This window comes from Rhododendron vialii, chromosome 13a, assembly GCF_030253575.1.
Source record: "Rhododendron vialii isolate Sample 1 chromosome 13a, ASM3025357v1".
Taxonomy (NCBI): domain Eukaryota; kingdom Viridiplantae; phylum Streptophyta; class Magnoliopsida; order Ericales; family Ericaceae; genus Rhododendron; species Rhododendron vialii.
Genome location: NC_080569.1, coordinates 9881066 through 10022830, shown reverse-complemented (window position 1 = coordinate 10022830; position 141765 = coordinate 9881066). Strand labels below are relative to the sequence as shown.

The 141765-nt window shown below is 38.6% G+C and overlaps 10 protein-coding genes and 2 long non-coding RNA genes across 20 annotated transcripts; 7 read left to right on the top strand and 5 right to left on the bottom strand.

The window, feature by feature from the left end:
- Positions 1-47019: 47019 nt before the first annotated feature.
- Positions 47020-60027, top strand: LOC131314822 (probable serine/threonine-protein kinase PBL7). Of its 2 annotated transcripts, XR_009196522.1 has the most exons (6): positions 47052-47353; positions 48141-48385; positions 48524-48713; positions 48930-49321; positions 55998-56358; positions 59617-60027. XR_009196522.1 is itself a non-coding variant. In XM_058343683.1 (5 exons), the coding sequence occupies exons 1-5, from the start codon at positions 47248-47250 to the stop codon at positions 56301-56303; spliced, it is 1239 nt and encodes a 412-aa protein (XP_058199666.1). In that variant the 5' UTR covers positions 47020-47247; the 3' UTR covers positions 56304-56562. The 2 variants fall into 2 exon arrangements, 1 of the variants encoding a protein (XP_058199666.1); XM_058343683.1 differs by lacking the exon at positions 59617-60027 and having other exon boundaries at positions 47020-47353; positions 55998-56562.
- On the bottom strand, positions 49286-55118 carry LOC131314825 (uncharacterized). The gene is made up of 2 exons (XR_009196523.1): positions 50638-55118; positions 49286-50134 (listed from the first exon to the last, which is right to left on the bottom strand). It is a non-coding gene; the product is annotated as an uncharacterized LOC131314825 (long non-coding RNA).
- On the bottom strand, positions 57422-61328 carry LOC131314824 (protein IN2-1 homolog B-like). Of its 5 annotated transcripts, none has more exons than XM_058343685.1 (10): positions 61114-61324; positions 60924-60992; positions 60540-60600; positions 60346-60423; positions 59705-59803; positions 59518-59620; positions 59339-59415; positions 58730-58837; positions 58013-58093; positions 57422-57758 (listed from the first exon to the last, which is right to left on the bottom strand). In XM_058343685.1, exons 1-10 carry the CDS (start codon positions 61278-61280, stop codon positions 57750-57752), a joined length of 852 nt encoding a protein of 283 aa, XP_058199668.1. In that variant the 5' UTR covers positions 61281-61324; the 3' UTR covers positions 57422-57749. The 5 variants fall into 5 exon arrangements, with proteins under 5 accessions (XP_058199668.1, XP_058199667.1, XP_058199672.1 ...); XM_058343684.1 differs by having other exon boundaries at positions 60346-60432; positions 61114-61321; XM_058343689.1 differs by having other exon boundaries at positions 60346-60432; positions 60902-60992; positions 61114-61254.
- A 289-nt stretch (positions 61329-61617) lies between these two features.
- Positions 61618-62134, top strand: LOC131313861 (photosystem II protein D1-like). Its single transcript, XM_058342359.1, has 2 exons — positions 61618-61631; positions 61702-62134. Exons 1-2 carry the CDS (start codon positions 61618-61620, stop codon positions 62132-62134), a joined length of 447 nt encoding a protein of 148 aa, XP_058198342.1.
- A 6421-nt stretch (positions 62135-68555) lies between these two features.
- On the top strand, positions 68556-84236 carry LOC131314820 (phototropin-1). Of its 3 annotated transcripts, none has more exons than XM_058343677.1 (26): positions 68592-69065; positions 69168-69223; positions 71069-71671; positions 72063-72237; positions 73090-73272; positions 76502-76593; positions 76753-76966; positions 77571-77799; positions 77922-77992; positions 78181-78287; positions 78454-78503; positions 78620-78724; positions 78843-78902; positions 78992-79081; positions 79208-79284; positions 79552-79636; positions 80175-80255; positions 80513-80616; positions 81117-81166; positions 81721-81827; positions 81934-82056; positions 82250-82301; positions 82697-82809; positions 83140-83280; positions 83720-83824; positions 83925-84236. In XM_058343677.1, the coding sequence occupies exons 3-25, from the start codon at positions 71080-71082 to the stop codon at positions 83819-83821; spliced, it is 3003 nt and encodes a 1000-aa protein (XP_058199660.1). In that variant the 5' UTR covers positions 68592-69065; positions 69168-69223; positions 71069-71079; the 3' UTR covers positions 83822-83824; positions 83925-84236. The 3 variants fall into 3 exon arrangements, with proteins under 3 accessions (XP_058199662.1, XP_058199660.1, XP_058199661.1); XM_058343678.1 differs by having other exon boundaries at positions 68628-68728; positions 68839-69223; XM_058343679.1 differs by having other exon boundaries at positions 68556-69223; positions 83922-84236.
- Positions 84237-89719: 5483 nt separating this feature from the next.
- Positions 89720-94022, top strand: LOC131314818 (BTB/POZ domain-containing protein At5g60050). Its single transcript, XM_058343675.1, has 2 exons — positions 89720-90844; positions 92730-94022. Exons 1-2 carry the CDS (start codon positions 90197-90199, stop codon positions 93684-93686), a joined length of 1605 nt encoding a protein of 534 aa, XP_058199658.1. The 5' UTR covers positions 89720-90196; the 3' UTR covers positions 93687-94022.
- Positions 94023-94192: 170 nt separating this feature from the next.
- Positions 94193-97665, top strand: LOC131314819 (embryo-specific protein ATS3A-like). The gene is made up of 3 exons (XM_058343676.1): positions 94193-94831; positions 95118-96355; positions 97043-97665. The coding sequence occupies exons 2-3, from the start codon at positions 96257-96259 to the stop codon at positions 97526-97528; spliced, it is 585 nt and encodes a 194-aa protein (XP_058199659.1). The 5' UTR covers positions 94193-94831; positions 95118-96256; the 3' UTR covers positions 97529-97665.
- An 8273-nt stretch (positions 97666-105938) lies between these two features.
- On the top strand, positions 105939-107155 carry LOC131314817 (WUSCHEL-related homeobox 3-like). Its single transcript, XM_058343673.1, has 2 exons — positions 105939-106283; positions 106587-107155. The coding sequence occupies exons 1-2, from the start codon at positions 105939-105941 to the stop codon at positions 106860-106862; spliced, it is 621 nt and encodes a 206-aa protein (XP_058199656.1). The 3' UTR covers positions 106863-107155.
- Positions 107156-110481: 3326 nt separating this feature from the next.
- On the top strand, positions 110482-113909 carry LOC131314816 (uncharacterized). The gene is made up of 3 exons (XR_009196521.1): positions 110482-110627; positions 112866-112935; positions 113519-113909. It is a non-coding gene; the product is annotated as an uncharacterized LOC131314816 (long non-coding RNA).
- LOC131314815 (putative respiratory burst oxidase homolog protein H) lies at positions 112407-118274 on the bottom strand. The gene is made up of 14 exons (XM_058343672.1): positions 117795-118274; positions 117549-117711; positions 117025-117073; positions 116751-116864; positions 115632-116453; positions 114531-114626; positions 114332-114447; positions 114150-114252; positions 113725-113828; positions 113486-113645; positions 113262-113399; positions 112831-112959; positions 112672-112750; positions 112407-112586 (listed from the first exon to the last, which is right to left on the bottom strand). The coding sequence occupies exons 1-14, from the start codon at positions 118162-118164 to the stop codon at positions 112477-112479; spliced, it is 2553 nt and encodes an 850-aa protein (XP_058199655.1). The 5' UTR covers positions 118165-118274; the 3' UTR covers positions 112407-112476.
- Positions 118275-123909: 5635 nt separating this feature from the next.
- On the bottom strand, positions 123910-130173 carry LOC131314814 (putative respiratory burst oxidase homolog protein H). Its single transcript, XM_058343671.1, has 14 exons — positions 129557-130173; positions 129287-129449; positions 128208-128256; positions 127980-128093; positions 126962-127768; positions 126154-126249; positions 125957-126072; positions 125775-125877; positions 125414-125505; positions 125175-125334; positions 124955-125092; positions 124530-124658; positions 124360-124438; positions 123910-124280 (listed from the first exon to the last, which is right to left on the bottom strand). Exons 1-14 carry the CDS (start codon positions 129927-129929, stop codon positions 124171-124173), a joined length of 2529 nt encoding a protein of 842 aa, XP_058199654.1. The 5' UTR covers positions 129930-130173; the 3' UTR covers positions 123910-124170.
- A 1718-nt stretch (positions 130174-131891) lies between these two features.
- On the bottom strand, positions 131892-140941 carry LOC131314813 (kinesin-like protein KIN-5D). Of its 2 annotated transcripts, none has more exons than XM_058343670.1 (23): positions 140709-140941; positions 140198-140366; positions 139151-139280; positions 138440-138595; positions 137773-138249; positions 137537-137634; positions 137295-137451; positions 137073-137142; positions 136917-136993; positions 136642-136695; positions 136474-136554; positions 136262-136373; positions 135849-135935; positions 135577-135752; positions 135318-135479; positions 135126-135233; positions 134769-134927; positions 134587-134670; positions 133673-133878; positions 133433-133534; positions 132999-133108; positions 132748-132899; positions 131892-132393 (listed from the first exon to the last, which is right to left on the bottom strand). In XM_058343670.1, the coding sequence occupies exons 2-23, from the start codon at positions 140350-140352 to the stop codon at positions 132166-132168; spliced, it is 3141 nt and encodes a 1046-aa protein (XP_058199653.1). In that variant the 5' UTR covers positions 140353-140366; positions 140709-140941; the 3' UTR covers positions 131892-132165. The 2 variants fall into 2 exon arrangements, with proteins under 2 accessions (XP_058199653.1, XP_058199652.1); XM_058343669.1 differs by having other exon boundaries at positions 140705-140934.
- Between the last annotated feature and the right edge of the window lie 824 nt (positions 140942-141765).

The following is a 141765-nucleotide window of genomic DNA, read 5'->3' as shown; positions in this document are numbered from 1 at the left end:
TTTTAGCATGCTTTTATGTATGTAGGCTACAGTTTGTGTGGGTGTGTTTTCAATCTAAACGTGTGCCGATCAAGTATCAAATAGTTTCCGATCAGAATGATTTTTGGCGTGGTTGAAGTTCTCGATGAGACTACAACATGAACGGTCCCGATCGTTGTTGTGGGCTCGGATGGGCTAACAAAATTACAAACTAAACTGCGATTGGAGAGAGAGAGAAAGTAATAGGAGAGGGCCGGTTCCAAATTGGAACTCCCGCAAATGGACGGTGAGATTGGTTTTCTAAAATTATCTGATGTGCGTGTAAGTGTTCCGACAACTGAGTTATTAAAAAAAAGGTAAGGAAAAAAAAGACCAACTTCAAACAATAAATTATTACAAATTCGTCCGAATTGATTCCAGTTTCACTGGAGGACCACCACAGATTCTCTAGTGTTGACTAGATTGGGCCGCCTACCATTCTGATACTGGGCGTTGAAAGAAAGCATTTTTTTAAATTATCAGGAAAGAAAAGCATATTTAATAGTACAGTACTATTTAAGATGGATTCGGTATGCAGCGATTTCAAATATTATCACACTCCGGGGATGTTTTCCAGGGGTGCTATAAAAGTGCTAAAATGTTTATAAGTATTTTGTGAATGAAAAAAGCTCTTTCTGTGATGGAAAAAAGCATTTTTAGTATTTTTAGCCAATTTAAAAAACTAGTGCTTGATTTATGCTACTATTAAGGGAAACAGTAAGGAAAAACCAATTGAAAATTAATCCTTTTCTTAGATCAAGGCAGTCACATGCATATCATTTCACATAGCCCAAACGGCTCTTATAATGGAATTCACCCATAATTACAACGATAAGAAAAACATGTGCAACTCAGCCAACAAATAGAGAAATTACTTCAAAAAGGAGTTCGACTTATTTAATTACTTGCATCAACACAAACAAAGCCCACACTGCAATAGCAAGACCGACAATTCGTGTCAGTGAACCAGCCAACAACAAAGCAATTAATAGGCACCCAAAGCAGGGTCGACTCTGAGATTTTGGAGGCCTAAGACGGTCTTCGAAAGTGAGGCCCTTAATAATTATAAACAAAAATCAAATAAAAAGTCAATTACACTGAATAATTTTGATTCGGATATAGTATTTGTTTGTAATGAGAAGTACAGAAGCAGTAACGTTTAAGAGGGCAAAAAGATGCATCCATACATCCACCACACTGGATAATTTTGAAGAGCCCCAGAGATTTTTGGCGATCCCGTGACCTTTTACTCCTTCTTTTTGTTTTTTTTCTTTTGTTTTTTCCTGCATTCCGTGTTCTATTTTTCTGAGCCATTGAGGTTAATTATAAAATGTCTTATTGGGTTTAAAATTGGTCCCTAAAATAACACATATATACTAGGTCCTAAAAATAAATGAAACCCTATTTTTTTGACATTTTTGAGGGGCTTAAAGCCCGCGCCTCTTGAGCCTTAGCCCAAAGCTGACAGCGACCCAAAGGAGTACAGATTCTTATCAATGCAAAATCATAAGCACCGTAAATTCCCAAAACCTAATCCTCCAAAAGCCTAGAAACTAAGGAAATCCGAACCCAAGGAACTGGTACCAATTGAAAATTACGAGGAAAGAGATTTCAAAGAAAAAGCGATCGATGAACCAATATTTTGTCTTACCCTAGATTTTGCGTGATTTCTAGTTCTACCAGATACTCCTATTTGTTGTTTTCACATTTCCACTCGAACCTAGCTTCCTCAATTGCACCTCTCTTATTTGACTTTAGATAGTACTGCTCTTTCCGTTCCATAATGTTTGTCTAGTTCGTAAAACGAGAACGTAAAAATAATACAATTTTTGCAAGAAAAATTTAAATTTTTTTCAACAATTCACTAGATTTGGATGAGTTCTTTAAATTTATGAAAAAAGTTTAAATTTTTTTTTGAAAATTTTAGAGTTCTCGTTTTACGGATCGAACAAACATTTTTGGGACCGGGTAAGCTAATATTAAATCTCTCTCTTTCTCGCGTGTGAACACTCTGTCCATTTGATGTCCCCTCGCAATGGTAACATCAATGTCCAACTTTTGTCCATTTGTGGCTCCATTACTTCTAAGCTTAGCTTTAATACTGGGACTGGACTGGACTGCACTTGAAAATTCTACTCCCAAAGAAGACCAATTAACTTTTTCTTTCCGTCGGTACCTATAGAATTTCCATTTTTGTTGAACACAAAGGGAGTCAAATAGTATTTCAAAACAATGACTTGAGAGAGTGCAGATGCATGAGTTGAAAGTCTTTTGTTTTTTGTATGGATTATTAGTTCACAAATTAAATGTGAAAAGAATTATTAAATTAGACATCCAATTAATAAAGTAGTGGTGAAAAGAATTATTAAATTAGACATCCAATTAATAAAGTAGTGGTAGTACAGTACAATAACACATAATCTAACGTCTTACTGTATAAACAAGTCAACCAATCATCAAGTATAGAACTCACAGACGTATTCCTGTTCTAGAATAGTCCCTTAATAAATAGTCCTTTAATATGTTTTTTTATAGTCCCTTAATTAATATTGTTCAAGTAAAGAATGAGAGATATTTTAATAACATGAGGAATCTCTCCACTCAATTAATTTTTTGTTGGATATAACTTATGCACATGGTATTAGAGGGTTCAATTAGTCCAAAATCAAACTTAAAATAGTCAAAACTTTACGAGAATGTACAAACCCAGAAAGAAGTTGCACGAAAATAGACAGTACTATAACTAATTACATGCGACAAACCTAAATTGCGGTTGCATGCCGTGAGAGGGGTGTTAAAGAATATATGGTCTCACATTATTTGAGTATGAATTTATAGATCAATTGATAACATATGATAAACATATGTTTTGAGTTGAATATAAAGTTTTCACAAATCTAAAGTTAACAACCATGCACATTAAAAAAGAATCCCAAAACGAAGCTAAAAATTAAATGGTTTTTAACAACAATTAAATAAGCCAATTGAAAAAAAATAAGCTAATGAGCTAATTTTTTCGTCTTTATTAAAAAAAAATATTTGAACCATTATTCTTTACTTTTTAAATTTCTCTTGTCGACTTGAACCAATAATTTATGAAAATTTGTCGAAAAATTAGTAAATGTAATTTTTTTTTGAATAAGGATAAAAAAAATCAATCGGCTTATTTAATCAAAAAAGCTCTTAGATCAAAAAGAATCTATAGATTCTATACTTTCCTCAGAGTGTGAACTGAGCGGATAAGATCAAAATTTTCCCTCTCTTTTTCCTCCTATACTAGTGGTGCACATGCTTTGTCTACGTTTAACCGGAACAGAAAGTCTACAGCTTCTGCACCAAAATGTGGTGGCCGGCCACCACATGTCTTGTGGGGCAAATTCTGACTCCCGTACAGATAATTTGAGCCGTTTAATAATTTAAAAAAAAAACTTGAGTGGGCATCGTGCAATATCAGCTCAATCCAATATATGTAGGTGCTCGGATCAAGTTTCTCATCTTTCTGTACACCATAAACCAATCTTTCCATTTTTTTCGATTTTTCAATGATGAGAAGCTTAATCCGAGAATCTACACATGTCGAATCGAGCTGATGTTTCGCGCAGCTTAATTGGTTTTTTTCTTTTAATTATTAAACGGCTCGAATCATCCATGCGAGGCCCATAGTGAATCCCACATGGCATATGGTGGCCGGCCCTCATTTTTTGGTGCGATGGCTGTAGCGCTGCTCTGGGTTGTTTTGGTTGTCATGTCATCCCTTGCCTGCCAAGCCAAGTAATCTGTTTGTTTGTTTTTTTTCTCTCTCTATCCCTCCACTATGGTGTTACGCCCTAATGGGTGACAGGAGGGGAGAGATTTCTCTCTATCGTGCGATTTTTCCATCTCTCGATCTTAGATCTTGGAGGTTTTCTCTCATTTTTCCTTCACCCCATCCTCCTCTTCCACCTTTTCCGCAGTGTAGTCCGATGGCTTTTGGAGGTAGTGTCTTGCAGATCGTGGTCGCTGAAGGCGTCCTCCCTCACTGGAGTAGGAGAGAACTAGGTTGGTGAATGAAGTCTGCTCCGGTACGGCGGACTCTATCCAGTTTCATTACCGGTTATTCTCTTTTTTGTTCCCTTCTTTGGTGTCTCCTGTGCGGGATTTTATCCTGTTTATGAGACTTCTATCACCCATGTGAATGTGTTTTTTGGTTGTTTTCTGTAGTACTCCGACTGTTTGGAGCGATGGATTTGGTTGGAGTTGGGTATAACTATTTGGTTTCTTGATCGCTTGTTTAGAGAAGGAGTTTTCTCTTGATCTACTGTCTCTTAAATCTATACAGTAATATTTATCGTTTTGGAAAAAAAAGAAAAAGTCTCTTTGTTTGGTTGGGAGTTTAGTTTAGTTTAGTTTTGATAGTGGGTAGAGAGAGAAATAGAATAATGATTGAAAATAGGGGTAATGATTGGAAAGAGATAAAGAGAGATGAGAAAATAATAATTGAAAAAATAGGGTAATGATTGGAAGAAGTAGGATAATAATTTGAAAACAAAACAAAAACTAAAACGAAATGAGAACCAAACAAAGCCGAGTAATCTGTTTTGGCCTATAAATAGACACTCTCTTCACTTCGCCTTCACCACGCCTTCTCCTGTTTTCCTCTCTGTTCTTCCTTCTTTCACGATCGCCCTCACCCGATTGTTGCAAATGGAAATCGCAACGTCCCAGCCCAAACCCAAACCCAAACCAGGGCCTCCGAAGCCGATAATTCCACCAAAGAGGGGCCAGAATCGGATCAAGAAGAATATATTCGATGATTTAATGAAACCAGTGGTCTCGAAAGCAAAGAAGAGAGAAGAAAATGAAGGCCCCCTGAGCCCAGCCTCCACATGTGCGTACAACTCTGATGGACTTACTGTTGGGTGATCTGCTCCCAATTCGTTTAATTTGAGGGCTGCTTTAATGTTTGAACAGTGCTTTCTGATGCCTCTGCTTTAAAGATGTTCCTGTGTGTAATTATTTGGGTTTCTCAGAGGTTTTATAGTTTGTTTTGGTTATTGTAAACCTGGGTATTTATTTAACTATAAAAGTGGGGCTGAAGAGGGGTAGCGATTGGATTATTTATTTGTGGAGCCCTAAATTGTTTCGTTGGTGAAGATGATACTTTCGGCACCGGTGTATTTGTAAATACTATCAACAATTAATGTAGTACTTGTAAATTTCAGCAATTATGGTGTTTTGTTTTCTCAGAAGTTGCACTGGTTTCTTGATTCTTTTACCTGTTTTTTCCGGTTAAATTTGACGTTCTTGTACCTCTTTAGGCCTTTCGTTGATGTTTCAGCAGTGATGATTGTTTTGATACAAATCCAAAAGCGATTGAAATTTTACGATCATTTCACTTTTCATATGAAAGCCTCCCTGGTTTTGCGAGAAATTATTTTCCTCGTTCAGGGTGGGATTCTCATATCATTCCAAATGCAGGGCTCTCTCTCTCTCTCTCTCACCTCATATTTGCAGACGACCTTTTCATCATGAGTGGTGCAGATCCTACGGCTTTTTCAGATTATATAAGTACTATAAATTTGAAAAAACGGTAGATTGCACCACTCATCACAACTAATAAGACTTCATGCTTTGGATTGCCAAATTCTTTTGGATAATATTCTGCATAGAGTTCAGTCTTGGACCAATAAGTTGATCTCTTATGGTGATAGAGCTCAGCTCATTAATTCTGTCCTGTTTAGTACCCAAATTTTCTGGAGTTCCATTTTCATTTAGCCTCAGAAAATTCTTGAGGATATTGAGAAGAGGTGTTACGATCCTTCTTTTGGTCTGGAAATGAGTTAAAATTTGCTGGTGCTAAAGTTGCTTGGGTGGATGTGTGTGTGCTCCCAAGGAAGAAGGAGAGGGCTTGGCTTTAGGGTCCTTTAAAGATTGGAATAGGACATCTATGGGCCATTGCTCATAAGGCTGACAAATACGGAGTATCATCAAACATCATTGTTTTTGGTCCTTGTTCTACCTACTGGTCAGGAAATTTTTCAATCTTAGACCCCTTGTTCTGTTTCTTGGACAAAAATAAATATTTATTTTAGTACTTAGAACACACCTATAAGTCTGAAGCGTGGATTAACTGTTAGTTCTCGAGTATTCCCTCACGCCCCACCCTCTGGTAAAATAGGGTGCAATCAAGTGCATTTTGTGAGGGTAACTGTGTAAGCATGGCCCATGAATGAGATCTTGAGTATTTATTGTTAGTTCCAATTTCTCAGTTTATTTGCAATTTCCTCTTTTTTTTTAAACTTGATAACTCAGGATGTCCAGACTAATTCATACGCAACTTGACTAATTTCTAATGAATCAATCTCATCATTTACTTATGGGTCAATTTAAGGTCCGGAAAAGGCCCAATATAGACCGGTGTCAGAAAAATTAAAAGCATGCACCTAAGAGATTTTCGGAACAATTTTCATATATCTTTAAATTTCAAGCATTGATCATCGGACAACTACTTAGAGCATCTCCACTTCTTACTCAATTTTTTACCCAAAGTTGAGTAAAAATTTGGGTAAAAACCTGATTTGATATGAAGCAATCCAATGGGCAAATGCAAATGTAGGCATAAATTTGAGTAAAGGTTTCATTAATGGTATAGTTGTAAATTTGAGGGGGAGACCATAGCCTTCAGAATTTGAGTAAGGATTTGGTTCAAATCAAATTTAGGGAGAAACTCAAATTTGGTATGAGTTTGAGTAAGGAGTAAAGTGGTGTTTTGAGTGATTTTTATTCAAATTTTAGTTTGAGTTCAAATTTGGGTAAGGAATGAAGATACTCTTACGAAGTTACATTGTTTAGTACTCCTACGATACACCCCCACTCCCTCATAAAATAGGGTGAAATCTAGGAGAAAATTTTCAGTGCCGGGTGGGTACCACGTGGCGCCCGCTCAACAAATCCGAGCCGTCCGATGCGATTTTAGACGGCTCAGATTTGAAGAGAGAAAAAAGAGAGAGAAGGAGGAGGGAGAATGTATCAATCTGAGCCGTCCAAAAGTGCATCGAACGGTTCGGAAGTTCCGAGCGGACACAATGTGTGATATACTCGCTCAGCACTGAAAAATTTCTCGCAATCTAGGGTATGGACGATCAAGGAAAAAGAAAAAACATGGCCCATGAACAATAAATCTTAATTGGTTGGTTTGGTGTTCTTTCTTTTATTACATTTTTTTCTTCCGGGACAATGAGATAGATATTCAATGAATTTTTAATCACTATTGAGAGAGAGGGAGGGAGGGAGAGATTCAATGAACTTAGTGCTGATTGGGACATGAGAAGACAGTTCATACTTTTTGTCGGGACAGTCTTCAAATTGGTTCAAGGAAAATTTTAAAATCAGCCCAATTGGCTCACAATAGTGAGTGTGTGAATGTATATTAAAGAGTATAAAAAATACACAAAAATAAATATTTTCCTTATTTTCTAATGTGTTTATTGTCAGCTCAGTGGGCTGACAATAGTAAGACCGTTCATTTAAATTTGAACATGTTAAAAATTCATTCAAACACAATATTAAAGAGTAAAGTAGATAAAAGATGGCATCAAATTCAACACGAGAGAGAGAGAGAGAGAGAGAGAGAGAGAGAGAATGTTGTTGGAGATGGTCCAAGGCACTTTATATAGCACGTTTGAAAGGAGGGAAAATGTGCGATGGACCTTATCGCAACCTAGCTATAATAATACAACTACTTATTAACATTTTCGAAATATTAGCACCCGTTTTAATTTTTTTCCTACACGTGCCGTGGGCCCCAAGGATAATGTTAAATTAATCATCGGTCTGGAATCCAGAAGTAGTACACTAGTACTTAATTGAGATGCTCACCTCATCTGATTCGTAAGTGGAGTACGTGGCTTTCCCACTAAGCTAACACAAGCAACTAATTAATCGTCAACAGAGGTACTTTAGATTAGAAGCCGTGCTCATTCTGTACACCTATATAAGTATTTGTGCAGATATGCGTCAAAAAATTGCCCGTGCCTTCATGACGCAACGCAGTTTAGAAACAACTAAAATGAATTATGGTTCTTTATTATTGACCACTCCCGCCAACAAAACTAAGTTTTTCTGATGAGTCTTTTCAAAATCAGAAATCCTATTGGTACCGACGGGTACCATAGGGAAAATGTACCGACGGCCGCCGGACGGCCGTCTCCGGCCACCGGACGGCCGATCCGAGCCGTCCAAAAATTTAAAAAAATAAAATCGAGTGGGCCTATGCGAGAATCAATGGCATCCGAGGTGTGTAGGGTACTTGATCCGAGCACCCATTTTTCGTGTATATTTGTATATACGTGTATATACACGAAAAAGGGGTGCTCGGATCAAGTACTCTACACACCTCGGATGCCATTGATTCCCGCGTAGGCCCACTCGGTTTTATTTTTTAAAATTTTTGGACGGCTCGGATCGGCCGTCCGGTGGCCGGAGACGGCCGTCCGGTGGCCGTCGGTACATTTTCCCTATGGTACCGTCGGTACCAATAGCACTACTCTTTCAAAATAAGGTCAAGGCAGAATATATCTAGCTTATTATCTGTGCCTGAGCTGCTGAGCACTTACCTATTATACTCGATTAAAATGTTAACTATATATCTAGCAATTGTTCTCGCGCCTCATGGCATGACGTGACACCGACTCGTTCTCAACAGAACTACAATGAACTAAGCTCCACTATTTTTAACGACCCCACCAATGAGCTCGACTTCTCTGAAAAGCCGTTCTTTTTATAAAAAAAAGTTTCAAATAGGATCGGTTTAATTATTTTTTAACAGGTGATTTTTGCATTGTTCTCTTTACTTTTTAAAAAGAATTTTAAAAAAAATTCTCCCTAGATTCCCCCTACTTCCCCAATATTTCTCTTTCTATCTCTCTCCACTTATTACCCCTATTATTTTTCAAAAAAAATTTCAAAAACCAAACCAAACACAGCATTTATGAAAAATACAATCACCAATGAACTTAAAGTTGTCTAATTTGATCTATTTTCTATTTTGTTTAGTTTACAATCTGTTTTGCACTAACTTTATATATGAAATTTTTTTACTTCCCATAACAAAAGTGAGTTGGGACAGAAAAAGTTAGAGAAGATTTTGCCTTACTACACAGAGAGAGAGAGAGAGAGAGAGAGAGAGAGAGTGCTAAGGTTTCAAAGACTTCCCTTTCTTATTTCAAAATCCGGCTCTTTTTTTTGCAATGAAATTTTATCGGTTTCTATCTCTTTCCATAACAAAAGAGAGTTGGAATAAAAAAGGTTAGAAAAGATTTGAAAATATGGTTTTTCATCCCTAGGACTCTTCTCACCCGTAGGATTTATGAGTGATAAGTTTGGACTGTTAAATTTATGTACATAGGATTCAAATACTAGTTGTTTTATTATATAGATGACACAATTCGGTGGAAGATCAATTTAACGATAATGACAAAGAGATGCTATACAAGAAAAAAGATGGGCTATGAAAAAGTTACTCCCTCCCTCTGGATTTAATAGTTCTTTTTTAGAGTTTGTGTCATTTTTCAATTGATTATATCTTTCAATTTATAATGTTTTACGTTATTTTAAAAACATTGTATTATATAACTAATCGAGATCTATCAAATATGATCTATATTTGATATGAAATTCATTACGGATTCAAAGATATAACTCATTTTTTAGCCGGTTATAATAGAACTAAAAGCAATTAAATCCGGACGGAAGGAGGAATTACCTCATCATGGGAGAATCGAATACAACTTGACATTAAGTTGTGTACTCCAATAAAGATTTCCGTCACCATATAAGACGATAAAGAAGTGGATCGACTGTCCAAGTATTCATCGGAAAAGAGTTTCTTATTTTGGTTAAGTCCCCAACGACGTACTTAAATTGAGCAAATTACAAATGAAACCCAAATTGCACAACTTTTTTTTTTTAATTAGCCGGATATTGCAGCTTATCGTGACAACTCGTAAAATCTATGAGTATCAAAATGCCTTTTTAACTTGACAGCTTGTTTAAGAGATGATCAATATTCTAATCTAAAACAAAATTTTCAATGATTAGGACGTGAATCAAGTTTGTATCAATCCAATCCAGTTGATCAAGTGGATGGGTTGACTTTAATTAAAATCCCATTACTAACATTTTTTTATTGGAAGGCAATAAAATCACACTCATTTTCATCCCATAAATCAATTAATCTAGACTGAGACTACGTAATTAAAATGAAAAAGAAGTCCATAAAGGGTGACCTAATTAATCATGATGACGTAAAGCATGCGGTCTTTCCAAAGCATAAAAACCAGTTGTCGTTCTTCTAGAAGCTGATACGACGTCTATTAGTAGATATTTGCTTAGCCACTAAGCAAATTATGCGGCCGATAGCTTACTCATAAATTACCATATATATATATATACTACTCCGGTACTCCCTCTGTGTCCTTTTAAATGTCCATTACGATTCTGCTTGTCATTTTTAATTGCCTATATCTCTCGATGTATATTATGTTTTTTGTTTGTAAAATCATTATCTTATAGAAATAATTGAGATATATCAAACAAGATATATATATTGCATATTTTTAGCAAATACATATTAAGAAATATAGGTAATTAAAAATGACACGTAGAATTGAAGAGGACATTTAAAAAAGGACGGAGAGAGTATATAATAACATTCGTTTTGACGAAAAACCTTTGATTTCACACTCCTCTTTTTTACTAATCACACTTCTTTTTTCTTTTTGTGTGATGTGGATTTACAATGTTATCCTTCAAAGTGTGGAATAATATACAAATGAAACGTTAATTTTGTAAATTCACATCACAAGAGAAAAAAGGAAATGTGAAAATCAACTACCAAAAACATTCCTTTCCTCAAAAAAAGAAAACAAAAATTGCTCCTTTTTCTTTTGGACCAAAACAAAGAACCTCATTAATGAAAAAATGCCATTCCTCTCTTACAAAAACATGTTATTATTATTAAAAAAGGTGAACACTAATTAATGAGTGAAGCCAACTAGTTAAAGAAATAACTTTGTGAGAACTAGCAAAAAATAGTGGATTACTACTTTTTTGAGCTATGCTATGAATAACATCCTCAAAAAGTCTTGGAAAAGGAGAATTCGAATACGACTCATGATTCGACTTACTTTTCAATTTACCTAAAGAAAATTGGACTCAGAAGTGTCTTTGCTACATAGCCAGCGACATTCGAAAGCCTCTACATAAACAAACCAAGTTACTTGAGTTTGAACTTGTGTTCGTTCCTTAAAAGCTTGTTCAAGGTCAATTTTGTTACATAAACAAACCAAACTTGAACAATTTTTTTTTAAAACTCGTTAAACTTTCAAACCAAGCTCAAACAAGTTACTAATTATTGGCTATTTCGATTTATGACGTATACAAAATTAAAGCTACTCAAAATCAGCTCTTGTTTGGCTCGATTAAATTAAGCTCGTTCGAGATCAGCTTGTCTCATAAACAAATTAAGCTTGAACATGTTTTGAAACTCGTTAAATTCGACTCGTATATCACCCCATCTGTATGCGAATTTTCCGACTGAATCTTTCTCTGAAAGGTTGGGCTTAAAAGGATTTGCATTGCTGGATTCTCAACTCTTCGGTTAATTACCCATAGCAGCCTTCTAATTAAGTGCTCAATCTGAAATGTGTTTGGCCCACAATTGGTCTCGTGGATATAAGGTTGAAGAATGATCGGTGCCCCTGTTACTGTATTATGGGCCCTGAGTCACTTCTGATTGTGTATTTTGGGTCTTGAAATGGATTAGTGGTAGAAGGCCCAAATACTTAGATGGTTACTTAGGAATTAGGGGTCTTAATTAATTAAACAAAATGAGATGGTATCCTTGATTAATTGCTGGTAAAAATCTTGGTTTAGCTGGCGCGCAATTTAGAAACTAAGGGTGTGTTCTACTAAATAAAATAAGTACTTATTTTTTGAATTAAATGTAATGTATTATAAGAGAATAATCTATCTCGTAAAACTAAAAATAAATACTTACAAAATAAAAACCTTAATAAAACGAAACATAAAAGAGAAGAAGGAGAATCTGCTATTACAGCTAGTCATACTTCGATCAAATCATTGATGTCACATGAAATTATGATAGAAGAAATTTGTGGGTTGATTTGAGTAGTATTTGATACCCCTTTGCCTTGTGGGTTTCCACCATGGGAAGGCCCACCTATTCTCATGGATCTCGGAAGCCTTGTTCCAGAATTGTGATTGAAGCTAAAGTGATTCATGGATGGCCATCCCAATTCAATAATATTTCTATGTGTTTCCTAATCGAGTAATTTGTTTGACTTAAGGCTTTATTATGTTGCTAGCATGAACCTCACAAATTGGGATTGGGAGATGCCCGTGCTTGGCAGAGGTGCCGAGCGCATTTGGACCATTCAAATGTATTTTCAGCCGTCTGGAATCTTTCTTGGAAAAGTTTATTTTAATTTGGACCATAGATTATAGAGATGAACGGTCCAAATGTGCTCAGTACTATTGCCAAACGGGTCTAGACCCGCTTGGCAGGGTCCCCGGTTGCTTTGGGTTCCTTTGAAATTGATGAATACTAGTACTCTAGTTGTAATTTGTTAAAAACCAATGGAATTAAAGCACATTGGATGGTTTGCTGGAATCAGAGACGTTGATGATCACAAACATTGCAGCACATTGGATGGTCTACAACTGTTTCTTGCTTTTCTTTTGAGATTTTCAACTTATTAATAAAAGAAAATCGAGCGTTGAAATAAAAGGGTGATCATCAGAATTGGGGGATGGTGCTATGCATTGGTGTGCACAGCACCGTGCTGCGCACTTTTCGAGCCGTTGGATCGTGCATCCAACAGTTCGGCTCTCATCTTGGCAATAAACGGCCCTAGCTCGATCGTTGGTTGCCGAGATGAGATCCAAACCGTCGAATGCACGATCCGAAGACTCGGCGGTGCATAGCACCAATCCGAAGTCCGATAATGAGGCGATACAACATCATCCTTACCGCTTTCAAATTGCATCATCTCTTTTCTTTCTTTCTTTCTTTCAATCGATAAAGAGATCATTTACATCAAGTATGAATTGCAAAGAACAAATTCTCGACACTATATCAATTGCGAGAGATCACGAGATAATCAAGCTCAACAATTCAACTAGACCTGGGTAACAGGTCGTGTCGGGTCGTGTTCGTGTCGTGTCAGTCGGATTCGTGTCACAAATCACCCAACCCTAACCCAACCCATTTAGAATTCGTGTTTCTCGAGTCGTGTCATTTTCGTGTTTCGTGTCAGAAATGCTCAATCCTAACCCGTTAATTTCGTGTCCGGTTCGTGTCGTGTTATCGTGTCTGTTGCCTAACTCTATATAGAATTGCAGATATACCATATATTATGTATATATGTTCGTGAAAATGGGTGACACAGATTCGTAACCGTGTTGATCGTGTCAATTTCGTGTCTCGCGTGTTCAATTTGAACCCGACCCATTTAGAATTCGTGTTCTCGAGTCGTGTCATCTTCGTGTTTCGTGTCAGAAATGTTCAACCCTAACCCGCTAACTTCATGTTCGGTTCGTGTCGTGTTATCGTGTCTCGTGTCTGTTGCCCAGCTCTAAATTCAACCATTACAAGAAATAAGCTAGCTCATTATAGAGAAGAAACAAAGAAAGAAATGAAAAGACCCCTCTAAAGGAAGAATACCTATACGCATGTGAAAAGATTTGAACTCTCGATCTCTTAATTAAATGCAAGAGTTCTGATTAACTGAGCTAACCTCAACCATTCGGGACCCTGCATTTCATTGAAGTGGCGTCTTTTGGGTGCTTGTTCCTTTTTGTATGCACTTTATAAGTAGTATTTGTTGCTTATGATGCGTATCTGATGTAGTTTTCATATTACTACTCCGTAATAAATTTCCTGCAATTTCTCCCACACACATAAAAAAAAAACACCATTCTTCCAGCAAACAAAACATTTGATGCAGCGGAATTCACGAAGAGATTAGTTGCGTACTAATCGGAACGAGATAGGTACTCGTAGCTACGAGCAATTCTTGAATCCACAAGAAGAAAGACAAAAGTCTGAAATATTATTAATGAAAAGTTTTAAAAGTTGAACATGTTACAACCCTTATTTATACTAGTAGAGAAATCCTATATTAGGTAGGAATCTAGTAAGATAATTTCTTGCTAGTCAAGAAATTATAAAGAAAAAAATAAAATAAAATAAAATAAAAGACTTATAAAATCCTAAAAGGAAAGAAAATAAAATTCCTAGAAAAAATCCGAAATCATGCCAAAACAAGAAGATTAAAAACGTGCAAAACAGGTAGCACAAATAAGATTTTCTAATAATATAATTTCAAAAATAAAATTCTAATTCTAAATAAGATTTTAGATTCTTATTTTTATAATTCTGGAATCATAAAAATAAGAATAAAATTTTTCAAAATCTTGTCCTACATCAACATTTTCCCCCACTGCTCAATATTCACCGTTTCCCTCACCACCGCTCTCAATTTCACTGTTTAAAAGTGTTTTGGACTGTCCGAATTTTAAAAAAAATATCCTCTTCCAGAGAAGAGTGATTTTTTTCTTTTTTAAATTCAAACCATTGATGATTGAGACAAACTCTGAAATTTAACATGCAGTGAGAGGACATTGAGGAATGATGAATGTTGAGCTATGGAGTAGTCTTAGCGCTGCTGGCAAATCTAACTCAACAATAAAAGTATGAGTAATGAATCAACAGTTGTTTTTTTTGCTTTTGAAATTAATGAATCCACAGTTAAAAAGTCGCATCTTTTCTTCCTTTATGCTTTACCCTAGTTATTTTCTTGAAGGGTGATGTTTTTTTCTCTTTTGTATTCTACCGAACCAAATCACCTGGGTGAATCAAACGTAAATTGTAAAATCTTTATGACATTGGCATTTTGTTTGATTGGCCAAAAGTCAGCATTGTTAATCAGAATAGTTAGATTAATAGACATTTAAAGAAAAGTTGAACTCCTAACCTCCTTTCGCCTGCCACCTCATTGCACACTTGATGTCGTTACTCGTTAGGTCAAAGGCCTCCTAGCGACGTTAGTATGCTCTCTTCTAGCAAATTATAGAAACACACAAATGATACAAAACGATACAGGATGAATTGGTTCCTGTTATGATGACACTAATGCGTTTTCGCTAAATTAAATGGACTAATGTGCATGTTTTCGGGGATTTTTAGGCATGTCATTCTCGGGGATTTTTAGGCATGTCATTCTCCTCACATATATCAAGTAAAATATCGTTTAACAGAAATAATTTGGCTATTGGCAATAGCTTGTAGTCCATTTAATTTAGTGAAAACGCACTCTAACTTCTTTCTTTCTTTTATACCTTAGGGTGTTTGGGACAATATTTGCCCATCTTGATTAATTCTTTGGGACCCATTTCACGTTTACTAGCAAACCCAAAATTTTAGTGCCAAACGAAATCCATACTGAAGGTATTAAGCCAAAAACGAAAAGGAAAATAATGGTATCACAAAAAAAAATAATTTTATTTTCTTCAACAGACTGTATCACAAAAACGAAAAGGAAAATAATGAAAATGGTGTTCTCATCGTAAGGGTAAAATTGGAAACAGGTAATTTAATCCAAGTATATCATAGCCACAACAAACATGTTATTTACAATCCCACAATCTAATCATGTGCAAAACAAACATAAATAAATGATTCATCTCATTCTTAACAATTTCACCTCATTTCGAATTCCGCAAAACGAAATATGTTATCAAACACGTAGATCAAAAGAATCTAAGAATCTATGGCCTTGTTCGTTTAACATATTTACTTTGTTTTAATTTTGTTTTCCAATCATTACCCTATATCTTTCTCCAATCATTATCCTATTTCTCAAATTATTAATTTCATTTCTCTCTCTATCTCTCTCCAATCATTACCACTCTCTTCAATCATTATTCTATTTCTCTCTCCACCCACTACCAAAACTAAAATATCTAAAGTTACTAAACGAACAAGGCCTATACTTTCCCCCAGAGTGTGAACCGAAGGTATAAGATCGATTTTTTTTTTTATCTTTCTCTCTTTTGCCTTTCAGAAAGTCTAGGCTTACCACACAAGTTTACCGCACATGTCCACCGCATACGTGCGGGGTCAGCTTCGAGTTCTGCAAAATTATAAAAATAAAAAAAACTACCAATATCCATTAGAACTGATTTTTTACAAGAGGAGTGTTAGGGACAAAAAAAATAGACAAAGAAAAGACACTTAAAGTGTACATGAACGGTTTAAATTCACTGTGCAGTGCATTTGAGCCGTTCATGTACACTTTAAGGGTATTTCCTTTGCTTATTTTTTTTGCACTTAGCATTTCTCTTTTTACAAGGGTCCCATAAAAAATTGTACACGCTTTGTACACGCTTCCATCATCTTTAGCGGAGTTGGTTGCCATGTTCTAGATCATCTTGAGCGGAAGGGATTGTTTTGGTTGCCATGTTCTAGATCATCTTGAGTGGAAGGGATTGTTTTGGTTGCCATGTTCTAGAAGGCCGTTTGGTAACGGGAGATAAGAGAGCATATACTGTAGGTATCATCTTCACCGTTCCAAACAGGTTATGTTTAGAGTAAGTCTACAGTTACCGATCGGGAAATCCCGATAGGAATCCCGACGCCCCGCCGGGCACGCTCCGGTCACCAGACGGCCGATCTGATCCGATCCGTCCAATAATTCTAAAAAAAAAAAACCGAGGGAGCTACCGCGAGAATAAAAGGCATCCGACGTGTGTAAGTGGCCGATCCAAGCACTCCATTTTTGTGTTTGGATCGGCCAAAAACGGAGTGCTTGGATCGGCCACTTACACACATTGGATGCCATTTATTCTCACGTAGGCCCATTCGGTTTTTTTTTTTAGAATTATTGGACGGATCGGATCGGCTATTCGGTAGCCGGAGAGTGCACGGCAGGACGTCGGGATTCCGATCGGTATTTCCCGATCGGTAACTGTAAACTTTCTGTTATATTTATTACTCCCTCCGTCCCGCAATGTTTGGCACTTTTGTGTTTTTCCTTGTCCCATAATATTTGACTGCTTTGAAAAGTCAATAGCAAAATTAGGTGAATTTCCCAGTTTACCCTTTTTTTTTGCACTCTAAACAACAATCTATTCAAAATTCAAAGAAACAAAAGTAAACTTTTCAATTTGGGAGCCACAATTGCCGCCAAAACTTTTTGGTATCCGGCCCAAATTTGAAAAATTTCAAATAGTGTTGAAATTACATAAGGGTAAAATTGGAAAGTTAGCTCATCAATTGTACATCAAAAATTTTCTCTTAAAAGTAGGAATTTCCAAAAGTGCCAAACATTGCGGGACGGAGGGAGTATGTTTGAATAGTTGTTTGAGTATCATTTTTTCTTATAAATAACTCCACCTCACTCTCTTCAATCCGCCTTGCCCAAAAAGCCGAAGACCTCTCAAGACCTCTCAACCGCATCTTTCTCCTTTCCGTCCTGCCTTCCAAAGAACCAAAATTCACCACGCCTTCCCCAGTTTTCCTCTGTTCTTCCTTCTTTCACAATCGCCACTCACCCGATCCTTGCAAATGGAAATCGCAGCATCCGAACCCAAACCCATACCCAAACCGAGGCCACCGAAGCCGATAATTCTACCACGGAGGGGCGGGATCATGAACAAGATACTTAGTGATTTGGTCTCGATAGTAAAGAAGAGAGAAGAAAACGGAGGGGCCCTGAGCCCACCCTCCACAATCCCACAAACTCCAAGTGGGTACAACTTTGATGGACTTTCTGATGGGTGATCTGCTAAGCTTCTTCCTGTGTTAATTATTTGGGTTTCTCAGAGGTTTTATAGTTTGTTTTGGTTATTATAAACCTGGGTATTTAACTATAAAGTGAGGCTGAAGATGGGTACTGGGTAGCGATTGGATTGTTATTCTTCTTGTAGCCCTAAATTGTTTCGCTGGTGAAGATTCTTACCTCACTTTCTGCACTGTTGTATTTGTAAGTATCAGAAATAATGCAGCAGGGGATCTTTGCTGCCGTGGTGGTGGATCTGTGGTTTTGGCTGTTGTTGGTGGCATTTGTGGTGTTTTGGGTGGTGCTGGGCTGGCTTGTGGCGGCGGCGGAGGCTGGTTCTGTAGGTTTAGGGTTTGGGCTTTGGCCCTTTAGGTGTTGGGCTTCGGCTCTTTGGGTTCCCGTTGGCTTCTTGCTAACGGGTTTGGCTGTTTGTTCTGCTTTCAAAAAATTGTGAGGTGATCTGTAGTAGGTTGTGCTTGTTTCCTCTATGTAATGTTCTCTAGTGTATTATTACATGGTTTCTTTTCTGTATCATTACAATTAATTATAGGGGAAGCTTTTATTGCTGATAAAAAAAAAATTTAATGTAGTCTTTGTAAATTTCAGCAATTATGGTGTTTTGTTTTCTCAGAAGTTGCATTGGTTTCTTGATTCTTTTACCTATTTTTTTGGGTTAAATTTGATGTTCTTGTACCTCTTTAGGCCTTTCGTTGATGTTTCAGCAGTGATTGGAAGATTGTTTGATACAAATCCAAAGGCGATTGAAATTTTAGCGAGCGTTTCACTTTTTGCATGAAAGCCTCCTTTTTCTCGTTCAGGGTGGATTCTCCTATCATCCCAAATGCAGGGCTCTCCCTTTCTCTCACCTCATATTTGCAGATGACCTTTTCATCGCGAGTGGTGCAGATCCTACCACTTTTTCAGATTATATAAGTACAGTAGTATGTTGAATGAATTCCATTCAGTGTCTGGGCTTAGGCCTAATCTTCAAAAGTGTTGTGTGTACTTTGCTGGGGTGTCTGCTGATTCAAAAAGGACCTTACATCAGATCTTAGCCATTCCTGAGGGGGTGCTTCCTCCCAGGTATTTAGGTGTTCCACTCATCAGTCATCACAACTAGACTTCATGCTTTGGATTGCCAAATTCTTTTGGATAAAATTCTGCATAGAGTTCGGTCTTGGACCAATAAGTTGCTCTCTGTCCTGTTTAGTACCCAAATTTTCTGGTGTTCCATTTTCATTTAGCCTCAGAAAATTCTCAAGGATATTGAGAAGATGTTACGATCCTTCTTTTGGTCTGGAATTGAGTTAAAATTTGCTGGTGCTAAAGTTGCTTGGGCGGATGTGTGCGCTCCTAAGGAAGAAGGAGAGGGCTTGGCTTTAGGGTCCTCAAAGAGAATTGGGCAGCCATGGCCAACCATCTATGGGCCATTGCTCTTAAGGCTCATACATTGTGGGTAAAGTGGATACACACGTTTATCATCGATCATCAGTGTTCATGGTTTATGAATATTTCTTGTTCTTTCTCTTGGACAACCAAGAAATTGTTCAATCGGACCTCTAGTATTTATTTTAGTAGGTGGAACACACCCTAAGTCTCAAGCGCGGATTAACCATTAGTACTCTAGTATGCCCCCACGGCCCACTCTATGGTAAAATAGGGTGCAATCTAGTGCATTTTGTGAGGGTAACTGAGTAAGCATGGCCCATGAATGATATCTCGATTATTTGGTGTTGGCTCCAATTTCTCAGTTTGTTTGCAAACAGTGTTTACTATTCCTCTTTTCTTTTTCTTTTTCTTTTTTTTAAACCAGATAACTCAAGATGTCTAGACTAATTCATGCTTAATTTTGACTAATTTCTGGTGAATCAATCTCATCATTCACTTATGCGGTCAATTTGAGGTCAGGAAAAGCCTCATATGAGCCGGTGTCATAGAAAAATTAAAAGAAAGCACCTTAGAGTTTTCGGAACAATTGTTTAACAGGAAATATATATCTTTAAATTTCAGGCATGGATCATCGAAAACGAAGTTACATTGTTTAATACTCCTACAGTGCACCCCCGCTCCCTCATAAAATAGGGTGCAATCTAGGGTAAACATGGCCATGGATGATCAAGGAAAAAGAAAAAACATGGCCCATGAACAATACATCTTGGTTGGGTTTTTTTTGGACGAACAAGATCAACATCTTGGTTGGTTAGGTGTTCTTTCTTTTACTTTTTCTTCTTCCGGGACAAAGATCTTATTTGTGGTTTCAGAATCAAGAGAGAGAGAGAGAGATTCAATGAACTTAATCACTATTGAGAGAGAGAGAGAGAGATATCTTCAATGAACTTGGTGCTGACTGGGACATGAGATGAGAGTTGTACTTAACCTTTTTCGGGTGACGGTCTTTAAATTCCTTCAAATTTGAGCATGTAAATTTGTTTTTAAGACTAATGTGGCAATTTGACGTGTAAAAAGTGTAGGGGGCCGAAATATCCGAAGGATAGATTAACGCGTCACCGAGCGTCGCGTGCCTCCGCCGAACGAGGATGCGTTCAAGTTCCCCTTCCACTTTCCTGACGCTCGGGATTTCCTCTTGTTCGGACACGTTGTTCTTCGGAAATAATCTCCGAAGCTCGGGAAGTTATTAGGTGTCAGATGAGGGTTCACCGAGTATAGATGATTATGGAACTTTCCTGGAATATCTTGTGATACGTGAGCTGTCGTATCAGATATTCGAAGTGACGGCTCTGAACGATGTGACCTTTCTGACATCGGCCCATGTGGCTCTGTAAGACTTGGGAAAGGGTGTTCATTAAATGATCCGGCTGGAGGGCGCCATCCGAGCAGAATGCGACACGTGGAAAGTAGAGCCAACTTGCTCAGCACATTACCCCTTTGCCTATAAATAGAGAAGCAAGACCACTGAGAGGGGGATCCCTAATCTGGTCTTGAACAGCACTTCTCTCTTTCCAACAGATTGTTCTTACTAAACTTCTCCCTCTCTCCACCTACTGATTTATTCATCGGAGCTTCTTCCCGGAGGAACAGCCCCCTCTGGTTCTGCAGGTACATCAAGGCCGGCGTTAGCATTCACGGTCCCACATTCGGAGGTAGCCGCACCAGAAAGATCACGAAGAAATCACGCCCCCACAAAAAGTGATACTTTCAAAATACTCATTCCAACCATCACATGTCAAAATTATTACTCCATCCGTCTTATTTTTATTGTCCTTTTTTGATGTTCATATCAGTTTTCAATCGCTTATATCTTCCAATGTGAATCTCCAAAAATATACAATATGAATCTTATTTGATACTCTCTCCGTCCCGATTTGTTTGTTCAATTTCAGGTTTCCAACTTATTAAGGGAACCAAATCTAATCCATTGATTTGAAAATTTACATAATCTCATCCATTGATTTTGAAATTGTACAGTCAATTTGGGACATGTACAAGTCAAAAAATGGACAAACAAATCGGGACCGAGGGAGTAGATTTTAATTTGTTCTATAATACAAAGTTGTCAAAATTATGAAAAATATTATTGATTAAAAGATATAGGCAATAGACACAAAAGAGATAAAAGAAATAATGGACAAAAAAAATGAGACGGAGAGAGTACTAATTTTAGAAAGTTTTGGAGAGTAGAGTAGGGAAAGATTAATTAAAAAATTGGTGGGAAGTCCACTATAGCATGTTTGTAACCCACTAAGTCCACTTCTAAATTTCATAACCCCTCTAGTCCACTAATATAGTTATATAACCTAACAACTCCAATTTACTTTAAAAGAGATATTTTGCAAGACCAAAAAACCCTCCTATATAACATGTAGAGAGAAACCCTAGATCACAAAACAGATATGAGCCTCCCCTCTCCCCCTCTTCTTTTCTCCTCCCTGGTGAACTGTCCGCCTCCATTGCGTCAGCCTTTCGGTTTTGTATATCCCTTAAAAAATACTAATCCATAGGTTTTATTCCTATAGTACATATATTATACTCTTCGGAACAGTTGCTGTCCATTATCGATCGCTGTAGAATTTGCTTCGAAACTACGCATTTCCTCGAGAGCTTGGGTGTGTTAGTTCATTGGTGAGTTCTCTGCCTTGTTTTGGTTAATTACTTGATACGAAAAAAGAGAAGGGTTATATGTGTGTTTTTCTTAGGATTAAAGATCAGAAGTTTTTTGTATAAATTATAAGGTTGTACTTGTGCTTTTCATCAATCACTTATTGATTTGGTCCGCGTAGCGGCCTCACCAACTTACTTCAATTCTGATATATTTGGAGTTTTTTGAATAAATATATAAGGTTATGTGTGTTTTTTCTAGGGCTGGATATATAAGGTTAAAACAGATTGTGTTTTTTGAAAAAATATATAAGATTATATGTGTGCTTTTCATGTCACACAAAAAATATATTTTGTGTGTTTTTGTTGTTATTTAATGTCATTTTTTTAAAACATTCTCAATTAGAGAGAGATATAATAATATATAACGTTATATTGTTATATATAACATTCTAGATTAGAAATATTCTATGTTATTTAATAAAGAGAACATATAACATTATATATGACTTTTGTACCGTGTAACGTTATATATGAGCTTCTATCATATAAAATGGTATATGCTCCGTTATCGATCACTTATTGAATTGGTCCACGTAGCGGCCTCTCTGACTTATATGTGAAAATATATGATTTGAAGCTCTGTTAGCGATGTGGTTAGGTTATAGATGATCTTCTCTACTGAGATATATATGTTATATGTGACAATTTGCACTTGATAACGTTATATATATATATATATATACAGTAATTTTCAGGTCCACTCGCCCGGATTTTCTTATGGTCCGGATTTTCCCTTTCCCAATCGATTTGCGATGATCCGAGCCGCTCAATGTGTTCAGAACGTGATTTTAAGGGTACCCGCGAGAAATTAGCAAAAAAAATGATCGGGAAGGGCTTGATTCGAGCAGTTTTTTATTGAACCGTTCAATAAAAAACTATTCGGATCAAGCCCTTCCCGATCATTTTTTTTGCTGATTTCTCGCGGATACCCTTAAAATCACGTTCTGATCACTTTGAGCGGCTTGGATCATCGAAATTCAATCGGGAAATGCGAGGTCCGGACGGTCCGGACCGTAAGGCGTCCGGACCTGAAAAGAACTCTATATATATATATATATATATATATATATATATATATATATATGAGCTTGTATTGACATAAAAAAAAATTCAATTTGCATAAAGAACATATAATATTGTATATGAGATTTTGTCCTGTAAAACTAAAAAAAAGAAGAAGAGGAACTAATAACGTTTTATGTTTTCTTATTGAATAGGTCCGCGCAGCGGCCTCTCAAAAGCACATATGGATATATCCATATATTATCAAAAGCAAGTTGAAGAGGTCGCTGCACGGACCAATTCAATAAGTGATGAACAATGGAGTATATAACGTTATATGTGAACTTCTGTCATGTGTAATATGTGCTTTTATCTCATTTTTGAGATATATTAATATTGTTTATGATATTTTGAATATGTAGATATAGAGGTTATGAGAATGCTATTCGGAGGCAGAAAATCAAAATTTTGAAGGATCCGATGAAGGTTTTGATGAAGAAACAATGAAAAAATGAAGCTCGACCCCCTATGGCTTATTAACATTCAACATGGGATTTAAGGCGCGACTGGAAATAATGATAATGGTGACATGATATGTGAACATATAATGTTATTTTTTGAGATATATATTATTGTTGGAAAGATATGATGTTGTTTTAAGAAAATATAATTTTATGTCATGTTTTGTGAGACTTAGAGTTACAGAAGCTCAGACATAATGTTATATATTCTGTTTTTGTGAGATTTAGAACTACAAAAGCTCACATATAATGTTATATATTCTGTTATATTTTTTTGTGAGATTTTGAGCTGCAGAAGCTCAAATATAATGTTATATGATCTTTCTTTTTTTTTTTTTAACGATATTTAGATATTCAAAAAGGCACATATAAGGTTATATGTTTTGTATGGACCAGCATATAACGTTAAAGACTAAAAATAAGAAAAACCAAAAAGAAATATTGCAAGTTAGAAAATTTTTGCCACACATATAATGTTGTATGTTAGGAAATTTTTGTCACTCATATAATGTTAAAAAATCAATACAAGAAAAATAGAAAAAAACAAAAAGAGAAATTTGTCACATATATAACGTTAAATGTTAAGTATAGCAGGTTCAATAAAAAAAATCGAGAAAAATGAAAAAATACTTTTTTTGTTACACATATAACATTATATGTGGCGCGGCGACATTAGCGGCAGCGACGGTTTGATTTCAACAAAAACAAAAAAATTGAAAAAAATACATTTTCGTATTAGCCAAACAAGATCCTTGTTTTTTAGGTAGGGTATTTTTGTCATTAAAATTATTAGTGGACTTAGTGGGTTATGAAACTTAGAAGTGGACTAGATGAGTTTGAAAACTGCTATAGTGGACTTATGCAAAATTCTCCCAAGATTAATTTTGACATGAGAGAGGACACGTCAAATGCACATAATTATTTGACATTTTCATTGGAGATTGCTCCAAGGCACTTTATATAACACGTTTGAAAGGAGGGAAAACGTGTGATGACCTTATCGCATCCTAGCTATGATAATACTAGTAGTAGTCACATTTTTGAAATACTAGCACCCGTTTAATTTTTTTCCTACACCTGCCGTGCGCCCCAAGGATAATGTTAAATTAATCATCTGTCTGGAATCTAGAAGTAGTACTGTACTTAATTGAGATGCTCATGACCTCATGTCCTCATCTGAGTCGTAAGTAGAGCATATATGGCTTAAAAGCGGCTTTACTTTCCCACCAAGCTAGCTAACACAAGCAACTAATTAAAATCGTCAACAGAGATACTCCGTATTAGATTAGAGGACTTGCTCATTTTGTACACCTGTATAAGTATTTGTGCAAATATGCGTCAAAATGTGTATAATCATGACCAAGTTTTCATCGGAAAAAAATTTCTTATTTTGGTTAAGCCCCCGACGATGTACTTAAATTGAGCAAATTACAAATGAAACCCAAATTGCATAACTCTTTTTTTTTTTTTAGCTGGATATTGCAGCTTATCGAGACAACTTGATCCTAACATCTATGAGTACTTTTGATTAAAAAAAAAAAACCATCTATGAGTATCAAAATGCCTTTTTAACTTGACAAATTGTTTAAGAGATGATCAATATTCTAATCTAAAGCAAAATTTTCAACGATTAGGACGTGAATCAAGTTTGTGTCAATCCGGCTAGTTGAAGTAGATCGGTTGACTTTAATTAAAACCCCATTACTGACATGTTTTTTTTTTTTCATTGAAGGCAATAACATCACACTCCTCTTCATCCCATAAATCAATTAATCTAGACTGATTACGTACGTAATTAAAATGAACAAGAAGTCCCACGAAGGGAGACCTTTAAGTATCATGATTTGGACATAAAGCATACTAATTAATCTTCTTGTTAAATGTTAATGGTCAATAGTATCGTTCTTCTAGAAGCTGATACGACGTCTAATATATAGTATTTGCTTTGCCACTAAGCAAATTATTCGGTCGATCGATATCTTACTAATAAATTACCTTATATATACTAATATAATATTTTTTTTGAGGGAGGGCAAGAGGGTAATTTCACCTATAATAAGAACATTCGTTTTGATGAAAAACCTTTGAATGATTTTCACACTTCTCTTTTTTACAATCACACTTCTTTTTTTGTCTTCTTGTACTGTGAAATTACAAGGTTGTCCTTTAAAGTGCGAAAGAATATACAAATGAAAGATTAATTTGTAAATTCACATCATAAGACAACAAAAAATAGAGTGCAGTTATACAAAAGGAGTGTGAAAATCAACCACAAAAAACATTCCTTTCCTCCAAAGAAAAAAGGAAAAGAAAAATTGCTCCTTTCTCTTTTGGACCAAAACAAAGAACCTAATTAATGGCGGAAAAAAAATGATGTTCCTCTCTTACAAAAACATGTTATTATTGAAAAGGTGGACACTAATTAATTCCAGGATGAGTGAAGCCAACTAGTTAAAGAAATAACTTTGTGAGAGGTAGCAAAAAATAGTGGATTATTTTTTTGAGCTATAAATAATTACATTCCTCAACAAATTTTGGAAATGGAGAATTCGAATATGATTCATGATTCGACTTAATTTTCAATTTACCTAAAGAATATTGGACTCATATCAGAAGTGTCTTTGCTACATAACCAATGACACTCGAAAGCCTCAGCATAAATTAACCAAGTTACTTGAGCTTGAGCTTGTGTTCGTTTCTTAAAAACTTGTTCTAGGTTGGTTTGTTACATAACAAACCAAGCTGTGGAGGCTTCGGTCATGGTCTCGGTAATCTAACCGGACCACCATTAACCGAGGCCTCATATTAACACGGTCCTGTGTATATCCTTCTGTTTACCCGGTTGATATCGAGTCTCCTGTTCACTCTTCGGATAAATACCGAAGTGTGCATTCCGTTAAAGCCTCTTGGAAGAATGTTGCATAGCAGGAGGGGACCAAGAGCGACGCATGGCGGAAAGGATCATAAGGGCCAAGTCTGGCCATGTGCTTCGTAACCGTCTTATCCGGTGCGTCATCTATGACGTCACCCGAGGCGGTTACCTAAGCGTGACCTCCACGCACTAGCTTGGAGCCCAAGTTAACCTAGGTCTATAAATACAAAGGGATACTCATCTTTGAGAGGTATGCCATCTTTCCCTAACCCTAGACCTAAAAGCAACTCTCCTTACATCTAACTTGATCGTCAGAGGGTCACTAGGCTATTCCAGCCTTAGTGACTTGTTGCAGGTTTAAGCGGCGGAGGAACAGAGCAGCGGAAGAGAAGTACTAGTTCAGGCCAAGGTCCCTCATCCTAAATCGAACCCCTACAATTGGCGACTCTGCTGGGGATCTAGCCACCCTTTCAACTTTCACCTTCCCCTTTCTGCTCCATTCAAACATCCAAAATCAAACATGGTGGAGATCGACGACGCATATCACGGTGGTGCCGCCCACGGGCTCGGTTCCCTCGTGGACCACAGCCTGGCTTTCGGCGGGGCAACAGCCCTTGAAAAGACCCACGTATCCATCGGAGTTGGCGCCGAAGCGTCAGCTCCAGACGCAGGGCCATCCTCCAAGCTCCACTCCTACATCCGCCATCTCGAGCAAAAAATCGACGATCTCACGACGGTCATGGACCGCGACAGACACGTCCGAGACGAGTTGGCGGAGATCAAGCACCTCCTCATCTCCCCATCTCATTCCTCCGGGAGCCGCGGCGGAAGGACAAACCGTCGCACCCCCCCACGCAGTCACGAAGCCGGACACCTTCTAGAGCACAGACCCCGCCCCTCAGTCAAGGATCGTCTCGAGTCACCAAGGGCGGCGGACACTCGAGCCCTAAAAGACGCATCGCACAGGGACCGTTCTCGTTCCCCTGTGCAACTTCGAAGGAGACCATCGGCCTTTGACAGGCTCGGTGGTGCGAGCGTCTCTGCCTCCTCCACCCACTCGGTCCTCGTGGGCAAGACAGGCCGAGAATCTACCCCTAGCCTCACAAGGGCATCCAGGGGAGATGACGACCTTGTCGAGATCCAAACTAAAGGATACCGAGAGCGCCTGAAGGGCCCTTGAGCCAGAAGTCCCATTGTCTCGCACCCCGGCGGCGCACACAGCAGGAGCCCGGTCACCGAGCGCCTCGAGCCTTCCGCTCGGGATAGCTACCGACATCACCGCCAAGAGCGTTTTCCCAGGAAATCGGTTAGTATTGACCCAAAGAGAAAGGAGCATGAACGATTGGACAAACTCGTCCCCAAGAAGCGTACAGCGACCGAGCGTTCAGACGGCCCCGACCATTCGATCCGACCTCATCGCGATGCGCGACTTGCACGACTCACGACCTCTCCCTTCACAAGAGAGATCGACTCGGTTACCCACCCCCACCCCCCCCCCCCAAGGGATTCTCCCAGCCCAAGTTTGCCAAATATGACGGCAAGACCGAGGCGTACACTCATCTGGTTCAGTATAAAACTGTCATGTCTCTGTTTCTTCGGAATGAACCCTCGGACGACGCCTTCCTGTGCAAAGTGTTTCCTGCAAGCCTCGGCAACCTGGGCCTCACCTGGTTCAATCAACTCCCGGCTCGGTCAATCTCCTCGTTCGATTCCCTCTGTGATGCCTTCATGGCCCGGTTCGTAACGAGCAACAAGCACGAGAAGGAGATCGACTCCCTCTTAGCCCTCCGGAAGAGGAACGACGAAACGCTTCGGCAGTACGCCGGCCGTTATTGGGAGTTGTTCAATGAAATAGAGGGTTGCGACGGCGTCATCTCTGCCCGAGGATTCAAGCTCGGTCTCACCTCCCAAGACGAGCAAGTCTACGACGACCTCGGTCGCCATAAGCCAAACTCCATGAAGGACCTTATGACTCGAATTGAGGGCTGGTGTCAGCTCATCGAATCCAAGGCAGAGAGAGGCATTGGGAAGCCCACGAGTTCGAAGACGTTAAGCACCTCGGTGTCCGTACCGGTCCCCGCACCTGTCCAAACACCGAAGAAACAGGTCAACACCATCAAGCAGTCGCCGAGGAGGGGACCGAAGCCAAGTGACTTCAACGCCGAAAAGACCGTCTTCACCATTCCTATCTACCGGATCATCGATCAAGTAAAGGATCAGCCCTTTTTCTCCTTCCGAAATCAAAAGCTCGGGACCGAGAATGGGAAAATCAAGAATCCCATCGTCCGATGCAGTTACCACAGCGAACAAGGTCACTTCACCACAGCTTGCAAGCCCTTCAAAGCCTACTTGGAGCAGCTTGTCGCGGGAGGCCACCTCGGCAACTTCATCGATCACGAAAAGACGACGGCTCGGGCTCAACGGACCGAAACAAATACCGAGGAGAGGTCCAGACAATCCACGTCATACACGGTCCCTTGAACACCGAGGCCGCCTGCGTCATCCAGGCTGAGTTGAATGAAGCCTCCTCCTCCAAGCAAGTCATGTTAGTCGGCCCCGAACCAAAGCGCCCTAGAACCGATGACGGTTCCAAATGGACGATAACGTTTACCGAGAAGGATCTCGACCACGTCCAGCTTCCCCACAACGACGCCCTCGTGGTCACGCTACGCATCGAAAATTTCAACGTCCGTCGCGTCCTCGTAGACCAGGGTAGCTCGGCTGAGGTCATGTATTACTCTCTTTTCAAGGATCTGAAGATTCCCGAGACCGACCTCCGTCCCTCCGAAGTTCCCCTTATCGGCTTCAACGGAGCTCCTATCTGGCCCATCGGTATGATCACTCTTCCTGTCCGTGCCGGCTCGGTAACACTTCAAATGGAATTTGGGGTAGTCGACGTCCCTGGCCCTTACAACGCCATTGTCGGTCGAACCTGGCTGCATAAACTTAAAGCGATTGCCTCCACTTATCACCAAGCGGTACGTTTCATTGGCACTCACGGGCACCAGGAAGACTTGTACGGAGACCAAACCGCTGCCAAGCAGTGCTACGTCAACGCCGTCCGAAGCACCAAACAGACCTCCCGGGTGTATCTCATTGAAGCCCCCGAAGCCCCTGTTTTGGAGGACGTCAGTAGATCCCCCGACGAAAAAATCGTTGAAGACGTGGTCACCATCCCAATCACCGAGGACGGCTCTCGCTTCTTCCTTGTCAGTTCCTCACTTAGTGATACTGATCGAAATGAGACGGTAGCTTTTCTCAACCGAAACATTGAAGTGTTCGCCTGGACCCCCTATGAGATGCCGGGGCTCGACCCCTCTTTCATCTGCCACGAGCTAAACATCGACAAAGCCAAACGACCGGTCGTACAGAAGGCACGACGGTCCTCTCCTATTCACTCTGAGGCCGTCATTGAAGAAGTCAACCGACTCCTAAACGCTGGGGCAATCAGGGAGGTCCAGTACCCCAAGTGGTTGGCTAACACCGTCGTAGTCAAGAAGAAGAATGACAAATGGCGTGTCTGCGTCGACTACTCAAACCTCAACGACGCTTGCCCGAAGGACTTCTTTCCTCTTCCCCGTATCGACCAGCTCGTAGACGCCACCTCCGGACACGAGCGACTCAGCTTTTTGGATGCGTACCGGGGCTACCACCAGATCGCCATGAGCGAAGGCGATATCGAGAACACCGCCTTCATTACCCCCCATGGGATCTTCGGTTACCTTGTCATGCCCTTTGTTTTAAAAAATGCCGGAGCAACTTTCCAGCGAATGATAACCAAGATGTTCGAGCGATTACTAGGCGACACTATGTTGGCGTACATTGACGACATGGTTGTTAAAAGTCTTCGCGCTGGTGATCATCTAACTCACCTCGCCGAAGTCTTTGAGATACTCAAGAACCACAAACTCCGCCTCAATGCCGAGAAATGCGTCTTCGGCGTCCGCTCCGGCAAATTTCTTGGCCACCTCGTCTCCCGACGCGGTATTGAGGCCGATCCTTTCCAGATTCGAGCTATTGATCAGCTCTCGGCTCCCCACAACAAGCGCGATGTTCAACGTCTAACCGGCATGGCTGCAGCCCTGAATCGGTTTATAAGTCGTTCTTCGGACAAATGTCAGCCATTTTTCGCACTACTAAAGGGCAGCCGACGAAGCTTCAACTGGACAGAAGACTGTGACCGAGCCCTCCAGCAACTAAAGGAGTATCTTTCCACGGCTCCACTCCTCGTCACTCCTCAGAACCAAGAGGACCTGTTCCTCTACCTAGCTGTCTCTCCGCACGCTGTGAGCTCGGTGCTCGTCTGACAGAAGGGCCGAGAGCACCAGCCAATTTATTACTCCAGCAAAACCATGACTCACGCCGAGACGCGTTACCTCCCCCTGGAGAAGCTCGTGCTCGCCCTCATCTCAGCCTCCCAAAAGCTTGCCCCGTACTTCCAGTCGCATCGCGTCATCGTACTGACCGAGTTCCCCCTCAAATCTCTTCTCCGGAAGGCCGACCTCTCCAACCGAATCTCACAATGGGCCGTGAGCTTGCAAATTTTGAAATACACTTTCAACCTCGGACAGCAATAAAGGCTCACGTGCTGGCCGACTTCATCGCCAAGCTTACACCTCCTAACGTATCCGCTTCGGCACCCACCCCGAGCACCGAGGCAGTACTCCAGGCCAACCCTAGCACAGCATGGCAGCTTTTCCACGGAGATGTTTGGAAAATGTACGTCGATGGTGCCTCCAACAGCCGAGGCGCAGGTGCAGGCGTCGTTCTTCTCTCACCTTCCGATGTCTTACACGAAAGCTCATTCTCCATCAACTTTCCAGCCTCCAAAAACGAGGCCGAATATGAAGCATTGATCTCGGGACTCAAGACTGCCGAAGCCATTGGCATCGAAGAGCTCGTCGTTTACAGCGACTCCCAATTGGTGGTTAACCAACTCTCTGAAGAATATGAAGCTCGGGATGATCGCATGCGTACCTACCTCAGCGCCGCAGTCCAGCTCATGAACGCTTTAAAGCAATCAGAGTCGAGCATATCTCCAGGGAACTGAACGCCCACGCCGACGCCCTTGCAGGGCTCGCTTCGGCATTCTCATGTACCGGACACCGCTCCATTTCCTTCAATTCTATTGACAAGCCCAGTTTTAAGCTCGATGATCTACAAAAGGAAATACTCAACATAGAGCTTGGCCCGAGCTGGATGGATGAAATCGTCCTTTACTTGAGGGATGACTCCCTTCCCACCGACAAAAAGGAGGCTCACCGACTCCGAAACAAAGCCACTCTCTTCTGGCTCAATCCCAACGGCAAGCTTTACCGAAGATCATTTACCGGGCCATACTTATTGGTTGCGCACCCACATCAAGTTCCGGGCATCATTGAAGAGCTTCATGCCGGCGATAGCGGTTGTCACTTCGGTGGATGGTCGCTCGCCCACCGAGCCCTCACTCAGGGATATTGGTGGCCGACAATAAAGAAGGACTCTGAAGAGTTCGTCAAGCGTTGCAAGAAGTGTCAGATGTTCGCTCCCATTATCCATCAACCGGCCCGGGACCTTAGCCCTCTCACCAGCCCCTGGCCCTTCTCCCAATGGGGCATGGATATCGTTGGAAAGCTCCCAGTCGCTCCGGGTGGATTCAAGTTTCTCTTAACCGCAACCGATTATTCTCGAAATGGGTCGAGGCCGAGCCCCTGGTAACCATCGAAGAAACAGACGTCATCCGCTTCGTGTGGCGCAACATCATCTCACGCTTCGGTGTGCCGTTCGCCATAATTACTGACAATGGAGGGCAGTTTACAGGGCAGAAGTACCGGGCTCTGCTTGACGAATACGGTATCAAATGGGACACGCCCACTCCGACTTACCCCCAGGGCAACGGACAGGCCGAGGCTGCAAACAAGGCAATTTCATCTGGACTCAAGCGCCGACTCGAGTCACGACGAGGAAAGTGGGCCGAAGAGCTACCCAGGGTACTCTGGGGCTACCGTACTACTCCCCGGCGCTCCACTGGTCGCACTCCTTTTTCCTTAGCATTCGGAATGGAGGCGGTCATCCCACTCCAAGTCGGACTCCCAACAATGAGAACAGAAAATTTTGATGAGTCGGTCAACAACAACACCATTGCCTCGGACCTCGATTTAGCCGAAGAAGAACGGGACAACGTAAGGATCATGCTCGCTTCATACCAACAGGAGGTTGCAAAGGGTTACAACCGAAGCGTGCACCTCAGGTCGTTCAAGCCTGACGATCTCGTTTGGAAAAAGGTGGTGGAAAAGTCCAAAAAGCGAAAGCTAATGCCCAATTGGGAGGGTCCTTACCGAGTTCTCAAGCACCTCGGATCGGGTAACTACAAATTGGAGAAGCTGGATGGTTCCCCCATTGCTAAGTCATGGAATGCAAACAATTTGAAGAAGTTCTACGGATAGTGCTCGGTTACCGAAGCCCGTTTGGTCTTTATTACGTTGCATTTTCTTTTGAGAAAGTTTTTAAGGCAATCTGCTTATGTATTGACAATACTCCAAGTTTTAATGAGAATTGTCTCTTTGGCACTATTCGTACACTGATTGTTTAAATTACTTATACTTGGTCTGTTCTTGCCCGGACCATTTTATACCGACTTCCGGGATATTGTTCTCTCATAGGTGATACCCTCAGACAAAATTCCCACCAAGTCGCCCAGGACTCTTCGGTCGTCTGGATCTCTGGTCACTCGCTGTAAGGATACTCGGGCTTTCTCTCCGAGCCTCTTATACCGACCCACCAGAAATTTCCAACTGTTCGGACTCGCTGCGTCACGAACCTATGGCAGAAGCCATACCCCTTCGTGACCCTGGCCTACGTCCCTAGCAGTAATACCATCTCGCGTCTGCCCGATAGGCTCATTTCTATTAATAAGCAGGGGCGTGCAGGTCAAAAATTCATTAAATGATTGCTCCTGATTCGATCCCTACCGACCCTCCTACTAGCTGGGGCTTCAGAACGAGTCACTTTTTCTTGATTAAACATCTTTTTTATGCTTGGCAAAACGATTCGGTTAACGCTTCGGTTAAACTTGTTTCTACAAACTTTTCAAGTCCCACCGAAGCAGGGGCATCATAACCTAAGGAGCAAACCAATCAAACAAGCATTTCAAAGATAAAAGCATTCAAGAAAAGAAGAGCATTCATTCACAAATTAACTACTTCGGTATCAAACAATTACAAACCCTGGAACGGCAAACTCCAAATGTTCGGAGCCGTCCAGTTAACCGACTATTCAAACAAAAGATTGAAGTGTTTTTCAGAAAAGGCAAAGTTCCTATGCATCATCAGGGAACAAGGGCGCTGGGATCAAATCGCTTCTCGGACGCTCAGAGCTCTGGGTTCGGCACCTGCTCGCTTTCCTCCACTGGTAGCACGAGCTCTCCAGGAGGGGGCTCAGGCACGGTTCGAAGCTCAGAACCTTCTGGCAGTGTAAGCTTGCTAATCAAAGCCTCGTGCCCATACCGGAGCCCGTCCAAGAACCGGTCTCTGTAGAGCTCGGCCTATATTTCTCGGACTTGTTTCTTATATTCTACTCCGGCTGCGTCCCAGCCTTCATCGTAGCCTTTGTTCTTTGCAAATTCCACCTCCCGGGCTCCAGCAACCCTCAAGGTGTTAGCATCCTCTTCAGCTTTTGCGGCCCTCCTCTCAGCGGCCACCCGTTCCCGGTCGCACCTCTGGAAGTCGGTTAGATAAAGGTCACAAGTTTCCCTCGCCACCTTCAGATCGTCCTCCTTCTGAGCAAGGGTTCTCTTCAGCAGCTCTATCTCTTGCTCCTGTGCCTTGCATCGGTCACTCACCACGAGCGCCGGCCTACCAACACAAGTAAAAATGATCGAGTTTCAACATTCAAATCAAGGGGATAAGAAAAGTAACTTTATCAAGGGGATAAGAAGAGTAACTTACTTTCAGAAGCGCCTGCGCTATCTCTCCTGTGAGTACCTCGGTGCAACCCTCGACGGCTCGGGTGTCCTTTGGAAGAATACACGACCGAAGGAGCCCAAACGCTGTCCCAATGTTGGAGGATACACTATCGGCGTGATGAATTAGGCGCCCCGAGTAGTGACAAACCTCGGGGGCCCACGGGACCTCCCTCGCCGGAACACGAGTCCCCGTGTCGGCTCCTCCCCTGCTCTCCACATCCCCCTCATCTCCTCCGGCTCCTATCTCGTCTATCAAGATCGGCTCCCCACCCTTTCCTTGTCTGAAGGCTTCTTCTTCGGTCCGAGCCCTCTTCTCCGGAGGCTCCTGAGGAGAAACAGGGACTACCCTCGAAGTCCCGACCCTCGGTGAGCCAATCGTGACCCCAGCGCCCCATCCTCGTGGCCTCTGGTGCCGAAGGTTGAGCACTTTTCTTCCATGACCGCTCATCTCGTCGCTGAGCCCTGTCCTCTCTGGGGTCTCCCTGTCGATTTCTTCTCGGATCACGCCTCGAGGACCAGAATCTCCAACTTCGTCTTCTGTCGTCCCAGCTCCTCCTCCCCTACCTTCTCCTCTTCCTCGGCTACTCCCCCGGCCACGTCCTCGTCCCGCTCGAGGAACACCTTGCTGCCTCGGCTTCTTTTTCAAATAGCCGGTATAGGTCGGTTTGTATCCAAGCAGATCAGGCGCATACCGACTCGTGACAGGAATGGCATATGCAGCTGTTATCCGTGCTCGGATAGCCTTTCCTCGAAGCTCTGCAACGATGCCCTCGGCTGAAAGAAAAGCAATGGAAGAATCAGTATACGATGAGGAAAGGAAAAATGTGCTAACATATACAGAAGGCAAAAAGAAATTTCTACCGACCAGGAGCCCCGTTTTCGAACTGAACCGTAGTGGCTGTGTCCGCGCTCTCCCCGGGCCCAAACATAAAATTCCCTGTAACCGACACGTAGATGCTCGCCCATTCTTCCGAGTCGGGAAGATGGTCGATAAGGAATGTATCATACCCCGTCCTACAGGAGAGGTAATGTCGATCGCTCTCTCGGTTGACTCCAAGGAGGTAAACACCGAAGAGCTCCTCGAGTCCAAACGTAAGGTTATATTGCCTCCTCAGTTCTATGATGCTTGTAATGATCCGGTAGGAATTCACCGTGAGCTGAGAAAACGTGAGAGAGAGGGCTCGGAGAACCCTTCGGTGATAGCCATCAAGGGGAAGATCAGCACTCCCTCTCGGTGTGGAAGGTCTTTGGGGTCACTGTTCGGTAAAATCCGAACGTCAACGTCATGGGGAACGCTATACACCCTCTTGAATTCAGCATAAGAGGCTGAGGAGCCATCAAAATATTGGTTTCGGTATGAGCATGGCCTCATCGCCCTCCTGCGTCCCCGAACTTCCTCGGGGGCATCCGCGAATGGACCCGGACCTTGGTTCGAGGTACTTGGGGCTTCCATCTCTTGGGAGTCAAACGTCGTCACCTCACGAGGAGCTCTCGAGGGTTCGAATGGTTCAACGCAGTCGATTGGAGTCCGAAAGAATGCCCTCTCCTGAAGTGTCTGGCGAATATCCTTGGGAATTTCGATGGGAGAAGAGCCTGAACTACTGGAACTGTCCAAAGAGAGCTCGATGACCATTCGCTTCTGCCTAACCAAGGAAAGGAATACAAGCTATATGCTCAGGGAAAAATCAAGGTCTAACGCTCGGTGCGGAATGGTCATCGCCCCTCGGAGTCCTCGGGCAATCAATTCCTATAAAGGTGCTTCCCTCTTGGAAGAATTTTTAAGGATCAGAAGTCCATTTCCTTGGAATCAAGATGAATCTAGGTCTCGGGATGAGTTTTGGCCTCGGGATGAATCTAGGTCTCGGGATGAGTTTAGACCTCGGTAATAGCGTGAACAGCACTGGAGAAGCCCAGCGCCGCCTTGAACCAGACGGCGGCAAGCGGTTGCTCAGCCAGAACAAGCGCAAGAAAACGGCGAAAAACTCAAAAACAATGGTCAAAACATGAAGAATAAAACAAGGAGATCGACATACCTCAAGTTCGTGCAAGATCTCCCAACCAAAACGATCGAAATCTCGATTGAAAGCTGGAAGTATACGGCGGCGGCGGTTCGACTTCAGAAGGGGAGGAAAAGGTGACGATCTCACCTTTGTCTCTCCTATTTATAATGGGAGAGATGGAAAGCTGCGCGGGAAACGAAGCGTCGTGCACCGAGCCGTTAGATCATCGACACGTGTTATCATCAGACGGCTAGTATCAAGGACTCTGCACCGAGGACAGGCGCCAGATATTCAGACCTTAGGCATGTTGACTCGTGTCACCGAAGCGACGTTTCGTACCAATCAACTGACATGGCACGTGCCGAGGCAGCCTTTTGATTCTGAGACCTCGGCAATAGCTGACACGTGGCTCTTCTCTGGCGCGGGTTGAACGGAATATACTGAAGCAATTTCACTCTCCGGTTATTCTCTAAAAAAGATCAAGGCCTGATATTTCATACGATGGGATCAAGACCCTGAAGCAGAGGTGCAAAGCTCCAGGGACTTGAGGGGCTATTGTGGAGGCTTCAGTCATGGTCTCGGTAATCTAACCGGACCACCATTAACCGAGGCCTCATATTAACACGGTCCTGTGTATATCCTTCTGTTTACCCGGTTGATATCGAGTCTCCTGTTCACTCTTCGGATAAATACCGAAGTGTGCATTCCGTTAAAGCCTCTTGGAAGAATGTTGCATAGCAGGAGGGGACCAAGAGCGACGCGTGGCGGAAAGGATCATAAGGGCCAAGTCTGGCCATGTGCTTCGTAACCGTCTTATCTGGTGCGTCATCTATGACGTCACCCGAGGCGGTTACCTAAGCGTGACCTCCACGCACTAGCTTGGAGCCCAAGTTAACCTAGGTCTATAAATACAAAGGAATACTCATCTTTGAGAGGTATGCCATCTTTCCCTAACCATAGACCTAAAAGCAACTCTCCTTACATCTAACTTGATCGTCGGAGGGTCACTAGGCTATTCCAGCCTTAGTGACTTGTTGCAGGTTCAAGCGGCGGAGGAACAGAGCAGCGGAAGAGAAGTACTAGTTCAGGCCAAGGTCCCTCCTCCTAAATCGAACCCCTACACAAGCTTGGGCATTTTTTTTTAAAATCATTAAACTTTCAAATCAAGCTCAAATAAGTTACTAATTATTGGCTCTTTCGGTTTATGACGTATACAAAATTAAAGCTACTCGAAATTAGCTCTTTTTTGGCTCCATTAAATTAAGATTGTTCGAGATCGGCTTGTCTCATAAACAAACTAAGCTTGAACATGTTTTGAAACTCATTAAATTGGACTCGTATATCACCCCACCTGTATGCAAATTTCCCGACTGAATCTTTCTCTAAAAGGTCGGGGCTCAAAAGGATTTGTATTGCTGGATTCTCAACTCTTCGGTTAATTACCCATAGAAGCCTTCTAATTAAGTGCTCGTATTCGGCCCACAATTGGTCTCGTGGAAATAAGGTTAAGGCAGTACAGAGTTGAAGAATGATCTGTCCACTGTTACTGTATTATGGGCCCTGAGTCACTTCTGATTGTGTATTGTGGGTCTTGAAATGGATTGGCGCTAGAAGGCCCAAGTACTGAGATGGTTACTTAGGAATTAGGGGTCTTGATTAAACAAAATGAGATGGTATCCTTGATTAATTGTTGGTAAAAATCTTGGTTTGGCTGGCGCGCATTTTAGAAACTAAGGGTGTGTTCTACTAAATAAAATAAGTACTTATCATTTGAATTAAATGTGATGTATTATAAGAGAATGATCTGTCTCGTAAAACAAAAAATAAGTATTTAAAAAATAATAGCCTTACCTGAACGGAGCCTAAAATGGAAGAAGGAGAATCCGCTACTACCGCTAGTCATACTTCGATCAAATCATTGATGTCACATGTAATAATGATAGAAGAAATTTGTGGGTTGATTTGAGTAGCATTTGATACCCTTTGCCTAGTGCGTTTCCACCATGGGAAGGCCCACCTATTCTCATGGATATCAGAAGCCTTGTTCCAGAATTGAGGTAATTAGTGATTCATGGATGGCCATCCCAATTCAATAATACTTCTATCTGTTTCCTAATCGAGTAATTTGTTTGACTTAAGGCTTTATTATGTTGCTAGCATGAATTCACCTCACAAATTGGGATTGGGAGATGCCCGTGCATGGCGGAGGTGCCGAGTGCATCTAGACCGTTCAAATGTGTTTTCAGCGGTCCAGAATCTTTTTTGGAAAAATTTATCTTTAATCTGGACCATCGATTTTTTTTTGCCCGGCATAATATGGACCATTGATTACAGAGATGAACGATCCAGATGCGCTCAGTATCGCTGCCAAGCGGGGAGACCTGCTTGGCAGGGTCCCCTGTTGCTTTGGGTTCCTTTTAAATTTACTAGTAGTAATTTGTTACAAAAACCAATGGAATTAAAGCACAATGGATGGTTTGCTGGAATAAGAGACGTTGATGATCACAAACGTTGCAGATGGTGTACAATTGTTTCTTGCTTTTCTTTTGATTTTCAACTTATTAAATAAAAGAGAATCGAGCGTTGAAATAAAAGGGTGATAATAAGAATTGGGGATGGTGTTGTGCGTTGGTGTGCGCAGAACTGTGCTGCGCACTTTCGAGCCGTCGGATTGTGCATCCAACGGTTCGGATCTCATCTGGGCAATGAACGGCTCTCAATCGTTGGTTGCCGAGATGAGATCCGAGCTGTCGGATGCACAATCCGAAAGCTCGAAGGTGCACAGCACCAACCCGAAGTCCGATAATCAGGCGATACAACACCATCCTTACCGCTTTCAGATTGCATCATCTCTTTTTTTCTTTCAATCGATAAAGAGATCATTTACATCAAGTATGAATTGCAAAGAACAAATTCTTGACACTACATCAATTGACAATTGCGAGAGATCATGAGATAATCAAGCTCAACAATTCAATCATTACAAGAAATAAGCTAGCTCATCATATAGAGAAGAAACAAAGAAATAAATGAAAAGACCTCTCTAAGGAAAGAACACCTATACACAGGTGGAAAGATTCGAATGCTCGATCTCCTAATTAGATGCAAAAGTTCTGATTAACTGAGCTAGCCTCAACCGTTCGGGACCCTGCATTTCATTGAAGTGACGTCTTTTGGGTGCTTGTTCTTTTTTGTTTGCACTTTATAAGTAGTATTTGTTACTTTATGGTTCGTATCTGTTGTAGTTTTCATATTACTAATAAATTTCTTGCAATTTCCACACACACACCCAAAAAAACACCATTCTTCCATGAAACAAAATATTTACTCCCACCGCTCAATATTCACCGTTCTCTCCACCGTTCTCAATTTAACCGTCCGGATTTTAAAAAAAGAACTCTTTCAGAGAAGAGTGATTTTTTTCTTTTTAAAATTCAAACGATTGATTGTTGAAACGGACCGTGAGATTGAGCGTGCAGTGGAAAAGTGGGAGGAATGGTGAATGTTGTGTGGTGGAGTAGTCTTAACGCTGCTGCCTATCTGGCAAAATCTAACTCAACAATAAAAGTTTGAGTAACGAATCAACAGTTGGTTTTTTTGCTTTTGAAATTAATGAATCCACAGTTAAAAATTCCCATCTTCTTCATTAATTTTTCTGACATGCATGTTAAATGAACGGAAAGAAACCGCGTAAATTCACTACCACCTCTGATTATTAGCAGGCTGTAAGAGCCCGTTCCAAAACCGAAATAAGAATTTATTTTTTGTCTAATAATAAGGTGCGTTCCACAAAAGGGTGAATTAATACTTATTTTTTAAAAAGATAATTTCAAACTCAAAAATCATATACTTACGCGAATAATTTTCCTATCACTATGGATTTTATTTGATAAACCTGATTGAGATCTTTAATACGGTGTAAAAAAAATTGAAAAATTATTTTTCATTTACATTATTTTTAAGTTTGAAAATGTGAAAATAAGCTGCCTATTTGGGTTTTATGGAATAAAGCACCAAAATAAGTATTTATAAAATAAAAAAGTTTCTGGAACGGGCTCTAAGTCAACTTCATAAAAACCTTTAAATTTCGAGTGCAATATACGCATTTCTTTCCTTCTTTCTTTTCGGTTTGACATGGGTGCGCACCTTGACTCCTCGACTATTCATTTTTTTCCGGTCTGGTCAAAGGCAGACCATCAACTCAGGGGCAACAGATTTACAAGAGATTGCTCTCTTGCGGCCTGGCCCTATTAAGTTGTCAAGTTTCGAATTCAGAATGTCTAATTTACATTCTTTCTCCAACTGCACGGACAAATCATACAAAAGGTTATTTTCCTTGGATTAGTGAGAAATTAGGAGAAGGGTGATTTTCAGATGATAGAATAGGATTTGTTTGTTCTTCCCCCAAAAACCTAATTCGGCAAATTCCACTTTAATTTGAAACTTTTTAGATAGGGCGGGGCCTCTTCTATTCATGAACTGTTGCAAACATCTAGACTGTGCAAAACCATTTTCATACCATTCTTTGGGCAGGAAAAAGAAAAGATGGACAGAAAAATTGAACAGATTTCCTCAGTTGATTCTTGATAATAGCAAACTTTTTGGTGAAAAAGAAAGTAAATTAAGTTTATATAATTGCTTATATCCACTATGATTGATAAATAAATAAGAAATTCAATTTCCTCTGGTCCTGAGTTTTGAATGAACGTCCAGTTTATATTACAAGTCCTAGTATGTATATCGCATAAATTTAATTAAAAAAAAAAAAACACAATAGTTACTCGCTCTAGCCAGTAGGAAAATTGATGATCCGTCAGATTTAATTTGCAAATAAACCATCTATAATTTTTTTGTGCCTTAAGAGGTTTTTATTTTAGTTTTTTTTTGGAGTGTCTTCTCTGAGTTTATAAATAAAGTAGTCGCAAGCGCAGTGCAAAAAACAAAAACAAAAAAATTAAAGTTGTTGCAAGCCTTTTGTTTTGCGGTTGACAATTTTGCAAACAAGATTCATACGGGTATATTTTATTTCTACAATTTTTATCTACTAGAATATTAAATAATCTTTTTACTTGTGTCCTGCCAGACAGACCAAATTGAATTTGAAGATAAATTTTCAAACTCCTCTCGTTTATTGAACAAACTTAAAAATTCAACCCAACACAATATCGTGACACGGATACAAATCCGGGAATTTTTATAGTAGCAAATTGAGCGGAGAAAATTGGGCGGGTTAGCGGGCCGGCGGATATAAAACTCATTTTTATGTGTTAAAGCGTTTGCATCATCGGACATCATTAGTCATCATGTGGAGTATCTAGTGCTTGTCTTTGCCGCATGATTTTAAGGATGACTTACTCCACACGTACGACTAACAAAATCTCTTACTGTAATTTAGATTCAAAATATTCCAGCCTTGGACGCGTGCACCGTCTCGTTTGTCGCCTTATCATTGTTAGTACTACTTTAATTTCTGAAAATTAATGTCACAACTCACAACAAGAATTCCAGTAAGATATGACTCTAAACCAACTACCTCTTTGTCATCTCAAGTCGGAGTATCGTTTTTCAGGTGTTCGGGTCAGCTAACGCGCAATTCCACTAATATTTGAAAACTTAATCTTACCGTCTACTTGCGTCGAGCCAGATTAAAGTCGAAGCAATTGCTTCGTATGAACTGGTCCCAAAAGAGTTGATAATATATGCAAAGTTTTAAACCTAAAACCGTAGGAAAGAGCAAATACCGCAGTTTATCATATCCTCCTCAAAGGTTAATTATACTACGAAAAATATCCAAAACTCAAGTCATCAAAATATGTGACATGTGGAATTAAGATGTGCGTACAGATTATTTCTATGATCTTTGCCGTCCATGTGGTGGACTTTTTATTGGCAATCTGACGGCTAAAGGCTCAAGAATCGGGATTTCTTGATCATCCACGTGCACAAAAAATTCTTCTTCTTTTTTGTTAATTTTTTTGAACGGCGAAAAAATAAAATTTTATCAATCTTTGAAATGAATACAAAGAACAAGAGGAGCAAAGAAAAAGGCAACGAGTGCCTATCCTAGATCCAAACCTCTAATTGGCAAGATGCCAACTAAGGAGACACTCTAAGAGACAAACCCTAGCACCTAAGAGACCAAAAACCCAAATAAGATAATAAGCACAAGTGAGACGTAACCCAAACACCTAAAAAAGGCCTAGAAGCCCGAAATACACAGTTAAGCCCAAAAAACCCAAACCCAAGCCCAACAAACTACACTCCCTAGTTGCCGACCACCCACAATCCCGGGCAAACCACCACCAATAGCACAAACCGTCGCCACCCAACCGGACTGAGAAAAGCAAGACCACTAGAGTACCTAATAAGCGAAGATCTACGGCCACTCCACCGCCAAACGCAATCATCATCGCCGTTTGGCCAAATCGAACTCCCTCAGGAGTGAGCCGGTTGGTAGCACGTGAACCATACCCCCAAGTCCCACGATCACATCTTGCCGTTAAGCGTAACTAGTTACACCAAGTGCGAAAACCGACGATGGATCGGAGAAAAAAGGGCAAGGTGGAAGAGGAATCAGAGATTAGATGAAAACGGTAGCAAAGGACGAGTGAATTTGCAGAGGCTAAGGGAGGGGAGAATCTATGCCGAAGTCGACGCCTACACAAAACCCGGAGGGCCGCCGTGAACACGTCGTATGTCGCCGGTCTCAAAAATGATCGGAGAGGACGCCGGACGCAAAGACCCGACAACAGATACTAGTATTATTTTGGTGGAGGAGCAATTTTTGGATTGTGGGATTAGTTGGTGACGTCTATTAACGGTATTATTTGAGGTCTCTTCTTTGCTTTTAATCAAGAAAGATGTTCGTTTCTGGTAGTGAATATTTGAGACAATTTTAAGTTGTAAACAACACACGATTGTCATCATTAGATTGTTTGCGTGCTATGCAGCCAAATTACTCTAGAAATTTAATAATCAAACTGTCGCCACGTATGAGCATACTAGTCACCTTATTAGTAAATGTAGATTAATACGTATATGCACTAATCATCATAGTACTTCATAAAGTAGTATAGATATATATATATCCTCTTTTCGGGTTTTTTTTTTTGTCGATTTCTAAAAGGTACTCTTAAAATCATATTCTAAACACATTAAGCAGCTCAGATCATCGAAATTCGATCGGAAAATAAGGGTCTGCATTTTAACTAAAATTAGGACCTTCTCATTTAAAACAAACCGTATAATTGGACAATTTATGTCCAAGAAATCAAAATCAATCATGGCTCTCTAATCAACTTCCAAAAGGTTACTTACTTAAAATTATCTTCCTTTTGGGTGGCTAGACTAATCCAAGTAGTATTATTATCTAATCAAATCTCTAGCTAATTGCGTGGCACATGCAAACTTGCATTTCGTTAGAATTAAACAGTAGCAGTTGTCTAGTGCAACTTTTTCCCCTTTGTACGAGCTTTCGGACAACGATTTGAAGGCACTCCGCAAATCTCATCAGTCCCCTGCATGATTGGAGTAGTGTTGTCTTGGTGCAGCAGCACCACATCGTCCAAAATGCAACAAAATGATTACAAGTGTACGTGGTTGGGTTTTGTTAACACGTAGCTAATGGCAAGACTTCTTTTTTCAAGACGACAAGATGGCAACACAGTTTCTTGTGTTCGGGTTGGGCCAGCACACGCACGAATAACAACAATTTAATGTGATCTCAATTCAAAAGTGCCACGAAAACATAAAAAGTTGTGCAAACATATGCACAATCTCATCATGCATGACGGATCCATCCCCACATAGGGCCCGTTTTTGTAAGTTGTTGATTACTAGATGCACTATTCAGAAAGATAATTCTTGTTTTTTTTTTTTTTTTTTGCTTGAAATACAATAGTAACAAAATATAGTGTGGTATACGAGTTTTTAATTTTTTTTTTCAAAAAAGAAATTGCACACATCAAAGTTATGAATATTCAATAGAAAAAACGACGCATTGAGATAGTTTAAAAGTAATTAAACAATGCCATTTTAGAACTAATGCTGTAAAAAATTTGAACCTACACTTGAATTTATTTTCTTTTTTTCTTAAATATAAAAAAACAAATAACAAAAATAGAAGAAGTGCGATTGTTAGAGTGCCAAAGGCAACCAAAGCACAAAGTTACACTGTTTTTCGTTTTCCATCACTTTCTATATCATTCTTCTGTTATTTTAAAATTTTATTTGATGGTGATTGTTTTTTTTTTTTTTCAACTTAGCAAAATTGTGGGTTTTTCAATAAAGTTATATGTGTTATTACTACTACACATTTGTAACAGTTCTAATTCCCGAATATTCAGCTAAAATTCTGTGAGTCATCTTTTTGACCAAACCAGCAAATCACGCTTGGGTCAACAAAATGAGTAATTATTCAGTAGTTCGGAAAGACCATCACGTGGTATTTTAGATCACTCCAAAATCAAGCATTTATATTGGGTTTATACACTTAGTTGTAGACCTTCCGAGAATATGTGGTTGTGGGATGAGAGAACACTGAACACCACATGGCGGTGCTCCCAGCAAATACGAAACTATTTGGCCAAGGCCCCTGCTTTTTTTTTTCTTCTTCCCAAATCTCAATACTAAAGAATGTGTTTATTTTGCGTCCCAAAACTCAATCCCTCTCTTTGTGCACGATCTCACATAAGTTTTTAGATTATTAATCTAATTTTTCTTTTTATCTGTCACCACTCGTTACCCAAAAAACTTCATTCGAAACCCAAATCAATAATTATAAAGATTCCCGAACCTTAAATTTTCAAAAATCCTGTTGTTAATAGTTTGACTCCAATATTTACGAAATCCTAATTTCGTCCCTGGCTTCCGGGCAGGGCTACTAAAATAAATGTCACCAACAAAACAGCTGTTACACGGTTTGAATCGCCCACTTGTATCGGACACGTGGCATAACGCTACTGGAGGATGCCTTCCAATGCTATTTGTGGGCGGAAAATTGATTTGTGGGCTCGATCGCGCCGGATCAATATTCGGCACATCTTACAGTGTACGCGTGGTGGGCCAGTGGGACCCCGTAACTGCCAGGAGAAGTGGATGAGAAGCTTTGTCAATTTGTCCTATTCAAATCAGACGGTGAGGGACAAGTCTATGCTAAACGGCGTCGCATTGCTGAGGACAGAGAGAGAGAGGGACAGCAATCTGGTGCAAACCAGCTCGCAGGTACGCGCATTCATTCAGGCTGTGTTTGGATGTCTTATGCCTTGTTTGGATCAAGATTTGGAAATTTTTTCATAATTCAAAAAACACTCATTATCCCTATTTTTAATCATTACTCTCATAAAAAATTTCTCAAAAATTCATCCAAACACAGCTTAAAATGCGAGAAATTTTTCAATGCTCGGTGGGTACCACGTCACCCGACTGGCGTGGTGCCTGAATGGGCACATCCAAACTGTCCAAAAGTGTATTGAACAGTCCAAATTGAAACACTTTCTCTCTTCTCATCTCCACACTCTATCACCTCTTTCTCTCTTTTCAAATCCAAGCTATCCAAAACTGAAATGGACGGCTTGGATGCACTGAGCGGGCACCACGTGGTACCTGCTCGGCACTGAAGATTTTCTCCTTAAATGCTGAGAGAGATTTTTACATGTTTTGTATTTTTTTTTTAAAACACTACTGAGTCATGGACCGTGTTTGTGATAGCTATGGATATAAATTTAAAATTCTAATTTTAGATTCTACTGCAGATTATATATTTTATGTATTTTAATAGAATCAGATAAAAAAGTTTACCAAAGCTGTGAGATTATGTTTACCATTTATTTTGCTACATGTTGCTCGTTAAAATATATACATACAAAATGCGTCTTTGACAAATGAATAAAGGTTTGATTTCAATTCTCTTGTTACACTTATATAAAATTCACTAGGACGTTATTCTCATGATCCAAACTGTTTACTTTTTAAAATCATTATTTTTGCACTATTTATGTAAAGTATTACTGTAGTTGTTTGGTACAAGTGTCTAAAAATTGACTTTTACTAGGGTACAACATGTTTTCGGAAATCAGAGATGGCACGTGTCACACCTCCTCCACACAGCTCCACCTCTGTTAATAGAAAAAAAGAAAAAAAGAAATGAAACAATCTGTTTGGTAGACTTTCTTGCAATTTAGTTCTTTTCTTGAGTATCCAACCAAGGTCTAAGACGGATAAATATTGTTAACTATTACTCCTTCCGTTCCAATTTGTTGTGCATGTTTACTTTTTGAAATCTAAAAAAAAAAAAAAGAAATGTCTGTTATTTCACAATCTATAATATTTTTTATAATTTCAAAATCTTTGTTTAAAAGAATTTATTAAAATTTATCAAATAAAATCGATATTAAATATATAAAATATTATACATTAAAAGATATAAATAATTTTTTGAGACATTCAAAAAAAAAAAACATGCACAATATTTTAGGACAGGAGGAGTATCATACAACAACGAAACTTTGGGAATCACAAAACGGTCAAAAAAAAAAAATCTTTAGGAAACAAGTTTGCCTTTTCACATTCCAAACACAGCCTTTAATGTGGCGACCCTGGATTGGTGGAAGTGTAGAATTCCTTGTACAGCTGATCTGCACCCCGGAGGCAAGGACAGCCCAAATTTTGGTAATAAACCAAACAAAAAGGTATTTACCGATAAACCAGAAAATATAAACCTTCTGTCTTCTTTCTTGTCTCTCTCTCTCTCTCTCTCTCTCAAAAATTACAAGGTTCTCTCTGTTGTTCTGTAGTAATTTGGGGTCTGTTTCATCTGTAGCTCAGACGATTGATATATATATATATATATATATATATATATATATATATATATATACAGAGAGAGAAAATAGGTGTTTGCAGGGAGGAGAAGGGAAAGAGAGAGAGAGAAAGCATGGGTTGTTTTCCATGCGCTGGAAATTCAGACAAAAGACTCGGCAGGGATAAAACGCAGACCAACAATCGTAACAGACGAGACGATCGAGCACAATCCACCTCAGGTATATTGTAATATTCCCAATTCTGATTACTACTGTAGTTTTTTGCCTTGTGCATTCAATCTGTATCATCATTTCAATTTGAGGGGAAAAAATGAAACGAAAAATTTCAGAAACCCTTACCATTTAAAGTTATGGTGAATCTGTGACGTGGGTTTTTCTCTGCGTTGGTCAAAATCCTTTCTTTTTATTTCCCATTTGAAAGATTTTCTTTTTGGTATTTCTGAGTTTTTTTTTTTTAAAGATTCCTGCTGTCTTCATCATTTTGTTTCTCTTTTTCTTATTATTTTTCCTTTAATATGCTTTACATTGCGATTGGCTTTGCAATTTAGATTCAAGGCAAATTTTTTGTTAACTATGAGATTACTGTAGGGAAAGTTGGGGGAAAAAAAATCAGCTAGGAATGAATATAATTAAATTTTTGTACGTTTGTATCTGAGGACGCTTGTATATTCCGCCCTTAATTTTAGTATGATGGGTATCCTCTAACTATTATTGCTAGTTTTAAGCTGTTGGGAAAATCATGTGATGGTTCTGTGACTGTTTTTCGGGATTGTATGGATGTCCCCAGTTCAAAAGCTTCTTGGATGTTATGTTGATTTTGTCCAGTCTTTGATTTCTTTTTAAAAGTTGATTGAGTGATGATTATTATGTTCCCCCCTTTGAGGCTCTCTTTTTGGCATAATTTCTATGGCTATTATTCACCATGCACTTTTTTTGTGTGGCCTTTTTCTCTGTTCTTCCAATGCCGCCTTCTCACATTCTCTGGTATTGTGTCAATATGATTTAGAGAAATTGAAGTCAGGTCCACATAAATGTGAGAACCCTAAAGCTGTAGATCAATCTTCTGCCGCAAAGGAGTTGGATGTGAGGAAGGAGGAGGTATCTGAGAATGGAGGGACTGAGGGTTTCAAGGCAAGGCCATTTACTTTTGCTCAATTGGTGGCTGCAACTGAAAACTTCAAATCAGAGTACTTTTTAGGAGAGGGAGGCTTTGGCAAAGTTCACAGAGGGAAATTGGTGGATACAGGCCAGGTTGGTTTTTATGTTTACATCTTAGAAGTATTAACCATGGCCATCTTGGTGGGTACTCTTCCTAGTGGTCGTTGAGCAGTAAATCTTTGAACAAAGATGGGTATTGGAAGTGCCTTACTGAATGTTGTTTTTGTGCAGATTGTAGCTATCAAGCAACTCGACCGTAATGGAATGCAGGGGATTAGAGAATTCGTTGTTGAAGTGGTGACGCTAAGTCTTGCCGATCACCCTAATCTTGTTAAACTAATTGGTTATTGTGCAGAGGGAGAACAAAGGTTGTTGGTGTACGAATTCATGCCGTTAGGATCTTTGGAAGACCATTTGCATGGTATATTATGTTCTAAACAGTTGAACTAATCTTTCTTTCCCCTGATCCTTCCATTCTTGTCTTAGATTTTTAATTCTCTATCATTGCTTGAGCTTCCTGTAAGTTCTAATTTGAGTTATTGGTTTAGTTTCTTTTTTCCTTATTGTTTTCCTCCTAATCTTCCTCCCTTTTCCCAATTTTTTTTTTTTTTTAACTCCTAATGCATTTTCTTGCTAGGACCCCGGCCTAATATGAGACGACTTGATTGGAATACTAGAATGAAGATAGCAGCTGGTGCAGCAAAGGGTTTAGAATATTTGCACGACAAGATGAAGCCACCTGTTATATATCGTGATTTGAAGTGCTCTAACATTCTGCTTGACGAGGGCTTCCTTCCCAAGCTGTCTGATTTTGGCTTGGCCAAAGTGGGTCCGGTTGGAGATAAGACTCATGTTTCTACCAGAGTGATGGGAACATATGGATATTGTGCTCCAGATTATGCGATGACCGGTCAGTTGACGTTTAAATCAGATATTTACAGTTTTGGGGTTGTTCTTTTGGAGATCATCACTGGGAGGAAAGCAATCGATGAAAAAAGAGCCGGTACTGAGCAAAACTTGGTTGCATGGGTAAGATACATCTGTTCTCTCATTATTTCCTGCTATCCTCTTTGTTGATTCTTTGTAGAGAAGCTATTTGTTGTCCTTGTCAAAATCATTGGACTCTAAGCAATATGTTAAGACCACTTGTGGTGACTATGATAATATTATCCGTTTGCCCCCCACATGAAGTGTACACGCCTACATTCATTCATGCCCCCACATTGCCGGTGCATGACTTGGGTCTTCCCAAGTTTCACTGGGAAAAAAGTCTTTGAGTAGAAATCTGGAAAGGTCCAACGTCTTCACTTGGCATTAGACATTCTCCATTCCTCCCCATGTGGGATGAGGTGCCGCAATCTTCACTGCAGAGTGGCATAGAAGGTCATAAACAACTAGAGAGTACGCCCTAAGTGTATGCATGATACACTAGCCCAGAGTTCTCTGTAGAGCCTCTACTCCTCTAACCACACCATCGCAGAGTCCTTTGTGGGATCAGGACTGGCTGTAATACCAAATTTGTATTGACAGTCCACGCCAAGTAAAATATTGACTCCTTTACATGAAAGTTGCCACCCGCTGCGTACACAGCTTTACACGTACGCCCATGTGTCCAAACATGATTTTGTTTTTCCCAAGTTCGTTGGCAAAGGCCTTCTAAAAAGTTGAAATTTTTTCACTTATACGGCATTGGACATTCTCCCTCCCACCCATTGTGGGACAGGTGGCCACCTTACTACTATGATTGCATGGTAAATAGTTACAGATACAAGAGTCAGTGAGGATAGAAAGAATCGCACTTATGGTTAGTCCAAGTTCAAGCTTGAAAAGATGGATATTAACCTTAGTTACACGAAGCGGGAGCGGGGACGGGAGTGGGAGCGGGAGCGGGGGCGGGAACGGGGGAGCGGATGATCACAGAAATATTTTGGAATTTTATATTGTTAAATGTCAATATAAAAATATTATTCTACCACATAAAATATTACTATTAAAATTATAAGTTTCTAGTTATATTTCAACATTTTTATTGTGGCACATGATTACACAATAGAGCTCTTGTGCATATTAAGTAGGCGTAAAAGTTAAGGGCATTAATATGACTTTAGAAGGTTAATATCAGATGTGCTCACTAACAAGATCAAAACAACTTTAAAGGTACCAATTGCAACTTGAATCGTAAGTCTCTCTACCGTTTTTTGGGTGTAAGTTCCCGTATAGGTAAGGAACGAGTTCCCGTACATTGGGACGGGTTTCTTGGAGTTTCCTTCGACAGGAACGCGGAAACGCGTTTCCGTCGAAGAAACGTGGGCATAGTTGAAGGTTCCTGCAACTAAGATATTAACTTGTTAGAATCACTTTTCATTTGTGGTTTCTTTAATGGGATCATCAACAACTTGAGAGATCCACTTGGATTGTGCTCCATTCCCCCCTCCCTTGTTTTTGGTGTGGTTTGGGTATTGATCAGCCTGTCTCAGTAAATTCTGGCGGCTGTACTTAATGTATCCTATGCTATGTCCCAATATTGTTTCTATGCTTTCTTCTTTTTGGCTTATGGACTCCCCTTGTTATGATTGTCAGGAAAGCCATTTATTTGTATCATTAGATAGTTTTGGTTGCATAAAAATTGAATGATCTTGCTAGACATGTGACTTGCTAAGAACTCCTACAAACCAAACCACTGGGATTTGGGTGCCTGTAAATGAAAAGTACCTGTTGTAGAATTTTGGACATTGGAAGAGCGTTAGGGATGTATCGATTGAGAGAAATGGCACAGAATACCATATAGAATTGAGTGACCTGAGTCCAATAATAGAGAGACAAGAAAGATAGGAATTAGGAATGATGACACAATGCTATTTCTTATGATGAATTGGAATGTTGGGTAAATATTACTCCTACAATGCTGTTCAAAAAAAAATATTACTCCTACTATGTAGGGTAAATTTTAATTCTTGCAAAAATAGATGGTGACAAATATCGGGGCGGTTCCGGGGACACCTATAAAAACATCTAAAAAAACATCTCATAGTTCCCAATCAAATTTTGATAATCCGAGCCGCTCAATGTGATCAGAACGTAATTTTAAGGGTACCCGTGAGAAATCAACAAAAAAAATGTCCGGGAAGGGCTTGATCTGAGCAATTTTTAGCTCAGATTTGATGTACAGTTCAATTAAAAATTGCTCAAAACAAGCACTTCCCGGTTATATTTTTTGCTAATTTCTCGTGGGCACCTTTAAAATCACATTCTGCACACATTGAACGGTTCGGATCATAAAAATTTGATCGGGAACTATGAGATTGAGATTTGAGGTGTTTTTTAGATTTTTTTTAGGTGTCCCTGAAACTGCCCTGGACAAATATGATACATGTACGGATGACCTCTTCGAGCTTTTGGGCCTTTGGCTATTTATTCCTAGGAATTTGTGGTGCTTTAGAACTGCTCAGAACTAAAATAAGACTGAATTAGGAAATTACCCTGAGGCCTGAATGATTAAAATAAGACGGTTTTTGGGAAAATTTTTCTGTTTTTACCAACCATGTCTGAAGTCGCTCACAAGACTTTCTAGAAACTTGTGGATGTAGTCTTGTGCACGTTGGGCAGAGACTGCAGTGTAACCCAAAACATGCCTCAAAGAAGTAACACAAAACATGCATCAAAGAAGTAACACAAAAATAACATAGTGACCCCTTATTGCTTTAGAAGTGAGAAAAGATGTCAGCTCCTATCATAACCCATTGAGTTCATACCAAAAATTGAAACTCCTGCCTTAAATTTTACCGATTTTCTCCCAAGTAAAGCAATGAGTTTTTCGGAATGCTTGACCTTGTGCTCGTGAACTAGGAATTACTGGTAAGAATCGTCCAATTGGATGATCTTGCAACTCTCTTTTGCTTAAATTACCTATGAAAAGAACTTGTTTTTTTGGGTAAGTAATTTCATTTCACCAAAAACACAGAAACTACAAAAATAACGGGGCATCCCCCTGAACAACAATACAAGGAACAACAAGACTATACAACATCAGCCCTATACAACATCAGCCATTATTGATCCTAAAAACTCTAGAGTTAAGTAACCAATCATCACAAATATTCCTATCAAGGCAAGAAAACTTTACAGAATTAAAAGAACAAAGCTTGGCTCTAATCACATCAAAAATCGCTGCAACTAGGCCATCCACATCCTTGCTCTTGTTCTGAAATATCCTCATGTTACGCTCACCCCACAGGAAGTAAGAAGTTGCTGCCAAAGATAACTTGTATATAGTACTACAAAAACTTTTACCTTTGGGCACTAGCCCAAACAAGCTCCTGAGTCAAAGGGAAAGGCCCTCTGGAAATGTTATTTTTCTGCAGAACACGGCTCCAGATCATCGCAGAATATTGGCAATCAAAAAACAAATGAGCATGAGACTATTCACAAGTCAGACACAACACACATACTGGATTAATGGATATCCCCCAGTTGGCTATTCTATCCTTGGTGGAAAGACGCTCCAAGATTGCAAGCAGTGCGGGCTCTGGGCTAAGGCCCAAGAGGCCTGAGCCTTAAGCCCCCCCAAAAGCCCAAAAACTAGGGCCCCCATTTGTTTTCAATACTAAGTATATATGTTTGTTATAGGGCCTATTTTTAAACCCAAGGCCCAATGTTCTCCTCGCCCACTGGCTATTGCGAACAGGGCCCAGTGGCCCAGTTAAAAAGAACACGGAACCGAGGAATAAACAAAAAAAAGAAGAAGAAGAAGCTGGAATAAAAGGAATCACAGGATTGCTGATCTCTGGGGCCCTTGAAATTTATTTAGTGTGGACCGTGTGGTGGGTGCACCGTGCATCATTACCATCATCTTTTCCCCTTTTACACAAACACTATCCCATTGCAAACAAACGCAAGAAAGGAAGAACGGACCGGCCAGAGAAAAAAAAAACCAAGAAGAAGAGTGATGTTTTAAGTAACGATAATGATGCTTTTGAAATATTGCGATTTATTGTATTTTTTGTGGGATTTTTCGCGTTGAATACATGTATTTAGTTTTGAAAAATTCATTTATCGACTTTTTTTTTTTTGTATACATTTATTAAAGGTCTCATTTTTTAAGATCATCTTAGCCCACAAAATTTCAGAGCCGGTCCTGATTGCAAGCCAAAGAATAAAGCTCCGCCGAGGCACATTCTGGCTAAATCTTACTAACAAATGCCAGTGTTTAAAAGAATACCTATGTCTGCATGCCTCCCATGCTGTCTTGACAGAGTAACAACCATCTAGAGAAAGAGTCTAGATTACTTTATCAGTAATCGATGGATTCGGAAGAAAATAAGAAAATTTGCAGGAGTGTGATGCATAACCCCCATCATAGTTCGACTCCTCTGCCTTGGCTTTTAGGGATGGCAATCGGGGCATTTGGGGCGGATATGGGAATTTCTGTACCCGATCCCCAAAACCGAAAGGCTACCCATATCTGCCTCGATACCGGAATAGGGAGAGAAGATTTTACCCATAATCGAACCAAATGGGGTTCGGGTATTCCCTAAACCGAATGGGTAACCGAAAGTAGAAAACAGAAGCAGCAAAACCAGAAAAGAGAACCAAGCAGCAACAACATCCGATAAAAAAAAAATTAATCTACATTTTGTAAAATTAAATGAATGATTACCACACATATATACAGAAATGTATCAGGTTGGTCATTTGAATGATGAGATTTAGGAAGCAAACTTCACAGATCACTCTTAGATCTGTTGATGAGAAGTCTGAAAACACATTTCAAAACGAACTCATTTCGAAACACAGAGAGAGGACTCATGGAGAAGATGGAGGAAGATGGTCGTTCTTTGGGTGTGAACGACGACAGTTGGCATATTGGATCGACGATTCGACGGCAACGGCTTTAGTCACAGTGAAGTGGAGGCACCGCTCTCTTCTCTTCGCAGTCAAGTGGAGGAAGTGGGTTTGCTGGAGAGGAAGAAGTGGGTTTGTGTAGTGGAGACTGGAGAAGAGAGAGAGGGAGGGGTGTGAGATCAAAACCAGGAGAGAGAGAGAGAGAGAGAGAGAGAGAGAGAGAGAGAGAGAGAGAGAGAGGATGGATGTGCAGCTGACTTGGGAAGATCTGTGAACCCTACCCACCCCTTACACCTACTGCTATACTTATATATGAAGGGTACTTTTGTAATTTTGTTATTTTGGTTCGGTTCGGGTATCGGTTTGGGTAACAGTTAAACCATAACCGAACCGATACCCGTTCGGTTTTCTAATGCCTCAACCATACCCATACCCACGGGGAAAAATTCGGTTATGGTTTGGTTATTTTGGTTCGTTTCAGTTCGGGTACCCATCTGTTCGGTATGTATTGCCATCTCTACGTGGCCATCGCCAATTCCCCTGAGCAATAATGGAGGATACTTTAGCTCTCAAAGCCCTGCCCCTATTTGGAACAATGGAATCACCGAACTGCTTGTACAATGCACCGAGGGGTGCCAATTATCAGTCCACAAAAATGTATGTTCTCCATCCCCAATGCAATACCTGATCCAGCCTTGGCAACTATCCCTTAATTTGAGAAGTTTCCTCATTACCCATGATGCATCATTCGGTATAGGAATCCCCCAGAGACTATGCCCTTTCAGAATGTACATATGCATGCATTTGACCCATAGCGAATCAGCTTTAAAACTCAAAGCCCAAAGGTGCCTAATATTGGAAGCCTTTTTCCATTCTTTAAGGGACCTAAACCCCAGCCCACCTTCATTCTTTGGAACACAAAGATGCATCCAACTGACTTTAGCACCCGTATGCTTCATGTCAAGACCAGACCATAAGAAATTCCCTAGCACTCCCTCAATCTCTTTAATAATTTTTTGAGGCAATATAAAAATAGAGCTCCTGTAGGTATGTATACTACAAAGCACAGACTGAATCAATTAGGCCCTTCATAGGATAAAAATTTATGAGACCAACTTTGAATCCGAGCCAAAATTCTTTCTTTAAGGACAATACAATCAGCAGAGGTAAGCCTTGAGCTAATTAAAGGCTTCCCTAAATACTTCACAGGAAGATGACCAACTTGTTTTGTTGGTCCTAATCCCACCGTTTATTCCATTTTACCTTCTTGTAATCACCAGAAAATTACCAGGTCTGTACATCTCATTTTCTGTTTTTGTGCAGAACACTGTATTCATCCAAATGATTACTTGGTAATATGGGATTATACCTTTATTTATTTATTTATTTATTTATCATGACATGATATGGGATTATACCTAGAATGCCATATATCCTATTTGGTAACCCGCTTCACAATCTCTAAAGGGTCAAAAGTGAAAAGTTACTTGGCAGACGTCGATACGTAGTGTGTTTTTCTGGTATTTTTGTACTTTCTTAATTTGTGAGGTTATGGTTATTAGTTCTCTTGACTGACTTATTCTCTTCTTTAGTATAAAAAGCCAGTGGATTACCGTCTGCCTAGAAAATAATAATATGGAATAGTGCACTTTTCTTTTTTCAGTAACGATGTAAGAATGGAAGACTAATGAGGTCCATCTGAGACTGTGTTTGGATGTAAAATTTGTGAAATTTTTTTTATCACATCTTTTCCGCGTCCTTTTCTTGTTCTCTTCACAAATTTCTTTACGAGTCGAAAGACTCCAAAAGAACCCGAAAGTTACTTTAACATGGATTGTGTATGAAAATCATGACTTGTTTGCAGGCACGACCATTGTTCAAAGACCGCAAGAAATTTCCACAAATGGCAGACCCAGACCTCGAAGGCCAGTATCCCATGAGAGGATTGTACCAAGCTCTTGCCATAGCCGCAATGTGTGTCCAGGAGCACCCTAACATGCGCCCTCTCATTGCTGACATTGTTACTGCTCTGAATTACCTTGCTTCCCAAACATACGATCCCCTTAACCCTTCACCCCAAACCTCTAGAAGGGCGGCATCGTCAAAAAAGGACTGCGAGGAGGGACCCGATGCGAGTAATGGGCCCCGGGGAATCAAGCCAGAGGACTAATTTTCAAAAGGCGTTCAACACATTTTGGATTTGGTCTGATAGGAATATGTGCCTGGTAATCCCCTCCTCTCTTTTTTTTTAATGTTCATAACGGATAACAGGTGCTGCTTTGGAGCATATATATAGTCTGCTGTGGAAAATGCAGGGATGTTCTTCCATTTTTGTCCCTCTTTCCATGTAAATTGAGCTGTGAATCAGATGGGTACCCCGTCTCTTCGTAAGATCCCTTTTTATACTAATCTTTATACATGTTCTTAGAGTGGTGGTGTCTTTTATATGTCTGTCGTAAATGACGTTGAAATACCCTAGTTTGTTTCAAAATTAGTTTTTTTTTTCCTTTTGCAAAAAGGTAGTGGTTATGAGCCGGAGATTAGCTTTACTATAAACATTTCCAATATTGTGATGCGGCATGGGAAAATGTTTGTTTTCTTGTTGAATTTACGATAATCACCTCATTTTGCATTTAACAAACAGTTCTCCTGGTCCTGGAATTTCCATTTCTGAAAACATTGTTTGTCTAACGCAATTAATGGAAGTTGAAATTGATAATCAAATTGCTCTGGTATTGCTGCTTTTATACAAGCAGAAGCAAGAATTCTTGCTGTCTGTGACCTTGTTAAAAATTTTGAGTAGCTTCAAAAAAGTTTTGATGATTTGGTTCCATGGTATATATTTTGCAATCGAAATTAGAACTTGACCGTAAAGAATTCATTGGCCCAATCTGAACCGCTCGTGCACTTTGTGTTAAATTTCTGTGTTGCTTTCTAAAATAGTTCACCGGATCGTTGTTATGGAACTGAATAAGACCCACAAATTTATGTGAGGGACCAAAAGAAGCATAAATGAAGCATGGAGAGGAGCTTAACCCAGTCGTTGCTCGTCTGTAGTTGTGTCTTTCCAATCTGTGTCTGATAGTTTTCATCTATGGCGTTCCTTCGGAGACATCCGATAAAATTGGAACGATACGGTGTTCTCATCCATGGCAAGAAAAGTGCCTACAGACTACAGTCCACAGATTCAATTCAGATGCCTTATGTAAAAACATTTGAGTCAGAATTTGGGTTCAACTAAATAGGACCGTGTTTGAATCTTGGAAAGTAAAGATACTGATAAAGATATACAATGGGAAAAGAGGCTCTTATTTCCACTTCATAAATCCATCCATACAATCAAAATCCAACACTCGTATGAAGGAAGAGGTATGCTACTCGCACAATATTCTGTACAACAATATGCACAACATGCTTAAGTAGCACTGTATCATCGGGCAAGGAATGAGATGTCATTTTACATTGTTCCAAACCTTAAAAACAACTGCAGCAAAAATGCAACAGCTACCAGCGTAGAATGTATTACGATACAAGAAAGAAGGCTGAAGACTTTACGGGTACAGAGCTTGCGAAGGAATATCCTGGCTGCATTTCCAAGCAGGAATCAGCTAGATCTTCATTTTATCTGCCAAAACAAATCAACAAACCAAGCTTCAACTCAGATAGCATCCCATTCTGCTATGGTTTTTGGTTTATGTTACCATTTTACAGAAAACCTGGTGTTGAGACTTTTTTCTTCTTTTTTTGAAAATGAACAAATCTTTCAGAAAAACAGCAAAGGGATGTTTGGAAAACAATTTCTGCCAAAACTTAAGTACGACATAAATCGCTTCTTGAGGACTGCCACCGAATAGCAACCTAACATGGAGGGAGGGTTACCGAAAATCGCTTCTTGAGGACTGCCACAAGTTCTTGAGGATCTCGCTTGGTTTGTTTGTAGGCTTCAATCTTGTTCACATTCTGTAGGTGGTGTAGAACACATGTCAAGATCCATATTACAAATCCACTGAATTGAAAGATAATTACATAATAGTAGATGGAGTTAAAAGTTAGCTTGAAGCTCATGGTAATCAGCTTGATAAACTCACGAAGCATGGGATATCAAAATGACTTTGAGGAAGAATTATTTATTTGAAGACTACGTTTTAATAAAGCAGAAAGTGGAATTTCTAGTCTTTTGTTTGATAAACAGAACAAGGCCCTTCATCAACTTTGAAATGGATAAACCATTTCTCTTCATTTATAGGAAAACGGGATAAGTGAAAACCCAGCTGTATTTCCCAACTAGCCTAGAAATGCACTAAACCTGGAAATTCTGACCCTTGGAATCGGAATCGGAATCGGTGACATGATTGCAAAAACACCTGAACCATCGTAATCATCTTGCCCCAGCATTAGCCCCTTATGACCAAGCAATCAAGGCCCGTCCCTCTGTTTCTCAACGTTTTAAGGGAAAATGATTTTCGAGAATTCGGATACATCTTTTTTATGGCTTCTAATTGGCTCTTCTCTGATTCCTATTACTTTTGCTTATTTTTGTCAATGGCCCAACCCACAAAAGGAGCTCTCCACAAATACAAAGGGTAGATAATGAACCTCAATCCATGATCTCAGCGTAGGTCTTCCTGTGGTGATGTCATAGTTCTTCACTTCCAGCAATAGGGGATGAAATCTCTCTACAAATGGAGCATAAGCTATGTCAACCTACAACGTGCAAATTTTGTGACACAAATTAGGGGTTCCATCACAAATTAAATAGCATTTGCAGCACAAAATTTATGATTTGAGTTTTTTCCGCAGGCAACATCTAATACGATATAAAGAAGTCCCAAGTAAAAGGGAATTGGGTGAGTATCGAAAGCGTCAAATATCCCTAAGGCCTCGAGGGTAGGATATGCTGGTATGTATCACAATGTTAAACATGTCAGTTTAATTATGGGAAATGATTTTGCCATTCCTTTTTTTTGTTAACGCCGCTCCTTGCAAGTGTATTTTTGGTGCAAAAATACACTTGCAGGGGAGGGGCGTTAACAAAAAAGGGAGCGGCAAAATCAGCAGCCTTAATTATTCACCAACTTCCCCGGCAAGTATATTTGAGTTGACAACTGCACTTGTTTTTCGAGTTATTATCGATGATTATTATTTAAAATAAAAGAACAGCATAACGGCATGGCAAGCCAATGAAAAATTAGTTGGACAACTTACAAGACTGAATTGACCAAGGAAGAAGGGTCCATCGCTGAATTTGGAGAGAGCCGTTTCCAGGTAATTGACCGCCAAACCTACAAAAGGTTAATAGAGCAGGTCAAAATATGATTCTACAAAAGGTTAAATTCCTCTTTAGACCGTAATGTGTAGAAAACATAGCATGTCTTGAATCTTACTGATTTCATTAAGGGATTCTCCTTTGAGTGAAAATAACACAGCTCGATTAAAGGTGTCACTGTAGGATAGCAACTCCTCAGCAAACTCTCTCATTGCAGGATCCTGCAGACATTCAGAGAGCATCAGAATTCAGATCGTTGCAGCACGAAAAGGTTGAGCTTTACATCAAGGGCAAAATCTCCTTACGTTAGGGTAAAGTGCTGGTCCTTCAAAGGAGCTATCAATGTATTTCATCAAATCAAGACTCTCTCCTCGGACTTCATTATCATGTTCCAGTGAAGGCACCTAATAAGTTTGAAAAGGACAAAAAGGAAAAGAAACTACAGATATCAGAAACCAAAAGATGAGGATGTCAACAGATTTGGCGATTATTGCCTCTTAAGATAGATGTACGTTTTTTTTCTGCGATTCTAAGAATACAACGAGGAACATCAAAATGACCTACAAATCTTCTGTGGTTTCTTAGTGGCCTGCTTGGGTCAGATTCTATTCGATAACTTATTTTCTTCCCTTTCTTCTCCTCGTTGTTTTGGACAAGGAATGTTCTTCAACTTTGCAACCTAACCATTCCCGTGACATGGGTCTATACACCAGAATTCACGGGCAAATAGTCATAGTCTCATGTATTTGTAGCTTGGGTTTTTTACAACATAAGTAAAATCCCAATAACAATGACTCAATGAGAATCCAGAGCAAGGGACTCGATACTTATCTTGGCAATCAAACAGAACGTCGTGGATTATAAAGCTGTAAAAAGTAAGTGTGATGGCTAAACTAATGAGATATGAAAAGCACACGGAAAAAGATAGTGTGGTTGAGATTGTAACCTTATTTGGGGGGTAGACTTTCTCCTTGTACCAAGAGGGCCTATCCTCTAGATCAATGGGAACTAACTTGATCTTCTCCTGCAGACCCTGACCACAGAAGTATATGATATTCCAATTCCAAATTGCATTAACAAGAACAGGAAAAAAAATTTATTTAGCTTAGCAGAACAAACTACGACAAAATTCGACGCAACCTTGGAATTCCGTGCAATCCAAACACGTTGTGCGTATGGACAAATGTAAGAGGTGTACAGCCTTCAAGAAATGAAAGAGGGAATGGGTGATCAGACAATCCGTAGAAACTCACAATATATACATAAACGGAAACACACAACTGCATAAAAACGGTGAACCTGGGAGAACAATATCAATGGACGGTGATAAACAAGAACACACTCATTGAGTACAAAACTAAACCGGCTGAATTTTAGACGGTCTTCACAACTAAATTCCCCAATTCTTTCCGAAATCGGGTACGTTTACACGTAATTACACACGAATTTACTTACACACATGGATATATGTACAAAATTGAGGAAAAGGTAAAGTAAGAGACTTGGAAGTTGAGCCAGCAAAACCTTGTGGTGCCATCAAAAAGAGGCGGGGGTTCAGAGCTGGAATCGAGAACAGGCGGAAGAACTTCACCCCTGCCAAAAACACACCCTCCCTCATAAGAAATCTGAATTCCCCCAATCGGAAAACGAAAACCCACTTCACACGCAAATGGGTACATAATAGTAAAACCATGAAAGCAAGAAAGTAGAGTACTCTGTGGCAATCGCTGCTTTTGGAACTGCGCTTGTTTTATTGGAAAAGGGGCGAGTAGACCTGCGCAAGCAAAGTGCTTGTAACGGCAAAGAATAGCTGGGCAACTTGTGGGCTACCTTGTGAAAGGGCGAGGTCGAGAGAAGGTTTGCGTATGAAGAACTAGTCATTTTTGTTACTACCGCAGAAGAGAGAGAGAGAGAGAGAGAGAGAGAGAGATATTTTTCTAGTGTACAGGCTTTAAGTTTGGGCTGAGAAAGGATAACACTAGGCTTGGGTCTTTTAACCAATTATTTGGGCCCGAGGATAGTATAGAATGGGCCTTGGCCCTTTTTTAAGCCCCAAAGTGGCCGACTCTCTTGAGGTTGTGGATTAAAACTGATGGAGTTATATAATATAATTCTAGTTTATCTCTATATATTAATATCCATGACCCTGGCATAAAATGTTGAGTCTTGCAATCGATTTGGCCAATCTTGGCCCATTTTTCCAATCGGGTCCTTCCTAATGGAATATTCGCGGTATATACTAGGTTAATACGAGGGCATTTGTGTAATTTCGCGCTATTAATTACGCAAATTAAAATTTTAGTTTCCGTTTAGGTATGCGACCTTGGATTGCTGTTGCATATTCAGCTCCTGTTGCAGCCGCTACTGTTGTTTTCTTGATCTATCCAATCGGTCAAGGAAGTTTTTCCGATGGGATGCCTCTAGGAATCTCTGATACTTTCAACTTCATGATCGTATTCCAGGCTGAGCACAATATCCTTATGCCCCCATTTCACATGTTAGGTGTAGCTGGTGTATTCGGCGGCTCTCTATTCAGTGCTATGCATGGTTCCTTGGTAACTTCTAGTTTGATCAGGGAAACCACCGAAAATGAATCTGCTAATGAAGGTTATAGATTTGGTCAAGAGGAAGAAACTTATAATATTGTAGCTGCTCATGGTTATTTTAGGCTCAGACCCAAATACAATTGGGCTATGGTGTTTCGAACTCGTAAATATAATGAATATGATGCTTGAACATATCTGGCAAGGTATAGATTTTGTTTTAGTTGTGATCAAAACCATGTGATTGTGTTTGAATTTCTGTAGAAGCTCCAAGAATGCAATGTCTGGCAGGCCATGCATGCAACCCTCTTGTATAAAAAAGCCAAACACATTTTCGGTTGATTATTTCTTGGCCTCGGTTTATAGGATATTTTGTTTTCTACCCTAAAGATTCTGAGAGGACCATTTTGTATATATGTGCGTCCATGGCCAAACAAATAGGTGTCCCATCATCGATCATGTGGGTCTCAGATCTTTTTGCTTATTGTTTGATTGGTTGAATTTCATTTATTCATTCCCTAATAGTACTACCTTTGGATATAGTATTTATTTAGAGTTTTAAAGAAAGAAAAAAGTGAGGGCCCAAAACAGTAAATTATATATTATATAAAATGAAGGACATCATATGGTTCTTTTGATGGGTTTTCGGGGAATGACCGTTTTCATCCCGAGTTATGAGAAAGTATGGGCTAGTGCAAAACCATCCCTTCTAGGACAATCTTGTCCCGCGGGACGGAGTGAGTGGTTGAATTATTTTTGGTAACTTAGTGGGTTTAGTATGCCCTGCCAAAATCGCTCCGATCAAAAACTAGCTATCTTGACTAAGAAAAAAGTTCGCGTGATGCCTCGAACACACTCATTAACAAAGTAAACTACAAAAATTATTTTTTAACTGTGATTGCATATTTATCTACACGAGAAAACTGTCCTTAGTCTTTTTGGTCTGAAGTTTTCATTGAAACTCATCAGACATATTAATATGTATAGGCCACAATATTCTAGCAGTCCACTAGAAGTTTAAGTTGATTTTGTTTATGATCATGTGATATTAATTAGTTCGAGTCAAGAGGATTAAAGTCTTTTTATTTTTATAACTACGTTAGTTTATTCAATCTCGTTCCGGCAATAGGAGAAGAGGAAATGAAGCAAAAGTTCTATCCGCTCGGCTGGATGAAAACTATAGACGAAATCAAGGCAGAATCTTGGAAGCAGGAGCAAAGGGTGGGAGTCCTAACCACGATGCTCGGACCTGCTGCCATGATAGCGATACTTGTGTATGGCTCATCCCCTGAGGACGAGCTCGTACAACTCAAACAAAACAAAATCAATAGCCCCAAAATCAAATCCAGGCTTTACAAACAACTCTCTTGAGCAGAACTAAAATGGTTATTAAAAGTTTAATCCCAAAATATAAAGGTACATCATGAATGGAAAATAAAGTTCAAGGCTAAGCATAATTCAGTATGTATTGGAAAATGGAAAATTCTAAAATCAGCCCAATAGGCTGACGATAGTAGGTGTGTAAATGTGTATTAAAGGATGTAAAAAGTGCACAAAAATACGTGTTTTTCTTGTCTTTTAGTGTGTTTATCGTCAGCCTAGTGGGCTGACAATAGCAAGACCGTTGGAAAATTTAACTAAATTAATTGGTAGGAAAACAGTAGATGAGATATTTTTAGTGGTTGCATATTGCTCTCAAGACTCAAAAGAGGTTGTTTGCTAGAGTTTTTGATCGAATTTTTTAAGGTAATAAGTGAAGAAGAATAGATAAAGAGATGGGATTAATTAGGACAAAACTTATTGAAAACTACACCGAGAGACTAGGGATGGCCATTTCGTCCAATCTGTTTGTATCCCATCCGATTCCCACCCCGAATGGATCGGAGATTTGAAGATCTAATCGGGGATCGGATATGGAGAAGAGTCTGTTCTCGCTTCAAATTCGATCCCCGCCCCGTCCCCGGATCTCCCGTATATATGTAAGTTTACTTATGATCATGTTGTGGATATTGTTGATCTTTTTTTCTTTTTTTTTTGTAACTATGGAACTATGGGATAACGTTGTGGGAGTCGATGTTAGTGATCACTTTTGGGTTTTGAAGAAGCCATGAGTTTTTGTTTTAATGTGCTATAGCAGTTGTTCATGTTTATATCTTTAAAAACTACAGATCCTTGAATTTTCGCAGGAATCTCTAATTTTCTTTTGAGAGAGAGATGGAGGGTAAAAGTAAATTGCCGTTGGGACTCGGGGAGGGGACAAGGATAGCTATCCGGCCCCGCTCCAGTGCTCTGCCCCCGTTACCAACACTATGAGAGATAGGGTGGTTTTGAAAACCCAGAGGGTGGAGTGAACATAAAAAGGATTCTAAATGCGGAAAACACTACTGGGACCGATGGGAAGCATCCCACTGGGCACTGGGGTACCGACCAATTTTGGGACCCACTTTGGTATCTCACGCGAATTATTCAAACTGTTCATTTTAAAAAAAAAATTCAAGTATTCCTTTAAAATTTCTGCTTCTTGGATAAATGTAAGTACTTGCTCCATATGTCCAATGTTTCATTCAAAATTTAGAATCCAAAACTCTGAAACAAAAAAAGTGAATTTTGGATCAAACATTTATAGTTATCTTATAAAATTGAAATTTCACAAGGATATTCGAAAAAGTATATACTCCTATAAAAGTAAGGGAAATGATAATATCAAAATTATTTTTGTCGGTGTCAAAATTTTAGTGCACAAAAAGCTTATACCATGTGCAATATATAAGACTTTTATACTCTGAAATTTTGACACCAATAAAAACAGTTTTGACATTATCACTACCCAAAATAATTCTACCGTGAAAAGGGTGGGTACTCATGGGCCTTGTCGACAAAATTGGTTGTCTGATGTGACCCACACCAGCCGTGAAGAGATAAGATGGATCCGATCCCCCTTCCTGAAAAAGATGGTTAAAAAAGGTGGTTCACGTGGCCCTGGCCCAACCCCATGTTGGTTCAAGTTTCGGTTTGTCATACATCAAAGAAGGTGAAATGACAAAGATCCAAAACGAACAAAAAAAAATCCGATTTTTTCAGAAACAAAAAACAGACTAGTATGTATACCACTTGACATGGCAAAAACAGCATTAATGAGTGCAGGCAGTTGATGAAAACAAGAATAGACATTTGTTTCACAGGCTTGCACACAGACGCATTGCCAAAAGGCCCAAAACTCCAAAAGCTAAGCTGGAAACAACTTTAGTAACTGTCAAGATCATAATCTAAGGTTGCATTTTTTGTGTGCAATTCGAAAAATTTTGGTTTGTCAAAGGTGAAGTGGTGAATTGGTGGCTTCAGAACAACCAGTTCGGCCATACTTTTTTGCTCACCCTTATTCCAGCATTTTAATTGCAAAAGTTGGTCGGGACTCCGTTGATATCAAAGCAATGTGTGGTCGTTTACTGTTGAGAGTTTATACTATGCATTAATCTGCTACTGCGTACACTACGTCTAATTCTTTGAAGGCCAATACCTACGGAGAGTCAAATAAACTTAGATTAATTTGAAAGCTCAAGCTTGTAAATAGTGAGTCATCCAATATATTACGGAATATTAAGACTTAGCATTTAATAGGGATGGCAGCGGGGGTGGATCGGAGACGGATATTGCAATATCCGAATCCGAACTCTCCATCCGTCCCGAACTCCGAACGGATATAATATTTGGAAAAATGACGGTCAATGACATGTTTTAATAATTAATATCCGCCAAGGACGTTTTCAGCATTAACAATTGTTCTTAGCATGTTATTGGAGGGTATTAATTATCAAAACACATCATGGGCCGTCATTTTCCCTATATATTTTGGTCCTCCATCCTTGCTCCGAATGGGAAACGGAGATCCGATCGGATATCCGAATCCTAATTTGATTCCTCCCTAAGTAATGCATTTGAAGTGATTAGCCTGCTAGGTTACGGCAGGACAATTTTTCTGCCACGTCAGCCGACCCGTCGCGAAGTGGGTGGAGTCTACGGTGGGTTCCCGCCTCCCCAGACAGTCGAGAAGCGAAATACCATGGCAGAGGTGGCTGTGGGACTGCAAAAGGGCGTTCACGTCGATTTCCCTCTCGATTTCCTCCTCTTCTACGCACTTCACATGGCGGTGTTCGACCACTTCCTTGATGATCACAACAGCGGCAGCAGTGGCGGCCATGCTTGAAAATATTGTTGTGGCATTTTGGAAATCGGCGGCGGATCGGATCGGATCGGAGGCAGACTTACCTCTGAATCCGATCCGATCTCCTTTTTTTAAAATAAATAAATAAATTCGAATCCGCTCCGATCTTAGAAAAATCCGATTCGTTCGAGATGGATAACGGATCGGATACGGATAGGTTGGCCGAGATGGTCATCCTTAGTGAGCATTTATTATGTTTATATTTGATATGAGTCTTAGTGTCCACATATTCTCTAACAAATCTCTCCCTCATTTTGTGAACCGTACGTTGAGCCTTGTTCTGTCTCTTTACATCCAAACTCTCCCTTGATTTTGATTTACAAAATTCTGAAACCCTATCTCTCGAACTAGACTTATTCTATACCCACTTCATCGACTCAAAGCCATCTAATCACAATACTCTATCATCGAGCCACCTCGCTCCATCAGGAGTCACCTTGAATATGCACCCCATCTTTTCAGAGCCATCCATTACAGCCATCTATTATCGAGCCACCTTGCTTCACGGAAGTCACCTTGGATATTTACCCCCACCACCGAGTGTTCTCCATGCAAGTCACGAGAGTCTGCCTATAGATTGTCAGCCATCGACTCTAATACTCATTGTTAAGAGTTTGTCATATGCATTAATCTGTTATTGCTTGCACAATACCCAATCTGTTGAGAAGTATGTTACTGATGAGAATCCACACATCACGTAGGCCCAACATTTCTAATATTAAAAAATAAGTCTGAAAGTAGTGAGTCATCCAATATTATAGTATTAAAACCCAACATCCCCTTTTCGATAAACGAAATAAATATATATATATATTTTTCAATTAAATGTGATGCATCGCGAGAGAATAACCTCTCTCGTAAAGCGGAAAATAAGTACTTAAAAATAAAAAACCTTAGCGGAACGAGACGGATGTTAGACTTAACATTCACACATATCCTAACATGTACTATGGTTTTTGTTTACAAAAATTGACGCCCACAATTTTAGTTTCTTATTTTTTAATTTTGCAAGAAGCAATATAACTCTTGGAACAGTTTTTCTACTCCAAATAGCTGTAGAACATTTTTTTCTAAGGAAGTGGTTCAACTGTTTGAATGTCGTACATCTTATCTGACGGAGTATTTTGAAGTGAAGTGACCAGGGCTATGGACATTCAATTGGTCCATACGAAAGAGGAATGCTTGGTTTGGATTTTGGTTTGTCTTGTCTTTGCCTGGCTTGTCTCCTGAGTCAGATTGGGATAGAATTCTACCAAATACCATTACGTGGCTTTTATGTGACGCAAAACAAAATTTGCCATGATCTTATTTAACGCTTTATATTGTTCATAATATAGACCTCGATGCTTAAATCATCCATGCAAAAATTTAAATTAATCTTATATCGACAAAGACTTAATCGAATCATATGCATATCTAAAGTAATGGATAGCCAGACTAGTCCTAAGACAAACATTATTCGTTCAAAAAAGTACATCATTATATCTTGTTGCATAAATAATGTATATGTTGATACATACCGAACAAAAGGGCTCGAGCTTCGAATGGAACTATGGCAAGTTTCAGTTTGTGTTTCATAAGTAATCATAATAGCATAATAAGGCCTTGTTCGGTTAAATAAGTCAATTGACTTATTTTTTTGTTCTAATCAATTTTTTTTCGTATTTGTTAGTTTTTCGTCAATTTTTTGGGGATTATTGCATCGTCATGATGAAAGGAATTTCAAAAAGTAAAAAATTATGATCGAAATTCAATTTTTTTTGAATAAAGATGAAAAAATTAGCTTATTGGCTTATTTTTGTCTTTAATAAAAAAAATTAGGTTTCGATCGTAATTTTTTACTTTTTAGATTTCTTTTGTCACGACGATGCAATAATTTTCAAAAAATTAACGAAAAACTAACAAATATAAAAAAAATTTGAATAAAAATAAATAAAATAAAATAATTAGCTTGTTTAGTCGAAAGAATCTTGATTCGGGTTTGAACAATCTGATACATGGTTCATGGTTGGTCAATAAGACACAAAACAACACAGTCACACCTCAACACCTCAATGAATAGATAAAGGTAATAGCTACATTTAGCCTCTGAACATTTTCCGCCACTAGTGTGAGACAGGAGAAATTTTTCAGTGCGGGGTACGAGGTCACCCGGCTAACGTGGTGCTTGAGCGGGCACATCCAAATAGTTTAAAAGTGTATTAGATGGCTTAGATTGAAACACTCTTTCACCTCTTTCTCTCTCCAAATCTGAGTCTTTCACAATCGAAATGGACAGCTCGAATGCACCGAACGGACACCACGTGGTACTCGCTTGGCACTGAAAATTGCTCGTGGACAGGGAGACAAGAGAAGCATTGTAGGCAAGGCCATCCGGTAGGTAAATAACCTGCCGTCTCCAACGTGCTTTTGAGGCACCCCCATAATCCATCTCTCTCTCTCTCTCTCACCCCCATAATCCATTTCTCTCTCTCTCTCTCCTTGATCAATTCCACTCTGTTTTAGAATCATAGGACAAATCAAGTGGAGGTGAAGGGGATTCTGGAAGCAGAAGAAACCAAAGGGTTATGTATCCTGATTCCTGAAAATGCTATTTAAAAGTTCATTATTGGGTTTTTTAATTTTAAGGTTCAGGAAGATGTGGTAGAGGCATGTGAATTGTGGTGTGGTACAGGGATGGGAGGCCTAACCCTTTTCGACAATCATTCTGCTCTTATCTTCTTTCTCTCTCTGCCTTTTCCCCATTAAAAGCCGCTCTGTGTTTCACTTCCTTCTCGCCACTTCTCTCTCACTGGAAAGCTGAAGTTCTTAACTGAGCAAGTTCTTTCTCTCTCTGCCTTTTCCTCATTAAAAGCCGCTCTGTGTTCCACTTCCTTCTCGCCACTTCTCTCTCACTGGAAAGCTGAAGTTCTTACCTGGGCAAGTTCTTTCTCTCTCTGCCTTTTTCCCATTAAAAGCCGCTCTGTGTTTCGCTTCCTTCTCGCCAATTCTCTCTCACTGGAAAGCTGAAGTTCTTAACTGGGCAAGCATCAAATTCAGCAATTTCAGCTTCATTTAAGGTACTTCCTTTTCACTGGTCTTCCTTTATAAATTTCGAATTCTGGGACATGAATTGACTTAGATGGAGTATCGATTTCAGAGAAAGTTATCGATCATGTTATTCTTAGTGCAATCACAGTGATAACATTTCGCTTAGGAAAATGATTTTCGCACTTCACATTTAGTTATCGGCACATCATTTTTTGTCTTTATCCTATATAAAATTACTAAACTATCCTTCATCTTGTTAGTGTTTATTCACTTTATTGTTATAATTTTAAATAGAAAAAATAAAATAAAAAGTAAATGTCAATAGTTAAAAGTGGAATGTCAAAATCAATTTCCCTTAATTAATTGTTGGTTTTTCTGTTGCCTTAATTCTTGTTCGAGCAAAACAGAGGCTGTTGAGATGGATGTCATATTATCATTGAATAATGGAGCCCTTTCTCTCAAGCTAAAATATCCATCATGCAACATATCTTAAGATTTGAGGGCTTACAGAAAGTTCGAACCTTGAATATAAATCAAGTCATTAGAGCTTTTTATCACGCCCATGTTCGTAATATAGGCTTTGTATTTCTCTCCCGTCATCATCTTAGTCACGCAATCTTTCGGTAAGACCTTCCGCTCCAACTGTTGATTATTGTTACGCATGCGCTTTCAATTGTTATATATTTTGTCTAGTAAATTTTAGTAGTTTTGGATGTGTTTGACGATTTTGTGCTCGCACGTGTACTCCCCGTCACGAACACCAGCATGTGCCTTGGTCATCACTCTCAAGGACAGCAAATAGATAGTGCCCTGTGCGATTTAATGAACGAACTACCCATAGACTTTCGATAGCTAGTTTAATTAGGCGTGAAATCGAAGTATCAGGAATTCAGCTGTTTTGTTTTTGTACTTCAATTAGATTGACTCTTAGTTGACGAATTTGCCCTCCGAAATGTGAGGTGGTGGGAGCTCCATTGTGGTCCCCAATCCGTGACCACCATAAGATTGCTCAAGATTTGTGAGTGAAGGAACTTGAATTACCAAAATACCCCAGTTAGAGCTTCTTATTGACTACCATGTCCGCTTCCGTGCTGTATGATCAAATGTCATGCGGTAATAGTCCCAAAAATGTCTCTCTCGAGTCCCATGTCTAGAGTCTTGACTCTTAATTTGATGTCCCACCACGACAAAATTTGTCTACAGTATAAATGGACCACTCTATTCACCCGAGAATACAATATGCTCGCTATGCACCAAAAAGAATCATCACCCACAATGGCGTTAGATAATTACTAGTCAGTCTTCGACAAGTCGTTTTACGCGAGTTGTCATCATGCACACATGATGACATATGTACGAAAACTCTCCAAATGTAAACAAAAAAGGAAGATTTAAAATAAGAAAGAGATGTGTCTCTAATTGTATATATGCCGATTCTATTTTGTTACTATACACGAAATTTGAGCAGTTTTAAGGAGTTACTCGTATCATTTAATTAAGTAGTCTTTATTGGTGGAAGTGGTGATCACGTTTAATATCATTCTTTCATTCCATTCCATACCCTTATTATTATTATTATAGAACAATGCTGTGACCAGTATTGGTGACCATGTTATGGGTATTATGTGATGGGTCATCATTGCATTAGGACGTAAAATGTACGTGCTTCACTATATGACAAATGTGACACATTTTATCAATACAATAGTGACGCATCACATGATTCTAAAAACATGTTCATTAAATGTGGTCACCGAAATATTAGTGTCATTGTAATATTCTTTTTATATTAGTAACTCAATTTTCAACATTGATAACACGAGGTATACTAGCATATGTACATCTGAGATTTTGGGGTGTAAATGCCCATGCAGATCTTGATAAGATGGAACCACCAAACAAGCAATCGCCTCGCATTCCACCCGCATCCAGAGACTCACGCGGCTCGCTCGAGGTTTTCAACCCAACTCCTCACAACTCCAGCCCCCCCGCCACCAACCCAACCTTCGGTACCACTCCTAATTATTCCCAGCCCACCTGGAAAACCTGGCTCGACCCACCATCCCGCCACCCCGCGCCACCGCTGGCGGAGGAGTCCACCCTCTCTTCCGCTTCCGGCAGAGCCAACGCGGACGAAATCACCTCATGGATGGCCCTCAAGGACAACTCCACAACCGCCCCAGCACCACCGCCATCCCCGCCTGGTGTCACCGCCAAAATGACCGTCTCCCGTGGTGTCAGTGATCAGAACGGTAACCGCCAGAAATCGACCGCTGTGTCCGGGGAAGCGGGCACGGCGGCGAAAAGGGCGGCGGAGTGGGGGCTAGTGCTGAAGACGGACAACGAAACGGGGAAGCCACAGGGGGTGAAGGTGAGGACTTCTGGGGATGAACAGAATACCAAACCCGGGAACTCTAGGAGGGACTCGGGTAACTCGATGCGGAGCTCCGGTGACTTATCATCGGATGATGGAACAGGTAAAACTGCTGCTTCATATTCACAAAATTATTGCTTCACATTCACAAATTATTGGCTCATAATTAAACAAGTTTAAAAAAATGTCACTGGCATTAAAAGGTTTTAGGAGTGAAGTTCTGCTCATAAGTTTTATTTTAAAAGAAATCTGACAACAAAATTTGAAAATTCGGATGAGGTTCCGTTCCGCTAAAGTTCTTATTTTAAGTATTTATTCGCTTTACGAGGCAAGTCATTCTTTTATAATATATTATTTTTAATTCAAAAATAAGTACTTATTCAAAAAATAAGACTTGTTTTAGTTAGTGGATTTCAACCGGCTAAACATATGGAGACAAAATCAAGGAATTTGGTCACAAGTTGGGTGGTTGTGTACTTGTGTTACCATGGCAGGAAGGGACAGAGGGTTTCCTAGAGTATCCGAGGATGTAAAGAACGCATTGTCCTCATTCCAACAAACGTTTGTGGTTTCGGATGCAACCAAACCCGATTACCCAATCATGTACGCGAGTGCCGGGTTCTTCAAAATGACTGGTTACACATCAAAAGAAGTCATAGGGAGGAACTGGTAGGCTCTCTCCCTCTCATTTCTCTTCTGTTTTACTCCACTGTCGTAACGGTTTTAAGACGTTGGATTCATGTTATTGGGTATTGATTATATGTTTTTTTTTAAATATTGGTATTGGGTAGGGGTGAGCAAAATAACCATGAAACCGTGAATCCAGTCCAAACCAATCCAAACCGAATAATTTGGTTTGGTTTTTTAATGATGTGGTTAGGTCTTGGTTTAAAAAAAATAAAAACCGCGTTAAATGGTTTGGTTTATGGATTTACGTTAATGGTTCTGGTTCCAAACCAATCCGAACCGTGTGATAGACACACACACACACATATAGTATATAATTTGTTTAGATATACTTAATAAACTTAATTTCCTTATCTAATACTCTATTCCACCACCCTATTCTTTTCTTTCACTTTCAATATTAATTTCCTAAACTTTCTATTCCTACAATTTCATTACGCTAAACATACATGGTTTGGGCTTAGTAAAGTGATTTCCTACTCTTTTATCTCGGTAACTTACTTTCTAATGTATTCTACTCTTATTTAGTTGATTGATGTTAGTGAGTTTTGATGATTTTAATATATTAATTTCAATATAACTTTTAGTTTAAAGTTATCTATGCAATTTTAAGTATTTAAAATAATTTATAGTAATGAGATCTCAATTTTAAACGAACCGTGGTTTAAAACCGAAACCAAACCGCCTTTGAATGGTTTGGATTGGTTTGGTTTTATGAATTTTATGGATTGGTTTGGTTCTCTAAATTTATAATCCGTAAGTAGTGGTTTGGTTATTGGATTATTATAAAACCAGACCAATCCGATCCATGCTCACCCCTAGTATTGGGTGCAGTCGGTTTTTACAGGGTGCGGGTACGGATCCGGGAGATGTGGCAAAGATCCGGGAAGCGTTGCAGCAAGGGAATAACTACTGTGGGAGGCTGCTCAATTACAAGAAGGATGGGACACCCTTTTGGAACCTCCTCACCATTGCACCTATCAAGGATGAGACTGGAAAAGTCCTTAAACTTATTGGGTTAGTTTCTTCTGAATATACTGGTACTTATTTACTCCTACTTTAAACTCCACACATATATACATAGATTTTCTCCTTTCCCAAAACCCAAAATGGTAACCTGGGGTTCCTGTTGGGGCAACATGGGTGTTGTCTCCATCCGAGCCGTCCACGCTCAGTAACGGACGGCTCCAATTTCATCTCGTCAATGATCGGTTGGACGGCTCCGATTTACTTTAATGTCCACACATCTCGGCAATGTTGTCCCTTATGAGACAACAGGATTTCCGAGTTCCTTTCATAGTATTGTGAGTTTGCGGAAAATTGCACCTCACCCATTAATTTAGTCATGTAATCCGAGTCTGACCTAAGGCGGCAGACTTAAATCCCCAATTTTTTTGCTCAAATTAGGGTCCCAAATAAGTATAGACAGGTGTAATATTTTACTTAATTTAGCACTTATATAACAAATGAGTTTGCTAACCTAGTGGAAATGTTTAGTTTTGCGATTCAATAGGTACATGATTCATTTACTTATTTGTATCATGACTATAACTATTAGCGGGAGTGCATCGATCCTATTCCCAAATTCCTCCAATAATTATTTGCTTTTATGCCAATGGGGCTGTGTCCTGTCCACAAACTTGGACACTTTCCTAGATTCAATGCTTGATAGTGTTGGCGAGTGTATCCTTATATTCCTTACGTGGTAAGATTTCACCATGTGATTGTGTTGGATCCACGATAGAACAGGGGAAAAAAGGAGGGTATTGGACATGGATCTATGTCCCTAGCTATACCTGTCAACTCATTAATATTGTTTCAACCATTCTTTGATGACCACAAGATCTTTTTACCTCCTTGTCAATACATTGATAATAATGGATTGGTGGCGTAGCTGAATGCGGGCCACCTTAACCCACGCAAGAGAAGGTTGGTTAATTTGGTTCCGGCCCTTTCTTGATTTTTATTTTTTTTACTAGACGGTATGCACCAGTAGAGTGAGAAGGAAATTAGTAAGTTTTTTGTTTTTGGTCAATCAGAATAGAAGGAAGTTGGTAAGTTACCAATTAAAGGAAGTTCGAAATCTCTTCAAGGATTGGAACCCGAGACATCCCATAAAAGCCAAGGGTACTAAAAGAGCCCTATTTAATCTCCTTTGGTGCGGATCAAAAAAAAAAAATCTCCTTTGGTGATTTTAGAATCATGTACTGTGGCCTGCGGGGCTTGCCACATGGGGTGGTTGGAGTTAAATCCGACCATCAACTCACAAGTCACGAGTCCTTGGTTGTTTAATGCCTATGGTGAACCATGTCCCCTTTATATACACCGAACTTTACTAAAGTATGTATGACCTGGACCACAATAAATATGAAAAAACCCATGCTATACTTTTTAGCACAATATACCCCCATCTGTCCCAAATTGCTGGCCCGCTACGAAAATCTGTGTAATTACACGACTTGAAGAGCTCATGAAGTACTTTAATTAGGTGTAAAGAAACTTACAAACATGCTCGAAAGTATTATTTTTTCGATCCAAAAATTACACAACTTTTCATAGGGACGGACAATTTAGGACGAAAGGAGTAATTTCTTGTGAGAAAATCTTCAAAATACTTAGGCTCCGATCCGCTGAGTATGACTCAAATACATCTCATTTAATTTAAATAATTTAGTAAGTACTTACTTTACTTTCTTTAGCGAAACTAAGCCTTATTTATTCGACAACAGTAGAGCTTTCAAATCATGAGTTCCACATGCTTAGCATCTAATCAAATTCTTTACCCAAAACCAATTAGGTTGATTTAGTGTAAATTGCACTGATCTCCCCCTGAGCAATAGAAGAAAAGCATCCAACCCAACAGGTTTCGTATAATTACACTGACCTCCCCGAAAATCTGCCGAACAATCGACACCACCCCGCCAACAAACTTTGCCATGGTTCAGCCGGAGTCGGTCCGATTTGGTTGCGGTGCAGCTTTCCGATGTCGTGCTATCAAGTATCGGCACGGAGTTCGTGATAGTACAATTTTCTGCGAGAGAAGTGAGGGATTTTTCCATGGGTCGTGTTCGCGTCGCGACGGTTCGATCGGGGTGGTGCATTCTTGGTGTCGGGCCGTTCGGCTCGGTGGTCTTCGCGTCGTTCTGTTGTGGTGCGGCGATGGTGGCGATAGAGGCCACTGCCGAACGGGGAAGGAGGCTGCGGAGAGGCGGTGGTCCAGACCACAGTAAAAATGACTGGTTGATTTGTGATGGTAACTACTGTTGCAAACTCGTTTAAATGTACTATCTTCCTTACTTCTGTGTCCTGTTCTGATCTGATTTGGTCTCCAGGGTTTCAGTCTTGATAAGTAAATCCATGTCATGTCTGTTTATGCATTTAGTGTATATCTTTTTGCTGGATTCTGAATTTTAGAACGGGATTTGTGAAATAATGTGGTATTACAAGCAGGAGCGGCTTTAGAATTTTCATAATACATACATTATGTTAATGACGAAAAGTTCTACGCAAAAAATAAACTCTAACTTGACGAGATATGTTATAAACCAAAGGAAAATGTACATTGAGATTCTCCTTTTATTTGTTTACCAATTTTGGTTTGTTGGGTTATATTATTTAGTCACCCAAGTTGAATTCTCAAATAGCTTACATCTTCAATACCACCACACTTCCACAAGCATTTGCAGTGTATACCCACCAACACACACGCAAATACTTAAACAAACACTCATATTAGGACGCAAAACACTTAACCACACTCACATTATGGGTGAGTATGCACTACAAGTGTTTGTATACGTGTGTGTTATTTTACAATCCTATATTTAACTCTGCACGATTGATCCAGTGCCGGCAATGGCAGAGAAAATTTAAGTAATGGTGTAGCCGCCCCTGATTACAAGGTTATATGTAAGATGTATGTGAATGAAGGGGAACAAGATTTGGTTATGGCTCACTGACTCATTGTCAAACGAAATCTATCAATGCCAAACTATAGGTGCGGAAGTTGAAGTTTTCCAGCAAGGGAACTCACTGTATTGCAGGATGCAAATACTAAGAGAAACAAAACACTTTGATTATACTCTCTTGCTTTAAAAAGTTGGACCAAATTGCTCACAGTGAGAGCAAAAATTGTACGCAAGCATATGCCATGGTGGGGCAACAAAAGGAAAGAGGAGAAAAATCATACTTCATACATACTGGATCAATTAAATTCATTTGGTACACTGTATGGTTGTTTTGGCAGAATGCTAGTGGAGGTGAGCAAGCACACTGAGGGTTCCAAGGACAAGATGACCCGTCCCAATGGCCTGCCTGAATCATTGATTCGATACGATGGTATATCACATGCAAATATCAAATTTTCCATTTTGGGTTAAAATTGTTATTTTGTTGTAGATGATGTTGAGAGAAAAGTGAAAAAATAGTAATCGTCGCAGACTGGCATTAAAAAGGATACAAAACATTGATCTTTGCCTTCTTTTTACTGTTTTGCAGCCCGTCAGAAGGAAATGGCTACTAGTTCGGTAACTGAGCTAGTGCAGGCAGTGAAGAGACCACGGGCACTCAGTGAGTCCACAGACCGCCCCCTCACTGCAAATGGGGCTCCTGACAGACGGCATTCTGTCGCTGGCACCAGAGCCTCCATGCAGAAAATCAGCGAGTTGCCAGAAAATAAACATAAGAAATCTGCACGTCAGTCTTTCATGGCGTAAGTTCATTCGGAAAATGTTTTAGATATAGAAATGTTGTCAACATCACCACTGCTTTTTACGGAAGTATGAGGCATAATCAAGAAATGTTGTGAACTTACCTCTGCTTTTTATTGAAGTATGAGGCGTAATCAGTTGTTTTGCATAATTTTCATGTAGAATAAATGTGGGGTTTTGTGCTACAGTAATTGCAGAATTTCAACTTGAACACCTACATGGGGCCTCTGAATGTGGATAATGGCACTGATTATATTATTCTTCACATTTTTATGTAACAACATGGTTCACGAATCATTTTCCTTCTTCCATTTGTTTGTATTGCATGTATGTTTCCGTGCACATTTCTCTGCAGAAATGTCACTGCCGCATCTTTCTAGATGTGTTTCAGTAAGAGAGTGCTATTTATTTATTTTTTTGATTGGCAAGAGAATGCTATTTGCCTAATATATTTGGTGAAAAAATTCTGTAACAATGTCTATTACACTTTATTCTTCTTCTCCCATTTTCTTTTCCCGTAAGGAATGGCAATTTCAGTGGCACGTGAAGTTACATTTCCCTACAATATCACATTGCGCGATTACACATTTCCTTTTCTTGGTTCAGGATTGTAAGGAAAACTCGTCCGAGCACTGATGATTTTGATATTGGAGTGACTTTGGATGACGACGACGACGACGACGACTCTGATAGTGACAATGATGGGCGGCCTGACAGTTTGGATGACAAAGTGAGGAAGAAGGAGATGAGAAAGGGTATCGATCTTGCTACAACACTTGAACGTATTGAGAAGAATTTCGTCATTACTGATCCAAGGCTGCCTGATAATCCCATTGTAAGGCTTCTAGCTTATATTCAATGATTTTGAGCTTATCCAAACCAAAACAAACCAAACCCAGCCTTGTGATTATGAGCTTATCCATAGAAAATAATTTTCCCTTGTGTCTGAATTTTCAGATATTTGCATCGGATAGCTTCTTGGAGCTCACTGAGTACAGCCGTGAAGAAATTTTGGGTAGAAATTGTAGGTGAGAATCAAGATTTCGAAACTTATAAGGATGAAGCTGAAAATTTGCATTGTTTGATAGAATTTGCATTACAATCACTTGAAATAGGCATTAGAAAATGCAAACGGTAGCAAATAATGGTTTGGAAATTCTTAAGTTTAGTGTTGTTCTTATTCTGATCTGTGTCATCTGGTATAAACAATGATTAGATTTCTTCAAGGCCCTGAAACTGATCCAGCAACAGTGAGGAAAATTAGACAGGCAATTGACACCCAATCAGAGGTTACAGTGCAGCTTATTAACTACACCAAAACAGGTATACTCGTCATTTTGGCGATTTGAAACTTCTGCTGTTCTCTTAGAAATGGAAGTCTGAGACTCGTTATACTTCAATTTTCTCTCTCCTGTAGTTTGTCTTCTAGACATCAATTTTCTTGCGCTTACAATAGTTTGTTAAACTGAATTTCGTGACATCACCGCAGGCAAGAAGTTCTGGAATTTGTTCCATCTTCAGCCTATGCGTGATCAGAAGGTACAGTGATTAATATTGATGGACGTGGTGATGGTTCTATGGTTGAAAAAAGAAGAGGAGTCCATTATGTGATATTCAGTTTTATGTACTTAACTGTCAGTTTTTCTTCTAAACAGGGTGAAGTTCAGTATTTTATTGGGGTCCAATTAGATGGTAGTGAACATGTTGAGCCACTTCACAACTGCATCCCTGAGGAAACAGCAAAAGACAGTGCAAAACTGGTGAGAGAGAACACTATTGAGTTTGTAGGATCTGGTTTTCGAATTGACCAGTGGAAAGTCAGTTTCACACTTTCACTTCCCTGATTGTTGCTGAAAGATTCATCTTTGCCACATTCAGGTGAAAGAAACAGCTGCAAATGTTGATGACGCCGTCAGGGAGCTTCCTGATGCCAACTTGGTAATGTCCATTTGATAGACTTAGAAAAGTATATTACAGAATTCAATTGCTAGGTTCATAATTGTGATCACCTCGTTATCAATATGTAGAAACCAGAGGACTTATGGACTAACCATTCAAAAGTGGTTCACCCCAAGCCCCACAGGAGAGACAGTTCATCTTGGCAGGCTATCCAAAAGGTATAATACTTTCCATATAGGCATCTTCTTCTTGTTTGTTCGCAACATCATTCAGATTGTATTTTTTTGAAGCTTCCCTTCCCTCGTTTATCCCTTCAATTTGCTAGTGTGGTGTATGACTTGCAGATTCTTGATGGTGGTGAACCATTAAGCTTGAAGCATTTTAAGCCAATAAAACCCTTGGGATCTGGCGATACTGGCAGGTTTGTCAATATGGATACAACCGTGTTGTCATCAACGAAATATCTTTTGCATTTGTGATTTATATTTTAAGAATTATACGATTCAAACAAGCTCAAGAAGGTCTTTGGTCATCTTAACCTCATTAATCATCTTCATTTGAAGAACTTTTGAGGGGACATTTTCACTTGCTTTTGAAGTTAATGTGAAATTCTTCTTTTCCTTTTTTCTTAAAATTTTCCTTGCCCATACAACGTCTTGCGAAATTAAGTTATTGACTCTACTGACAGTGTGCATTTGGTGGAATTGTGTGGAACCGGAGAACACTTTGCCATGAAAGCCATGGATAAGGGGGTCATGCTCAACCGAAACAAGGTAACACTTCCTATTGTTTTTTTGAGGAAACAGTACTGTAACAGGCCATTGCTTTCGAAGTTTGAATAATCCGCCTTGTCATGTACATTATTGGGTTGAAATGCAACTCTTGAGTTTCTGCACGAACTATTGCTGTTTCATAGAGTTGTTTGAATACTAGATAAAAATGAGATGGTCCCTTTTGTATACCTAATGTGTAGAGATCATCAATATGACACCTTTCTTAATTTAGTCAATGGCATGAAAATTGAAGTAGATCCTTACTGCCGGGCCTATGAAACTTCTTCTCCGCTCTCTCTACGATCACATGCATTGAGAAACAAGATACATGTTTGGGTGCATTTTTTTTTCAATTTCACCTTCTTTAAGTTCTAGATATAACTCAAAATGGTCATCATGTAATCAACGCAGACTGTTTTTATCGTGCAGTTTTTTACATCTTCTGCATTTCATTTGGTGTCAGTTTTGTTAATTGTGATAATTATTCAGATCTTGCACTCTCTTTATTTTCACAAGGCCCTTTTCTTCTTCTTTGCAGGTGCACAGAGCTTGTGCAGAAAGAGAAATCCTGGACATGTTGGATCATCCTTTTCTTCCAGCACTGTATGCTTCATTTCAGGTTAGCCAAATATGATATTATTAGAGTGGACTACTCATAACTCGAGGGAACTGCCTTAATCTGCAGAGAAGAAAAGGAAAAGATTGTTCAAAGAACTTAGTCCCTCTGCAAGACGTGTGTAATTCGAAATACCAAGCTTTATGCTTGCAAATTGCAATGAAAATTCTACAACCATAGATTAATTTGCACTTCTATGTCTTGTCAAGTTATTGATGTGTACATTTGGTTCTCTACATATGATATGATACACTTTGCAGACAAAAACTCATGTGTGCCTGATAACTGATTACTGCCCCGGGGGAGAGCTGTTCCTGCTTTTAGACAGACAACCACTGAAGGTCTTGAGGGAAGATGCTGTGAGGTAACATTATCATTGACTAGTATATTTCAAATTTAAGAAGGCACATTGCAAGTCAATTTTCAGTCTTGATCATGGATTTTGTTTTTTACATGTACAAAGAAAACCAGTGTAATTTCTCCATTGTTATGTTCCCAAAAGTATAATGGATGCGCTGCATGAAAATGTTCTTTTTTGAAGGCATAAAAGGAAACTGCAATGCATATAAGATGGAATATATCGAGTTGAAGTGTTCTGTTTTGACCTCATTTAGTTATCTGACATAAATGGCATAGAGACTTATATCTGCTAGGATGATCCTGATTGTTGCAGACAGATGACTATTGTATCAATTGTTTGAGATACTTAATGTAAAACCAACAAAAAAATGTTACATATTTTTCATCATCCAATGGTGTCTGATATAAATCATGTAAGAGATGGATTCTGATAAATTTCAGTCTAGCTTTGGGTTATGTTTTGAAGTAATTACCTTTGCTGACGTAAATTTTGTACATATGTAGATTCTACGCTGCAGAAGTAATTGTTGCGTTGGAGTACCTGCACTGTCAAGGTAGTAATTGTAATTATCATACGTTGGTCTTTCCTGTATTCAGCTAATACTAGATATGCAAGTTTTGAAACTATTTTGAGCATGTTATAATTCTTAGTTTATGAAACTAAGTTACATTTGTATTTCCTTCATTCAGTTAATACAGTTAGATATGCAAGTTTATAAAACTATTTTGAGCAAGTTTATGAAACTAGTCTGGGTTGTTTCTGCCTTTCGCTCGAAACAAAATTAATCTACAATCCTTCCAGCTGAGTTTATTTTTCTTACTCCGTCGATATTACTTTTACATCATTAAGATTTTATATTAAATTTGAACCCACTCTTTTCTCGCCAAAGCCCTTCTTCCAAAAGTTGACAATCGCCAGCAAATCCAGTTGCGAACGATAAATACCACTACAAGAGTAAGTTTTCAGTAAGAAAGTTGAGTATGAAACAAAGCAAGACAAAAAGAAAAAGAAATCTTATGTAGTCCGACATTATCTTTGAGGGACTTGTGAAAGCTTATCCCCATGTTTTATTTATTACTCATTACATGTGACCTTTATTGTCCGCAGGGATAATTTACAGGGACTTGAAGCCCGAAAATGTTTTACTTCAGAGCAATGGCCACGTGTCCTTGACAGATTTCGATTTGTCTTGCTTGACATCTTGCAAGCCCCAGGTGTGTCAACTTCTCAATCTCTGAACTCTATTTGAGGCTGTACTAATGAAACTCAATAGTATTGAGTGGAATAAAAAATTGAATCAGTTTGTTGTGCTTTGTGCAGCTTTTGATTCCAGAAGCAAATGCAAAGAAAAGGCATCATAAAGGTCAACAGTCTCCAATATTTATGGCTGAACCAATGAGAGCATCAAATTCTTTCGTTGGAACTGAAGAATACATAGCTCCAGTATGCTTACTCGTGCTTTTTTTTTTCTCATATATATTCATCTGTGGATGTCTGGATGATGCGTTTCGTTATGGATGTTGCCTCTGTCGATCTATAGTAGAACTGAAAAAGTGATTAGTTCTGGTTTTTGCTTTTAATACTGTTGCCTTTCGCAGTTCTCTAGTTTGCAATGACCATTGTTTTCCTTATGCAGGAAATCATAACTGGAGCTGGACACAGTAGTGCAGTGGACTGGTGGGCTCTTGGTAATTTTGTTCTCTTGTAAAACCACACATCATTATGAGTTCATTTTTTTTTATCTGAGAACCATTTTTTCAACTGAACTTAAGATTCGAATATTATGTAACTAATAAGTTACGGTTTACATGATACAAAAATGTGCCAGTCACATGCAATGTCTCATCTCATAGATGGCCTTCCGTAGGTACTGATTGATATAATGAAAATCGGCCATACAAATCTGAGTTGCTCATTTTGTTGTGGCAGAACACATCACCAATACAAAATCATGACTCTGTTGTCTTTACCCCTTTCTTATTGTGGGACTAAATTTATGACTAATTTTAGTTCTCTTTTCTCAAAAAATTTCCCCTTTAGTTGGATTCCCCATGTATATTCAAACACTTAGCTGCTTCAACAGGCATTCTTCTATATGAAATGCTGTATGGATATACACCATTTAGGGGAAAGACAAGGCAAAAGACATTTGCCAACGTTCTCCATAAGGATCTTAAATTCCCAAGCTCTATACAGGTGAGATTCTTGTATCCTTGTATCTTCATTCAAGTGTTGTCAATAGAAATGGCTTCAAAATTCTTAGAATGTACAGAAGGATTGGGGTCGAGATGCTAAATAGTGTATCGAACAGCCTTGAATCCTAACTACGTTTCTAATCCTGTTATGTTGTCTACTACAGAACTTTGTTCTGGGTTTTTATATAGATCTATATATGCAACTGCTTGCTAAATTAATACGATCAATGTGGATATTGTCATTAATTTGTCTGAAATAAAAATGCTGCAACGGGGGATGAACTTTCTTTTGTTTCTTTTTTTCCTGTGTTCTTTTTTTGGCCTGGTGCAGGTGAGTCTCTCTGCAAAGCAGTTGATGTACCGGTTGTTGCACAGAGATCCCAAAATCCGATTGGGTTCACATGAAGGAACAGATGAAATTAAGCGACATCCTTTCTTCAGGGGTGTCAACTGGCCTTTAGTTCGTTGCATGGTAATACTCGAGACTTCAAGGTGCTCTATTTTCGAAGTCATAATATAATTACAAGGATTACTTATTTCTGGTGGGAAGGGTGAAAGCAAGGGATTTAAGTTCATGATCTTAGAAATGCTCCTTCCTTGATGAGTTATTTCGACCAAAGGAAAAACAAAAATGTTTTCAATCACAATTTGTGTGGTTATTTGTAAATATTAAAGCTTAGCAATCGCTAGTTAGTCATCTCCAGGTAAAATGAAGGAAATTGGTCCATTGCCACAAAAAACTTAGGAGTTGTTTTTATTGAATACCCTTTTAGAGATGAGAATTTAGATAACTTTTGTATTCAAATTTTAGAGATTCTCAAGGTATGCAGTTGTTGTTCTCTACATATAATTTGTGTATTAAATTCATAGTTAAGTGCACCAACTTATATGCATCTACTTGATAACTGTAGAAACCTCCGAAGCTCGATTGTCCTCTCTTCGGGACTGAAGGCCAAAAGGAAGCTAAAGTTGTTGATCCTGGGCTAGAGGATCTACAGACAAATGTTTTCTAAAAGGTTTAATCCTACCACTTGTTACTTCCGTGTAATGCAAGTGTCTCCTTTCAGAGAATTACAGTTTCTCTCTCCGTTTATTGAACTTGCGAATTTGCTGCAGAATGGGAATTCTCAAAAAATTTCATCTCACTCGGGGCAAATAAACGGTTGTACTCGAAGTGCCTTCCTTCTGGGCAATGAGTTACAACCTCACTGTTTTTCTTTTGATCCTCACAATCTCACTGTTTGCCACTCTTTCGCCTGGTGCTTTTTCCTCCAAATCTTAGCCTGGGAATGCATCTTGGTCATTGTTCGTTTTGTTGTATGTGTTTTTTTGAACGGCCGTTTTGTGTATGTGTGGGTTGATGTTCTCTAATCCTTGTCCATTGATTCTTGAAAATTTAGTTAATAAATCTCTCTCTCTCTCTCTCTCTCTCTCTCTCTCTCTCTCTCTGTGAAGATTGGGTCCCTTTGTTTATCAGTAGGCTTCTACCCTCATATGAGCGCTTCAGATTGGCGTTTGTAAGAAAAAGAAGAGGAATGTTGAAGAAAGCAGCTCAACATTTTATAATTAGACAAGCCTGTCCAATTTTATTCTAAAGATGGAAAGAGCCCAATCTAGTTACAGTTTTTCCTATATAAAAAGCATGAAAGGAAAAGCAGGCCATTCTGTAAAAAGGGTAGCTTAACAAAAAACCGATAGTGCTGCGGCGGGATTCAGTTATTCCGGGGAGTCTTTCTCCAAGTTTTCTTCAAGGAGTGAATGTCCGGATTAATTTACGCGTAGTTGAACTCTAAAATTAACAACCGTGAAAACTTTTAAGTCGATCAAAAAGTTTTTCTGTAAGAGTGAGAGTCGAACCGTCTTGTTTTTTAGTAGCTATAACAAATTACGTAAGACAGTTTGCCACTGTAACTGAAGAAGGAAGTAGCTTCAATTATTTGCCAATTGCCCGAACAATCATGCGATTGCAGGACACCACATCACATCAAAATGCCATTTGCAATGAAAGACACCTGATGCCAATGACATATTATTATTGTCACTCTGGTGCTTCTTGTTTGTTTTCAAGATTCCTCCAACATTTGTGAAAGAAAATCTCCCCAAGTATTTCGCCGTCATCTTGCAGTTGCAACTGTAAGACGACGGTGCTAGGCTTCTGTAAATTATACTCCTAATTGTGCCGGTGGTTGCGGTAGTGGTGCCGATTCGTACACTGTTTTTTTTTATCATCTTATATACATTAGTATCTGTCATTGTTAGATCTATATCAAAAACGCAGAATATAGTAGTACTTCTTAGGAAGTGGTTTCAGCAGAAACAAACGCACAACAAACCTATGCATGGGTTTGTGTTGCATTTATAATGTTTTCTTCTGTAAAAACAAACGCAGAATATGGAGTAGTATGAGAGCTGCTTCCCCCCCCCCCCCCCCCCCCGGACACAGCACCCCCGACCCCACCACTCCTCTCCCGTTTTACTTCTTTCAAATTTTTATTCTTCTTTTTTTCTTTCCTTTTTTTTTTTCTCTATTCCCCCCTCCCGTTCTTTCCTTCCGACTGTTTTTTTTTCTTTTTTTTCTTATATATATGTATATATATTAAAAATTATAGTTTAAAAAATAAATGTTTCAATTTTCAATCCGTTTGAACCGGTACAAAAATGTTATTTTTCCAAACATTTCATCCTAAATGGTCGTAGTAAATTTTTTAATACACTTATTTTTTTAACTATTTTTTAATATATAAACGGTGTAAAAAATAAGTGTTTCAATTTTCAATCCATGTTACTAATCAAACTATTATTTCTTACATTTAAAAAATTTGTTCTTTCTTTCTTACACAATAGGTTCAAGTCTAATTCTAGATTTTGTAAAGTAATTGAGAGAGAAAAAAAAAGTGTTTCAATTGATTATGTTTATCCGACTATTTTTTTTCTCCTTTTTTTCTCCTTTATAGATTAAAAAATATAATTACAAAAATAAGTGTTCCAATTTTCAATCCGTTTGAACCGGTGCAAAGTTATTATTTTTCTGATCATTTCATCTTAAATAGTCGTAATAAATTTTTGGCTCCAAGGCCTTTCAATGGACATCCTAAGAGAGTTTTGGAACTAAATAATAAGTCTTAGGGTGTTTTGTTGAAAGGCCTTAAAAAGATATGAGTAATTAAATAAAGAAATAAATTAAAATAATATGATCAGAATAAAAAAATCTTCACACCCGTTCAAATACATTAAAAATTGAAGCATTTAATTTTTTAACCATATTTTTTAATATATATAAACGGTCTCAAAAAATTAAGTGCTTAAATTTTCACTCCGTTTGAATCGGTGCAAAGATCTTGTCAATATAATCAGAATAACAAAATCTTTGCACCGATTCAAACGGAGTGAAAATTTGAGCAATTAATTAATTTTTTTAGACTGTTTATATATTAAAAAATATAGTTAAAAAATTAAGTACTTTAATTTTTAATGCGTTTCAACGGGTGTGAAGATCTTTTTATTTTGATCATATTATTCTAAAGAGACATAATCAAATTTTGTCTCTAGAACTCTCATAATTATGTTTCTGCTCTATAGGATTGCAAATTGACGGTGAGAATTTTTTTTAACCCAAACATTGCGGTTTAGGGGCTACTGTGCACCAATTAAAATGGCGGAGGGAGGTAATTAAAAGGGCTGAGGGAGGGTAAAAACGGAAAAAGAGTGTGGGACCGGGAGGGGTGTGGTGTCGGGGGGGTGGGAAAAGCAATTTACAGTAGTATCTGTCTATCTATCTACTGACACTTGAGTTGAGTGATCGCTGCAGCGGGCCTCAGGGGGGAGGGCAAAATCACATGATACAAGAGTTGGGACAGTTTTACCTATACAAAGATGGCCCATTAATGTGGCAAATAAAAGATGCTTTTGTTATTGTTTTCTGTTACTAGTTTAAATGCAACCGTTCATCTCCGGTTGGTCCGATTGTTTAGTGGGTCTGTTCTTCAAACAATTGATCAGAGTTTGATTCTTGGAATCAGGTTGCAAGAGAGAAATTTCTTTGGATTTTCTAGTACCGACATAGATAGTTTGCCTTTGACCGGATAGTTTGTCATTATTAGTTAAGGTACGCGTAATCTGGCCCAAACACCCCGACCATCGAACGAAAATACAAAAAGCGACTGTTCCGGACCTTTATTTATGCTGTTTGCTTTTAGTAATTTGGTGCTGTCACTGCACCTCTGAATGAGGACTCGTGAACCAGGTCCTGATTACAAATATTTGGTCTGTCATTGCTTACTATTTACTTAATTTCTTTTATTTCAAAAATGGTAAATAAATAATGACAACGAAACACGCCCAACATTTTTACTACTACTATTTTATCTTCAAATCGCGGGGAAAAAATAATAAAAATGTGATCCTTCTAGAGTTGCGATAAATTGGTGGCACATGTTTATTTAGTTTTCCTAATCTCCATGAAGGTGCAAATCGTGTCGATTTTACCAAATGGACTAATATTACAATCATATTAAAATATCAGACGTGTTTTCTACATTCCCGCCTTTGGATTCATCCCCAACTTCAACATAACTGTATAACTACAAATCTATAACGGGGCTAAAGCCAAGAACCAAATCAGATCCCTGTTACACTTTTACTCATTAGACTCTCGACTTTGGAAAAAGACAACAGCAGCCGAAAGAAAAGTGAACAGAAAATAGTAAACGAGATAAAAATGAATTTGGAAAAAACAAATTCCATCAGATTTTCAGCAGCCAAATCCGTTTCCACTTTTAACCGTGACGTGGTTAAGTCCTATTGGTTGTATTGGCACTCCCTTTGTGCGCACGCTTATTCCCTACCATCTCTCCCGCCAATCCATTAATGAGCCGTTTTTTATAGTTAAAAAATGAAGTAAATGTCCCACTCCCCCACAGTAGTACAGTATTCCACTAACAATTTCCAGTCACGAGTTCTCAACTGCCATATCCAAGACCGAAAAGAACAAGGACAACTATTTTGATATTCATATACTCCATCCCGTACCGATTTAATTGTCCATTCTTCCATTTTAATCAGTTAAAAAATTAATTATATTTTTAAATTCGTAATGAATTTCATATTGAATATAGATCTTATTTAATAAATTTTGATTAGTTTTTTAATACAATATTTTCAAAATTACATAAAACGTTATAAATTACAAGATATAATCAATTAAAAAGTTATACGAATTTCCAAAAAAAGAACTATTAAATTAGGATGGAGAAAGTATTTTTTTCAACAATGCTACTCACACAACAATCCAAACACAACAACTTACACAACCTCTTACATACAAGTGGAGCCCACACATAATAGTGTATGTGGAGTCCACATGTACGTGAGATGTGTTTGGTGTTGTGTTTGAATTATTATGTGAGTATCATTTTTGTATTTATTTTTTCTTTAGGGCCCGCTTCGATGCGAGTAAAAAATCGGGGCTAAAAATATGAAGGGGATAAGATAGTAGGAGGTATTAATTTTGATGGCTTGGCTCACATCGATTTGATGTTTATGGAGGGGGATAAAATATTACGTGGTTTGGATGATGTATTAAAAATGAGGATAAAATTTGACTCTGTTTGGATGATTTATAGAATGAGGGGATAAGAAGGGGTGGATGATGGGAAACGCTGTCAAATGACTATTTTGCCTATGTGCATAGTTAAATTTGATTATGTATTAAAATAACTATTTAAATTTCAAAATCAATATATTTAATCAATTTTTGACAATTGGAAGTATAAAATAAATAAATTAATTAAAAAAATTCTATTCTAAAAAGTTTATATTAAAAAAAGTTTTTAACTATATTTTTTAATATATAAATGGTGTAAAAAATTAGTGTTCCAATTTTTAATTCGTTTGAATCGGTACGAAGATCTTATTTTTATGATCATTTTATCTTAAATAGTCATAATGGATTTTGGCTCTAAGGATCTTTCAATGAGCACCCTAAGAGAGACGGACCTGGAGACCCTGCCAAGCAGGGGTGCTTGGTAGGGGTGCCGAGCACATCTCGGCCGTCCAAAAATGTTTTGGACGGCCCAGATGTAAAGGTATCGAACGGATTCAAAAAAAAAATAAAGGAAAAGAAAAAAGATGTTTCGATCCGGGCCGTTGATTCCGAGATGAACGGCCGGATTGGCCGCTCGGCACCCGCTTGGCAGGGGTGCCGCTCGGTAGGGTCCCTGGGCCCTGAAACTAAATAAGAAGTCTTCGAGTGCTCGTTGAAAGGTCTTAGAGCCAAAAATTCATTATGACCATTTAAGATAAAATGATCAGAAAAATAAAATTTTCACACCGGTTCAAACGAATTGAAAATTAGAATACTTATTTTTTTTACACCATTTATATATTAAAAAATATAGTTAAAAAATTAAGTGTTTCGATTTTCAATCCGTTTAAACTGGTGCGAATATCTTATTTTTCTGATCATTTTATCTTAAAATGGTCGTAATGAATTTTTGGCTCTTAGGCCTTTTAATAAGCAACCTAAGAGAGCCTCTGAAACTAAATTAGGACTCTTCGGGTTGGGGAAATGGGATAAGCAGCGGTGATTTCGTCCAAATTTCACCCCTCTATAATATCAATTCCCTAATGATAAATGCCAAAACCGAAAAGGACAATGATAATTATCAAAACAGCTTTTTGTTAATGTCAAATTTTTTGTTGTACTATTTGGTACCAGTTTTTTAAACAGTTTTGGCGTTAGGATTGGGAGTTGCTGTAGTGCGGCGGATTTGACCATTCATCTGGATATGAAGGGCTCGAATTTAATTCGAGCTGTCCATTGTTCGGATAAAAATTCGAGTTATTAATTGCCAAGATGAACGGCTGGATTGATTGCACTATGTGTAGTGCGAAGGTGCGATACATCACCCTCAAATCCTTGGTGTTATCACCACCCTAAATAAATGTACAAGACATATATAAGCATATAATGAGTATGTTTGAATTTTGGATCCATCTCGAATACCACAAAAATTATCCGAACCGCTCGTCCAGTTCAAAATGATTTGGTTAGAGTTTTTGTAAAAATTTAATTCAATCGAATGTTGTAAAGTGAATTACGAAACATTCAACTTTATTTAAAAAAAATCCAGCCTTAGCGGCTCGGATATTTTTTGGGATCCGGATCCAAAATCCGTATGTATGCTACAAGCCTAAAATTAAATTTTTTTTTTGATCGATCGGAATAGTTCAAGGCTACAAGCCTATAATTATATGCGTACCTGTAGCAGCTCTGATCCCAAACCCCCTCTCTCCTCTTCTTGCTTTTCTTGGATTCGCCTTTCTCTCTCTCCCTCTCTAAAGTTTAAATCCCCACTCCCCTCCGTCGGCGCTCAACCGGACCTCCAACAATGGCGGCCGAGACCAACCACCACCACCACCACAACAACCTCAACAACTCACACACCACCAAGTCCAACAAAGAAGTCTCCACCATGATCAAGCAAGGCTTCATCTCCGATCCTTTCCTCCTATCTCCCAATCACTCCTCCCGCTCCCCCCAACCCCAACTCTTCTCTCTCTCTAGGGTTTCCCCCCTCTCCCCAAACTCCAACTCTCTCTCTCCTCCCCCCACCCCCACTCGCCCCACCCTCTTCGACATGATCTCCAACGACGACCACACCCGCCACTCCAGGCACTCCCTCGAGGCCCGCCAGAGGGTCTCCAGGGTTCTCGAGGCGGCGCCGTTTCGCAACCCGGGAAATTGTGGCGGGTTCGGGGACGTCAAGCTGTCGATCTCGGGACGGGACGGGTTTAGGGTCTCGATGGACGTCCACCGGCGGGTGCTGGCGGAGAGGAGTCGGTTTTTCGCGGCGAAGTTGTTGAGGAGGGACGGGGTTGGGGGGGAAGGTGGAGGAGGAGGGGTTTTGCATTCGGTGGAGATTTGTGACTGTGATGATGTGGAGGTGTATGTGGAGGCTGTGGTGTTGATGTACTGTGATGATTTGAGGAGGAAGTTGGTGGGGGAGGAGGTGTCTAAAGTCTTGGGCTTGTTGAAGGTAATGTTGTCTTTTTGCCTTTGCTTTGTTTTGATTTCTCTTTTTATGTCAAGGTTTCGAATTCCATACCGTACTGATATTGGCCAAATTCGGTATGCTACACCTTTTATTTGTTCTATCTCAATTACCAGCCGATACCAATCAATACCGGACTACTTATATATATATTTTTCTTTCAATACCCGGTACAGCCAATACGGACAATACGGAACTATTTTTAAATTTCTTTTTCTTTTTAATCAATGAATATATTATACATGTGGGTAAATAACACTAATAGCAATAATTTGAAACAGTACTTGGTATCTCACCCGGTATCTCACCGATACTAGTACGTAGATACAAGTAGGAAAACCGGTACTCTAGCTGGTAAAGTATTCGGAATGAAAATTTTTTTTTTGTCAGGATTTAGTGGTGTTTGAAGACTTTTTTCTGGTGTGATTGGGTGTGTAAGTTGAGTTTTTTTTTTTTAAATGATAAAAATAGAAGTGGGTCTGGTTTGTATTATTAGCGGGTAATGTTTGTTATTGTCTTGTTTTCTTCACAAAATGGTTTGCGCTGGTGGAACGGTCTTGTTTAGTTACTGTGGATGTGAGTGGCAGGAATAGTACTTGAGGTCGCCCTCCGGGTATATGGCGGTCACTACAACAGTCCTCGGGACCACCGGAGGTGGAGGTGGAGGTGGAGGAGGAGAGAGCTCGGGCCGGCCGTAGAGCGAGGGCGGCAGTGAAGATTGGTCAACCAGAGTGTTAGACTCTGTATCTGTAGGTAGTGTATTGGATATAATGTGTCTATATCATTTTGGTGGTGTATAAACCATCCATATATGGAAGCCTCAGAGATGGGCTTGCCAGGGGATGGAGAGGCCAGAGGGATGGGTAGGCCATGGAGAGGCATCTGATCATCTTCTGGTGTCAGGGGTGGTTGATATAGGTATGGTTGTGGTTGTATTGACGGTGGTTGTGGTAATGATGATGGTAGTTGAGGCAGACGTTGGGTGATGTAGGCGGCGCCCCTCTCTCTCTCTCTCTCTCTCTCTCTCTCTCTCTCTCTCTCTCTATGGTATTCGAGCATTGACAATCCCCTCGCTCGCCTCCGAGCCACATGCCTCCTTAGGTCCGAGCGGAGTACCCGGGCCTTGCTCCCGACTTGGGTATCATGAGGAGTTTTTGAGAGTCGCCAGGCTCATGAGAACCTTATTTTATGTATGGAGAGCGGACATGGTTGAGCATGTCACTAAGTCTCTTGGTGTCGTATTTTGGAGACTCCACGGGGGAGTTCCCAATATGAAGGTCCATGAAGTCTAGAGTGCTTGCATGATATGAGGAGTCGTGAATCCGGAGGAGCTCACTTGCCTTACCCGTGGGGTATTGGGCCAGCCGGTAAGTGCCACGTGGCGATCCTCTTCTGGATACCCACAGTTACTAGGAAGGTGTTGTAAATGTTGTCAAGTGGTCTTGAAATTTATTGGCGTTTAAGAACATAATACTATGGTGATTAAATGCTTGAGTTTTAGGGCTTTGAGAAACTGTAATTGGGTTTGGATATGGTGGTTAGGGGGAATTGTTCATCGTCCATTTCTGTAAAATATGTTTGTGGAGTTCTATTCTTGTTTCTTCAGAAAATGATTTAAGCTGAGATGGTATTGATTGTTGCTGAGTAACTGTTGGAGAAGAGAAAACAAGCAGAAAACGGTTTGTTAATTTTGGCTTGTCAAGCTCCTGTGCTTGAAACCAAACAACATGGAAAAGAATTTTCAGAGTTTTCTCTATGATTCAAGAAAATACAGCGGGGAGGGTTTGCGCATATGGATTAGATCCTTAATTTAGGGGGGGAAATGTCTGTGTCTTGAATTGTTTCTTTATTTGTTGTCCTTGCGGTGCAGGTATCTGCTGCAATCATGTTTGATGCTGGAATAATTGCTTGCTTAGAGTATCTAGAAGCAGTTCCCTGGTCTGAAGAAGAAGAGGACAAAATCGTAACCCATCTCACTGAGCTTCAGCTCCACGATTCTGTAGCGGAAGTTCTGAAAAGAGTATCATCTGATTCATCGACATCTTTAAGAGCTGATAATATCTTTCTGAAGCTGTTGACAGGTGTTTTAGAGGCCAAGGACGATAAAGCACGACGAGAAATGAAAACCCTTATTTCTCGGCTACTTAGGGAAGAGGCATCACCAAACCAGTACAGTAACGAAAACAGACTTGATGTTTCTAAAGACACACTTTACCACCTTTGCCACGGCTGTCTGAGTTCTCTAATACTTAGCTTATCTGAAGCCACGTGTGTGGATGAGAGCAAGAAGGACCGAGGTGTTCTTATGGGTGAGATAGCTAGAGAAGCAGATAACATGCAGTGGATAGTCGAAATCCTAATTCACAAAAAAATGGGGGATGAGTTTGTGAAACTGTGGGCGGATCAAAAGGAGCTCGCTGTCCTCCATTCAAAAATACCCATTATGTACCGTCATGAAATTAGCATGATCACTGCACAACTATGTATCGCAATTGGGAGAGGTCACATTTTGGTGCCGAGAGATATCCGGTATGCTCTGCTTTCTACGTGGTTGGAAGCTCTCTATGAGGACTTTGCGTGGATGAGGAGGGCCAATAGATCCATGGATAAGAAACTGGTAGAGGATGGGTTGAGCCAAACAATTCTTACGCTGCCTTTGCCACAGCAACAGTCTATCTTGCTTAATTGGTTTCATCGGTTTCTAAACAAAGGAGATGATTGCCCCAATATTCAGAGAGCATTTGAAGTTTGGTGGAGAAGAGCTTTCGTCAGACAGTATGTAGTGGAGTCCCAGTTGCAGATAACGGTCTGTGACTATCCAAATTGAAGCATCCTAACACTCGACATCAACAAGTGTACATACGAAGCACCATTCTTTAGGTTGAGCTATCTGTAATTTTCTTTGCGTAGACCCACTTGGGATATATGATTGCTACACTATTTTTCATTTTTTTCTGATTGCCCAGGTCTTGTAACTTGAAATAATATTTGGCATGAAAAAATTTGAGAAGATGAAGTCTACTCACAAGTTTGAATTGTGGGGTGTGCCGATATGTTAGGAACTGCTGTTGTATATTGATTGCACTGTTGGAAGACATTTTTGCTGACTTCTGAAAAGGAATTATGTTTTCTGGGTATTGTATTCAAAGCTTATTTCAGCCAATATCTCAGGCCTTGACAGGCTGCTGCACATGAGCTGGGCAAGTGACTGTAAGAAGCACTGGGTCCTGCTAATCTCATCAAGCATCTAATGTCACCTTGCTACCACTCTTCACTCTTCTCTCTCTCTCTCTCTCTCTCTCTCTCTCTCTCTCTCTCTCTCTCTCTAGGGGGGTGTATGTGTGTGTGGAACAAGGTTAAGCTGTGATGCATACATGTGACATTAAAAATCATCTTTGAGGCTCGATTTTTGTGGTTTTCTAGGTTCATTTCAGATGCTTGCACTTCCTTTTCATTTGGAAAATGTGTGCGTTTTCCAATCAGAATGTCCTCATCGTCCTTGCTGTTAGCTTGAGTACAAGTTGCAGTGGGCATGATCCAACTAGTCTGCGGTAACTGTCCCCATTTCCACCTTGATTAATAATGTAGCATTCGAAGCCAGGATACTATGTTCAATCTCTGGTAGTCATTGAAACAATTTCTTTGGTTTTATTGATGGACTAAACTGGAAATTGCAGCTGCTCTTGACTGAGTATACTCCATCTAGTGATATTGAAATTTGCGTTGTCTTCCACAAGGAAGTGGTGCTCTTGCATTCAGGATTGTTTGGTTATGTAAATTAGCTGGTTTTAGCAACTGTTAGTTTTGGGCACTATTAACGTTTTCATGCGCATGATGCAGAAGACAAATTGCTCGCAAGGCTGAAGGGGGAGTTTGACTGTTCAATTCTCTGTTCAATTCTGATAAAAAGAAAAAAAAAGTTTTTACTGTTCAATTGGACAGTTTCTTGTTCATGGCAGGAAACGTTTACTGGTAAATCTGATACTCCTTAAGTGGATCTCTATTATAGTGGAACTTCAAGTGTTTTACTAGAGTATATTAGTGGAAACTTAGTTTCTCTTGATTCTGTTCCATGACTCTAGTAAGAGTGCATATTCTGTACTAACAGACGGGTGTTGGTTATCCATAATTTGATATCCAGCGCAAGATTATGTCCATAATCTATAACGTTGTTGGTTAGACACGTGTAACATATGCATGTGTATTCATGTATTCGGAGAGTAAATAGAGTTCTTATGTAGTTATGTGTATGTACCAGTGATGGGTAAATGGATTGGATGACTGTTGCAGGCTCACATAACCATCAATTTCTCATCACCTTGGAGTGAAGGTAATTTTCTTACAACTGTTAGTTAATCTCTCTCTCTCTCTCTCTGGTATGACAGTAGCCATTAGAATTCTGACCTTGTGCCAGCAAATAGTCATAAAAGCTAAGCACGAGTCCTCTTTCTCTTGAAAAGGAAATTTTCATCTTTAGACTAAGACCAGCAAATGGAGGGCTGAACTGGAAATGTCACCAGTAGTTAAACTGTTTTGAGGATTACAAATTTAGACCAGCAAAATGATTTGGATTTCTCTACTACTAACGTTCCAATTACAGAAGCAAAGGTCAAAGATGTGCTTTTTGAATAAAAACAACTGTATCTGAATCCCCTATCAGAAGAAATAGAAGTATAGAACACTATTATGGTACTTCAAACAACAACAAAGACGCTGAAAGTGTTACCGCAAAATTCGAAGCCACAAACGCTACTAGTATTCAGTGTGAAGCCTTGTCTTGTGTCTACTTCTCCATCTCAAACTTGATCTTCTTGGAGTCATCAGCTGAGCTGAGCTGAGCTGACATTAACATTCCATGGATCCCTCTAGTCTGTTAATATAGGCAGGTTTACAGAACTGCATATTATCTGTGTTTTTCTCTCTTTGTTTTGCACTCATGATTTTTGTTTGTGATTATGTATAAAAATAGCTCTTGGATGTCATTTTCTTTTTTTTCCTTTTCTTTTAGTACATTGATACTTTTCTCATAAAGGGTTGGTCTCTTGTTCTTTTCTTTTGTCGTCATCTTTCACCATAAAGGAGAACCAAAGGGCCAAAAGATCAAAACTATCAAATATGAATGCGTAAACAAACAGAGTGATTTCCCTATTTAAAAGCATATTAACTAGCCCTAATAAATTGACAAGGTATGAGTAACACCCAAGCAATCTTACAACAACAAAAATAGAAGAATTTGGCTGAAATGTAGATAGTTGCAGCTAAAAAAGTTGAGAATCTGGGGTTTTCAAGTGTCAAGAAAAGAATAAAGGATAAAAAGCTGTATAAATTGCATGCATATGTCTGATTGGTTCTTGTAAACAGCTTATCTTCTCAGGACATGACTTTGAGCTACCAGTAATGAAGATAAATTGCAGGGGGCCAATCCTTGCACTTTGTGTTTTTCTTTGTTTTGTGTTTATAATTGCAGGAGGTGAAGATCTCTCACCACAAAAGAAGGTATTGATGCCCCATGCAACCGTTGCATACTAGGCAAAAACTTTTTTACTTAAACACTGACCCCTTGCGGCAACCCCAATTCTCCTGTCCTAGGCCTCTCTTAGATGCGCAATGTGCACTAAAACACATGGTGTGCAGCTGAGATAGGCCTGAGACAGGGTACCATGGATTTTTCTTTCCTTTCCGAGACACAGGATCTGTACTTGTTTTTGGTAGTGTTCTTACATGTATTTTATAGCTGTTAGAAATTTGGAATTGAGCTATCCCTCAAGATTCTGTATGTTTCTACGAGGCCGAGTATTGAGTTTAGTTTACTTGCTGTAATTCGAGTATCAGTTTCTGTCATTTTCGGGGTAGAAATCCTTTAGGTTACATATTCATACGATTGAGTCCTTGGGTTTTCAAGGTAGCGCAAAAAAAGTGCTTCCAGTAATCGCTGCTTGACTCGGGCTTGTTCTTAGAAAGTCAAGGTGGTTCTAATTGTTTGTTTACTCGAACAGAGTCAGAAAAAACCCTGAAGCATTTCGATTCGAATCTTCATAGGAAGACACTTCGTTTTGTGGTAGCCTCCTCCGGTCCGCGTAGAAACTTTTGTTAATGGGTACTCCTTATGCTGCCTGGTTTGGTGGGGTTCATATTTAGCCCACATGAAGGTCTAACAAATTGCTTGATTTTTCGACATTGCAGGAAAACTGTACCTATGCAGTAACAATAGAAACAACATGTACAAAGGGTGCAGGGACCTCTAACCACATCAGCCTAAGGTTTGGTGATACAAAATCAAATGAAATCCTTGTAAAACACCTCAACCACAAGCATGTAAGGTGGGTAGATCCTCTGCAGCCCCAAGTCCTCGACGACGTGCCGCGAAAGCCGTTCCAAGCTTGCCACGTGGACCAATTCCAAGTCACTGGCCAGTGTGTGGAATCCCCCATTTGTTACCTCTACCTCAAGCTTGCCGGAAACGACGACTGGCGGCCAGGATTTGCTAAAGTCTGGGCGCTCGGTGGGGCTCGCTTGAGCTCGAATTATTTCTATTTTCGCCGGTACTTGCCGAGGCATGTGTGGCATGGTTCTGACTTCTGTGATAGGGAGGTGACACCATTTGGGATCAAGTACAAGAGGAAGGTTTTTGTGACGAAGACTGCTTCTCATGAACCATTGTGGCCATAAGAGTGTTTTATCTCACCTTTGTTGTATGTATTAGTAGTATTCATGTAACTGGATACAAATTTCTTTCCCCTGTGTGATGATTATAATTCCATTCAATAATGGCTGAACTGTTGATTAGCCACTGACCAAGTTAATTGTCACTGTGATCCTCAAATTTGTGGGTGTTCTATTTGAGCCCTACGACTTCGTAACTTAGTCAATGCAACCTAGTCCGTTTTCTGGGATCAATGGCACAAATTTTCATGTGCTTCTTAATTAAATTTTGTTTTAAGAAAATGATTAGTTGAATGTGTTTGAGTAATTTTCCTTAATTTGAAGCAAGGAATAAGAAACTGTTGTGTTCTGCTGAGGGTTGTTAAAAAATAAGTATTTATTTGCAATTTTTAAGTTTAAAAATAATGGACTTATTGAAATAATTTTTTTGCGCAATACGGATCTTGTTTAATAGATCTCGATGAAATCTTTTGAATGATGTAAAAAAAAAAAAAAAAACTTTTTTAGAATATCCAATCAAAATCAAAAGAAAGAACTTTTTCAAAATAAGGGCTAATAAAAGAGTTCATAATAGTGGAAAGGAGCCCATTGAGCTGATAATAAGCAAACAGAAAGACAAGAAAAATACGTATTCATGTGTACTTTTTACACATTTTTAATACATATTCACACACTTGTTAGCCCAAATGATTTTAGAATTTTTCTTTCCACTACCATGAACTCTTTTATTAGCTCTTATTTTGAAAAAGTTCTTTCTTTTGATTTTGATTGGGTATTTTGGAAATGATGTGTTGTAAGGTGCACGTTTCTCCTCAGGATCTTTTCTACCATTTCTTGGACTGGTTTCTATTCCTCTGTTCCATTGGAGAGCTTGATGAGATCGGTGGTCCATTTTGTAAGGAAGAGTGACTTTTGAGTAGCTCGTAGCTTGTAATTTGCTCTTCAAGCTATGAAAAGTGTTGGTAGTAAAACCGGGAAGTTTAATCATCTTTATGGCTTCTATCTCTCCTCCATGGGATGGATGTCCGATGATTTTCGTTACTATCTCTCATTTATAAAATCTCATCCTATCGTTTGACCAAAAGCACTGAATAAACAGTACTCTAATAGCAGCAGGCCTTGCCTAGTACTACTCTGTTTGATTGAGCACTTAGTAAAGTGAAATAAATACAGTTCAGAATTGTATCTGGTCTTGGAAGCAACAAACTGGAGCCATTGATTTGCCAATTTAATGGGATTAGACATCATTTCATTTCATTTTTATAAAAAAACCATATCAAAAGTACATTTTGGACCTTGATATGTTACATCATCATGACCAGTTTCAGTTTTTAAAACAAATCAATTTATAAGTACATTTTGTAGTCTTCTATAGAAAGAAATTAAAGGCACATATTTCTCTACTGAAAATGGATTACTATTTAATTGCATGGATCGACATTCATATAAAAAGCTTGTCTCTCATCTTTGTAATTGTAGCATACATATACGTATGCTGCACCAACAAATTAAAGAGTTGGCGTGTGAAAGAAATTAAACATGCATGCAGTCCGAAGGGTCCAATCACCCAATATTCAACATTGATGTTCTCTACCATATGCTCGCATGCATCGATCAACGGAGCAAACGCGCAAAATTACTACGATTTAATGTGCTGAGTAACGGCATTCCGGTTCAACGAAGAGTATCATTCATGCCGGAACTAAAAAATATACGGGAGAAATTCTATATAGCCAAAGGATTATGTTTGGTGACAGTCAAACTAAACTAGAGATTCATGTCCTCTTATATACTAAAATTTGCACTCTATATACGTTTATTGTTGAGCATGATGCAAGTGTACCAAAGAGTACTCAATGTGTGGCACCATTGTACGATATGTAACTACTCATTAATTAAAACTCACAATAAGAGCAGATGAGGCATTTTTTGGTGGCAAGGGGTGTTCAAATTAATCAGCTTAAGCGCATCTCAATTAATTTTCTATTCGGTCTGATCAGGTTAGATAGGTGGCCATCCGCGTCAAGACTAAAAAATTTACAAGAAAAATTGTTGCGACCTTTCGTTGGAGTCTAGATGAGGCATTCTTAATATTCTTGCACTAATGCAAATGTACAATCCTACTATTTTAAAATGAGATTTCTCATCGGTTGGTGACATTGTCGGGTTATATATACACTCACGAATATATACTAACAAAAATAACAATTCGAATGTGGTCTATTTACTTCCATTCTACGAACCATCTCTTGTTTTACACCAAATATATTCTCACTCACACATGATTTTTTTGTTGGTGTTCTTCGTTTAGGTAAGTGAAAATGTGACTAGACAGCGAAGTTTGCAGATGTGTGGAATCCGCACTTCCAAACAGCGTACAGAGAACTTTCACTTGAGGCCTTTTAATTGCTGGTAAACTGAATATTACTTGCCCCCACAACTCATTACATAACCCATCCAGTATTGCTCATTTTTCTTTTTGGTTCAAAGGTCAGGTGTGTTCAAGTTAGTTTACACATATTCACCAGCGGAGGTATAGAGGGGCCAGAGTTCCAACATTTAAAATATTTTTTTTACTACTATTACATGTAATATGGTTATTATTTTTATAATTAGTATAGCAATCACTAAAATTATGAATTATTTTGATTTGACCTAGCCAAAAATTGAAGTTATTTTACATTGTCTGTAAAATTTTGGGCAAAGTCCATTTTCACCCCCTGTGGTTATCGCCATGTGCGGATTACCCCTCATGGTTCAAAACTGACCACATAACCTACCTGTGATTTTGAAAATGTGCAGATAGATCCCCTGCCGTCATGTTTTCCATCCATATTAACGGAGGTGTATCTCACACGTCTCTAGAATGTAATCTGAGTCGTTCATTATGTATTAAATAAAGAATAGATTATCTCTGTAGAAAATCATCTCGACCAGGCATTAATAACTCAGTGATCTAATTTTTAGTAAATTCAAATTTGAAATTTTAATTTCATAACAAAATCGATTTGACCATGAGTTTTTTTATTTTTTGATTGACTTGAATTTTGGCATAGATGTAGTACTCGTCAAAATTTACAATATCAAATGTTTGGATTCAATTTTTGGAATAGGGGATGGTATGGTTAGATTTAAAAAAGAAGAAGAATCAAAGGACATGATGAGAGTATATCGGTCTTTTAATGTTGTGTCCGTTAATATGGATGAAAAACATGACGGCATGGGGTCTATTCGCATATTTTCAAAACCACGGATAGGTTATGTGGTCAATTTTGAACCATAAGGAGGTATTCGCACATGACGATAATCACAGGGGGTCAAAGTGTACTTTGCCCCTTTAACAAAAGGATTCACACATGCATTTGCGTAGCAATTGTCTGACAATAATGCAAAAGATATTATATATATCCGATATATTAATGTAGCACAAAGCTACACCATATAATATTGAGTACATTTTTGCATGAAAATACTTCTCTTATGTCGGCCTCCCTCGGACCAAAATTCTGGCTCCGCCACTGCACACATCTCGAATAATCACCTCCCGGTCCGGTCACATCCATTGCTCATTTATTATTACGTGTTGTTCTAGTTGATCCTCACCACCTTCCAACAGTTCTTGGCAATACTCCTGCCACGGCCTTAAAATTTTTCTGCCCCATTAATGAGAAACATTTCCTATTTATGTATAACATCCCTCTAGAGGCATCTACTACTAAAGCATCCGCACGTGACTCTTTAAACAACTTTTTAAATTAAAGTAAAGAGCAAAAATGAGAAAATGGGCTAAAAATGCCCTACACTAGCCTCTCTTCCTTCCTCTTTACTTTGCAAAATAAATAACTTTGATTTACCCAAAAAAAAAAAAAAAAAAACTTTGCTACATTGACTCTTTTGTTTTAAAGAGTCACTATTTACCCTTTTAACTATTAATTGAGTAGAGAAATGTGAGAATAAATGAAGGATATGTAAAAGTATGAATACTTAATTGAGTAGAGAGTGAGAGTAAAGGTCTGATGCAAAAGACATTTTAAAAGTAAGTAGCTAAAGTAGGAAAATGAATTTTTAAGATGTAATTTGGTCTAAAATTTAAAAAGGTTGATGCAGATGCTCTAACGTGGAATAATCTAGTAGCTAGCTAGCTAGCCAGCTAGATGGAGAACTATATAGTTAGTAAACGGTTTTGGGGTACTCAAGCAAGCAGAAATGCAGAACCCCACCACGATGAAGAATCGAAGATCTAAGATTTGTTTTAATTAAGGTCTTGTCTATTGGTTTTTGACATTTTTTCATTGATAGCTAGGTTTTTTCAATTTCTGTAAACTGGAACTATCGAATTACCAAGCATAGAGGAAAACCACAATGAAGGATATATATCCTTTACTCTGACTCTGTTTAGCACCGGATGGTAAAGCAAAAACTCTAGAAAGGGTAGACACAGTTATATACTCCATATACTAGCGTCGTTTGTGCCAGTTTAATGCACGGAATAAAAAATCAAAATGGTTTTTTTCGGCTCCGTGTATCGAACGGGCACAATTCTAATGATATTTTTTTTTTTAAGGAAATTAACACCAGAATCATGTATGTATATGATTGTGTCCGAATTGCCTTTTGCCCAACTGAAGTTCTTTCATGTCAAGCTTTCAAATTACCTTTTCCGGAAAAGAGCTTGATCAAATCATATTTGTTTGATCAGAAATTGTCGGTCTCAGTCTAAATGTTCATTTCGACTCAAACCATCGGTGACCTAATTTTCTACATGAGTGATAAAAACATTAAAAATCACAAGATGAAAGGCTTGGGTGGTCAAATATCATCGTTGTGGATTCTGTCAATAGTTTTTAAGTTAAAATGATTCAGGTTGCCGATTTTGTAAATCAAAATTTAATTTTTGATATACCTATCGATGTTGGGTCAAACTAATTTTATGCATAAATACATTACTCTGCGGGCCATACAAAATGAACGGTTCAGATTATTGCGATAAACTGTCGATGAGCCCACACATAGCGCCAGTGTAAACCCCATGTTAACACCTCAACCGTAAAGAAGTTAATTTCCATATTGTGTTTGTAATTTTGTTGTGGTAATATACATAGGCGGTGAGAGCAATGGCAAAACACATGAAAATGTGAAAAGCCTAAGGACAAAATTAAACAATGGGCCAGCTAGCGGATCTGTGTATGCATTCATGGAGTACGGAAATTCTGTCAAATTTAGCCTTTGAATGGTTTCTGGCTTGTGATGGTGGTCCTTCAAACCGGGGTAAACGGACTCTTTAGTGGGTTGGACCCTCCCCCTCCGGTGGGACAGTTTAAACTTAACACGGATGGTGCTTTCAAACCAAACTTGAGATCAGGTGTGGCGGGTGGTCTCATTCGAGATGGTAATGGTGATTGGATTGTGGGTTTCCAAAGGCGAATTGGGGCAGCTTCTTTTATTTTTATTTTTTAACAACATTGAAAATTTATTAATTTTTGAAAACAGATTACAAAGATTAAAAGAATCCATAGCACGAGGCATCAAAACAGAGCAAAGAGAACTCCGACAATCATATGACACGCCGCTAAGAACCAGAAGGGAAAATAACCACTCATGGATGACAAGAAGCCAACCCAGTCCAAGAAACCAAAAAAAAGACAAATACACCCAAAACCCAACCACCTGCCACTGTGGAGAACTGTTGGGCACTTAGTTATGGTTTACAACTAGCTTTGAAGTTTAACTTACAGGGCATTCTTGTGGAGACCGATTCTATGACTTTAGTGCATCTCCTTGATGAGAAAGGTTTGGGTACTCATGAGTTAAGTAGCATTCTTAGACCCTGTTCGTTTTAGGGTTTTGGATTTTGGATTCTAATTATTATTCTATTTCTTTTCAATCATTACTCTCTCCAATCGTTACTCCTATTTCTAATTATTACTCTATTTTTCTCTACACTCATTACCTACAAATTCAAATCCTAAATCTCAAAACGAACGGGGTCATGATTGTAGATTTCTCTTGGATCGACTTAAAGAAGGAGTTCGCCATATTTATCGGGAAGCAAATTAAAGTGCCGATGCTGTTTTAAAACTTCCTTGTAATAGTAATTTCAGTAGTATTTTTGTTTTTCTTTCGGTTCCGAACTGTTAATTTGGAACAGGTTTTATTAGACAACGCTAGGGGAGTTTTGTTCCCAGGACTGTGTTTTTAAGTTTGGTATGCATTCCAGTTTAATAAATTAGCCCTGCTACTGGTATAGAAATCTGTGCATAGATTTTGTGGTGGTGCCTACCAAAGGTTTCACACAAATGATCCGAGTCGTTCATTAAATGTAAAATATTTTTTCAAGAGTCCCCGTAGAAAATTAGCTCAATCTAATACCTATAAGTGCTCGATCCAATTATCTAAATTTTTATTCAGATTTTCGGGTAATAAAAAGTTAAATAATTAGATCAAACACCTATAGGTATTGGATTGAACTGATTTTTAATAGGAGCCATTGAAAAAATGTTTTACATTTAATGAACGGCTCGGATCATTTGTGTAGGACCCGTGGTGGGCCTCACAAAAAAATCTATGCACAGGGATTTCTGTACTGGTAGCATTTTTGTTAATAAAATTACTCCATAAAAGCATATGATTCTAAGGCTCCATTCCGGAAAGTAAAACAAATACTTATTTTTTAAGAAGGCAATTTTAAGTTCAAAAATTATGCGTTTACATAAATAATTTTTCTATAGATCTCATTGAGATTTTTTATATGGTGCAAAAAAAATTAAAAAATTATTTTTCATTTACATTATTTTTAAATTTAAAAATGTGAAATAAATATTTATTTCCTTTCGTCACAGTACTAAACTTATGACGTCTAAACCTACCGCGGAGTACTGTCAACTTATGGATGGAGAGAGAGAGAGAGAGCGCGCATGCTCTTGCATGATGGGCTGCGTACTGAATGATAAACTAGCTAGGCTGAATCTAGACCTTGGCTAGCTATGTCTTTTTTAACCAGCAACGTCACGGGAACAAAATCCACAAATGGAAATGGGAGAGGGGAAAAAAGTTGAAAAGGTGCAGCTCTTTTTTCAATAGTTCTCTATTTCACGTGTTTCACGGTGGCCAAACTCACTGCTGCTGCTGGTGGTCGCCGAAGGTGAAAGGGGAGGCGCTTTCGGTGGTGTGGTGCTCGCCGAGTCGCCGGTATGGTCCAGGGTTCCTCCTCTAATCTCTCTCTAGATCTCCCTTTCTCTCTACTCGTCCAGATCTGATCGCGGTGGTGCATTTTTTTCCTGTATTCGTTAGTGGGGCAAACCAACTGACGTGGCATGCCACATTAGTAGTTGTGACTAGAGCTGTGGTGGGTGGTTAAGTACCTTTTTTAATATTTCACAATTTCACGCTAGCAGTTGTGACTAGAGCTGTAATAAATAGCTATGCACATAGACTTTTCAATATTTCACAATCTCTAATCACGAGACATCACATTCGATCTAAAAAAAAGAATCAATTCAATTGATTTGTTATGGCCACACCTTTTTTCAAAATGAAACTACCACCCAAATACACCACCACCCAAATACAGGAGATCCCCATTGAATTTCCAATGGATCATGGACGGAACTGTTTTGTTGGCCCATTTTTGGGCTCGCTTCGGGTTTTTTTTTAAGGACAAAAATTGTTCATTTTTTAGATCCACGACTACTAATTATGTCAAAAATTAGGGAAAATTTACAATACATACCCTTTAAAAGAGGGTAACATATGTATCTATTTTATGGTTCATTCATAATATTTTAGCGTGTTTCGTAATTTTTATTCTAGAATTCATAACCTTTCAGCAGTACGGTTTGTAACATTTTTATTATAATTCATAATATTTTGGTGTATCTCATAACTTTTACACAATTCGCAACTTTTTAACAATGTGGTTTGTAACATTTTCTTTACAATTCGTAACATTTTAGGAAGTGCATATGATACATACCTAAATAAAAAATGTGTATTGTAATCTTTTTCCAAAAATTATGTTAATCGTACATTGTTTAATTTTAAAGTACACATATATTGATGAGATATCGTTAGAAATTTTACTATTTCAAACGAGCTTCATTTCCAATAAAAACTGGTTGCAGTATCATTTGTCTTCGATCCCGTACACTCTGCGATGAAGTAAATAATGAGGTGATGATGACAGAATCATTCAAAATCCAAACCCCACCCTATTCATTAGTACTCGCAGGACTAGCACTGCTCCTTTTGCTATATCTTTTTACCTCTCCTTTTTGCTCTCTCTCTCTCTCTCTCTCTCTCTACAAGTACCATGCCTTTTGTCTCACTCCTCTCGCTATCATAAATACTGTAACTCCCTCTCTGTCTATTTAAAACAAAGAAGAAAAAAAAATCATATATAAATAAAAAAAAGCTGATAATGCCTTCATCATCATCAAGGTGGTGTCCAACCCCAGAACAGGTGAGGATATTGGAGGAGATGTACAGAGGTGGAATCAGGAATCCTAACCCGTCCCAGATACAGCAGATCACAGCCCACCTCTCTCTCTACGGCAAGATTGAAGGCAAGAATGTGTTTTACTGGTTTCAGAACCACAAAGCAAGAGATAGACAGAGGCTTAGGAAGAAGTTGATCATCCGCCACCAGCAACCACAAAACCACCACCACCACCTTCTTCACTACCTTGGGTCTCCTTCTCCTCCTCCTCCGCCTGTTCTTCCGCAACTTTTCCATTACAATAACTCTTCCGGCTTTCTTCCTCAGGTAGTACCGTTAACTAGTCCGTTTTTTTATTTTGCACCTCTCTGAGAATATAAATAATAAAATTGTACATCTTGTGTTGTCTGTAATAGCCGCAACAATAAAATTAATGGTGTATATAACTTCTAAGAATGGCGAGCTAGCGTTCCACAGGGACACACTCAACATGTAACTTTTTAGTTTTGCTTTTTGTCTTTGGAAGTTATGCATCATTACATATATATGTTACATTGTTTTGGCACTAGGGAATTGCTTCTTTTTTTTTTTAAATACTAATAATTCGTAATGTTTCTCGCATTGTGTTAGATCTGTAATGACACGGCGAAGTGGAGGGTGGATGATCATCTTCCAGATCAAAGGCGCGAGATGGACAAGTACTACGCCACGGTCATGAGAACGAACGGTAGTGATTGGAGGATGATGATGATGCTGGATGTGGCTCCGACTAGTACTACTACTCCTCCTTGTTGCAATATTGTTAATAACACTAAGCCACTCAAAACCCTAGAACTCTTCCCCATCACAGCCACTGGTCTCAACGACAAGTGCACCACTTCCCTCCTTGATTCCTCATCCAATTAATGCCCCTCTCTTCTCTCTATCTCTCTCTCTCTCTGGTTTTTGTGGTTTATGTATGACTTATTTTAGTGAACTTGGCACCGCCATGTAGTGTCCTATCACAGCCACTGTTAGACACCACGTGACGGTGCTACCACCAAAATAATTCTTCCTAGCTCTAAGCCTCTGAAATGAGGAAGATCAAAATTGTCTTAAAACTAGTATCTAGGCTCTCTTGTTCCCACTACGATCTGTATGTCACCCCCATTAGTACTTGTACTGTTTATTAGTTTCCGAATAATAATCTGATTTGGGCTTCATATATACTGTTTGTTTTGTAGTACTTGGTTTGAGCTACGTACGTTTTCTCTACTCTCTTCACATCGTAAAGCTGCCAAAAGAGTAACATCAAATCTTTTTGTGGACAAACACGAGATCACTAGATCAGGCTTTTCGGGGTCGGACTCTTGGGTACGTATGAGAAGTTTTTAGGTGTCGGTCGGGTACTACGAACACAGTACCCATCGAGGATCTCAATCGTCCAAATATATTTTGAATGGTCCAGATTTTAGAGAGATAAAAAAATGAGAGAGAGTGGTCGGGTGAAGGGAAAGAGAGAGAATAAATCTTAGCCGTCCAAAATACGTTTGGACGGCTGGAATCGCCAACGGATATCTTCACGTGGTAATGGCTCGCACCCAAAAATTTCTCCTTGGGTATATATATACAAGTCAATTAATGCATGCAAAATCATTTGACCGTAGGTAATTAATTGAGTTGAGCAAGAACAATGATGATGACATAACCAATACTCCAGTGATTTCCGTTTGTCCCAAAGGACCAACTAATGGATTAAGGGCATTCACATCACACTCTTCACTTCTCATACGACGCTATAATACCGAGTGGAAGGACAAAAATCACTTTACATCAATCTTGCTATTTGTTTGGTCAAAACAAAGTTTGGTACAGTTTCTCACTTTTAGAAGTGACCCACTATTCACACACTAATCTATAAAATATTACTTTTTCCTTACCTTTTTCCCATTGTAGTCTCTCCTCACCCACTTGCTTCCCGCTTGAGAGAGAACATAATGGAATAAATAAATAAAAAGAATAAAAACATAATACTTTACTGGTATAATTTTCGAATAGAAAGTCTGATGCTGTAGATATTATAAAAGTGGCTAGCTAAAGTAATAAAGTGATTTTTTAAGAGGTAATTTGATCCAAAATTTGAAGAAACTGGTGCGGATGCTCTAAAAGCTGCACAATTTCAATTTTGTCCCTTATTAGTACTTGAATCTAAGTAATCTTTTTTCAAAAAGTTGCTGAGAAAAAAAAAATTCAAAAAGTTGGAGGATAACTTTTGAAAAATAGAGTAGGTGTAATAATTATGTACTCCTAAAATTGTTGTATTTCTCAAATTGAAAAAATAAATTGAGATTGAGCAAGTACTAATTTGTTTTTTTATTTTATTTTATATATAATTGAGTAAGAACATGAAATCAGTGAGCCATCCATTGATCCTTTCCGGTGATGTTTTGAGAGAAACACATTGACGACTATATATTTCATAGAAACTTACTTTAGTTTCAATTCACAAGTGCAAAATTCTTAGATGAAAAATATTTTCATGAATGATCTTTTGTACACAATTTGAAATTAAGCTAGCTTCAGTGTTTGATTATCTGTGAAAAAATGCATGCAGCATCTATATTGTAAGCTTATACTAACTAATTTAATAGATAAACAGGATCGGTTCTTATCTTAACCTTCATCTCCCTGTACTCCTCCATACCCTCGCTTGTGGGCTCTGTCCCGATTTTAAAATAATGATTTAAACTATTCATCTCATATAGATCGTAGAACGAAATATGTGTGCAAAATCAATTTGATGAGACATCAATAAACATGTGAAACAATCATTTTTACAGTTTATCGAAATTGATAGCAGATGAATTTTCAAAGTACCAAAAAAGAAAAAGAAATTGATAGCAGATAAAAACGGAAACTAGATCGACCATTTTATCAAGCAAAGCATGTTTTTGTTGATCAGCTACCCATTTACGTACGATCAAGTAATTCTGTAGTTTCTCTACATTGTGAATCCTTTAAAATGAACTGTTCAAATTAACGTTTTAACTCAAGGTAGGATCAATGAGAGCACTCAGAGATAGGGTATGGAGGGGAACTCATCGATCCCATCTAGAAAAATTCCCACTAAAATATGATTTTTATAACACAAAACAAGATATATCTTAAAGTAAATTTATAAAAATATTTTTTTTGAACAGTAATTTATTTAAATTTTTTTTAAATTTATAAAAATATTCATCTACCCTAATTTATTTAATTCTTTTTGAGAGTTCGTGTCACTTTTCAATTGATTATATCTTCTAATCTATAATCTTTTCGGTGATTTTGATAATATTGTTTAACAAAATTACTTGAAATCTATCTAACAAGATCATATTACATATAAAAAGTATTACCAATTGAAATATATAATCAATTTTCTATTCAATATGGATACAACAAGGGACTAAAAAAATTAGTACGGATCGCGTGTAAACACCATTCCGACGAGCCAAAAAAAATTTGAAAGGCATTGTTTGGCCGCTTGAATAAGAACGGGTTATTGTGGTCATTATATCAGCACAGTTAACGCCATTTCAGGCCAAATAACGGAATCTAAAAGAATCTTTACACTGTCAAGTGTCAACAAAACTAGGGGGCACAATGATATTTTAGAAATTATAAGGAGGTCCCTGCTAAATCTCATGGGAGGTTAGTTACTCTTGCCGGTGTAATCTAAAATTTCATTGGGAGGAATCAGCAAAGAAAAGAAAAACGGGTCAGCATCAAACATGTGTATTTGAGAGATTGTCCTCGTCCACATGAGTTCGTTGATGTGTCTACCCACAAGCCTAGCCTTGGGTCCTCTTTTATATTCCTTCGAGAGTTCGGATTACACCAATTAATGAACTTTGTTTCCAATTAAACTTTAATTTCTTGATCTCTTTCTTCACTTATTTCTTGATCTCTTTCGTCTTTTTGGACCTTTTTTTTTGTTTTGTCTTTATTTGAATTTTTTTCGCGTTTGTTAGTTTTGCGCTTTACTTTTTTGGTTTTCCGCTTCGTCTCGTCAAGATAAATCGAAAAAGTAAAAAAAAATTTACTTTTATCCAAATATTTGAGAAATAATTAATCACTTTTTAGGGAAAAAAATATGTTTTTGCTAAAAAGTGGTTATTTTTTAAAATATTTGAGTAAAAGTAAAAAAAAATATATTTTTTCGATTCGTCTCATCAAGATGATCAATCAATAATCTATAAAAAATTGACGCAAAACTAATAAACATAAAAAAAATTTAAATAAATAAATGCTAAAAGTTAAGCGGAGCGGAGTCTAATTACTTATGCTCCACTCAATGAATTTCCAACGTACTTTTTTTTTTTTTTGGCCACGGCGATATATATCAGCGGGATTAGTGGAAGTGTTATAGTTAGTATAAAGAGACCAGAAGCTATCTATAGCCCTGGTCCCCTAATGGACCTGCCCTCTGTGGAGGCTCGAACACAAGACCTTCTACAAAAGCGAGGCATAGGAGAAGTGTCGCTTGTATTATGCGTATTCTGGCTATACATGCAGAAAAATTACTACAGGAGTAGGCTGAGTAGCCAGCAGCGGCTACTCTTCCCTGTCGAAAGCTCAAAAAGAAGCCCCTTCAAACTAGCTTCCCAATCCTTCCCTGTAAATTGGACTCTGCTTCAATCGAGATCGGAGGTATGTGTCCACTGAAACTCTGTCTACTTTCTCGTTCAAAGTTAACGAAATTTAATCAGTATTCGTTTGCTCTGTGTCAGAGTTCTGCATTGAGTAGTTCTCTACTGTTTCCTTCCCAGAAAATATTACCCCAATACAATTAATTTGGATGGTTTTCACATGGGTCTGCCCCTGCCAGTGGGAAAAGTACCCCATTAATTAGGAGTAATGAGACCCAAGTTGAAACATTTTCTTGGTTGCCTGGTTGGTCTTGAATTGACTAATTTCGTGTGATGAACAAAATCTGAGAAAAAAAGGGAACGACAAGGAAACGTGATTTAAGGGTTTTACTTCCGCTATTAATTTGTTTCTGATAAAAGGGAAATCTCTAACTCAACCGTGGAATAGCATTTGATGTGGCCGAGTTATCCATTCTCAAAGGCTCCAACTTCTAAAATAGCAACAGAATTTAGGGCTGGAAAATTTTAGCAATACTGGCGTCGCCGGGCCCATCTAGGAACCTATCCCCGGCTCCCCAAATGCCCAAGAGGAGTTGGCACTCGCAGAGCGTAGTGGGACTAGAGTGTAGCGATCATGAATTTTTTAAAATCATTTCTTGGCCCCAGAGCACTTGTAGCAGCCATAGCAGTTTAGTACCAGCCCTACGGCTGTGAAGGGGACAAAAAATTGGATACCAAGTGACACATATCGGGCATCGACCAATACAAGCGTAAAAATTTTGCTACCACCAGTATATCAGGCTGTAAAGGTAGCAGAGGACCGAAAACCAATACATAGCGGCTGATATTGAAAGCTACAGTGTTGGTCACTCCTACTGCTATATGGTGGGTTAATATTTTTCCAGGCCATAGGCTTAGCATCAGAACGGGGCCTATTTTAGTTGACTCGGACTATTGGGGCCTTTGCCATTCTTTTTTTATTGTTGTTGAATTTTTTTGAAAGCGTTAGGCCATGTGTTAAGTGGAGTAATGCTTGAGCCCCCTATGCTCTCCTACCCTTGTTTTACATTGCAAAAGAAAGCCTTTTTCTATTTTCTTCCCTGTCTCAATAACAAGCATACTTTAGCATTGGGCGTCCACCGGTTATCAAATGGCTTCCATGTATCTGCAAGCCTAAGTGCATGCCTGTGTGTCTTTTTGTGTGGAGTTGATTACATGATAAATGCCCTCGGAGTAGTAAAAGGAGGACGGATAGTGTGAAATGGTATGTCACCAAGCACACATTGAATTTCCCTCTTCTCCTGAATGTAATTGTTTCCTTGTTACCAGTGTCGATGATGATGAACAATTTCTATACACCAATGCTCTATGAAACATAGGTCTTCTATTTCGTCCCTGTGACTTATTTATATTGCATTCTTTTTTCAGTGGGTTAGTAATTATGCACAGGGGCACTATAGTATGTACCGACTTGGTGTGAAGCCAGTGAAATACCTGTTGAAATCTGTTAGAAATTTATGGTTCTACTTTTTGATCAAGGATTGATCTCACTTATTTTCATATTGTTCTTATGTTTTTCAGTGTATTATTTAATTATATTATAGGAAAAGACAACAGACAAGATTCTATGTTTTCTTCAATTGATTTAGTTAAACTTTCCACAGTCATAGCATTGGAAGCTAGCTTATTCCAGTCAAGTAACTTAGTTGCGTCAGCAAGAGTGATGCCACATGCTAGTTTACCCTGGGAAGCATATTTGGAAGGTGAAGTGATGTCATTAAGTCCCAAACCAAAGTGACCAGTGTATATATATCCTTTTTCCCGCTTTTGCAGCAATCGCTAATGGAAAAGGCAATATATTTGATTTCAGTTGAGGTCGACAAACTTGTTAGTCATATGATATTTCAACTCTAGAAGTTTTCCTTGTGGAAATGGAAACGGGTGGATGAGTTTAGGCTAAACTCCTGGCAAAGCTTCTGTAGTGGTTTGGTAAGTGCAGAGCTTCCACAGTAGAAGACACCTGCAACACAACGTGTGACAACTAATGAAGAACATCGGAACATATACCAAAATAGTGCAGTTGCAAGGTTAGTGGATTTGCTTACCAATTCGTGAGGATGGGTGGGTATTTACTAATTGAGAGAACACTTTCTTCCAGTTGGGTCTTGCAAAATGTGTTCTTGTCTGTTGAGCAATGTGTTAGAATAGAAGGCTAAAAGACTAGTATGATCCAGTGAAATTCACATAGCACTACAAAATATTACCCGACTTTCTGAGACAACGTCAACTCCATTTTTAGCATGCTGCAGAGACTGCACCCTGGCAATGAGTGCAGATCGTGCATCTCCTTCTTCATACACACTAGTCAGGTAGTTATGCATTTCTATTACATTCTGCAACGTTTGAACAAATACCAATGAGTTTGATATACTGGATTGCAGTTTTTTATTATCTGATTCATAACTATGTTTCTAAACAAAAACACTCATCGTCTTGTATGCCATTCTTTTTCAAGAAATACTATCTACAAATTGACGAATCTCTCTACTGTTTTCTAAAAATGTTTCTTCCCATAATATTATTCGGTAGTAAGTTTCAACAAGTGTTCCAAAAATTTTCATGTTTTTAAAAAATGAAGATAGGAAATAGATTCTGATAACTTGAAGCAAATACGGGTTCATATTTCAAACCCCACATTTTGGTCATAGTCTGCAATATCATCCATGACACCTCTGAACCAATCAAATGAGCCTTGTTCCCTTGTTACCCAATAGAAATAAGCTCTTTCTGGACCTTTCTTATTCTCCTCAAGTGGATGTTCTTCTTCCTTGACCTGCATTAGTATGAATTCCATCTGGTTATTTAGTTCTCCAAAGTTCTATTTCATCAAAGCTATAGCTCTATTTCATCTTAACTCACTTTGTTACTGTCACTTTGCTTCATGTGGTTTAGAAGATCTTTGAGGATGCTGATCATTGGAGTTGCTCCAATTCCCAGGCCAATGAGGAGGAGAATGTCATACTTCTTGAAGTTTTGAGCGGGTGCTCCATATGGACCTTTGATGAGAATCTTTGGAAATCTGCCTCAAGAGAGAAGAGCTATTACGTGTGTTGTTAAATGAAAAAGCTCTGCAGCAATCCAATACAGACCATGTTCACCTTGCTTCTGTATCGTCAAGTTTTGAGCTTGCTTTAGACCTTGCTTTAGTTTCCATTCTAACTAGACTACCACTTCTTGGTTGTGTTGATGGAGGGTCACAGACCTGCATTTTTTAATGCTATAGAAATGTAAAAAGAGTGGTCATAATTCTTCTAGAAATGTGGTTTACGAAGTAATTTGAAAATGAATACCCTATTTTATTCAAAATTTATTGCTTGAGAGTGCACATCCTATTATCGTAATCTATACAAAACTACTCCTATCTTACCACCATGTAAAGCATGTAGCATCCCATTGCCGTTTCTCGAACCGAAATAACCCACGTTCTAGGTGGCATAGGACCATACTATATGGATATGCCAGAACAAATGAAGTTTTTGTTTCAAGGCATGGTAACAATAATACTGTAATACATGAACTTCACCTGTGCAAATTGGTTTTTAAGCTCTGTAGTCCAGTCTCCCAAGGCACGGATGTGGACACTCAAGTAGTCATCTCCTGGCGCAGAAGTTATTGAGAAGGGATGCCTGTAACAGTTTTTAGTGTATATTTAGACCGTAGACAGATAAATATCTTGATCGGTATCATAGTATGTGTGGTTTGTACCATTCAAAACTTGCCACATCTGGGCACTTGACAAAGATGTACATTCCACTTTGGTACTTGAATCCTGGAGGTTTGCTCATATATAGTGCTAGAGCATTTGTTGTGTATACTATAGCCTGCATTATTGTCCACACTAGGATGAGTTTGGATGATTTTACACGCATTTAGATCCACAAGTTTGTAAGTTGCTTAGAAGTACCTTGATGATGCTGACCCGATAACTGCGATCCGGAACTGATGTAAGACTTCGCTCTCCGGCATAAAGAATAATTGGGATCATTACGTACATCCATGTCTGCAGAAGGTCCAAAACAACACTCAATTAGCACTTTGAGTTTATGGCTCCTAATAATGTTGAAACTTTTTGGTTTTGCACAGAGAGAGAGAGAGAGAGAGAGAGAGAGAGAACTAGTGATTTTCTGGTAAAAAGCAAGAATGACAGTTTATGGGGATTTGTCAATGACACAATCCATAACGTGGAAAGACGGGCATGGCAAAGGGATAAGTATGGATGTAGTGCTCTTATGATTTTGGGAATGACTTCGGTGTCCCCGGTCATTTTGGGGACACCGTAACTTTTGGCATAACAAAACCATTATGAGCATAACCAAAACCCATTATGAACATAACCAAAACCATTATGAGCATAACAGAACCATAGTAAGGCATAACTTGTTTGTTATGCCTTGGTTGGGTTTGGTTATGCCTTGGTTGATTTTTTGGATATTCCTTAGTTATGCCTTGTTTAGGTTTTGTTATGCTTATAATAGGTTTTAGTTATGCTCATAATGATTAAATTATGCCAAAAATTACGGTGTCCACAAAATGACCGGGGACACCATAGCATCATCCATTTTGATTTTTGTTGTGGGGAAAATTTAGAAACATATAAATGTAGGGATGATGCTATGGTGTCCCCGGTCATTTTGGAGATACCGTAATTTTTGGCATAACTTTACCATTATGAGTATAACTAAAACCCATTACAAACATAACAGAACTCAAACAAGGCATAACTAAGGAATATCCAAAAAACCAACCAAGGCATAACCAAACCCAACTAAGGCATAACAAATAAGTTATGCCTTACTGTGGTTTTGGTTATGCTTTGTTATGGTTCTGTTATGCTTGTAATGGATTTTGGTTATACTCATAATGGTTTTGTTATGCTAAAAGTTACGGTGTTCCCAAAATGATCGGGGACACCGAAGTCATTCCCATAAAGATAAGAATATGTGATTTGTGTACTGGGTTTTGGGACTTCACAAGTTGAATTGAATGGTAATGTAAGCAGATTTACCGTGTCGTTGTACCACTGGGTGAGAAATAAGAAGTTGCGATGAATGATCAGGAGGGCGTAGACGATGACCAATAAATGATGGGCGTACCAAAAAGCATTAAACCCTGCCAACTGGTGGATGGGCCAAGGCAATTTGACAACGTTCCTTCTGAATGAACGCGTTGCTAGTGTGAACGTAAAAGCCATCAAAATGATCATTAAAATCCCCGTTGCGCCCGGAGTACTCTGAAGGAGGCCCTGGTAATTCGGCTGCTTGTAACTGAACGCAGGTCCAAGAATTTGGTTGAACTCATCATGAGGACAAGACGTTATTCTTGGGTAATTGCAAGTGACATGCATTAATGTGTGGATGCAAGTCCATATAGCAATCGCCAATGCAATTAACTTGTGGAAGTTAATGTTGTCGTCGAAAGGGATGAACTTACCCAGGAATGTTTCTCTGAGCTTTGTTAGGGTTCTTCTGCATACTGGAAGGAGAATAAGAGCCATATTGAACTTCAGAGTTTCGGCGGAACCTTTGGCGATGCAAAGGCAATAACCCAAGACTTGGAATGAATCTTTGCGTTTGTTCTGGTTGAACTTCCAAACAAAGAGGATTAAGTTTATGGTTAACCACCACGTGAGGACCCATATCTTCTTCCAGCTCTCAAGGAATTTTTCTGAGGTTTTAGATAGGAATTTGCTTACGGGGGTTCTGTATTGCTTGGGAATCATGGTTCTTGTGAGTGTCTGCGTATTGTTCTCCATTTGCGTACGGTTCTCCATTTTGTTGGTTTCTTCGGAGCTCACCATACCTCTTAGTAGAGTTTCAAGCTGCCATATCTGGTCAAAGCGGAAAATTTAGGTATTCCACATGTGAGAACCAGTAAAAAATTAAAAAGAAATGGTGGTTCTATTGGTCTGTTTTTTTGTTTCTCCCCGTCTCTCACCAGAATTGGTGAGATCTTGTAAGAAACCGGAACCATCCAACCAAAGGGGCTTAAAGAAGTGTAGCTAATAATAAAAATATGATCCTCTCTGTACAGATCGCATCTTTTACAGAGAATCGGTCCTCTTTTGATTGTACAAGAATTTGTGGAGTTCAGCGTGGCTGGAAGCATCATTTTATGGGAAGCTCACCTCAATATATCCTAATTGGTCGGGATCAAGCTCCTCCATGATTAAAGCTGCATAGGTTGCGGCATGTTGCTTGAGATTCGATAGCTTATTCGCAGAGGCACTCATTGCTATCACCTTTACCATGACAATGTCAAAAAAGGTTCCATTTTAGTCATTAATTACTTACTGAAGATGAAGGCCGTTCAAACAAAAACAAAAAAAAACGTACTGAAGATGAAGAACAAGGAAAAGAAAAAGAGGTACTATTAACAAGGTATGTCAAGTCATAACTCACCTCCTTAACTTCCTCTTCTGAGAGCTTCCCATCACCATTCTTGTCACACCTGAAAAAGTAGCTTCAAGTTATTTTTATTTTTTAGCATGACTATGGTTGATATATATATATATATATATATATATATATATATATATATATATGTATGTATGTATATATATGTATGTATGTATGTATGTATTGGTCGGCTACCAAACATGGGCACACAATAGAATGAAGAAGAATGAAACAAGCACAAAAAAGGGCACGACACAGATATTTGCTTGGTTGACAAGAATGCGTAGTGCACGGCTCGCATCGGTTTTGATAATGTTCTTGAATGAGGTGGAAGAACCAGAAAGAGGCGGCTAGAGTTAGCCACCTAAAATATTGCCAGGGTTTCACAATCAACAGAATTACCCAAGGATCCTTAGTACTCCTAGAGAAAATTGGGGCCTTGGAATAAAAAACTGACCGAGTATCACAAACCAACCGAGTACCACAAACCCAACGTGTATAAACAGAGAGAGATAAAAGTTCCTTACATGTCGAAAAATATCCCGAGTCGTGCATCTAGGCATTGGCTCGACATGTCTTCCCAGAACTCTCTCAATTCTTGAAGATTTATACCATTGGTTACATCGATCCCCTTACGCCTTGCCAAGGCATCAAATACCTCCACCGCGAATTCCTTGCTATCTCCCATCCCTTTAAAAACAGAACTCGAAAAGTTCTGAATTTGGCTTCAAATGTTCACAAAAAGAAGAAATTCGAAAAGTTTGTGAAATTACCAACGCAGGCTCCGAATTTGTCCCTAGGGAGTCTCCCAACCGTTGCAAGTTGATGGAACCGTTTCTCTACAGACCTCCACGCATCCCCTTCTTTTCCTGTGGTCATCCTATCGAGGAACCTAAGGGTTTTGAGCCCTTTTACGGCCCCTGATTGCGACCTTTCCATTTTAGGGACAGTGGGACTAGGAACTCTGTTCTTGTTTTTTAGACTACTTGCGTTCCTTGTGAAAGATTTTTTACTTGTGTTTCTTGACACCGTGCTTGGCTGCTCATCATCGTCGAAGGGCACATTTGCCATTTTGTCAATCTCAATGCTTTCGAGAATCCATTTCTCTGATTCCCCTTTGGCCATTTGATCTGCATTGTCCATTGATCCCAATGAGGTTGTTGCTTTCCTTTCTTCTGATGAAAGGATTAGAAATTTGGATTAAGAGAGAGAGAGAGATGCATGCATGCATGCATGAGAGAGAGAGAGAGAGAGAGAGAGAGAGATGATAAAACTGTTGGGAAAGGGTAATTGGAGGCTCTGTTGGGCTAGTCTTTTGGTGTAAAATTGAAAATTGTGTTTGGAGTTTTTTATTTGTCCACGGTTGTGTTTGGATCTTCAATTTTTGACACAATTAATTTATGAAGTAAAATAAAATGTGGGGACTTTTCCTCCGCAAATTGACTGTTTTGTTACTTTTCTTATTCTTTCATAAACTCATTTTCTCAAATAATTATATCAGTAAACATCCTTAATTATATTACTTCTGGAAAACATTTTGTCCTCTCCTAAAAATCTGTCAATTTGTATTATTCTTCGCTGCAATCATAATTAATTCTTGCTGTTAAAAATGCATTGTACATATTTACCTTCAGATCTAAGCCTTGTTTTTTTCTTAGTTCGGTGTGCCAAGTGCTTAAAATAGTACATGAATCCATATAGGGCGTTTTTCAGTGAAGGGAAAGGAAGCATAAGTGGATGGAATGAATTGAGATTTTTTCTTGGCTGCTACCAAACAAATCATTGTGCCCTCCACCTTTTGGGCATTACTAATGGATTAGAGTTTTTTGTGCAAGTTTGTGTTCCTCAATTCTAAGTAGAGAGAAAGAGAGCGCGTCGTTGTGGAGCATGTGTCTTGCCCATCTTATAACACTTCCCTTACATATATATATGTTCTCAACTTTTATTAGTTAGTAAAAGTTTGTTGACATTTCTCGATAGCCTTAAAATATGTGCCGAACTTATATCCAGAATAAGCTTATGTCATTTGTTAAAAGAAAGTTGCGGAGGAGCACAGTTTTTTTGTACTCGTCATTAATCCCTTTCGACACTATGCTTGCATGATCTTGGGGCTTTAATATGAAAGAGGAGAAACTTTGATCCGGGGGCGGAGGTGTGTAGGGGCTCAGGGGGCCCCAGCTCCCCGAGCGTTTGAATTTTAAAATTTTTATTATATATATACTTGATTTTAAATATTATTGATAATTATTCATGTATAGTTACTTATAATTTTAATAATTTTGCTTCAATTTGACAAAAACTGGTTATTTTACATTCTCATTTCTCAATTTTTTTCATAAATAAAAAATAAGCACGTGACGATTGAAATAGCCTAAAAAATCAATTCAATATACAAATATAATGAATTGAAAAATAAAATCTTATAATATAATAATTATACGTTCCGATAAAAATATATATGTCTGTTAAGCTGCCCCCCGGTAACAAAATCCTGACTCCGCCCGCAGGGCGCTAATATGGCTTAAATTCTTACATTCACACTAAAGTCTAAACGGTACTACAAAGGGGTCCGGACAATTAGGTTGGAACAACATATTTTTTTCCTGCCCAATAGGTTGGAACAACTCTAATACGTGGCATAATAAACCTTCTTCTTTTTTCCCGTCTTTCTCTAACAGCTTATGTGATGCAACCATAATTGTTGGATTTGTATTATTAATTAGGAGGAAGTTATGGTACACAGGGTATATCGTATGCCTAAATTATGACAATTTATGATTTTCATTATGCCAATTTTTGGTTTTCTAATGCATATTTATGATTCTAGTTACGACTTGTACATTAAAATTTACCTATTGAACAAGTCATTAGCAGGTTACCCATAATTAAAAAATATTGTTATTATGTAACCATAATTATTCGTACCGAAATCCATAATACTTGTACCCTAACCAAATATATGCGTACAATATCAAAAATTAAATAATGTTACCCACAAATGTTATAACAACACCATAAATTGGCATTATCTTACCACAATGAATCGTACCAAATTTTTTTGACTCGTATGATATTCCGTAACAAAATCAAAATATGTCATACCAGAATCAACAATTGTTATACCCAAGCCAAAAATATTTGTAAAATGCCACAAATTTTAGAAAATAACCACAATTATTATGACAACACCTAAAATTGTCATTTTCTTAACACAACGTGTCATATCAAAAGAAAACATATTTAAATACCACAAATTTTATAACAAACCATAATTGTTATGACAATACCATAAATTGACGTTTTCTTACCACAATGTGTCGTACCAAAGGAAATTAATTAAAATATTCTGTAATAACACATGTCTAAAATACCATAAATTTAATAATATAACCAAATTTGTTATGACAACACCATAAATTGACGTTTTCATATCCACAACGTGTCGTATAAAAAAATTCAATCAGAATGTTCAATTAACGGTAGTTACAATCAACAAAATATCATACCTCAAATTCAGTAATATAACCAAATTTGTTATGACAACACCATAAATTAACGTTTTCATACCCACAACGTATCGTATAAAAAAATTCAATTGAAATGCTCAGTTAACGATAGTTATTATTAGCAAAATACCATACTGCAAATTTAGTAATATAACCAAATTAGTTATGACAACACCATAAATTGACGATAGTTATAATTGACAAAATACAATACCACTAATTATTTTCAATTCCCACCACATTATTTTTTCAAATTTTAAAATTTCCACCATATTGTCTTAATTTTCGATTCCCTCTACACTAATTTTTCAAATTCTTATTTGTCCCTATACAAATCCTCAATAATTAAAACTAAAAATGAAGTTTTCGCACAAAATTTTCATCCAAGAAATTCACCAAAAAGTAAGTATTATACCCAAATTTTCGAATACAACTACAATTTCCTCTCAAAATATTAGTCTAAATCAAATTCTTTTTCTACAAAATTTAATTCAAAAAATCAAAATTCCTTTGTGAAAAAATTAGAGGTCACGAAAAAAATAATTATCCAACTGTCTCAAATGCATACACTTTCAACACTAAAATGGAGTACAAAAAAATAAGTGTGAATATCAAAAAATAGGGTGTGAAAATTACTCTCCTTTTTGTAATTGGTGAAATTAATTATATTAATACCCAATCTTATCAATATTTAGGGCGGTGCACTTAACAATTGGCACTATATATTTAACATATGGATCGGTGTCAAACTTTCACCCTATGCGTACCAATCCAAATTTAATGGTGGTCCTTGGAACTAGGTCGTTGAAGTAAAATCTAAATAATTTTGTAAATTTATTGTCATTGTACTTTCTTTCAAAAAAAATTATTATAGTCGACATTTTGATTTACACCAATGACATAGCTATAATATGATCTACAAGTGCAGGCCCATCACTAGGACGAAGGCATTTGAGGCCTCTGTCTTCTCAAATTTTCAGCCTGAAAATAAAGCCCTTACATACAAGAAAATATTATATAATTAATAGCCTTTAGAATTACAAATTCTCAATTGTGTACCATAGTGATAAGGTGTTGGAGTTTGGACATTTATCTAAAAGATCTGGGGTTCAAGTCTTAAACCCTTTGTTCCTATTTTTTTTTAAAAGAATGTTGTTATTTTTTAGAATAAATCACATAGTTAGTCCTTGAAGTTTCATACTTCAACAAATCTTATCGTTCAATTTCAATACAACATTAAAATATAATAATGCACCATCTGAGCCCCACGTGAGGTGTTTTTTTTTTGTTTTTTTTTTTTTTATCAAAATCGTCTATCTTTTACATAATATTAATTAGGTCATTCGTATCAAGAATGAAGTTGATGGCTTATAGCTAGACACTTAATTGGATGAAAAATATCATTCTATTATTCAATTTGCGTGCCGATGATGGAACTTCCTAAACTTGATTGAGACAAAAAATTACGTAGGTGACTTAATTAACAAACATAAAAAATTCAACGGATTTGATCGTCATTATTGTGTCACAGTCGCATGGCTACATTACATTCAACTACAATAAAGGACTAGGTTTCATACCAAATATAAATTGACTCTATAATCTAAATGTCGTTAGTGAGTGTATTTTTAAAATGATCGATCAGGACTGTTAAGATGTTAAGTTATACAATATTTAATTTGTGATATTTTAGACATGTATTTTGTTTGGGTATAATAATTATTGATTGTGCAACGATATGTTTTGGTCTTGTATCTAGTATCTTTTGATCGATTTCCTTTGGTACGACACATTGTGGTAAGAAAGTGTCAATTTTTTGTGTTGTTATAACAATTGTGGTTATGTTATATAATTTGTAGTATTTTACACATGAGGGAGAGGGAGAGAAAGTCAATGAAGAGAGAACAATCTGTTACCTGCTAAGTCATTTTTTTATTTTATTAATTGGTTTAATAAATGGGTGGTCCGGATTATTTATTTTGAAATCTAAGAGTTTAAAATCATGATGCATACGGTACACCCCTTAATAAGGGGTGTGTACCATAGGACTACCCTATTAATTATACTAAATACTCTTATGTGTGCCACATCAAATTGTATTTAAAATTGTGTCCGTAGAATCATTTGTGCTAACCCTTTGATCGGACCTCGTGCACCTTTACGAGCTTGGACCTCAATAAGAGATGCAATTCGATTCTCCCACCGATATCACTATGTGAAATTTTGTTATGACACGTGATTGTGTGGTGGTGGAGGCTCCTGGCGCATCACGTGGTGTTCCAGGAGCACTGAATAATCACTCCATTAGTACCATGTGTGGGGTTTACCCTCCTTGGAAGTTTATTGGTGCGTTCATACTTGGGTGGAGTACATCTAATCGTTTTGGTATTTGGTGTCTTTTGTTCTTAACTTTGCATTTTTTCTCATTTGAGACTCCTAATTAGATGTTAGGTAGTATAAAAGTGTCGCTATTGTGTTAGGCCATATCTTGGTTAGGATGAAAGATATCGATTGCCTTGTGATTTACTTGTTTTGTAATTGTTAGACAATTAGTTTGGTTTTGTCCGAATTCTTTGTAATGATCTCCGTTTTGTAAGTGCAGCTGGGCGATTATAAATACAATCTTCCCATTTTTGACCCAAAAAAAAGTATTTGCTATGAGTCTCTCTTCCTCCTATGGAAGTTCCATTTCTTTGCAAGTGATTTCTATCAGATTTGTTATACTTCAAAACATTATACAAATACATTTTAATCTATTCCTAGCCCAAACATAGCATATTGTTAAACTCATGAGAAAGTTGCAAACCACATTATTCGAATTTAGATGTGTCTGCCATTGTTTGGTGCACATGGGCTTTACAAAATAATAAAGAGACCACGTGCATCGAACAGTTCCAAACACATGTGTCGCAAATTTTTGTACAAATCTGTGTATTTTACACTGCTCTAAACTCAACATATAATCTTATCGAGTCCAATATGGTATAGGGTTGAATTGCTGCTTAATCCAAACACATGGGGGATTGTGAAGTTGCAAACTGAATTATAAGGAACTCGATAATGATGAAGAATTTCCACCTTGGCTTTACCTGTGCTCTATGAAACATAGGTCTTCTAGTTCGTCCTGTGACTTATTTCTGTTTCATCCTTTTTCCACGGATATGGGTTAGTATTCATGTAGAAGCACAATTTAGTTACTACCAACTTTGTTCAAGGCCCGTGAAATTCACTATTGAAATCTGTTGCCAGTATGATGATTTACGTTTTGATCAAGGATGCGTCTCACTTGTTGTCGTTGTGCTCTTGTTGCTGCTCTTGTTGTTCTAAACATATCCTTACTGCTGAGCAAAAGACAATAGACAACATTCTACGTTGTTTCAATTGGTTTGGTGAAATTTGCAAGAGTCATGGCGCTTGGAAGCTTATTCATGTCAAGAACTTAGTTGTGTGAGCAAGAGGAATGCCACATGCAAGTTTAAAGTGAATGCATATTCTCTAGGTTAAGCGATATCCTAGGAAAGTCCAATCCGAAATGTCCTTCGTATAACAACTTTTCTTCTTTTGTACCGATTGTTAACGGAGGAAGCAACGTAGTTGATTTAATTTGGAACCTACAAATTTGTAAGACTTGTCAGATTATCTACTAGAAGTTTTCCTTGTGGAATTGGAAACGGGTGGATGAATTTAGGCTAAACTCCTGGCAAAGCTTCTTGAGTAGTTTGGTAAGAGTAGGGCTTCCGCAGTAGAAAACACCTGCAATATATCGGGTGACAGTTAATGATAAAACATATACCAAAATCTTACAACTGAAAGTATGACTAGATTTCCTTACCAATCCGTGAGGATGGGTGGGTGTTTACTAATTGAGAGAACACTTTCCTCCAATTGGGTCTTGCAAAATGTGTTCTTATCTGTTTACGAATGTGTCAGATAGAAGGCTAAAACACTGGTTACGATTCAAGGATCCAGTGAATTTGCACAAAAAAAAAGAGTAAAAATTACCCGACTTTCTGAGACAATGTCAACTCCATTTTTAGCATGCTGCAGAGACTGCACCATGGCGATGAGTGCAGATCGTGCATCTCCTTCTTCATACACACTAGTCAAGTAGTTATGCATTTCTATTATATGCTGCAACATTTGCACAATTAGGAATCAGTTTGGTATATCTTATATCGCCGGATAGCAATTTTGATGATCTGATTCTTAACTGTGTTTCTAAACAAAAACACTCATCATCTTGTATCCTATTCTTTTTCAAGAAATACTTTCTGCAATTTGAAGAATGTCTCTACTGTTTTCTGAAATTTCTTCCCAAAACATTATTCAACAATAAGTTACGAAATGTGTCACGAAAAGTTAAAATGAAGATAGAAAACAGATTCTGAAAACTTGAAGCAAACAGGGGTTCTTATTTCAAAACCCACATTTTGGTCATAGTCTGCAATATCATCCATGACACCTTTGAACCATTCAAAAGATCCTTGTTCCCTTGTCACCCAATAGAAATAAGCTCTTTCTGGGCTGTTCTTATACTCCTCAAGTGGATATCCTTCTTCCTTGACCTGCATTGGTATGAATCCCATATGGTTATTTAGTTCTCCAATGTTTTATTTCGACAAAGGTATCTATTTCATCTTAACTCACTTTGTTAGTGTTATTCTGCTTCATATGGTTTAGAAGATCTTTGAGGATGCTGATCATTGGAGTTGCTCCAATTCCCAGGCCAATGAGAAGGAGAATGTCATACTTCTTGAAGTTTTGAGCCGGTGCTCCGTATGGTCCTTTGATGAGGATCTTTGGATATCTGCCTCAATAGATAAGAGCTATTAGGTGTGGTGTTAAATGACAAAGCTCAGCAGCAATCTAATACAGACCCTGTTCACCTTGCTTGTGTATGGTCAAATTTTGAGCTTGCTTTTGTTTCCATTCTAACTAGACGACCTCCTCTTGGTTGTGTTGATGGAGGCTCACAGACCTGCCTTTTTTAATGCTATGGAAATGAGAAAAATGGTCATAATGCTTCTAGAAATGTGTTTTACGAAGTAATTTGTAAATGAATACCCTATTTTATTGCAAATTAAACCTACTCCTATCAGACCACCAAATAAAGCATGTAGCATCCCGTTCCTTTTTTCCCTACCAGATCAGCCAGTCTCAATAACAAATGACCATACCATATGGATATAACATGACAGATAAAGTTTTTTGTTTGAACGTATAGTAACACCAATATATGAACTTCACCTGTGCAAATTGGTTTTTAAGCTCTGTAGTCCAGTCTCCTAAGGTACGGATGTGGACACTCAAGTAGTCATCTCCGGGTGCAGAAGTTATTGAGAAGGGATGCCTGTAACAGTATTTAGTGTATATTTAGACCATAGACAGATAAATATCTTGATTGCTATTGTACTACGTGTGGTTTGTACCATTCAAAACTTGCTATATCTGGGCACTTGACAAAGATGTACATCCCACTTTTGTACTTGAATCCAGGAGGTTTGCTCATGTATAGTGCTAGAACGTTTCCTGTGTATACTATAGCCTGCATCATTGTCCATGCTAGGCTGAGTTTGAATGATTTACCCACATTACGACAAAAGGATTGTAACTTGCTAATAACTACCTTGATTATATTGACCCGGTAATTGTGATCTTGAACTGATGTAAGGATTCTCTCTCCGGCGTATAGAATAACTGGGATCGTTACATACATCCATGTCTGCAAAGTGCCAAAGCAACATTAATTTAGCACTGCTTGAGTTCGTGGCCTCTGAGCATTTTGAAACTTTTGGTTTTGCAGTAGTATGAGTGAGTGGTTGTATATTGTGAGAGAGATGGATTCAGCTAGAACTGAAGTGATATTCTGGCTAAAAGCAAGAATGACATGGTTCTGGGGATTTGTCAGTGACTCAATGCATATTTTGGAAAGATAGGCATGACATAAGGAAAAATACAGAATATGAAATGTTCTGCTTCTTCTGTCTTTTCTCTTCTGTTCGAGAGTCAAAGTAGCGGTGGTGATAGATCAATTAACTTAGTTAGGGCCGGGCATGTTTAGTAAGCGTTTCCCTTCCCTGCTTTTTCGGGTGCTGTGATGAGACTATAGAGAAAAGGGCTTTCGGCAGTTTAGCTCTTAAGCTAAGTGCGGGAATCAAGTCCAGATCAAGGGGAAAGCGCTAGGTCAAAGCGTCAAAAGCAAGGGTTGAAGAACCAATCCTTTACTATACGAGGGGCTTGGAGGCTTTTCACTGTACTCGCATGCTCCTATTAGTTGCTTTTAAATAAACAAGCTATCCATATGAAAGAGTCAGTTGACAGGCTCGGAAGGCAGTGCTTTCTGATATTTTTTGTTGGGAATTTTTAGATACAGATATCAGTATTGGGTTTTGGACTTCATAGGTTGAATTGAGTAGTAGTTTAAGCTGATTTACCGTTTTGTTGTACCACTCTCTGGTGAGAAATAAGAAGTAGCCATGGATGATGAGGAGGGCGAAGACGATGACCAGCAAATGATGGGTGTACCAGAAAGCATTAAACCCTGCCAAATGGTGGAAAGGCCATGGCAATTTGATAACGTTCCTTCTGAATGAATGTGTTGCCAGTGTAAAGGTAAAAGCCATCAGAATGATCATCAAAATCCCTGTTACTCCCGGAATACTCTGAAGGAGGTCTTGGTAATCTGGCTGCTTGTAACTGAACGCAGGTCCAAGAATTCCAATGAACTTATCATGAGGACAATACGTTATTCTCGGGAGATCACAAGTCACGTGCATTAATGTGTGAATGCAAGTCCCTATAACGATTGCCAGGGCGATTAACTTATGAAAGTTAATGTTTTCGTCGAATGGGATGAACGTACCCAGGATTGTTTCTCTGAGCTTTGTCAGGGTTCTTCTACATACTGGAAGGAGAACGAGAGCCATATTGAACTTCAGAGTTTCGGCAGCCCCTTTGGCGAAGCAAAGGCAATAACCCATGACTTGGAATGCACTTTTGTGTTTGTATTGGTTGAATTTCCAAACAAAGAGGATTAGGTTTATGGTTAACCACCATGCGAGCACCAATATCTTTCTCCAGTTCTCATGGATCTTTTCTGAGGCTTTAGATAGGAATTTGCTTACGGGTGTTCTGTATAGTCTGGGAATCATGGTTCTTGCAAGTGTCTGCGTCTTCTTCGCCATTTTGTTGGTTTCTTCGGAGCTCACCATACCTCTAAGTAGAGTTTCGAGTTGCCACATCTGGTTGAAGGGGAAAATTTAGTTATCCAACATTTGAGAAACATTGAGAAAGTAAAAGAAATGGTGGAGTTTCTCACCATTTCTTTTAGCGAATAATTATAATAATATGATCTTCTATGAACTGATCTCATCTTTTTCAGAATCAATCCTCTTTGGCCAACAATTGGTGGAGTTCAGCGTGCCTGGAAGCACCATTTTATGGGAAGCTCACCTCAATATATCCTAATTGGTCAGGATCAAGCTCCTCCATGATTAAAGCTGCATAGGATGCGGCATGTTGCTTGAGATTCGATAGCTTATTCGCAGAGGCACTGATCGCTATCACCTTTCAAATGACAATTTCAGAAACGTTCCATTGTAGTCTATATATATTCATCGAAGAAGAGAACAATGAGAAGAAAAATGAGGTATTAAAAAGGTGTGTCAGGTCTCATCTCACCTCCTTAACTTCCTCTTCTGAGAGCTTCCCATCACCATTCTTGTCACACCTAATGAATAACCCTTCATTAATTATTTATTTTCGAGCATGACTATGGTTGATAGAGATATATATACACATGTGGTCACAGGTCATTCCATAGGTTTAGAAGTATATGTATTGGTAGGCTAGAATACAGTCACACAAAAGGGCACGACAGAGATATTTGCCTGGTTCGACAAGAATGCTTCGTGCACCGCTCGCATCAGTTTGCATACTAATGTTGTTGAATGAGAAAGAAGAGTTAAAAAGATGCGGCTAGGGTTAGCCACACAAGATATTGTCTGGGTTTTACAATCCAACGGAATTACTGAAGGAGAAGGACGTTTAGGGGTCCGTTTGATTAGCGAGATAATGGAAGAAAATGCAAGAAAGAAAAATATATATATATATCAACTTTTTTTGTGTTCACTTAATAAAAATATCCTAAAAAGTGGTAGAAAATGAATTTTGCTGTACAACCCTTTAAGAAATTAAAGCGCTTTACATTTTCTTACAAAATGTTCAGGAAAATTTTATTTTCTCTAGAAAATCAACAACAATTACTCTAACTTCTTTCTTTATCCCCTTCCCTCCACCTTCTCTCTTTTAATTTTGGCAAATTTATTTCCTCCAAATAAAGATATCTTATTTTTTCTACTATTTTCTTGTAAAACTTTCATTCTAATCAAACAGATGTGAGAAAAGAAATAATTTTTCTTTTTCTTTTCTTTCACTCCACTTCACTTTCTATCATTTTTATTTTTTATTTTATTTTTTTCGCTAATCAAACGGACCCTTAGTGTTCCTAGAGAATATGGTGCCTTGAAATAAAAAACTGACTGGGAAGATTTTATATTCTTCTTTCTTTTTATGGTTCTTTTTATGGTTCTAGAATTAGATCTTTTTATGATTTTAGAATTAGATCTTGAATATAAATTTTAAAATCATAAAAATAAGAATATAATTTAATCTTTCAAAATCTTATCCTAGATAGGTCAGAATCACAAATCCAACTTGTATATACAAAGAGGGTGAAACAAAACAGAGTTCGTCCTTACATGTCAAAAAATATTTGAAGTCGTGCATCTAGGCATGGACTCGACATATCTTCCCAGAACTCTCGCAATTCCTCAAAACTTATCCCATTGGTAGCATCAATCCTCTTACGCCTTGCCAAGGCATCAAATACCTCCCCTGCGAATTCCTTGCTATCTCCCATCCCTTAAATTTGAAAATCAATGGCGTGAAAAGTTCGGTATTTTATTTCTTTCAAATGTTCGCAAAAATAAGAAGAAATTCCCATGGCCGTGAAGAGTTTGTGAAATTACCAATGCAGGCTCCGAATTTGTCCCTAGGGAGTCTCCCATCAGTTGCAAGTTGATTGAACCGTCTCTCCACAGACTTCCACTCATCCCCTTCCTTCCCCGTGGTTGTCCTGTCGAGGAACCTTAGGCTTTTGAGCCCTTTTGCGGCCCCTGATCGCAACCTTTCCATTTTAGGGATGGTGGGACCTGGAATTCTATTCCTGTTCCTGAGACTGCTTGCGTTTCTTGCGAAAGATTTTTGACTTGTGTTTCTCGACACCGTGCTTGGCTGCTCATCATCATCGTCAGAGGACACATCCGCCATTTCGTCAATCTCAATGCCTTCGAGAATCCACTTCACAAATTCCCCGTTGCCCATTTGATCTGCATTGTCCATTGATCCCGATAAGGTTATTGTTTTCCTTTCTTCTGGTGAAAGGCTTAGAACTATGGATGAGAGAGAGAGAGAGAGAGAGAGAGAGAGAGAGAGAGAGGTGCTGAAACGGTCAAAACTGCTGGAGAGGGTAATTGGAGGCTCGGTTGGGTTCTGTTGGCCTAAAATAGGAAACTAGCAGGGGATTCACATAATCAAATTAATAAAGCCTACATACATACGACGAGCATTGCGAAACCCATGTGCATTCTTCTTCCGTGGTTTTCTCATATTATGCATGAAATGGTAGTTAAATTTGTTTTCGTATTGAGATGGTGAGTCGGATTCATTAAGGAATATTTTGGACCCCTGTATTCTGCGTTAGGAGCTGTTTATTTATCCACGAGCTTAGGTTGTGTTTGGATCTTCAATTTTTTCTGACATGATTTATCAAGTACTAGTAAAATACTAACATGAACGTAGGGACTTTTCATCCGCAAATTGACTGTGTATTACTTTTCTTTTTAAGTTCATGATTAGTCCCCTTCCCGCATTTCTCAGAATGCTTGCATGGTCTTTGAGGCTTATAATGAAAGATATGAGAACCTTTGATCTAGTGAAGGGTGCTAATATGACAATTAATTCTTAAATCCTCACTAAAAAAAGTACTAGGAAGCTGCTCAAATAATTAGGTTGGAAAAACAAATTTTTTCACCTGCGTAGGATTTGTGGCAATAACCATGCGTGCCTCATTGAAGTGGTACAATGCGGTGAATTCGGAAATCTAAAGTAACTTAAATTGTGTCAAAATCAATTGAGATGGCCTGTAAGCCCTTCGAATTGGTTTTTTTGCACCTTATAAGGAGGTCGCAATTTTACCTCCTTTATTTTATTAGGGAGCCTAACCACAATGAAAGTTTCATCTCTTTGCACTTGACTAATCCAGCGATTCTCTATGTTTTGATCCATTCCTACCCTGAACTTGGGCTGGGGATCGTAAATTCTTCGCAATCTTATCTTATCGAATCCAATGTGGAAAATGGAAATTCTGATGAATTGCTGCTTATAACCTAAAAACTACTCATATTATGGGCTATTGATTTTCCAATCCTAAAGGGTGTTTGTTGCTTATTACTACTTATTTGTAATATAGGAAAATAAGGTATTGTGAAGCGGAAGTGGGACTCGATTTCAAGTAATCACAACTAAAACGGTTTTTTCCAATACTTCAATTTTGGGTTGCCATTTTTTTTTGAGAATCGCCTAAAGCTATAACGATTATGATGAAATGATTTTTCATTGACTCAATTAAAGTAACAAGCCGAATTCAAAAAAAAAAAATTTAAGTAACAAGCCTCCCTATCCACGATTCTGCTATTTATGGGTAAAAATAGAGAGGGTTATAAGACTAGTTTAAATGCTTTGCTTATGTGCAAACTTTTGTTTCCCGAGCTTCATCAATTAAATGTCTTGGTAACGTTGTTCCCCAGAGAATGAAGCTCGGGAAACTAAAGTAGAAATAGAGTTTTCTCACGATAAGAAAATTCAACAAAAGGAAAAAAGAAAAGTAATACACAGGTAAATAGACTAATTGGATTAATTGATGAATACTATAATTTATAAATGTGTTGTATCAGCAACAAATTTGATTGGTCAATACGAGTTGATTTTTTGTTACAAAACTTTTGAGGAGACAATATAGCCCATCCGACTCTACTAAAACAAAGATGGGTTATCAAGAATGTAGAGTGAGCTAGGACGGGCAATTGGCCAGATTTAGTATGGAATTCAAAAATCCCTATTAAGATTTTTTTTGACAAGCATTTGCCGTAACAGGCCATGCAAACCAAACCGTAATGTTGCTCATGTCATTTGCTGGGTTGGCTTATTACCTTTCTCCTTGTTCAAGAAGAGGAGCAACTTGCTCTGATGTGATTTTGAAAAATTCCTTAATTGGATAAACCATCAACATAGGAAAATGGAATGTAGAACTGCTAACCAGAATTGATACACTGGAATAGAACTTTTTAATACAAACAGTCGAAAGCCTTTCTCAGAGCGGAGAATTGAAACGAACAGACAAATAGACCACCCGAAAAAAAGAAAAATCATTCAAAAAATCTACTATCATTTTCCTATCTTTCCTCCACAAATGAATTTGACAGACAATAGAAAAGAATACTGGTGTGAAATGAACCCCCAGGCATATGTTTATGTACAAACTCCACTATATATTCATACATTGAGTTCTGATCCCCGCCTAGTTTATAGCAGCGAGAGGAAATCTGGAATCTCTTATAGAATTGGGACTACCCTCGTATGAACCCAGGAGATGTTTCACATCACCGTTTGTTTGCTTTGAGGATTTCGCATCCCAAAATGCCCTCAGTAACTCCTCAAATGAGGGGGTTCTGAGTTCTTCGATGGATGTGATGCTCGGCAAATTGAATGACCTCTTTCTCGGGGTTGAACAAGACGGTTCATCCACCTGCTCATGTGGAAAAGATAAGAACGTGAAAATGACAACTTTTTCGGACAAATTGGATAAAAATGGAATGCAATCACAATTGTAACTTTACAGCATATATGTTCTTGTCCAATGTGACAATGAGAAGGACTCTTTTCCCAACATCATTTGGTCAAAAATGACAATAAGTTGTCTAAAATGGGATTTAGGAGGTTTTTTGAGGTAAAGATCTTCTTCTCTTTCTTTTTTTCTCCCAAAAGGACAAGGAGAAATGGATACAAACAGTTGTAACTCCCGCCTCTCCACAACCCAACAAGTATGCAACAATAGTGGCAACTTTTTACCTATATTCAAATGATATTTGGAAATTCTTACCGCATATTCACTTAGAAGACATTTTCCAGCATTTTCCGTTATCTCCACAATCTTATGGTAGTGTCCGCCCTTCAGTTCCCGCAGCTCTCCACAACAAGGAACAATCATGGAGTCTAGATTTCCACATGCGTCGTGATCTAGTTGTAATGAATCTGCAAGCATTTGTCTCAGTTGAATGAATTTTACACATGGAAGGACCTATGGCAGTCAAATAAAGTAGGATCTCTGTATATCAAAAACCAGACACTTACGATCAATTGAGGTCAGGAGATTCTTGCTTGCTAAGTCCGCATCTTCAAGTGTTGAGGACATGGCAGAAGAAAACTGAGCACGTAGGTTTTGATTGGCGTCCATTCCCTCTCTGTGAAGATAAAAATTGAAGAAATGTTTAGATAAAAAATAAAATGAAATGAAGCGCAGCAACAAAATAAACTACTCGCTAGTCCTGATAAGTGATATCGCTAGGAATCGAACATACTTTCTATATTATTCTTTCATGAGATAATTCTGGAAACTTCTGCTTCTTGATATCTTTTGATTAGTGAAAAAGTATTTCAAAAAACTATTACGCCCAAAGATAAAAAAACTTGTCCTTCTGTTTAACCCGCACAATTTCCAGCAAAAAGAAAACAAAACAAAATGGGACAGAGAGATTAGAATAAACCTTTGTAAGATGTCACTTTACCTAACAATATCCTCTACGGAAGCAACATTATTCTTCTCCAGACCAAGCAATGAATCTTGAGCATTACTCCACTGCTGTGCACCAATCCTTGCCTTTTGCAAACTGGAAAACATATATTCTTGTCACAATTAGTAGCAGAGGATGAAGAAACAGCAAACTACACCAAGTTTAGATGAGAAGGATTAATAAGATTGCAGGGTGTTCATTTTGGCTCTAATCATGATCTCAAGCTGCTCATACCAGCTCTGGAGGACTTCTTCCATGTCTTTCTTTCCACTTTCTACTGCAGCAGTATCCTCAAGATAGTGAGTTTCAGCTTTTTCCGTGTAAACCTTCCATTCAGCTTTAACAGCAGAACTGGAATCTTGCATAGTTGACATCTCTTGCTGTAATCTACTGGTTCTGCTGGCTGCGCTTTCCCGAAGACCATGAACTGCTGTTCGAACCTAAAGCATAACAACCAAAGAAGTTTAGACGGTCCACCATTCTTAACAACGTTTTACAACCCTGATGAAGATGCAACACAATATACAATTACTGAAGCACCTTGACGAGGGGAAGAATTATAGCTAGATGTGCGAAACTAACAGAATAAAATGAAGCGATGCACAGGTATTGTTTTCTAATGAAAGGCCAATTATTGCTTGCAAAGGCTTGCAACAAGTAATCTAAACAAAAATTTGCTCATAGTCAAAATATTGCGAGAAAATGGGAATAGTTAGACATTAGTAACTTTATTTTGTGAGTCAGAATATTTTCTGAACAGTTTCATGACATAATAACACCACTGCTGTTTGCTATTCTTGTGTGAATCAAAGATACAAAAGACTTGCAAATGACGCACCAACGTCGAAATACTTGTCCCTTTGTGTTAAGACACCATATGTGCTGGAATTTGACTCTCTACATATGAAGTTGCAGAAAATCAAAAAGTAGGAAATTGCAGTGACTAATTGCACATTTATCTGTCTGGACCCCTTTTAGGACAGGGCTAGAACATTCCTTTTTGACAAAATTACAGCATTCAAAGGCAGCTAAAGATTTTCATCTTAACCCTAGTTAAAGCTTTGGGTAAACCATAATTACATGAAATGGATGCAGATCAACAGAAACAATATGGGAGTACAATGTTGATAGAAGGATAGACCAAATACCAGTTTCTTTTTTGTTGCATTTGAACTTGCGAGCAACTCTGCCACCTTTTCTAAGAGTTTCCTTTCTTCATTTGCAGCACATTCCTATAGTGAGGGGAAAACATGATCGAAACCGGAAAAGTCAAGTCACTTTTCAACTGATTCAATCAAAAGAGATGTTTCAGACAAAGGGCATGTTCCACCTCAAATTTCTTTTCTAGCTCAGACAATTTCTCATCATTGACTGTTTGTGCTTCTTCTACGATTTCGCTCAATTTTGAGGCATGCGCATCTAACGTCTTGAAGAAGTTCGCAGTAATTTGAGAAATAGACAGAGTAGTTGCCACAGCTCTGGAATGTGCCTGCACATAGTTTAAGAATGATATAAGACTTGGTGGTTTCTAATTCCTTAAGTGATAGCTAAATCACCATGAAGTATACTTGGTTAAAAGCAATGTCACTGTACATAGTCTAAGAATGATACGATACATGGTGATTTATAATTGCTCAAGTGATAGCTAAAATCACCACAAAGAATACTTGGTTAAGAAAATACCAACCTCGCGCTGCTGTTGTGCATATGCAGCTACTTTATCTTCCTGACTGTGAAGACTCTTTTGAAGATCATTAAGTAAAGCATCAGCTTCTGAAGCTATTCCTTTGAAAAGCTGCACATGTGAATGAAGTTCAAACAAAAGCCAACAGGAGAATTTCATAGGTTCTCTTGAAGCATAATACCAAGAAGTACATACATCCTCCAGCGCTGATGAATGTTTACCAACTTCAGAATTCAGATGTCCAAACGTTGACCTGGAATTTCCATCAAGCTCCCCAGCTAAATCATCCAAAGCTTTGATACCAGAACCATACTTGGTTTTGAGTTTTACTAGACGGCCTCGAAGTTCATCAGTAGCCTAAGGCATGCCAAAGGTGATGAAATGTTTCAGGTCGATAAAATATTTTCAAGCCAGTTTTAAGCCTACAAATTCATTTATCGAAGCCTAATCTTACGTCTGCCTTTGTGGATACAAAAGAATGCATGTCTTCCTCCATGTCTTTCAATTGTTGTTCCTGTTGTGTGACAGAAGCTGCCACAGTCTTATGCAAGGTTTCAAGCTGTTGAGTTAATTGAGACTGGAATTTGCAAATAAGAATTCTGTTTCCATCTTCTATTTTATCCTTGCGCTCTGAGAAACCAAACCACGACCAATAATGTTACAACATTTACCGTAACAGAAACATAAGTTAACTGCTTCTGATTTCTTGAAAATCAGCACACTAACCAATCTTTGTGAATAAGCTAGAGACATCTGATGCAGCATTATCTAGCTCCTCTCGAAGCTCAAGAGCACGCTCAACAAGTGCTTTCTCTGATAAAACAAAAGATTCCTTTGTCATACAGACAACATAAATGGTACAAATTCCAACATTGTAAATTATGCAGCCATGGAAAATAAAAACAGTGTACACAAGATGGAGAGAAGTGGATCAATTAAAAATGTAAACGTACATGTACAATTCAAACAATGCATAACTGACGATCTAGAGAATGCCATGACAAACTAGAGAGATAAAATCTGATGCACATGGATAGCTCAAGAACGTAATTGTTGCAAAAAACATAAAGTTGGCACCAACTGCTATACAGGCTGAGGTAATAATTCTAGTAATTCTAAAAAGACGACACTATGCTCACCTGACTTGAGAAGGTTGGATATCAGGTATTCTTTTTCTTTGATTGTTGCATTTGCTTGTCTGTGTCTTTCTTCGAGATCGAACAATGCATGCTCAGTTTCATGGAGCTTTTTCTGGAATAAAAAGAAGAATGAGAAATGCGAGAAGAAAGCAAAAGTGCAAATACGTTGCCGTAGAGGAATCAAACTGTCCATTGATATCCCACTTCTATACCTCAGTTTTTTCAAGTTTGTCACTTAATTCTGCAGTCAAAAGCTGCTGAGAATTGTAGAGTTCCTGCAGCTCCATTACTTGCTGTAGAAGGCACAACAAGGTAATTAGACAACTTCATGGGAACTAGGGGAAACATGTACCCAAATAATTCAAAAATCGTAGTTGTACCTTGTCTCTGGATTCGAAATCAAGCTCCATGCGCTCTATTTTTTCAGCCATGGCCTGAAAAAAATGATAAGTGGAAGAATCAACAGGGTTCCCAAGTCCCATCTCACTAAGGGGCTCTCACATAAGTATATGTCACTTTCAAACGGTTCAAACTCAAAGACCAGAGAACTCTTTCTAGTTCTGGTAATATAAGAGCATTATGGAGCAGATGTCTGGGTTCGAAACCCTTAACATAAATCAATAGTAGGAATATTAATAACAGACTGAAGGTGAACCTTTTTCTCTGCTTCATCCTGAAGATAACGATCTCTTGGTATATAAATACCATTCTTCTCCCTAGCAGCATATACCTCTGGTTTGAAAAAGAGGAAGTTAGCATCACGATTCACAATGTTAAGCATATGCATTTTGAATAGTATGAAGTTATTAACCTTGCTTTAGCCGGTCAATCTCAGAATACAAATCCTTGATAACTGCTGATTTCATCATCTTTTGATTAATCTGGAATAGTAACCAAGTGAAACTGTTATGACAATGTCCTACGGGGAGAGTCGGAAGACAGTTAAACTTGAAAAGATTAAAGGAGAAAGGGTGGCACAAAAAAGTGGTTACTGAAAATATTACTATCCCTCTTTAACAATGATAAAACTGACCTCTGGTTTGTTCTTGATATTTTTGGCACGGTGTGCATAATCTAGAGTGCTGAGTGTTTCTTCCAAACAAGGAATAGAGGGTGATACAGTTGCAATTATGCACGTCTTTGTTTTCCCTCCCAAGGAATCCCTCAACAATCTTGTTAGTTTGCTATCCCTGATATTCCAAGTAAAAGTACCTTTTAAGTAGTTTGTCTTTTTGCAAGATAAAACATACCTCAGTCGCCAATGTAAAATCGTACCTATATGGTACATGACCAGAGTGCTCAACAAGAGCGTTAATGACACGACCAAGTGTGAGCAAACTTTTATTGATCTCGCCAGCTTCCCTGGCTCTTCCCTGCAACAATATATAGATTTCTTGACTTAAGAAAAATACATAAGCGAGTTCTTATACAATACACTTGAATTCACCAACACACAATGCGTTAGTGGACAGATCAAACCAAAGAAGTCGCAGTTGTTGATTATGAGTTACCTCTTTTGCACCAGAGCGAGAAATGTTCTCAGACCCAGCAAGGTCAACAAGATTGAGCTTCCCACATTTAATCATCTCCTCCCCCTCTGGAGTACACTCCTTAATGTGAATCGTGATGGAAAATATTGAGTGAGATCGACTACTTTGTTTGTTAAGAAGTGTCTCCGCGGTTCTTCTCTTAGCAGAACCTTTCTCTAATATTTTATAAATTTCATTGGCGGTACATACTATCTCCTCTTCCAAGCCTCTGACAAAAACACCACCTTTTCCATCCTCCATGAGAGCTATAGGTTTCTTGGATTTGTCATCTATGAATTTTGAACTTTCCTCTGCGGCTAAGAGATCTGTTATTTCCTCATTGTATAACTCAAGAAATGTAACTTTCATGTTGTACTCGGCATTTTGAGCTTCTAATATATCAAAAATCTGCCTAACAGCCCTGGGAATAACACCTGCATCATTCGGGAACTCGCCATTCTGCAGAAAGCAACAAAGAAACAATACGATTTTAAGAAATATGCACAAGTACCACAATTCCATGGGTAATATACGCATATATGTATTTAAGAGTGGTGCGTGCGTGTGGGTGACATATGATGCAGAAAATGAGGAGACACCACACATAAATGCAATCAATCGCATTCCATTTCTGGTACTAAAATCAGACCTTTTTCCTTCCTCCACCCTCCATTGTGTATGTTTTCCCTGTTCCCGTCTGACCATATGCAAAAATAGTGCAGTTATAGCCCTCAAGAACTTCAAACACTATAGGAGACACAGCTTGATCATACAAGTCCTTTTGTTGGGAGGTTGGACCAAACACCTACACAGAAGAAGTACCCAAAATCACAGCATTTCCACAATACGAGCAACAAACTCTGCAGTACATAATTGACTTAAGAATTGAGAGACCAAACCAACAAAGGGGTGGTTCTACTTACTGCAGTCAAGATTGCATTACAGTTCAGTTGATTGCTGAGAAAATCATACTCATAAGGAACATTATCTAAGTTTTGAAACTCAAAGGATTAATTTAGTTCTGTGCACTAAGGCTCCATAAATTCATTGTTTCAATCTACACATCAACTGAACATCTATTATCTATTATAAAAGGAACAGTCCTTATGGCATGAACGTCAGTTTTGAGGCTGGCTCACACTCTTTTTTCCCCAACTACCCCTTTAACTACTTGAATAGAACTGTCAAGAAGAAACAACAATGTCACCCCAAGTATCTTCTCCCCTCTTTTCAACTTCCATATCCAGATTAATATCAATTCAAAGATTTTTATCTTTCCTTCAGAATTTGCACAGGCATCATGTGTGCCCAAGCATCTAGTATCGTTAATCCAAGGAACCAAGATGAAAATAACCCAAACCTTATCGAACAGGAAAGTTCTATCAATCTGCTTATTGGCAATGTTCTGAACCGCAGACACTTCTCTTCTGTTCTCGTTACAAGTAATCACCACCGGCGTATGCAGTCTCAGCTCATCCTCGTTCAGCGGCCTACAAAGCAATGCCAAACCAATCCACCATTATTCACACATAAGGAGATCTACAAACACGGCAACGTGCACAATATTCTGCACAATGCGCCTATGTGGCAATGTCTTGTTGGCGGTTGAAAAACTAGCAATCCATCCAGTTACCAATCAAAATTCTGTCACACAAGCATCTTGTGCAAAATGTTGCGCATGTTGTTGTGTTTCTAGACTTTCACGGCAACTTGCATAATATTTTGCACAGCATACGTATGTCGCAGTCAGAGCCGGCCCAACCCCAAGGCCCAAGGAGGCCTAGGCCTTGGGCATCCCAAAAATTCCAATTTTCAGGGGCACTCTAATAGTTTTATTATTTGGGTTTGCATATGACTCTTTTTAAGTCCAATAGAATGAAAAAAATGTCCAATTAGAGGTAATGAGTTAGCCCAACCTACCATTCATAAGCGCAAGTGCTCAACCCACTAAGTTCCCAAAATCATTTCCCCCAAACCACCGAATAACACCTCCCCAAAATTGTTTCCCCCCAAACTCACCCCAAAATCTTGATGATCTCGTATTTTGTATTTGTATGTAATAATTAGTAGAACTTTATATTGGTTTGGCTTTTTCTCGTATTGTGATTGTTGCCGTAAAAATTGTTAAGTATTAACTCTTTAAGGGCACACTTTTTTTTAATTAGCCTTGGGCACTAAAAACCCTGGGGCCGGCCCTGGTCGCAGTTTCTCGTTGGTAGTTGAAAAACTAGCAATCCATCCAGTTGCCGATTATACACTGTCACACGGGCATCTTGTGCAAAATCCAGTGCATGTTGTTGTGTTTCTAGACTTTCTCTTCAAAAATTACTCTCATTTTAAGATCATAATACTCAATTCTAAGATTAAATTAAGATTCCGATTATGTCGGATTCGAAAACTCACTCACCTGCATCGAACAATGACCTGGACATTGACGCCTTTATCCTTGTCGAACTTTATGCTGGAGTTCCCCTCGGCCGATCGCAGATCTCTCGCGACCTTGTCGCTCGACCGCGGCGTCTGCGACGGGGATAGGGAAACCATGCCTCCTCTCCTCTCCATGCGCTTCAATTGTCCTGCAAATCTCAAATTAACAACGACAACAGCTGGCTGAGTTAACTCGGATCGAGTCACGGAGAGATCGTCGAGAACGGAAAACAAATCTGGCGTCGAGTAAACGTATAGTGAGAAAATGCGATTCGAGAATATATATATATATATATATATATATATATATATATATATATATATATATATATATCGATATAGAGATATATGTATGTAGAGAGAGAGAGAGTGGTGGGGAGGGTGGGGGATGTAGGGGGGGATTGAATTGCAAAGGGAGGGAAAAGACTAATAAATCAGAAGTGGATCGAGAGTGAGATCGGACTGCAAAGTCAATACAGTTACTTACTTACAGTGTATTCAACGGCCGGCCGTCGTAGAGAGAGAGAGAGAGAGATTGCTTTCGGAAATGCCGAAGGGGGAGAAGGGAGAAAGTGCCCGCAAACAATGCTGCCTGTCTCAGAGAAAGAGAGAGAAGACGGGTTCCGTACAGGATTTTTTTGTTAGGTTTAAAATACGGGGAAGAGAGAGAACTTGAGCGATGGAGTTAAGAGAGAGAGAGAGAGAGAGAGAAGGGAGCCTCTGGATTTTAAAAATAAACAGAAACAAAATACTCCAAGTTAAGAAAGACAAAACTCAAATTTTGGTACCGTTACGGGGCGTTGGAAATTACCATAAAGCCCCGGTATTTGCGAATTTTCCTGTAATTGACACTGGTTTTGAGTAATACTTTTCCGTCTACCATTGAAAAATAGTACTGTAGTAATAGTATTGGTTTCGATTAAAAGTATACTTCTATTAATAGTTTTGACAAAGACGTTTACGCCAATTCAAAGAATTGATAAGATCTTTAAATTAATGGGAATTTTTTTAATAAAATTATTAATGGCACCACTTTATTTTCTATAAAAAAAAATTGAACATTTTTTCATAGTAGACTAATTTTCACACGCTTCTTTTTGCCATTCCTACTTCTTCTTTTTTGTCGTCATTCAAAATATGAAATTATCACGTTGTATTTTTACCGGTTTTGCTAACCTCCGCCAACTGGGCGGAGGATAATACACTAATAATTCCAAACAAGTTCGGATATCAATACATATTTTCACGGATGTTAATACACTTTTACAAATATCAATACATTTTTTATCTATTATCCTCCGCCCTAAAGATAGAGGTAGCATTTTTCTATTTTTATTAGTTCAGTTTTCATACAACAAAGAGTTATAGTAAATTCACCTAAATAGAGAAAATTACAAAAATAATTTTCTTAGGTTTACTTCATAATTGTCCCATCATTCTGAATCTGTCTAAATTGTATGGGTAATCTCTTCCACGAGACTCCGTACTGCATTTGTTGTCAATTTTGTGCTCTCCTTAACCAAGAGGAAAAAACAAGCATTGAGAATG

What these genes read in the sequence shown, in the direction of transcription:
- LOC131314822 (XM_058343683.1), top strand. Translation starts at nt 47,248, where the DNA reads ATGGGTTGTTTTCCATGCGCTGGAAATTCAGACAAAAGACTCGGCAGG. An exon ending in TCGAGCACAATCCACCTCAG is followed by an intron (nt 47,354 to 48,140) that starts GTATATTGTAAT and finishes AATATGATTTAG; the next exon opens with AGAAATTGAAGTCAGGTCCA. An exon ending in AATTGGTGGATACAGGCCAG is followed by an intron (nt 48,386 to 48,523) that starts GTTGGTTTTTAT and finishes GTTTTTGTGCAG; the next exon opens with ATTGTAGCTATCAAGCAACT.
- LOC131314824 (XM_058343684.1), bottom strand. Translation starts at nt 61,280, where the DNA reads ATGACTAGTTCTTCATACGCAAACCTTCTCTCGACCTCGCCCTTTCAC. An exon ending in GACCAGCACTTTACCCTAAC is followed by an intron (nt 59,621 to 59,704) that starts GTAAGGAGATTT and finishes GAATGTCTGCAG; the next exon opens with GATCCTGCAATGAGAGAGTT. An exon ending in TCCTTGGTCAATTCAGTCTT is followed by an intron (nt 58,838 to 59,338) that starts GTAAGTTGTCCA and finishes TGCACGTTGTAG; the next exon opens with GTTGACATAGCTTATGCTCC.
- LOC131314820 (XM_058343679.1), top strand. Translation starts at nt 71,080, where the DNA reads ATGGAACCACCAAACAAGCAATCGCCTCGCATTCCACCCGCATCCAGA. An exon ending in CACTGTATGCTTCATTTCAG is followed by an intron (nt 80,256 to 80,512) that starts GTTAGCCAAATA and finishes TACACTTTGCAG; the next exon opens with ACAAAAACTCATGTGTGCCT. An exon ending in AATTCCCAAGCTCTATACAG is followed by an intron (nt 82,810 to 83,139) that starts GTGAGATTCTTG and finishes GGCCTGGTGCAG; the next exon opens with GTGAGTCTCTCTGCAAAGCA.
- LOC131314818 (XM_058343675.1), top strand. Translation starts at nt 90,197, where the DNA reads ATGGCGGCCGAGACCAACCACCACCACCACCACAACAACCTCAACAAC. An exon ending in AAGTCTTGGGCTTGTTGAAG is followed by an intron (nt 90,845 to 92,729) that starts GTAATGTTGTCT and finishes CTTGCGGTGCAG; the next exon opens with GTATCTGCTGCAATCATGTT.
- LOC131314819 (XM_058343676.1), top strand. Translation starts at nt 96,257, where the DNA reads ATGAAGATAAATTGCAGGGGGCCAATCCTTGCACTTTGTGTTTTTCTT. An exon ending in ATCTCTCACCACAAAAGAAG is followed by an intron (nt 96,356 to 97,042) that starts GTATTGATGCCC and finishes TCGACATTGCAG; the next exon opens with GAAAACTGTACCTATGCAGT.
- LOC131314817 (XM_058343673.1), top strand. Translation starts at nt 105,939, where the DNA reads ATGCCTTCATCATCATCAAGGTGGTGTCCAACCCCAGAACAGGTGAGG. An exon ending in CTTCCGGCTTTCTTCCTCAG is followed by an intron (nt 106,284 to 106,586) that starts GTAGTACCGTTA and finishes GCATTGTGTTAG; the next exon opens with ATCTGTAATGACACGGCGAA.
- LOC131314815 (XM_058343672.1), bottom strand. Translation starts at nt 118,164, where the DNA reads ATGGACAATGCAGATCAAATGGCCAAAGGGGAATCAGAGAAATGGATT. An exon ending in CAGAAGAGGAAGTTAAGGAG is followed by an intron (nt 116,865 to 117,024) that starts GTGAGTTATGAC and finishes GTCATGGTAAAG; the next exon opens with GTGATAGCAATGAGTGCCTC. An exon ending in ACCAATTAGGATATATTGAG is followed by an intron (nt 116,454 to 116,750) that starts GTGAGCTTCCCA and finishes CGCTTTGACCAG; the next exon opens with ATATGGCAGCTTGAAACTCT.
- LOC131314814 (XM_058343671.1), bottom strand. Translation starts at nt 129,929, where the DNA reads ATGGACAATGCAGATCAAATGGGCAACGGGGAATTTGTGAAGTGGATT. An exon ending in ACCGGGTCAATATAATCAAG is followed by an intron (nt 126,073 to 126,153) that starts GTAGTTATTAGC and finishes ACAATGATGCAG; the next exon opens with GCTATAGTATACACAGGAAA. An exon ending in TTGCAGACTATGACCAAAAT is followed by an intron (nt 124,659 to 124,954) that starts GTGGGTTTTGAA and finishes CAAATGTTGCAG; the next exon opens with CATATAATAGAAATGCATAA.
- LOC131314813 (XM_058343670.1), bottom strand. Translation starts at nt 140,352, where the DNA reads ATGGAGAGGAGAGGAGGCATGGTTTCCCTATCCCCGTCGCAGACGCCG. An exon ending in CTCGCTCTGGTGCAAAAGAG is followed by an intron (nt 137,635 to 137,772) that starts GTAACTCATAAT and finishes ATATTGTTGCAG; the next exon opens with GGAAGAGCCAGGGAAGCTGG. An exon ending in ATCCAACCTTCTCAAGTCAG is followed by an intron (nt 135,936 to 136,261) that starts GTGAGCATAGTG and finishes TTGTTTTATCAG; the next exon opens with AGAAAGCACTTGTTGAGCGT.